We start from the raw sequence: 136128 nt of genomic DNA on the forward strand, positions 1-136128 counted from the left end.
ACAATTTCTCTAATAAACTTGTTTACATGGACACATATGAAATCAGGCTACCTGACGGGACTTTGATAAATGCTGAAAATGGCCAATCAAAATAAACTTTCTACCACAGCAACTAATTTTTTTGAAGCAATTTGGACAAATAAAGTTTGTATGTGAAAACTAAGCTGCATATTTTCAGTTTTTCCTGAACTCACTGCACTCGAGCAAAAGAAGTTAGCTGGCGCTGCTTGTGTTAGCACATGCACAGATTAAATACACCTCTATAACTCTGATTAAAGTGTTTACATGTCCTAATCATTCTAAAGATTGTTCAGAAAACCAGGTGTTTTTAAAGGCGTATGCTTACTTCGGTTATGACCTTACACCAATTAAGATCAGCAGAGTAAGGTGTTTACATGACTAATGCCATACGCAGTCTACTGCCATAATCAGTTTAATAGGAAATGATTAGTGTGCATGTAAAGCCCTAGTTATTTGGTTACTTTGACAGTCATTTCTGAACATTATTTATTTCATGTAATTAGTGATTCATTTACATCTGTCCCTCATTTTAAGATAAAACCATGTTTTAATATGGTGAAACTGTTCCTTACATTTTTTTGGCAAAAGAAACATTAAACAGTCAAATCATAGAGTAAAAGCAGGTGAGCTGGTTCTAGTCTTATCAATTCTCTGGTGTTTTATGTGGAAAACCGAGCAAGTGAACCATTTTACCCAGAAATGAATATGGTAGAATTGAAGCAAGCATTCAATTTTCACTCCCCGTGGAACAAAACTAGCTCCCATTACCCCTGTCATAAGCAAATGTGTGGCTGATTTAAAGGACTATTTTACCAATATAAACTAGTGGTTTTGTTGTTTTCAGTAATCCCCTGTTACTTTATTTAGCACATTGACACTTACTACAGTATGTATTTTCATATAACCTCTTGAGATGGGAAAACATGTTTTTATGAAATCGAACATGTGCTCTTCATGAAAGAATGTTAAAATGAGGTGAAATCAAACGTTTTGGGGGGGACCAAGTTACACTTCTCAAAATTGGGTGGAACTACCAGATATTTTCATCAATATATAATTAACCAATTAATTGTTACAGAAGCAGACTGTAATCTAATTCACATGGTTCTTACTTAATGAAATCAAATCTCCATCTTCCTCTTCTCCTTCTCGTCTCTCAGTTCCACTCTGCCCCGGTGTTTTCCTACAGTCGACCAGAACCAGCAGTAAAGTACGGAGAGGCGGTGGACCTGGGGACTCCTGGAGTGTGGAGGGGGACGGACTAGCTTTGTCCTGTTGGCCACAAGAAGTTTACAGTTGATCATTAAACCAAATATTGTATTACTTCAGTCTAAACCTCTGATTTGGGTGCATCCCTCAAATATCTCCTTTTACCTGAAATGTTCAATCGTTCACTACAACCCACAAATCTAAGAGCATTGGATTGGTGGGCATGGGCTAGTTTCCACCATATTTCTTATACCAGTCATTTCCTATCAAACAGCGCGGAAGAGGAGAAGCAAGAGGGATAACTGGGCCCAAAATCTGGCTTTGGCTTATTTGATCTTATATACATTTTCGTTACGAGTTGGTTGTTACTAGTGTTTTGGTAAAAGTAGGACACGTGACATCCCGGCAACTTTGAGGAATAAAACACTTTGTATGGGAGTAGTACCTGGTCGTCACTAGTTACCACAAACAAAGCCATAAACCACAGCCATTTCTACAACTGAAATTTTTAAATGTGATTTTAACCCTAACCTTGAAAACACTTCTAATTTTATGCCTAAACTTAAATAAAAATACGATATAGACGTTTGACATGGTGACAACGAGTGGAAACCCTCAGCCCTTGAATGACGTTTTACATCCGAGTGTACCTTAAATGTCCCTTGCCCAAGCGAGGGAGAGTGATGATAGGAGAGGCAACGTCCTTGGTGGAAATCTTGAAGTTTAACTTAAAAACTACCAACCTAAAGCTATTAATGTACCTAGTAAGCTAACGTATCTAGCTAGTGTTGAGGAAATATTGGTCCAATAATATTTCTCAGATACGGGAACATGAAATTTATATTGACTTTATTACAAAGCCAAGCTGGTAAAAAAACATTTATTTTACCTTTATTTAACTAGGCAAGTCAGTTAAGAACTTAAGAACATATTCTTATTTGTAATGACGGCCTAGGAACAGTGGGTTAACAAAGCTCTAACCACTAGGCTACCTGCCGCCCCAAACAGAACACAGCAATGTGGAGGTTCAAATATGATGAAAACTAGGCCTAGACATGTTATACAACACAGCGGGCATATAATGTTAAAACCAGACTTACTCGATCCATTGTGGATACTGTTCGCCCCGACCTGTCCTCGTCAACAATTTCCTGTTGTCTTGTTATTCTTTAAGGTTTTATGGCAGACTACATCAATTGGCGTATTGCCGCCACCTACTGTACGGCGAGTGAACGAAGAATAAAAATATCCATCCAAATCATTTCTATCGTAGGTAAATAATTCATGCAGTACGTCTCTCCTTAATTGTTGGTGCTGACATCTTCAGGACAGGAATACCGGTTTACTTAACGGAGGAATAAACACACATGTTCATCATTGGTGTTTTAACCAGAAGGGGGGAAAATGCACTTTATTTATTTTCGCACATGCGCAGTCATACATCTCTCATAGGGCTTGACTGTACCAGTGTAAGAACACAACTCAACAACATATTAGTCCACATGCCAACACCCCCACTTGCTCTTATACTGTACAAGTCGTATTCAACCTAACTTTATCAACACATTTAGCTTACAGTTATTCATCTCACAAATGTCAGTTTATATTCCAAACATGTAACCCAAGAATTTTTCATTTTTGAACTTCGTTACAGGTTTAGTCAAAACATCTACAGCCATGTCTGCCGTTGGACAATATTCAATACTTATTTTACCATCACTGAGTTTAGTTTTTTTGTTCACATGGTGTTGACCTTGTATGGTTCATCTTTATTTTCCCTTCACTTTGTGTAAAATCAATGCCTAGGAAATGTCCAAGCCTCCCAAGATCTTTCATCTTAAATTGTTCACTTAACATTTATTTTACACTTGTGAGTGAGTCACTATCACTAGCAGCGATAATTAGATCATCGACCCAAATTATCAAAATGATCCTTTCTGTTGCAGTTTGTTTGTTATAAACACAGTGATCAGCTGGGTTCTGTGTAAAACCATTTTCATTAAGGTGATCATGCAACATTTTGTTCCAGTTCCTTCCTGACTGTTTCAGGCCGTACAGTGACTTGTTCAGTTTGCAGACTAGTTGCTCACCTGTATCTGACCTGACTTCAAAACCCTCTGGTTGCTCCATGTACACTTCACAGTCAATAGGAGCATGTAGATATGCTGTTTTGACATCAATCTGATGAAACTCTAAGTCATACTGAGCTGCTAGCTGCATCAAACAGAGTACTGATGTCATATTTGCAGTTGGAGAAAAAGTCTCCTTATAGTCTATTCCTGCCACTTGACTATACCCCTTTGCAACATATCTTGCCTTGTATGTCTCAGTCTCATCTGAATTGTTTTTGACCGCATAGACCCACCTGCCCCCCACTGCATTTTTACCCTCTGGCAGTGTGGTTAATGTGAATTAATCATTTTCCCTAAGGGAATCCATCTCCTCCTTCATAGCAGTAGCCCAAATCTCTGATTTTGGTGAAATCATTGCTTCTTTGAAGGTTTGTGGTGCATTGCACATTACTCTGTAGCAGTAGTCAACACTAGGTGGTATCTGGTCATCACATTTCACTTTACACTCATAGTCTTTTAAGTACTGGGGTTTCTTCCTCGCTCTGTCTGGATAGCGTGGACTCTGACCATCTGAAGTCTCAATTTGCACATCTTGAGTCTCTTCTGAGTTTTGATCTGCCATCTTGGCTTTCGGCATGGGGTTTTCAAATCTCTCCCCATGAAGATCATCACTGATTTCCAAATCTGTCTGAGTTTGGTGTTCGACTACACCTTTTGTAACACACTTGACTAATCTGTTTTTAAGAACTTTCCCAGTGTCTGGGTAGTAGACTAGGTATGCTGGACTATTTTTATCATACCCGACAAAAATACCCTTTTCACATCTTGAGTCTAACTTTTTCTTGTTCTGTCTATATGCATGGCAAACAGATCCAAATTCTTTCATCTTTGAAAGATCAGGCTTTCTCCCAGTAAACATGTAGTGTGGAGTCTGTCCTACACGCTTATTGTAACACCTATTGCGAATTACTGCAGCAGTCATTACAGCATATGTCCACAAGTTCTGTGGTAGGTTGCTTTCAAGTAGCATGCATCTTGCCATTTCGAACAGTGTTCTCCAATTTCTCTCAGCGGTCCCATTTTGATGGGGTGAGTAAGGGGCTGAAGTTTCATGTCTTATGGCGTTCTTACTGAGCAGTGACTGGAACTCTTTGGCTGTGAATTCTGTGCCATTATCTGACCTGACACACTTTATTTTCCCATAAGGGGTCACATCAGCAATAAACTTCTCAGTAGCTTTTACAGTATCACTCTTTGCTTTTAGGAAATACACAAAAACTGCCCCTGAATAATCATCCGTAAATGCTAGAGTATATCTGAACCCATCTTTCGCCTCTGGCTCAATAGGGCCAGCCAAATCAGTGTGCACAAGCCCAAGAGCCGCTTTTGCCTTTTCATCAGGCTCTCTGTTTCTGCTCTGAACAAATTTTCCCTGAGTGCAGATTTCACAGTTGAGGGTAGATTTGTCAATCTTACCTGTGATTTTCATTCCCTCTGTCACATTTTCTAACTTTGACACATCCTCAAAATTACAGTGGCCAAGAATTTTGTGCCATGCGTGAATATCATAGCACCCATGACATCCATCATCATTTTCATCACTTACAGTGTTAAGATAGTAAAGTCTATCGTACTCCTCGATGTCAAAAGTGGTACCGTTCTTGTGGATGAGCTTGTTACACCCCTGTCGAAAGTTGACTGAAGCTCCGTTGGCTGTCGCTGCTTTAACAGAGAAAATGTCCTGTGGAAACGACGGCACGTACAGCGCCTTCGTCAGCGTTGTTTTTACCCGACGACCCGTGTTGTCTCTCAGGTAAACCTCCGCTGCACCTCTCCTCTCCGCGACACCATTCGTTCTTGTTCCGTCAGCCAGCTCCACGGAATGTTTTTCCGGTTTGAAAGTCTATTTATTTATTTTCGCACATGCGCAGTCATACATCTCTCATAGGGCATGACTGTACCAGTGTAAGAACACAACTCAACAACATATTAGTCCACATGCCAACATTAATAGTGTAAAATCTTAATGAATATTTTCCATTATAAATCTACTGATGTCTTGCCACAGATTCTTTACATGAATACCATTAAAAAAAAGATGCAACACGGTTTCTGGGGGTCATTTCAAAAGGTACAATTTGAATGTCTTTCTCTTTTTTTTTTACTTCTTCATATAGTGGTTGGCAGGGTAATATGAATGAATCATTTTATAATAAACTTCCTTAATTGTGTTAGTAAGAATGTATGTGTGAGACAACAGATATTATCAATAAAACGATTCCAATAAGGCATGACATAAGGTATATAGATAGATACAAAATCATGTTGATACAAGGCAAGTATCGCTCTGTTGTTGAACGGACCAAAACAATAACAAATCTTTACTACTGTTGAGTCAACAGCGGTAATCGAAGGTAGGTTCTGAGGGTCTTAACATGATCCTGAATAATAAAGCAACACCTGAGGGAATGGAGACTAAAACAATTAAAACTCTTCAGGCATTATAGGATCTTGTAAAGTGATAAGAATGAGTCATAATGAAGTTTAAGACCCTCTGCATTTACAAGTTGTCTCACCAATAGGATATTATTTCTGAACCAATATTCTAAAAACAAAGATTTATTGTTATACAATATGTGCTGATTATTCCAGATATAATATACGTGTGGAGAGAAATTATGCTTCTAAATGAAGGACCATGACTAGAAAACCTGCCAATGAAAAGCAGAGCTTCACTGGAACTTTTTTTATAATTGCAAACCAACATGAAGTTAAGGCCATCAAAAGTTGAAAAGACATGATGAGGAATGCAGTTCCACATAGAAGTGGGTCTTCTTAGTAAGTGTTTTATCAAACTGATCTGAAAAGTATTATTTAAGGTAGGAATGTCCAGAAAATTCAGCCCACCATACTCATAAGTGTTCAATGCAACAGTTTCCTAATGTGACGGGTACGGTTTCTCCACAGAAAGTTGAAAAGCATCTAGTCTGTAGAAAGGGTTCTACATGGAACCCTAAAGAGATCCACCTGGAACCAAAGAGGTTCTACCTGAAACTCAAAATGGTTCTTCAAAGGGTTCTCCTATGGGGACAGCCGAAGAACCCTTTCAGGTTCTAGATAGGACCTTTTGATCTAAGAGTGTAGTGCTGCTACGCCCACTCATCTACAACAATTCAACCGTCCAAATAAATTATGTCATGGAGCATCACCATGGCGATGATGATTTGTGAGATGTCATTGCATCAACAATCCCCAATAGTGACTTAATGACATTTGGAGATCCTGACATCATTTGTTTGGCTTCTAACTGTTAGAGAGGATGGCTGCATCTGAAATGTCACCTGACAGTAAATAGGGAATAGGATGCCATTTCAGACACAGACTATGTGTAGGTCTATTCTAGTCTGGTGGATGGATGGTGTAATAGATTGGTCTATTAACATGGTAATCTGCCTAGATACAATTATGACTTACCTGAATTGTTGTTACCCTTTTTATGAGCTTAAAATATAAACACCTACGTGAAAGGTACTGTTTACTTGAATGGTAATCATGTCAGCACAGTGTAACTGTCACGTCCTGACCAGTAGAGGGGGTAGTTGGGTCAGGACGTGGCAGAAAGGAGTGTGTGTTTGTTATTGTTTCATTGATTTTGGCCGTGTGACTTCCAATCAAGCACAGCTGTAGAGGGTTGTGGTTGATTGGGAGTCACACATAAGGTGCCTACTTTGCCTTGTGGGGTTGTGGGTGGTTGTTTTTTGCACTGCTTTTATAGCCTGCAGAACTGTCACTGGTGTCACCATTTTGTGTTGTTCCTGTGGATGCTCTACTCCTTTTGTTTTGGTAATAAAAAGATGAGTATTCACATACCTGCTGCGCCTTGGTCTTCTCTCCATGACAACTGTTGTTACAGTAACAGCCATTTACAGTATTTTTTTGTTCATTTTTCTTCCTCTTCACCAGTCTACTTAAGGAGAAGTTTATCTGTAATTCTTAAAATAACAGTTGTTTATTTTATCCATGTTTATGGTGAGTATTTCTGTAAATTGATGTGCTCATTCACCGAAGTTTTGGGAGGAAAACATTTTCTGAACATCACGCGCCAATGTAAAATGGGTTTTTTGGATATAAATATGAAATTGATTGAACAAAACATACATGTATTGTGTAACATGATGTCCTATGAGTGAATCTGATGAAGATCGTCAAAGGTTAGTGCTTAATTGTAGCTGTATTTCTGGTTTTTGTGACGCCTGTCCTTGCTTGGAAAATGGCTGCGTGTTATTTTTTATCTTGGTACTATCCTAACATAATCTAACGTTTTGCTTTCGCCGTAAAGCCTTTTTGAAATCGGACAATGTGGTTGGATTAACGAGAAGTGTATCTTTAAAATGGGATATAATAGTTCTATGTTTGAGAAATTTTGAATTTGCCGGCCTCCTATTTCACGCTAGCGTCCCACATACCCCAGAGAAGTTAAATGATGTAGGACACTTATGTTACAAATGTTTAATATTCCGAATATTGGATTTTTGAATTTCGCGCTCTGCAATTTCACTGGATGCTGGCCAGATGGGACGCTAGCATCCCACCTAGCGGAGAGAGGTTAACAAGAAATTTGTGGAGCAGTTGAAAAACAAGTTTTAATGACTCCAACCTAAGTGTACGTAAACTTCCGACTTCAACTGTAAGTCATATTCACTATCAAAATAAACAAATAAAATTGAGTATATGTATCAACAATTTCAAATTGATCAGTTAATCTAAGAGATATACCAAACAAAACATGAGTTATTTTTTCATGTGTTTAAGAGATTTCATTCCAACCTATTTATAGCATAGCAACTCCCGGCGACCAAGCTGGTGTTGATCAACGGCGATTCATAATGATCCACGTTGATCTGGGTCACGGCACCAATGTAACCGGTTCTGTACCGGTACCTTTCTGCATTGTGTTCTGGTAAGGTGTAGGTGGAAGACAAGGCTCTGGGCACAATTCTGCTGGTTGTCTCTCTTTTAACGACTGCATGGAATGGATACAAATACAAGGCAAAAGTTAATGCTGCCGTCTGGACTCCCATACAAGTATATTTGCCTCTCCTCATCACGCTCTGAGCAAACTCATTAGTAAAAGCATCAACAACAAAAATATTTTGTTTTACAAATGTTGTACACCAATACACTAATAATTTGCTAATAAGTGCTAAATATATCTTAGAGAGTGTACTATTGTACCATTTCACCTGAGGCATACTAATAAAGCAACAACGCCATTTTTGACATGACCAGACAGCTAACAAAATGAACGACAACTAAATAGGCACATTTAAACAGGAAATACAAAATCGTCACATTTCCCAACATACCTGCAAGGAATGGATACAAATACAAGGCAAAATTTAATGCTGCCGTCTGGACTCCCATACAAGTATATTTGCCTGATAAAAGACAGTGCAGAATGCCCGTGAGAAAATCATCAGAAAACTCAAGATGTCTGCACCTGAAAGAGACCCTCTCCTGCAACAAAGCTAACGGTAGCTGGGTTAGCCTTGCAAAGTTGCACTCAAACATTATCCCCATTCACATTAATATATATTGATATAAACAGCAATGCAACACTCTGAGTAAACTGAGAAGTAAAATAATGGCTCCCGTTGATGACATCACAGCATTAACACAATTTAGAAAATAATTACAATAAAATAGTATCTCAAAATAACCTTAAAATAAATATGAGGGATTTTCGTATATTTTACACCTGTTACATAGGCCTATACATTTTACATAGCAACAGCAGAAAAAAGAAAGAAAAAAAAGTGTGGGTTTGATATGATTCCACGAGCTCTGAGTTGAACATATGTCAGAAAACGAACTAGTAGCCAGTTGTTGTTGCCCATGGTGGAATCATATCAAACCCACAGGCTCCTGAAGCACATATGTCCCTACACGAACTCCCGAGTCAGCTAGTGTTGCGAACTATCATTTCGCTAGCTAGCTAAGCTGTTACATGACAAAACGGATGATATGAATCAAACACTAAAGTAAGTCAGGGTATGAGTGGAGAAACCTGCTTATTTTCCTTCACGGTAGATAATGCCACGATTCCAAATCTATGCGATATTACAGAGAACAAGTAAATTATCTCACATACCGAAATATATTTGCAAAGACAAAATTGTTGTTCTTCTTCAGTGGACGTTATTAGTGGTTGGCATCCAATATCTTGCATTCCCTCCCCCATAATCCTATAGTAAAAATCCATTATGCTTTAGGGCCAGGCAGAAATGTATGCAATTACTGTATTTCACGGAGGAAAATGGGGGAGGGTCATTCTATTTCAATTTCAGTCAGGGGGAGGGTTTAGTGTTTTTTAAATTTAGTCCAGGGGAGGGTCATATAATTTGTAATTGATTAAATGTCAGTATTTGTCACCATTTTGGAATGTACGTATTGAATTCCCATCTAACCTGTGTACAACCTTGCTCTCTCTCTTTCTTTTCTTTATCTCTCTTTCTCTCTCAATTTCAATTTAAGGTGCTGTATTGGCATGGGAACCATATGTTTACAAGTGAAATAGATAATAAACATAGATATGTTAATAGATATGTGAATTTATCAAAATTGTTTTTGTTTTCAAATTCTTTGTGGGTTTGTTTAATCTGAGTGAAATACAGTGGGGGGAAAAAGTATTTAGTCAGCCACCAATTGTGCAAGTTCTCCCACTTAAAAAGATGAGAGAGGCCTGTAATTTTCATCATAGGTACACTTCAACTATGACAGACAAAATGAGAAAAAAATCCAGAAAATCACATTGTAGAATTTTTAATGAATTTATTTGCATATTATGGGGGAAAATAAGTATTTGGTCACCTAGTAGTAGTGATAGTGATTGGTCACCTAGTAGTAGTGTAGTGATGTAGTAAATTAATGTCACCAGGTGTGGAGGTGTAACCAGGGTGTAGTGATGTAATAAATTAATGTGACCAGGTGTGGAGGTGTAACCAGGGTGTAGTGATGTAGTAAATTAATGTCACCAGGTGGGGAGGTGTAACCAGGGTGTTGTGATGTAGTAAATTAATGTCACCAGGTGTGGAGGTGTAACCAGGGTGTAGTGATGTAATAAATTAATGTGACCAGGTGTGGAGGTGTAACCAGGGTGTAGTGATGTAGTAAATTAATGTCACCAGGTGTGGAGGTGTAACCAGGGTGTAGTGATGTATTAAATGAATGTCACCAGGTGTGGAGGTGTAACCAGGGTGTAGTGATGTAGTAAATTAATGTCACCAGGTGTGGAGGTGTAACCAGGGTGTAACCAGGGTGTAGTGATGTAGTAAATTAATGTCACCAGGTGTGGAGGTGTAACCAGGGTGTAGTGATGTAGTAAATTAATGTCACCAGGTGTGGAGGTGTAACCAGGGTGTTGTGATGTAATAAATTAATGTCACCAGGTGTGGAGGTGTAACCAGGGTGTAGTGATGTAGTAAATTAATGTCACCAGGTGTGGAGGTGTAACCAGGGTGTAGTGATGTAGTAAATTAATGTCACCAGGTGTGGAGGTGTAACCAGGGTATTGTGATGTAATAAATTAATGCCACCAGGTGTGGAGGTGTAACCAGGGTGTAGTGATGTAGTAAATTAATGTCACCAGGTGTGGAGGTGTAACCAGGGTGTAGTGATGTAGTAAATTAATGTCACCAGGTGTGGAGGTGTAACCAGGGTGTAGTGATGTAGTAAATCCATGTCACCAGGTGTGGAGGTATAACCAGGGTGTAGTGATGTAGTAAATTAATGTCACCAGGTGTGGAGGTGTAACCAGGGTGTAGTAATGGAGTAAATTAATGTGACCAGGTGTGGAGGTGTAACCAGGGTGTAGTGATGTAATAAATTAATGTCACCAGGTGTGGAGGTGTAACCAGGTTGTAGTGCTGCTGGAGCTTTAATTAATAAAATACTATGTGATCTTAACTCACCTGTCCATCGTCTGCTGTGTACCTTGTGTCAGAGGTGGATTTGGAGGCCTTCTTCCTGTTTTACACGTCAACAAATGAATGAATGAATAATCAAGTTAATAAATTAAAATGATAATGTGAAATGACGGTCTTAGAAAGATTCTCACCTGAACCACATGACGACAGAGAGACGGAGTATGAGAATCTGTGATTCCTACAGCTGAAGTCATAACTGAGGTCTGTTTCTCTAAAGGTTCAACAAAAAGGTGGATGATATGACACATGTTATCATATAGTGGAGCTTGAAATGAAATATCCTTGTATTTGAATCTCACATTTTTTTCCTGTACTTGTTGACTTTCTCTCAGATATGTGATTCTCAGGGTGGAGTGACTCACTCTATCCCCATAGTACTCTGAATGACCACCATTCTCAGGTTTCACACCAGACCATCTATAGGACCATGATGCTTTTATGACTGCATGACCTCTGGGATATGTGTTAGAACAGGACAGGTCCACTGTTGACCCCTTCACGGTACAGATAATCTGAGTAGTGTAAGTCACACTCCAGCCATCCTGCCCCAGTATCACTGCAACACAATCACACATCAAAAGCATATTAAATTAGGCACAAACCTATTAGCTCACACAGAAACAGTTTGTCAACACTTTGTTACCGTAGTTTCTGAGTTCAGTGTGAATAACAACCATGGAGAAGCATCAGGAGAAGTATTGTTGTCGCTACCTTCTTGCCCTTTGTGCTTTTGTCTGTTCCCAATAATGTTCGTACCATGTTTTGTTCCGCTACCACGTTGTTGTCATGTTGTGTTGCCATGTGTTGCTGCCTTGCTATGTTGTTGTCTTAGGCATCGCTTTATATAGTGTTGTGTTGTCTCTCTTGTTGTGATGTGTGTTTTGTCATATATTTATTTATATATATATAAATCCCAGCCCCGAGGCCTTTTGGTAGGCCGTCCTTGTAAATAAGAATTTGTTCTTAATAGACTTGCTTAGTTAAATAAAATAAACAAAATAAATTACTCTGAAGCAGTTTGTTATACAGTTGCTGAGAGACGTGTGTAAACCACAGGCCTATGTATCTATTCCTGCTGTTCTCAAGCCAGTTGCTGCGTCTCCCTCCCTGCAGTCATAGAAACATAAAGATAGACAACAAACACACTTTATAACTGGTGAATAACTACACCTGACAGTCTAATTAAGCAGGAAAAATAACTTATCAAATCAGATGTGTAGCACTGTAAGTAAAGTGTTTCTCTGTCGATTGTTTTGAACCTGTTTTATTCTCATGACTATAACACTGATGGTACTTCACATGACCTGCATACTCTGGGTCCTGGCTTAGATCTGTAGTAACTCCAGACTCCCATTTGTTGAACCAGGATACTTCTGTGACATTATTCCAGCTGGGATGTCTATACGTGCAGGTAATGTCCACTGTTGACCCCTTCAAGGCACAGATATCCTCTTGGTGTAAGTCACATTCAAACAGCTCTGACCATAAACACCTGAAACTAAATGTATCTGATCAAATCCTCAAATGATAATGAGACTATTTTCAAGTGTTTTAGACGTATTAGACTGATTCATTTAAAATGAATAAAATATATAAACCCACACAGTGCATTCGGAAAGTATTCAGAACCCTTGACTTTTTCCACATTTTGTTACGTTACAGCCTTATTCTAAAACAAATTCCAAAATTATAATTCTAAAACGGTATAACATGATTACATACCATCAGCCATTGTCTACCTTGTATATTATACTGCATCATTTCTACTAGTGTTACTATCCAAGAGTGCACAGATGTGTCTGTTTTTCCCCACATGTTCTACTATTGGTCCACAGCTCTTAATGATTGATACTTAAGATGATTATTATAGGTGAGTCAAGACTCACACACTGTAGGAGAAAATCCTCATGGTCTTTTACAGCTCAGGAGTAACTGTCTGTAGAGTAACGCCAGACCACTAGAGTATTACAGGAGTATTGTTGGGAAGTAGGGTCATGGAAGCTGTACCCCCATTCCGCATACTGTGTTTTAAATCTGAACTTGTACTCAGCTGAATCTCTCTCTCTCTCAGGTCTGTGATTCTCAGGGTGCAGTCTTTCTCTTTAGTCCCAAGGTACTCAGCACGACCTGCATTCTCTGGCACCGAGCTCAGTTTATTAGGTGCCTCATTAAATTTCTCTTGGATATACCAGTTTGGTTCTGAGACTACATGCTAACTTGGATGTTGATATGTGCAGGGCAGTTCCACTGTTGAGCCCTTCATAGCACAGATACTCTGATGGGTGTAAGTCACGTTGAAACAGTTCTGACCCAGAACACCTAAAACAGTAGTAGGACCAATCATTTACTCAATTAGTTTCTTCTATAATTATTGTACTCAACAAAAACATAAATGCAACAATGTGTACGATTTTACTGAGTTACAGTTCATATAAAAAAATATGTCAATTGAAATGAATGAATTAGACCCTAATCTATGGATTTCACATGACTGGGAATACAGATACAATTGAAGTCAGAAGTTTACATACACTTAGGTTGGAGTCAATAAACTTGTTTTTCAACCACTCCACAAATTTCTTGTAAACAAACTAGTTTTGGCAAATCGGTTAGGACATCTACTTTGTGCATGATACAAGTCATTTTTCCAACAATTGTTTACAGACAGATTATGTCACTGTATCACAATTCCAGTGGGTCAGAAGTTTACATACACTAAGTTGACTGTGCCTTTAAACAGCTTGGAAAATTCCAGAAAATGATTTAATGGCGTTAGAAGCTTCTGATAGGCTAATTGACATCATTTGAGTCAATTGGAGGTGTACCTGTGGATGTATTTCAAGGCCTACCTTTGAACTCAGTGCCTCTTTGCTTGACATCATATGAAAATCAAAATAAATCAGCCAATACCTTAGAAAAAAATTGTAGACCTCCACAAGTCCGGTTCATCCTTGGGAGCAATTTCCAAACGGCTGAAAGTACCACGTTCATCTGTACAAACAATAGTACGCAAGTATTAACACCATGGGACCATGCAGCCGTCATACCACTCAGGAAGGAGACACGTTCTGTCTCCTAGAGATGAATGTACTTTGGTTCGAAAAGTGAAAATCAATCCCAGAACAACAGAAAAGGACCTTGTGAAGATGCTGGAGGAAACAGGAACAAATTGAGTCCTATATCGACATAACCTGAAAGGCACCTCAGCAAGGAAGAAGCCACTGCTCCAAAACCGCCATAAAAATGCCAGACTACGGTTTGCAACATTTTACATTTACATTTTAGTCATTTAGCAGACGCTCTTATCCAGAGCGACTTACAGTAGTGTCTGCACATGGGGACAAAGATCGTACTTTTTGGAGAATTGTCCTCCGGTCTGATGAAACAAAAATGGAACTGTTTTGCCATAATGACAATCATTATGTTTGGAGGAAAAATGGGGAGGCTTGCAAGCCGAAGAACACCATCCCAACCGTGAAGTACGGCGGTGGCAGCATCATGTTTTGGGGGTGCTTTACTGCAGGAGGGACTGGTGCATGTCACAAAATAGATGAGGAAAGGAAAATTATGTGGATATCTTGAAGCAACATCTCAAGACATCAGTCAGGAAGTTAAAGCTTGGTGAAGTTAAAGCTTGGTCGCAAATGGGTCTTCCAAATGGACAATGTCCCCAAGCATACTTCTGAAGTTGTGGCAAAATGGCTTAAGGACAACAAAGTCAAGGTATTGGAGTGGCCATCTCAAAGCCCTGACCTCAATCCTATAGAAAATGTGTGGGCAGAACTGAAAAAGGAATGTGCCAAAATTCACCCAACTTATTGTGGGAAGCTTGTGGAAGGCTACCAGAAACGTTTGACTCAAGTTAAACAATTTAAAGGCAATCCTACCAAATACTAATTGAGTGTATGTAAACTTCTGACCCACTGGGTATGTGATGAAATAAATAAAAGCTGAAATAGCCCTTGCTGTCTCTGCCTTGCCGGTTCCCCTCTTTCCACTGGGATTCTCTGCCTCTAACCCTATTACAGGGGCTGAGTCACTGACTTACTGGTGTTCTTCCATGCCGTCCATGGGAGGGGTGTGTCACTTGAGTGGGTTGAGTCACTGACGTGGTCTTCCTGTCTGGGTTGGCGCCCCCCCTTGGGTTGTGCCATGGCGGAGATTTTTGTGGGCTATACTCGGCCTTGTCTTCGGACGGTAAGTTGGTGGTTGTAGACATCCCTCTACTGGTGTCGGGGCTGTGCTTTGGCAAAGTGGGTGGGGTTATATCCTGCCTGTTTGGCCCTGTCCGGGGGTATCATCGGATGGGGCCACAGTGTCTTCTGATCCCTCCTGTCTCAGCCTCCAGTATTTATGCTGCAGTAGTTTATGTGCCGGGGGGCTAGGGTCAGTCTGTTTCATCTGGAGTATTCTCTTGTCTTATCCGGTGTCCTGTGTGAATTTAAATATGCTCTCTCTAATTCTCTCTTTCTCTCTTTCTTTCTCTCGGAGGACCTGAGCCCTAGGACCATGCCTCGGGACTACCTGGCATGATGACTCCTTGCTGTCCCCAGTCCACCTGGCCATGCTGCTGCTCCAGTTTCAACTGTTCTGCCTGCGGCTACGGAACCCTGACCTGTTCACCGGACGTGCTTGTTGCACCCTCGACAACTACAATTATTATTATTTGACCATGCTGGTTATTTATGAACATTTTAACATCTTGACCCATGTTCTGTTATAATATCCACCCGGCACAGCCAGAAGAGGACTGGCCACCTCTCATAGCCTGGTTCCTCTCTAGGTTTCTTCCTAGGTTTTTGGCCTTTCTAGGGAGTTTTTCCTAGGGAGTTTTTCCTAGCCACCGTGCCTCTTTCACATGCATTGCTTGCTGTTTGGGGTTTTAGGCTGGGTTTCTGTACAGCACTTTGAGATTTCAGCTGATATACGAAGGGCTATATAAATAAATTTGATTTGAAATAAATCACTACTATTATTCTGACATTTCACATTCTTAAAATAAAGTGGTGATCCTAACTGACCTAAGACAGGGAATTTTTACTAGGATTAAATGACAGGAATTGTGAAAAACGGAGTTTAAATGTATTTGGCGAAGGTGGATGTAAACATCCGACTTCAACTGTTATGCATCTGTTGGTCACAGATACCTTAAAAAAACGGTAGTCAGTATATGGTGTGACCACCATTTGCCTCATGCAGTGCGACATAGGATAAAGGATTTAATGTATTTTTCAATACATGTGTCGTGGAAATTACTACCAAGGACTCAGTCAAACTTAAATGCATCATTCTTTATTATCAGCAAGCTGGAGAGGTTGCAACAAACTTAATGCACCATAGTACACATCGGTCGGGAGCTCTTTCGGGGCAGTCCCGTTAGTTCTCTTATATACTGCTTACACAGACAAGTTATATTTGAATGATTTACATTATTCATCATTAACGTTTGGTTCCTGCATGTAACTTATAGAACATATTCTGGAAGTTCTGTCAAAATGTCTGAGGGGGTCATGACCGTCTCCCCCTCACATCTCTACCCAGCACCTACAGGAACCAATGATTGTATGAGACAAGATGTACAATTCAAAGCTCTCTCTTCAGACAACATTTACATCACATGAATATACACCTACTATTGGTGAAACATTTTATTATACATTATTTAATGGATAATAGGAGTTAATGAAATAAGATACAGCTCTGAACACCCCCACCCCATCACACACAGCACTCCTACCCCAAGACGCTTGATACATATGGATCCAGAGCTGCATATTATGCTACACAGGTTACCATGGCAATCAAATTTAGTAAACTGTTAGAGAATGGGAGACATGACTCTTTACAATATGTTTTCTATTTAAACTTTATTTAGGGATCTGGAACCAGTGCCAGAGAGGAGGGAGATGAAAGAAAACATGTTTGAGCTTTCTGGTGTTTTTTCAGGGACCCTGAATGACCAAATCTCTTTCCACATAGACATGAGTAAGATTTCTCTCCTGTGTGTATGCGTTGGTGTGCAGTCAGGGTTCCTGAACGATTGAAGCTCTTCCCACACTGATCACAACTATAAGGCTTCTCTCCTGTGTGTATGCGTTGGTGTCTAGTCAGGTGTCCTGATTGATTGAAGCTCTTCCCACACTGATCACAGCTATAAGGCTTCTCTCCTGTGTGTATGCGTTGGTGTGTAGTCATGGCACCTGAGTGATTGAAGCTCTTCCCACACTGATCACAGCTATAAGGCTTCTCTCCTGTGTGTATGCGTTGGTGTAGAATCATGGATCCTGAGTCACTGAAACTCTTCCCACACTGATCACAGCTAAAAGGCTTCTCTCCTGTGTGTCTGCGTTGGTGTCTAGTCAGGTCTCCTGAGTGATTGAAGCTCTTCCCACACTGATCACAGCTATAAGGCTTCTCTCCTGTGTGTATGCGTTGGTGTGTAGTCATGGCTCCTGATTGATTGAAGCTCTTCCCACATTGATCACACCTAAAAGGCTTTTCTCCTGTGTGTATGCATTGGTGTGTAGTCAGGGCTCCTGATTGATTGAAGCTCTTCCCACACTGAACACAGCTATAAGGCTTCTCTCCTGTGTGTATGCGTTGGTGTGTAGCCAGGTATCCAGATTGAGCAAAGCTCTTCCCACACTGATCACAGCTATAAGGCTTCTCTCCTGTGTGTATGCGTTGGTGTCTAGTCAGGGTTCCTGAATGATTGAAGCTCTTCCCACACTGATCACAGCTATAAGGCTTCTCTCCTGTGTGTATGCATTGGTGTATAGTCAGGGTTCCTGAATGATTGAAGCTCTTCCCACACTGATCACAGCTATAAGGTTTCTCTCCTGTGTGTATTCGTTGGTGTTTAGTCAGGGCTCCTGAGTGATTGAAGCTCTTCCCACACTGATCACAGCTATAAGGCTTCTCTCCTGTGTGTATGCGTTGGTGTATAGTCAGGGTTCCTGAATGATTGAAGCTCTTCCCACACTGATCACAGGTATAAGGCTTCTCTCCTGTGTGTATGTGTTGGTGTGTAGTCAGGTCTCCTGAGTGATTGAAGCTCTTCCCACAATGATCACAGCTATAAGGCTTCTCTCCTGTGTGTATGCGTTGGTGTGCAATCAGATTGGAATCTCGAACAAAACTCTTTCCACAATGATCACAGCTATAAGGCTTCTCTCCTGTGTGTATGCGTTGGTGTGTAGTCAGGGCTCCTGATTGATTGAAGCTCTTCCCACACTGAACACAGCTATAAGGCTTCTCTCCTGTGTGAATGCGTTGGTGTGTAGCCAGGTATCCAGATTGAGTGAAGCTCTTCCCACACTGATCACAGCTATAAGACTTCTCTCCTGTGTGAATGCGTTGGTGTCTACTCAGGGTTCCTGATTGATTGAAGCTCTTCCCACATTGATCACAGCTAAAAGGCTTCTCTCCTGTGTGTATGCATTGGTGTGTAGTCAGGGCTCCTGATTGATTGAAGCTCTTCCCACACTGAACACAGCTATAAGGCTTCTCTCCTGTGTGTATGCGTTGGTGTGTAGCCAGGTATCCAGATTGAGCAAAGCTCTTCCCACACTGATCACAGCTATAAGGCTTCTCTCCTGTGTGTATGCGTTGGTGTCTAGTCAGGGTTCCTGAATGATTGAAGCTCTTCCCACACTGATCACAGCTATAAGGCTTCTCTCCTGTGTGTATGCATTGGTGTATAGTCAGGGTTCCTGAATGATTGAAGCTCTTCCCACACTGATCACAGCTATAAGGTTTCTCTCCTGTGTGTATTCGTTGGTGTTTAGTCAGGGTTCCTGAATGATTGAAGCTCTTCCCACACTGATCACAGCTATAAGATTTCTCTCCTGTGTGTATTCGTTGGTGTTTAGTCAGGGTTCCTGAATGATTGAAGCTCTTCCCACACTGATCACAGGTATAAGGCTTCTCTCCTGTGTGTATGTGTTTGTGTGTAATCAGGTCTCCTGATCGCCTGAAGCTCTTCCCACACTGATCACAACTATAAGGCTTCTCTCCTGTGTGTATGCGTTGGTGTGTAATCATGGATCTTGAGTCACTGAAACTCTTCCCACACTGATCACAGCTATAAGGCTTCTCTCCTGTGTGTATGCGTTGGTGTGTAATCATGGATCTTGAGTCACTGAAACTCTTCCCACACTGATCACAGCTATAAGGCTTCTCTCCTGTGTGTATGCGTTGGTGTGTAGTCAGGTGTCCTAACTTATTGAAGCTCTTCCCACACTGAACACAGCTATAAGGCTTCTCTCCTGTGTGTTTGTGTTTAGTCTGGGCTCCTGACTGATTGAAGTATTTCCCACAATCAAAGCAGGTATAAGGTCCCTCCCCTGAATGAATTCTCTGATGATATTTTAAGGTTCTAGATGCATGCTCTAGAGTGTGAGTTTGCTCATGAATTGTCAAGTCTTGTTTAGCCAAACTCTTCCCACAGTCAGAGCAGCAGTGGTGAGGTTTCATCCCTATACCTCTATGCTGGTGTTTCTTGAGGTGTTCTGATCTGGAGAGACTCTTCTCTTTCTTGTCAGCATCATGATGTTGTTGAGGCTCCCCAGATAATAAGCCCCTCCCACTAAGAGAGCAACGATTAGGGATGTCCCCTGTGAAACAAAGACATTGAACACTTAGGTTTTGCGAACATGGGTCCATAAACAGATGGGTCCTTCCATGAAATTAAGGCCTTTTATGAAATCAAACGTGCTCTTCATGAACGAAAGTTAAAATTAGGTGAAATCAAACGTTTTTTGGGGGGACCAAGTTACACTTCTCAAAATTGGATGGAACTACCAAATATTTTCATCAATAAAATTAAACAATTAATTGTTACAGAAGCAGACTAATCCACACACCATGGTTCTTACTTAATGAAATCATATCTCCATGTTCCTCTTCTCCTCTCTCTGTTCCACTCGGCCCCGGTGTTTTCCTGCAGTCGACCAGAACCAGCAGTAAAGTACGGTGAGGCGGTGGACCTGGGGACTCCTGGAGTGTGGAGGAGGACGGACTAGCTTTGTCCTGTTGGCCACAAGAAGTTTACAGTTGATCATTAAACCAAATATTGTATTAATTCAGTCTAATCCTCTGATTTGGGTGCATCCCTCGAATATCTCCTTTTACCTGAAATGTTCAATCGTTCACTACAACCCACAAATCTAAGAGCATTGGATCGGTGGGCATTGGCTAGTTTCCACCATATTTGTTATACCAGTCATTTCCTATCAAACAATGCAAGAGGGATAACTGGGCCCAAAATCTGGCTTCTGGCTTATTTGATCATATATACATTTTCGTAACGAGTTGGTTGTTACTAGTGTATTGGTAAAAGTAGGACACGTGACATCCCGGCAACTTCGAGGAAAAAAACACTTTGAATGGAAGTAGTACCTGGTCGTCACTAGTTACCACAAACAAAGCCATAAACCACATCCATTTCTACAACTGATCTTTTTAAACGAGATTTTAACCCTAACCTTGAAAACACAAACTTTATGCCTAACCCTAAATAAATAAAAATACGATATAAATGTTCGACATTGTGGCAACTAGTGAAAACACGCATATCTGCCATCTCATTGGCTATAATGGTCCCACCTGATCTTGCCTCTTCCCGATTACCTTCCAGCTGCGTTTCAAACTCAACAACCATCGGTCCTAAACCCTCAGCCCTTGAATTGCGTTTTACATCCGAGTGTACCTTAAAATGTCCCTTGCCCAAGCGAGGGAGAGTAAAGATCGGAGGCAACGTCCTTGGTGGAAATCTTGAAGTTTAACTTAAAAACAACCAACCTAAAGCTATCAATGTACCTAGTAAGCTAACGTATCTAGCTAGCATCGTGGAAATATTGGTCCAATAATATTTCTCAGATACCGGAACATTAAATTTATATAGACTATTACAAAGCCAAGCTGGTCCAAGGATCATCTGGCTTCGCCAGTCTCAGCACACTCCTTTTATACAGTTTCACCATTACATAGTCACTCCTCTTTAGGCAAAATGCCCTTTGACATTTCGCCACCATTATCTTTTTGTCTCACTTCTGACTTATTTACACCCATCTTAGATTATATTGGTGGCATCACCATAGTACTATTACAAAAGAAAATATATATATATATATATATATATATATATATATATATATATATATATATATATATATATATACAGTTGAAGTCAGAAGTTTACATACATTTAGGTTGGAGTAATTAAAACTAGTTTATAAACCACTCTACAAATTTCTTGTTAACAAACTATAGTTTTGGCAAGTCAGTTAGGACATCTACTTTGTGCATGACACAAGTAATTTTTTCAACAATTGTTTACAGACAGATTATTTCACTGTATCACAACTTCAGTGGGTCAGAAGTTTACATACACCAAGTTGACTGTGCCTTTAAACAGCTTGGAAAATTCCAGAAAATGATGTCATGGCTTTAGAAGCTTCTGATAGGCAAATTGACATCATTTGAGTCAATTGGAGGTGTACCTGTGGATGTATTTCAAGGCCTACCTTCAAACCCAGTGCCTCTTTGCTTGACATTATGGGAAAATCAAAATAAATCAGTCAAGACCTCAGAAAAAGATGTAAACCTCCACAAGTCTGGTTCATCCTTGTGAGCAATTTCCAAACGCCTGAGGGTACCACGTTCATCTGTACAAACAATTGTATGCAAGTATAAACACCATGGGACCACGCAGCCATCATACAGCTCAGGAAGGAGACGCGTTCTGTCTCTAAGAGATGTACATACTTTGGTGCAAAAAGTGCAAATCAATCCCAGAACAACAGCAAAGGACTGGAGGAAACAGTTACAAAAGTATCTATATCCACAGTAAAACAAGTCTTATATCGACATAACCTTAAAGGCCGCTCAGCAAGGAAGAAGCCACTGCTCCAAAACCGCCATAAAAAAGTCAGACTACGGTTTGCAACGGCACATGGGGACAAAGATCGTAATTTTTGGAGAAATGTCCTCTGGTCTGATGAAACAAAAATAGAACTGTTTGGCCAAAATGACCATCGTTATGTTTGGAGGAAAAAGGGAAACGCTTGCAAGACGAAGAACCCCATCCCAACCGTCAAGCACGGGGGTGGCAGCATCATGTTGTGGGGGTGCTTTGCTGCAGGAGGGACTGGTGCATGTAACAAAATAGATGGCATCATGAGGAAAGGAAAATTATGTGGATATATTGAAGCAACATCTTAAGACATCAGTCAGGAAGTTAAAGCTTGGTCGCAAATGGGTCTTCCAAATGGACAATGACCCCAAGCATACTTCCAAAGTTGTGGCAAAATGGCTTCAGCACAACCAAGTCAAGGTATTGGAGTGGCCATCACAAAGCCCTGACCTCAATCCTATAGAAAATAAGTGGGCAGAACTGAAAATGTGTGTGCGAGCAAGGAGGCCTACAAACCTGACTCAGTTAGACCAGCTCTGTCAGGAGGAATGGGCCAAAATTCACCCAACTTATTGTGGGAAGCTTGTGGAAGGCTACCTGAAACGTCTGACCCAAGTTAAACAATTTAAAGGCAATGATTCCAAATTCTAATTGAGTGTGTGTAAACTTCTGACCCGTTGGGAATGTGATAAAAGAAATAAAAGCTGAAATAAATCATTCTCTCTACTATTATTCTGACATTTCACATTCTTAAAATAAAGTGGTGATCTTAACTGACCTAAGACAGGGAATTTTTACTAGGTTTAAATGTCAGGAATTGTGAAAAACGGAGTTTAAATGTATTTGGCTAAGGTGGATGTAAACTTCCGACATCAACTGTACCTCCCTAATACAGGTACATGTCTAGTGGTTCCTATAAATGATTAACTAATGTGCATGTCCAATAGCCTTCAGAAGACCAGGCGTGACCCAGAATGGTTAAGTCTGTATTGACTGCTTGCACATACACATTGGTTCTGCTTACACATATACTAATGGTAAACTCCATATCGATTCTGCTGACTACTTCTAAGAAAACAGTATAGGTACTGGAAAATCCCCAACACTAGCGCTCCTGTCAGGTAGCTAGCTACAGTTACCCATAGCTGGCTAGCTAGTTTTATAGTTTGGTCATTTATTCCAATACATTTCGGAATTGCACTCCTCACTTCAAAACTAAGCCAATTTGCAAGCTAGCTTCATATTTTTACTGAGATACCGAAAATGCAGGGTGTTGATTAAATGTGACACTTAGCGGCCACCAGAGTTTGACATGTGACTACAGTTTGCAATGAATTGTGGGTCATACCAACCCCGTAAGTGACCAAAGTTGTTCAATCGCTCCTTCAAGCTAAATCCAGGGCCAACGTTAGGGAATTGGAAAAAGCCGGGAAAAGATGGAGGCGAGTGCAGACGAGATTTCAGCTTGCTCCGAGTAACCTTAACTTTTATCCCTCGCAAACTTACTTAAATGTAACGGAACTTGGCTTATAGTAAACATAATAGAGAACAACGCTTAGTTGACCGCTAATTTGATCTGGAAATTTGAGAAATGGAAGGAAAAAATGTGCGAAAGAGCAAAGGGAGGAGAAGGCAGTTGCTAGCTGAGCACTCATACACTGGAGAAAAACTGCCACCTGACTCCTCAGGAGAAGAAATGGAGGATGCTGGACATTCGGTTGATTCTGAAAATGCAGTCAATAGTCCTGCACCCAAAAAGACACACAAAGAATTGTCTTTGCGAGAACTACAGGTCAACATAATCGATGCTGTCTCTGCAAAGATAAACGAAAGAGCTGATGGTCTGGAGAAAATGATACGCGAAAACCTCTCTGAATCATACATACAAGAGTATCGAAGAGCTTAAACTTGCAAACAATGCTACGTCTGAGAAACGCACTGCTCAGGAGAAGACCATCGCAGACATGCAAGAGCGCTTATCGGAAGCAGAGCGATACTGGAGAAGGTGGGGGCTACGGCTTAACAGTGTCCCGGAGGACCAGGATGAGAATGTGAAGCGCTTAGTAAGAGACATCTGTAACCGTGTGGCACCGGACTTCCCCGATGGATATGGGTGTGGATGTCGCTCATCGTATTGGGAAGAAACAAGATGCCATCGTCAGCCGCTCGATCATCATCCAGTTTGCTTTTCGCACAGCGAGAGATGCAGTTTGGAAGAAAGCAAAGGAAAGTGCCTTTCTGAAAGAGATAACTTAGATTCAGGGAGGACTTGACTGCAGCAGACAAGGCAGCAAAGGCAAAATGGTGGCCTCTTGTACAACAGGTCCGAAATCAAGGAAAAGGTGGATACTACAGGGGAATCAGAGCCTTTTTCGCCAACGGAAAATAAATACGACCGAGGTGATTTGTTCTGTCGGTAGGTTTACAAGGTAGCTCCTTCCCCACTGCAAACTGAACGTTTTAGTTTTGAAATATGGTGTTACTGTTTTACAAGTTAAGACTTCTGTTAATACATATATGAAGCAACTTTTTATAGAGGGTAAAGTTGAGATTGTATAGGATTTTTTTTTCTATTCTATAGATATGGACTTGAAGTTTATGTCAATCAATGCCAGTGAATACGAAACCTGTTGAAGAGAAAAGCTTTTTTTTGTTTTGTAAGGACTGCAACGCAGATTTACATTTACATTTTACATTTGAGTCATTTAGCAGACGCTCTTATCCAGAGCGATTTACAGTAGTGAATGCATACATTTCAAACATTTTTTTTCTGTGCTGGCCCCCCGTGGGACTCGAACCCACAACCCTGGCATTGCAAACACCATGCTCTACCAACTGAGCTACAGGGAAGGCAGATCTTGTATTCGTTCAAGAAACACATTCATGCAAAGAGGACTAGAAATATTGGAAAAATCAGTGGGGCAGTGTCATTTTTTGGCCCACGGGACAAATCATTCAGCTGGGGTTGCAATTTTAGCACACAATTTCAAAGGGAAATTTTTGTTTACTCAAATGGACTCCAATGGACATTGGCTAGTAGCGGTCATCAACCATATGGACAGATTATTTGTGTTGTGTAATGTATATGGATACTGTCCTAGTCCTCCAAATAACTAACTTCTACAGGAAATTGAAGACATTCTTAAAAGTCTTTTGAGAAAATATCCATCCAGTTAGATTATATTTGAAGATTTTAATATGGTTTATTCTAATGAGACTGATAGATTGCCTCATAGGCCTAACATTGGTGTGAACAAGTTGGTGAATTTCTGCCAAAGCCTGGACTTAACCTCTCTGGCGCATGTGGGACGAATTCGTCCCACCTACGTAACAGCCACTTCAATCCAGTGGCGCGATTTTTGAATCGTTTGAAATACTATTACTTCAATTTCTCAAACATATGACTATTTTACAGCTATTTAAAGACAAGAATCTCGTTAATCTAACCACACTGTCCGATTTCAAAAAGGCTTTACAACGAAAGCAAAACATTAGATTATGTCAGGAGAGTGCCCAGCCAGAAATAATCAGACACCCATTTTTCAAGCTAGCATATCATGTCACATAAACCCAAACCACAGCTAAATGCAGCACTAACCTTTTATGATCTTCATCAGATGACACACCTAGGACATTATGTTATACAATACATGCATGTCTGTTCAATCAAGTTCATATTTATATCAAAAACCAGCTTTTTACATAAGCATGTGACGTTCAGAAAAAGCATACCCCCGCAAACTTCCGGGGAATTTACTAACAGTTTGCTAAATTACTCACGATAAACGTTCACAAAAAGCATAACAATTATTTTAAGAATTATACATACATTACTCCTCTATGCACTCGACATGTCCACATTTTGCAATATTCTAAGTACATAGCCCAGCCATCACGGGCTAGCTATTTAGACACCCGGCAAGATTAGCCTTCATCAAAATCACATTTCCTATAAGAAAAATGTTATTACCTTTCTTGTTCTTCGTCAGAATGCACTCCCAGGACTTCTACTTCAATAACAAATGTAGGTTTGGTCCCAAATAATCCATCGTTATGTTCCATCAACTACGTTTTGTTCATGAGTTCTAGACACTATCAGAATACTAAATCACGGTCACGAGCATGGCGCATGGCGTGACAAAAAAATTCTAAATATTCCATTACCGTACTTCGAAGCATGTCAACCGCTGTTTAAAATCAATTTTTATGCCATTTATCTCGTAGAAAAGCGATAATATTCCGACCGGGAATCTGCAATGAGCCTAAACAGCCGACTGAAATTTCTCCACGGGGGCCAATTGCGCACGCGCCTCATTGCATTGACACCTAATGGGACACTTGGAAAAGGCGATAATCTGTTTCAGCCAGAGGCCGCCTCGTCATCGTTCAGGTTTTTCCCAGGTTACTCTTCAATAAACAGATGCAAGACGCACGACTCCTTGTCAGACAGGCCACTTCCTGCATGAAACCTTGTCAGGTTTTTGACTGCCATAGGAGTTCTGTTATACTCACAGACACCAGTTTTAGAAACTTTAGGGTGTTTTCTATCCAAACCTGAACAATAACATGCATATTCTAGCTTCTGAGTTGGTGTAGGAGGCAGTTAAAAATGGGCACATATTTTTTCCAAAATTCTCAATACTGCCCCCTAGCCCAAACAGGTTAATTGACATATGGAGAGTAAAAACCCCTGGAAAGATACAATACACATGGAGTAATAGAGATCGTTCTTTACAATCAAGAATTGATTTGTGGGTGATAACCTCTAGTCTTGTAGAGGTAAAAATACTGCCTGCAGTCCTGACGGATCATAAAGTCATATGGTTGACTGTAAGAATGTGCAGCAATGATGGTAAGAAATACTCTGGTGGTTTTTGGAAATTAAATAACTCATTGTTATTGCATGATGATTTAAAAAATGTGATTAAGAATCTAATTTCGGTTTACTGGAGTTTAGCTACATCTAATGCAGAATATGGGAAATATTGGGAACTGCAGAAATTTAAAATCCACTCAGCCTGTATTACTTATGGAAAATGACTTGCTTTAAGAAGGAGATGTGAGGTAGCTGAACTCTCTAAAACAATTGCCGATATCACAGAGATTGAGCATCTTGATCTTAATGAGAAAAATAAATTGAATGATTTACAGAATCAACTAGATACATTGTATGAGGAAAAGGCTAGAGGAGCTTTCATAAGATCTAGAAAACAATGGCTTGAAAAAGGTGAAAAGAACAGTAGATACTTTTTTAATTTGGAAAAGAGGAGAGGGGAACTCAACACACTTCGGAAACTTAAGATTAATGGGGTTACCACTGAGGATAGAGAGTTGTTATAAGACTTTACCACTAGGTTTTATGAGAATCTTTACTCCTTAGATAACAATTTGAGTGACTCTAAGGATCTCCTTGATTCTATAGAGAATGTTAATTCGGTTAGTGAAGAACTGATAAGAGAATTATCTAATAAAGGTAAATGAATCAATAAACCATGATGAATTATTAGTCATACAGCATGGTTAATGAATAATCAATGTAATGATCAATGTAGGGATCGATTGGTCTGATTAGTTCCGGAAAGTCCAGGAACCACTGGAGAGGGAAAGAAATGTGTGAATGCAATTAGTATAGAGAGCTAGAGAAGCAGATGATCAAGGGAGTAAAACTTCAGAGAGTTCCTAACCTTGAAGCAAAGGAACAGGCTGAGCCAGAAGGAGATAAACAGTGTGAGAAGTTTATGTTGGTTGCAGGTCACCAACAGATTGTGTGTAAATGCATGTGCGTAAGTAAGCAAGAACTATATAATGACTGTTTTGTTATCCTGACGGCAGAACGTTCTCTGAATAAAGCTACAGAAACCTTTTGCAGAAAGCTGAGTCCTTGCCTAATTATTTTAACCCATTGTCTTACAAACCTTGGGCATTAGTCAAGGCGAATTGATTATTATCATCAAGATATACAATTCTTATAACAAGAACTCAATCAGTCTTGTTGCCAAGATCTATCCATTATGGACATCCAGTACGGGGTTGCTCAGTTAAAAAATAAAAAATCTCCAGGTTGTGATGGATTAACCTCTGAATTTTACAAAATATTCTCTGAAGAAATAGCACCTTTTTTACTTGAAACCTTTAAGGAGGCTATAAAGAAGGGAGAACTACCTGCCTCTCTGAAGCAAGGGGTTATTACTCTTATACCTAAACCACACTAGGATCTCCTAAGTACTGATAATTGGCGTCCAATCACACTTCTAAATAACAACTACAAAATTATAGCCTTAATCTTTGCAAAAAGGTTAAAGTCTTGCTTAAATGATCTGATTGATGAATGTCAATCAGGGTTTATGAAAGGGCACCATATATCTAATAATCTGAGGCTGGTGTTAGACTTGGTTGAGTAATGTGATCTATTAGATGACTTCCCTGTTATCCTATTTTTGGATTTTCAGAAAGCATTTGATACAGTAAGTCACAATTTTATCTTTGATTGTCTTAAGCATTTAACATTTGGTCGTTTTTTGTTGTTGATGCTATTAGAACTCTGTATAATTGTGGCAATAGCTGTATCAAACTCTGTCATGGAACATCCTCGAGGTTTAACATTTACAAAGGAATACGACAAGGTTGTCCAATTTCACCTTTTTTTATTTTTGTTAGTATCTCAAATGTTATGCTCATTAGTTCATAAAAGTCAATTTGAAGGCATTACATTCCAGGCCAGAGAGATCAAGATATCCCAACTGGCGGATGACACCTCACTTTTTTTGAAAAATGTGTCTCAAGCTAGATTAGCATTGGATATCATGAAGCAGTTCTCCAAAATCTCAGGTTTTGCATTAAATCTTTCCAAATGTGAGAAAAGAAGCTGTCAATCCAGCAGATTGTAACATCTCTGAAAAAGATACTGTTTCCTACCTTGGTGTAAAGATCACCAAAAATCTTAAGGCTATGAATGATCTTAATTTGAACCCTGTAACTGAATCTGTCAAAAAAAATGTATCCTCATGGTTAGGGAGGGATTTAAGTCTTCAAGGAAGTGTGCTTTTATCCAAAGCTGAGGGGCTATCTTTTTTTTCTATTGATATTCCCAAATCCACTTGCTGTACCTTAGATAGGCTTTTGTACAACTTCATATGGAAAAACAAGCCACATAAGATAAAAAGAGTTGTTATCACCAACAGGGTGTGTGATGGCGGTCTAAATGTCTTAGATTTCACTCTCTTCAATCAGATATCAAAGGTTAACTGGATTAAAAGATACATAAAAAATCCTCAGTTTCTGGAATATTATACCTCATTTTGTTTTCCAGAAGCTCGGAGAGCTTAATTGTTTACTACAATGTCCATATATTGTGGGTAAACTTCCTGTGAAACTGGCAGATTTTCACAAGCAGACTTTAATGTGCTGGGCTTTGTTGTATGAACACAACTTTTCACCTCATAAATGTTTTATATGGAACAATGGGTTGATATTACATAGAAACAAGATGTTATTTAACCTCTTGGGGCTATGTGGGACGCAAGCGTGCCACCCGTGGTGCACCCTATCAACAACAGGTGTAATATCAAGAGCGGCAAATTTGAAACCAATCAAATGTCAAAATTCAAATTTTTCAAACATACAACTATCTTACACCCTTTGAAAGATAAACATCTCCCTAAAGGGAGTGCTCCTATCCGCAGCTTGTTACCTGTAAAAAAGACAACTGTCCACAGAAGCAATCAATCAATCAGATTCCAAACCCTCCACCATGGCCAAGACCAAAGAGCTCTCCAAGGATGTCAGGGACAAGATTGTAGACCTACACAAGGCTGGAATGGGCTACAAGACCATCGCCAAGCAGCTTGGTGAGAAGGTGACAACAGTTGGTGCGATTATTCGCAAATGGAAGAAACACAAAAGAACTGTCAATCTCCCTCGGCCTGGGGCTCCATGCAAGATCTCACCTCGTGGAGTTGCAATGATCATGAGAACGGTGAGGAATCAGCCCAGAACAACACGGGAGGATCTTGTCAATGATCAAGGCAGCTGGGAGCATAGTCACCAAGAAAACAATTGGTAACACACTATGCCGTGAAGGACTGAAATCCTGCAGCGCCCGCAAGGTCCCCCTGCTCAAGAAAGCACATATACATGCCCGTCTGAAGTTTGCCAATGAACATCTGAATGATTCAGAGGACAACTGGTGAAAGTGTTGTGGTCAGATGAGACCAAAATGGAGCTCTTTGGCATCAACTCAACTCGCCGTGTTTGGAGGAGGAATGCTGCCTATGACCCCAAGAACACCATCTCCACCGTCAAACATGGAGGTGGAAACATTATGCTTTGGGGGTGTTTTTCTGCAGACCTTAATCCCGTAGAAAATCTGTGGAGGGAGCTGAAGGTTCGAGTTGCCAAACGTCAGCCACGAAACCTTAATGACTTGGAGAAGATCTGCAAAGAGTGGGACAAAATCCCTCCTTAGATGTGTGCAAACCTGGTGGCCAACTACAAGAAACGTCTGACCTCTGATTGCCAACAAGGGTTTTGCCACCAAGTACTAAGTCATGTTTTGCAGAGGGGTCAAATACTTATTTCCCTCATTAAAATGCAAATCATTTTATAACATTTTTGACATGCGTTTTTATGGATTTTTTTGTTGTTATTCGGTCTCTCACTGTTCAAATAAACCTACCATTAAAATTATAGACTGATCATTTCTTTGTAAGTGGGCAAACGTACAAAATCAGCAGGGGATCAAATACTTTTTCCCCCCACTGTATATACTTGATGTTACCAGTGAATGCAGTTTTTGTGAACTAGAAACGGAATCTATTGAACACTTATTCTGTAATTGTTTATATAGTGAAGTGTTCTGGACTGATGTAAAAATACATCTTGGCCTCAAATTGCATACAAGTTTGACATATTATTTTACTACAATGATTCCACACTTGAACGTAAGTATGTCATAAATCTCTTTATTTTATTAGGAAAATATTTCATACACAAATCAAAATTTATGAAGAAAAAGCCCCTTTAATTTTTTTATCTGATTAGGAAAACTATTTAGTCTTTAAAACGTATACAAAACAAAATGTCCAAAAAATGTCTGTATTTGATTTGATATAATGTGGAATGTTTTTTTTTTTTTTTTTCTAATTTCTTTGGAATCCCTCTGGCTGTTATGTTTTGCATGTTACTGTTATAAAAAAAAAAGAAGAAAAAAAAAAAGTTTGGGAATTGGACCTCCCTTAAGATGGCAATCAAACTGCATCCGGTTTCGACGGGGATACCCCCGAGGGAAAAACAACGTGTTTGGACTGCAGGCATTTATTTTCTTTGTTAGAACGGCCACTTGAATATCTGGTAAAATAATGGCTAATACGTAAGAAATCAGTGAACAAGCTGGGAGCAGGTCTCAAACCCTCGACCTTCTAGCCCGAAGTCCAGCGCGATAATACCGCAAAAGCATGCTCGAGCGGCAGAGTCGATATCCGCCGTTATAACCCAGGGTCGTTACAATACAAATGATATAGTTGTAGGCTACTTTTTTTTATTTAAATGTAACCTTTATTTAACTAGGCAAGCCCGATATAGAAAAAACATTTATTTAGAATGACGGCTTATGAACAATGGATTAACTACCTTGTTCAGGGCCAGAACGACAGATGTTGAGCTGACAAGGTTAACATCTGTCGTGGATTCGGGTTACTGGCCCAACGCTCTAACCACTAGGCTACCTTCCGCCCCAAACAGAACACAGCAATGTGGAGGTTCAAAGATGATGAAACTAGGCCTAGACATTTTATAAAACACAGCGGGCATATAATGTTAAAACCAGACTTACCCGATCCATTGTGGAAGCTATTGTTTCTCTGTATGATATGAAATGTTGTAGGTTACAGTACAGTTAGACAACTTTGTTGTATTGTTCAGATAATGACAAGGGAGTTGCGGAGAGATAATTCGATTCTCAAGGCTGCAACTGATGCGCCCCTAGACCAGAGCAATCAAACATCTATTTAAATATCGTAATTAAGTTAGCAAAAATAAACGTCACAAGTAGCCTAATATTACTTCAGAAAGTTCCTGGATAACATTTTGCGTGATCTATAAAAGTCGAGTAATGTCAAGAAAACGTTCAACAACACCCCCTTTCACTAAGAATCCTGTTTTCTGCTATCGTCTACTTTTACCTGGCAGCCATTTGGAACACATGCGCAAAGAGAGGGTATCTCAACGCGCCGATCTCTAGTGAGGGAGTGTCTGGGAATGACTTGTTCTGGTCTTTCGCTGGTGATATACTCAGCTGCTGTACACTACCAGCACAGAAAGGACAAAGAGCTATGTATGCAAGTCACTGCAACAGGTGCATCAAACCTAATTCACAAGTAATTCTCTAGTCAAAAATAAACGTACGTCCAGTGGTGGAAAAAGTACCCAAGTGTCATACTTAAGTAAGAGTAAAGATACCATAATAGAAAATGAAAACCCAAAAATTCGACTTGAGTAAAAGTCTAAAAGTAATTGGTTTTAAATATACTTAAGTATCAAAAGTAAACGTAATATCTGAAATATACTTAAGAATGAAAAGTAAAAGTCTGAAAATAAAATGTCCTTAAACTAAGCAAACCAGACGGCACAATTTTCTTGTTTTTTTTTATTTACGGATAGGCAGGGGCACACTCAGATATAATTTACAAACAAAACATTTGTGTTTAGTCAGTCCGCAAGATCAGAGGCAGTAGGGATGTCCAGGGATGTTCTCTTGATAAGTGTGAATTGAACCATTTTCAGTCCTGCTATGCATTCAAAATGTAACAAGTAATTTTGGGTGTCAGGGAAAATGTATGGAGTGAAAATAACATAATTTTCTTTAGGAATGTAGTGAAGTAAAAGTAAAAGTTGTCAAATATATATATAGTACAGTACAGATACCCCCAAAAACTATTTAAGTAGTACTTTAAAGTATTTTCACTTAAGTACTTTACACCACTGCGTAAGTCTTTCTTCTAAACTAAACTACAGCCAAATGTACAGTATTTATAACTAACTCCCTTCTGTCTATGTATATAACTTGTATACAATAAAATAAATATGTTATTTCAAAATAACAAACATAATGCTTAATAGCTACAATATAGCTAATGTTAGCTAGCTAATGACAAGCTCATCTCTGCTGCCTGAATGCTTTCAAGTTTCTCTCGTCTGGGTTTCTTGCTGTTAGTTAGCACATGGACAAGCAGTAGCCTACTGCAGTAGTAAGACTACACCAATTACCAACATTGTATTTTTACACTGCACAAATCATTGAGAACAGTCAGCACTCGAATGCCAGCCAACGAAAGTTAGTTGATTGTAACATTGACACTGTCTATGTGCTGACTACAGGTTTAACAAACGCTAGTTGATTGTAACATTGACATTGTCTGTGTGCTGACTACAGGTTTAACAAACGCTAGTTGATTGTAACATTGACACTGTGTGTGCTGACTACAGGTTTGGAGGCCACTCTAAAGATGAACCCTCTATCCTGACACCTCTGGAGCAGTGCTGCAGGTATAACATGGTACATGATTAAACATTAAGACGCAATAAGTTGTGTTATCATGAATATATATACTCAGCTAGAGGAGAGAACATGATAAATGAAAAAATATAATTTATTCCTCCTCTTTCTCAACTTTCACTCCATTTCCCTCTCGCTCTCTTTCTCCTTCTCTAGGATCTGTCGCTCCATACTACTGCATCTGTCTGTTTCTCCTCTCCCTGCCCCAGTACAGTCTGTGATGTCATGAGGGAATCTCTTTTCCATGATCCTCTGTTCTCCGTGGCCACTTTCCTCCCTGGACCATCGCCTAGCGACCGTGCTCAGAACCTTGAGCCATTGCCAGGAGCAACCGTGTAGCCGCCGTGGAGGAGGCGAGGATGATGTCACTCATTATAAGACCTTGGTTACACCTGTGACACATGCACGTCAGGTGCGGACTGAAACAATAATTCAGGCCGGGAATTTGACTCCATCCCAGGCCACCCTGTTCACGCAAACCACCAGACCGCTAATGTTTTAGGCTAACCCTATTTGTTGATGTAACGGGTACCAAACTAGTTATACATTTGGACACTATGTTCATCTGGGAAGAAAGTTATCCACATTACAAAATACAAACATTTGGGACTGACCAACAAGTAGCCTATCTGAACACTGAGTTTTCAAGGTATGCTATGGCTATGGGTGCACCCTCAAAAACTCACTAGGAATACACCAATCATAGCACATACAAATGTACAAGGCTAGACACACAAAACAATTAGCATACACTTTTTAAAAAGAGAATAAGATATGCAGAGTTAGCTCAAATGTTCAAATGATTATCTTTATATTCAAGCATCAAGCGTATCAAAAAACTTCACACACATTCACGGAACTTGAACATAAGCTACAACAATGTAAGTAAGTATAATACAAAAGTCGAAAAAGCACTCCTCTACAAAAAAAATGTAGATTACAATGTTCCCCACTGGTGTCCATAAAGCCAACAGCACACAATAAACACATCTATACACTGAATCAATGAAATTGAACATTGGCTACATAACTGCAAGTATAATATGAAAGTCCAAAAAACATGCCTCTGTACAAAAGCTTTAACTCACAGAAAATGGTCTTTCACCCTTGTCAGCCTGTTAAGGAAGAGTCATAGCATATCTACAGTGGGGGAAAAAAGTATTTGATCCCCTGCTGATTTTGTACGTTTGCCAACTGATAAAGAAAGGATCAGTCTATAATTTTAATGGTAGGTTCATTTGAACAGTGAGAGACCGAATAACAACAAAAATATCCAGAAAAACACATGTCAAAAATGTTATAAATTGATTTGCATTTTAATGAGGGAAATAAGTATTTGACCCCCTCTCAATCAGAAAGATTTCTGTCTCCCAGGTGTCTTTTATACAGGTAACGAGCTGAGATTAGGAGCACACTTTTAAAGGGAGTGCTCCTAACCGCAGCTTGTTACCTGTATAAAAGACACATGTCCACAGAAGCAATCAATCAATCAATCAGATTCCAAACTCTCCACCATGGCCAAGACCAAAGAGCTCTCCAAGGATGTCAGGGACAAGATTGTAGACTTACACAAGGCTGGAATGGGCTACAAGACCATCACCAAGCAGCTTGGTGAGAAGGTCACAACATTTGGTGCGATTATTCGCAAATGGAAGAAACACAAAAGAACTGTTAATATCCCTCGGCCTGGGGCTCCATGCAAGATCTCACCTCGTGGGGTTGCAATGATCATGAGAATGGTGAGGAATCAGCCCAGAACTACACGGGATGATCTTGTCAATGATCTCAAGGCAGCTGGGACCATAGTCACCAAGAAAACAATTGGTAACACACTATGCCGTGAAGGACTGAAATCCTGCAGCGCCCGCAAGGTCCCCCTGCTCAAGAATACATATACATGCCCGTCTGAAGTTTGCCAATGAACATCTGAATGATTCAGAGGACAACTGGTGAAAGTGTTGTGGTCAGATGAGACCAAAATGGAGCTCTTTGGCATCAACTCAACTCGCCGTGTTTGGAGGAGGAGGAATGCTGCCTATGACCCCAAGAACACCATCTCCACCGTCAAACATGGAGGTGGAAACATTATGCTTTGGGTGTGTTTTTCTGCTAAGGGGACAGGACAACTTCGCCGCATCAAAGGGACGATGGACGGGGCCATGTACCGTCAAATCTTGAGTGAGAACCTCCTTCCCTCAGCCAGGGCATTGAAAATGGGTCATGGATGGGTATTCCAGCATGACAATGACCCAAAACACATGGCCAAGGCAACAAAGGAGTGTCTCAAGAAGAAGCACATTAAGGTCCTGGAGTGGCCTAGCCAGTCTCCAGACCTTAATCCCATAGAAAATCTGTGGAGGGTGCTGAAGGTTCGAGTTGCCAAACGTCAGCCTCGAAACCGTAATGACTTGGAGAAGATCTGCAAAGAGGAGTGGGACAAAATCCCTCCTGAGATGTGTGCAAACCTGGTGGCCAACTACAAGAAACGTCTGACCTCTGTGATTGCCAACAAGGGTTTTGCCACCAAGTACTAAGTCATGTTTTGCAGAGGGGTCAAATACTTATTTCCCTCATTAAAATGCAAATCATTTTATAACATTTTTGACATGCGTTTTTCTGGATTTTTTTGTTGTTATTCTGCCTCTCACTGTTCAAATAAACCTACCACTAAAATTATAGACTGATCATTTCTTTGTAAGTGGGCAAACGTACAAAATCAGCAGGGGATCAAATACTTTTTTCCCCCACTGTACTTCAGAGTAACCAGTAAGTAATTACCACTAGTAACAAAAACTAGCCATGATTGTTGGCCATGTTTTTCAAGTTATATGCAGCTTCATGTCTGTGTCCTATGTATGTAACCGATGTGAAATGGCTAGTTAGTTAGCGGTGGCGCGCGCTAATAGCATTTCAATCAGTGACGTCACTCGCTCTGAGACTTGAAGTAGGGTTTCCCCTTGCATTGCAGTGGCCGCGGCTTTTGTGACGCGATGGGTAACGATGCTTCGTGGGGTGTCAGTTGTTGATGTGTGCAAGGGTCCCTGGTTCGAGCCCGGGTTGGGGCGAAAAGAGGGACGGAACCTACACTGTTACATGTAGCTAAGCCCACATTTACCAATAACTTTAAATACATCAATCACACCTTCCATGACCTGCCTCCTCTTTCTGACCTGGTCTCGTTGAACTGACATTTGCTTATCACTCAGAAGGGTACAGGTGTCTGCTTTGCTGGCTCTGAGGAAAAAGGCTTCTGCACTTTCTCTATGGGTCTTGCTTCTCTCGTGTTCCTGTACTTTCTGATGGGCATGTTTCCAGGCCTGCATGCCTCCTTTGACAAATGCACTATCACTGGCTGAAGGTTTTGCGAATGCAAGACATACTGAGCAGAACAAGGAGTGAGTTACTTCATTGTATGTCAGCCATTTTCTGTTTGTGCCATCTTTGGATTAGAATACATTGGGAATGACTCTTTGAGGGGTTTGTTTTGGCTGGTACTGAAAAAATAAGTAAAAATCCTTGGACTGAGGATGGGCAAAATAATCAAATGGATTTTCAGTGCTTTCACTGTCCCTTTCTATTTTCCCTGTACTGCGCTCTGAACCTCTCTCTCTCTCTGCACATCTGGTTGCTCTGCAGAATGAGATTAACATTGTAAATAACCTAAACGTGTATTACTTGTGCAGTCATCGATTGTATGCCCCCTCCCCATTTACAGTCCTACTGATAATCTCATAAATAAAGCGCATATTCATCTAAAATCATAGCCTACATGTTTATGTTTGTGCTCTTAAATTGTACCTGAAGGTTCCTGCTCTGAGTCTGACTCTGTACTGACCACCATCTCCAGTTCTGCAGGAGCACCTGAAGCTCTAGTGCTGCTGCTGCTTCCTTCCCCACCTTTACAAAGAAAATACTCCATTATCATACTCACTATCATCACTGTATCAGTAGGCTACATTAATACAGCTCTGGAAAAAAATTGAGTGGTCTCTTAATTTTTCACAGAACTGTATATTATTGTAGTAACTTATTGCTACATGCTGGCAAGTCCATAGTCTAGGTTTACTATTTTTTTACTAGTTGAAACATATTGCCATTGTTGGGTTTTATTTCACTTATTAGATGTGATGCATTACCTTTTACAGTAGACATAGGCCTAAGTATGAACGGACTGTAGTGCACTAAGAGGTTTATATTGTATTAACATAGATTGAGCAACATATAATAGACATGACTAACTGGAGGGTTGCTGGCTAGTAGGAGTGTAGGCTGAGTAGACTCTTGACACACACACACAATGCCTGGTTGTGGGGCCGCTCAAGGACAGGTGTACGGGAGGGGCTGGTAGAATGGAAGCAGAAACTGTCCTAACTGTAGCATAAAAACAGGCACTGTCCTTGGGTGTCTGACTCTCGGGTACACACACATGAAGATAAGCTAGAAGACAACTATGCTTGGCAACAAAGATGCGTCTAGAGGCTGGGACCAGCCTGCACGCCAACGATAGGATGAGTAAGTTTAAACCACGCTCATCCTCCCTCTGACAGGCCAGCAGTGAGCGGGAACTATCTCTGTCAGAGTATTTAATGAAGAACTTATGATGTCATTTTCAGTTCTCTGTTTGCCCTGCGAGGTGTTACAGTGAACCCGTATATACGAAGATTGCATTTACCATTTACTCTGCTTGACTAATTCTATTAATAAACAGCTGAAAACATATTCAGTAGCCTAGTGTTCAATTTTGTTCTGATACCAGAATTGAATTGACGCAGCCCTAACACCTTCAATGTCATATTATGATCGCTATGTTGCACTCATTGCTATGATATAATTCCTCCACGAAGACGTGCAAACTGTTTAGCCTACCGACCGTTGAGTCACTATTAGCTAGGCACATAGCTAGCCACGCTGGGTGTCGTGTGTCAGTGTGTCTGTTTTAGCTAGTGTTTTGATTGACCTGGTCCCTTCCTGGCGAACATGTCGCTTATTTTGCAGAGTCTGTGGCAAGTGCCTTTCTATTTTTTCTTCTCTCCCTCTCTGCTCCACCTCTCCTCTTCCGCCTGTCCATTTCGCCGTGCGACTTGTCTACAATGTTATCTGTAGAGAGGCAGGTAGACGGTTGCTATGTGCGTCACGGAGATGCCTGATGTCATTTTTGGTGCGATGACACTGCAGCGAGTGAGAGTCTCGCCTGATGCTTGGATTCTCCGTCAACTCATTCCTGCTTGCTATATTATTGCTGGTCAAGTTGACTATTCACCGCAGGCCAAAACGAACCACAAGCCACCAGGAAATGTCCCGGTGCTCCCGACGGCCAGTCCGCCATTGTGTACTCTTAGAAAAATGGATTCCAAAAGTGTACTTTGGTTGTCCCAATACGATAACCCTTTTGGGTTCCAGGTAGAATGCTTAACCCAAACGGTTTATACCTGGAACCAATGAGGGTTCTCCTATGGAGAAAGCCGAAGAAACCTTCAACGTTCTAGATAGCACCTTGTTATGTAAGCGTGTGTTGCCACGCCCACTCCATAACACTTCCAAAGAAATAAATTGTCACCGCGCATCACCATGGCGTTGACGAATTGTGTGACGTCATTGCATCGGCAATCCACAAGACTAACATGGACATTTTGAGTTCCGGCGTCATGTTTTTGGCTTTCAACTGTTAGAGGATTTCTGCATCCCAAATGTCACCTGACAGTATATAGGGAATAGGATGCCATTTCAGACACAGACTATGTGTAGGTCTATTCTAGTCTGGTGTATGGATGTGATGTTTAAATCACTGTGCACATTTATTGTTAGGCCTCATTAAATTAAACGGATTATATTGTGTTATTTACTACATGGAGCTTACTAAGTGAAATCAAGCCCAGCATAAACTTTTGTTTAAAAAGGGATGGTTTAACCCAAAATCATTCTCATGATAAATTATATTGCATTTTACAAAAAAAATCTAAGCAATTACAATGTTAATTGCAAGATGTGTATGAAGGTCCCTATTCAGACTTGAGATATGTCGACTTAACATGGACTTAAGTTAATAAAACATGGACATTAGGCAATATTTTGGGACTTAAGTCGATGTTAAATTCTCAAATCTGAATAGGGTCCGACGTGAACAACAGTGTGGGTTTATGGTCTTGTACATTAATGAAGTTACAGAAATTATTTCCCAGTTTGTTTTGCGATGACCCATGACACTCTACAACATCATAGGCAACAGTTTCCTCTTGCTAAAACACACGCATTACAAACAAAAAAAACCTGCAGTGACAAGTTAGGTGTATTATCGTGTTCCCTTTCAGATATTCAAAGTAAATCTTATAGCCACAGCTCAGTTTCAAGCCATGAGCCAGCGACCCATGTAGAGCTTGTCCAAGTCCCTATAGTAGGGCTCCCGAGTGGCGCAGCGATCTAAAGCACTGCATCTCAGTGCTAGTGGTGTCATTACAGACCCTAGTTTGATTCCAGGCTGCATCACAACCGGCCGTGATTGGGAGTCCAGGCTGTCATCTTGTGTTCAGGTCTTCTGGTGTTCAGCTTCATCCCAATTGATACCCTATTCCCTACATAGTGCACCAGAGGGAACAAGGTACCATTTGGGATGCAGACAATATAATCTTGTATTCAGGTCTTTTTGTTGGTTGTGGTCTCCTTAGTTCGATGACTAGAGGGGTGGCCTACTCAGCTTCTTGTGCCGTAGGTCTGTTATGAAAAGAAACACAACATGTCATCATCAATCTTCACTTTTGGGGTCTCATTTTAAGTAATCATGTAGATTTTAACACATTTAAACCAATCAACTGCTGGTCTGCTAAACATACAAGTGTTTTATGCATTCCTAAGTGTCAAGCCCCATCTAATAAAAACACTATGTGAGATGTTGTAATGACTGGACTGGCTCACCGGGTCGCAGCACTGGGGCAGTTCAATTTCACAGCATCATACTGGACATCCTCATCCTCTTTCTGGGGTTGAGGAGGTTGGACAGTGGAGTACAGAGGCACTTCCTGGTTATTGGAGCAAGAGAGGTGGGCATTGGCGTAGTCAGCATCACCCTGCTCGCCATGCCTGAGACGTTGTCATAAACTGGACTGAGTCTCCCTGGAGAGGAGAAAAGACAGACAATATAAGCATACCTTGGGACTATTCCATTGTGCCAGGCAAGATTAATCGAGCACTGTTAAAAGATCTGAAAGAAAACAAATACTTTTTGACCTCAACTCACCTGTCCATTCCCTGCTGACTTTAATGTATTTTTTTACACAAGTGAATGAATGAATCAATCATTGAACAACAATCACGTTAATAACTCAAAATGATAAAGTAAAAGATACGTCTTAGAAAGATGCTCACCTGAACCACATGAAGCCAGAGAGACAGAGGGTGAGAATCACAACTACAATTCCTATAGCTGCATTCTTCTGTATGTCCCATCAGCTGCAGTAAAACCTGGTAAAGGGTTTTACAATAAATATATCTAGATCTTTTTGGAGAAAACTTATTCTAGAAGAGGCCTCTGGTCCATAGTGAGAAGCAGATGTTGTTAAGCAGATAATGGATTTAATTTATTGATCAATTGAATACATTAATACACACCTTGTATTGTTGAAACATTATTCTACATTACACAATTATTTAATGGATAATAGGAGTTCATTAAATAAGATAGAGCTCTGAACACCCCCACCCACGCCAACATCCCCTCTCTATACACAAACTGTTCACTATGACATTTTCCATTTAGATGACACGTTTACAGTGGTGTAAAGTACTTAAGTACTTTTTTGGGGTATCTATTTATATTTTTGCCAACTTTTACTTTTTACTCCTCATATATTTTCCCTGACACCCAAAAGTACTTGTTACATTTTCATAGGAAAATGGTCCAATTCACAAACTTAACAAGATAACATCCCTGGTCATCCCTACTGCCACTGATCTGGCAGACTCACTAAACACAAATGCTTCATTTGTAAATTATATCTGAGTGTTGGAGTGTGCCCCTGGCTATCCATCAACAAACATAACAAAAATAATTTAGTTTGCTTAATATAAGGAATTTTAAATGGTTTATATTTTTACTTTTGATACTTAAGTACATATTAGCAATTCCATTTACTTCTGATACTTAAGTATATTTAAAAACAAATACTTTTACTCAAGTAGTATTTTTACTGGATGACATTCACTTTTACTTTAGTCATTTTCTAGTAAGGTACTTTTAATCAAGTAGGACAATTAAGTACTTTTTCCACTGGTAATTTGTTTTTTTCTTCCTCTGGTATTTTTTCAGTGACCCTGAATGAGCAATGCTCTTTCCACAATGTTTCACTCCAGTGTGTGTGAGGAAGCATTGAGTTTAATAAGCATACTGAGTAGAACATCGTTAGATACAGTCGCAAATATAAATATTTTTTAAGAGAAACGGGGCTGGCTGATAGGATTTAGTTCATCGATTCCTTTTGCTGGCCCACATGCCATTACAGTAGGTGGGTTATGCACCATAACGTTGGATGCCAACTGCTGATAAACTTCACATAAGATGATCTCTTTTCATTGTTAGGGTGGCGACTTGAGTATTTTAAAAATATTTTTATTTAACTAGGCAAGTCAGTTAAGAACAAATTCTTATTTACAATGACGGCCTATCCCGGCCAAACCCTCTCCTATCCCGGACAACGCTGGGCCAATTGCGCGCTGCCCTATGGGATTCCCTATCACGGTCGGTTGTGATACAGCCCAGGATCGAACCAGGGTCTGTAGTGAAGCCTTTAGCACTGAGATGCAGTGCCTTAGACCGCTGGAAGCTCTTGAGTATCTGGTCATATAATTCATAATCTGACTTTCAAATCAGTGGAGGTGAACAAGTGCACACTTTAGGAGGAAAGTGAGATAAGTAATATGACAGATTTCTAAACATGATATAGCAGACGGGTACCATGCTGAAGGAAAAAAAAAAATCCCAACAAGTTTTACCGTAATGTTTTTTTGTCCAAGCTATTGTTTTTTCAGTGTTCATTCCTAAAACAAGAAATGTGTAAGCTACAGTACAGTTACTTTGTTGTCACAGTGTTCAAATAAGGATTAGAGGGTTGCTGAGAGAGAATTCCAGTCTCAAGGCTGCAACTGATGCACCCCTAGACAAGAGCAATCAAACATCTATTTAAATATACAAGCTCAATTAAGTTATGACAACATAACATCTCATGTAGGATAATCTTACATCAGAAAGTTTTTGGATAAGATTTTACCTGATCTATAAAAGTTGAGTAAAGCCAATAAAAAACACTCAACAACAACCCTTTCACTAAGAATCATGTTGTCTGCTATTGTCTACTTTTACCTGACAGCAACTTGGAACAGAGTTCTATTTGAGTCCAGATGTTCTCAAGGCTGTTGTTGCATCTCCCTCCCTGCAGCATTAAACATAAAGAGAGACAACAAACACACTTTATAACTGGTGAATAACTACACCTGATACTTAAATTAAGCAGGAAAAAAACACTTATTATAACAGATGTGTGGCACTGTAAGACGTGTTTCTCTGCTGTTGTTTTAAACCTGTTTTATTCTCAGGACCATGACTACAGCATTGAGTATTGGGACATAGGGCACCAACAACATATTGGTCTCTTCTACATAATACAACTAAACATTAAAAAATATATACATATTTAAAAAATGACTGTGCAATCAGCAATGTAAAACAAAACAAGAAAACATGAAACCACATTCCAGATAATGTTTTACAATATTTTCATGCAAGCATTTGTTCCACGTAACAACTCACCAAAAAATAAGTAGAATGGTAATGTATAGGATATTGTGCTGGAATTTTATTTCTGAAGAGAGTGCTCGCTCTTCTCTCACTCGGTTTTAGTTCATGCAGGTGACTGTGACCCTCAGACCAATTGGCAAAACACCCAGAATATGTTCTGAATGTTAAGATAGGACACATTGGGAAACTGAGTCTGCGGGATAACAGCCAGTCACATGCAGGAACCAATTCATGTTCTGTAGATTTTCGTTTAGCCGTATATAGGACAACTGCTGGGACTGCCCCAGCAGAGCTCCCGATCGATGTGTACTATGGTGCATTGAGTTTAGAGGTCGGCCGATTATGATTTTTCAACGCCGATACCGATTATTGGAGGCCCACAAAAGGCCGATACCGATTATTCGGCCGATTTTTTGCATGTATTTGTAATAATGACAATTACAACAATACTGAATGAACACTTATTTTAACTTAATATAATACATCAATAAAATCAATTTAGCCTCAAATAAATAATGAAACATGTTCAATTTGGTTTAAATAATGCAAAAACAAAGTGTTGGAGAAGAAAGTAAAAGTGCTCAGTAAAAGACTCAGCCCCTGTAATAGGGTTAGAGGCAGAGAATCCCAGTGGAGAGAGGGGAACCAGCCAGGCAGAGACAGCAAGGGCGGTTCGTTGCTCCAGCCTTTCCGTTCATCTTCACACTCCTGGGCCAGACTACACTTAATCATAGGACCTACTGAAGAGATGAGTCTTCAGTAAAGACTTAAAGGTTGAGACTGAGTCTGCGTCTCTCACATGGGTAGGCAGACCATTCCATAAAAATGGAGCCCTATAGGAGAAAGCCCTGCCTCCAGCTGTTTGCTTAGAAATTCTAGGGACGATTAGGAGGCCTGCTTCTTGTGACCGTAGCGTACGTGTAGGTATGTACGGCAGGACCAAATCGGAAAGATAGGTAGGAGCAAGCCCATGTAATGCTTTGTAGGTTAGCAGTAAAACCTTGAAATCAGCCCTTGCCTTAACAGGAAGCCAGCGTAGGGAGGCTAGCACTGGAGTAATATGATCAAATTTTTGGGTTCTAGTCAGGATTCTAGCAGCCGTATTTAGCACTAACTGAAGTTTATTTAGTGCTTTATCCGGGTAGCCGGAAAGTCGAGCATTGCAGTAGTCCAACCTAGAAGTAACAAAAGCATGGATGAATTTTTCTGCATTATTTTTGGACAGAAAGTTTCTGATTTTTGCAATGTTACGTAGATGGAAAAAAGCTGGTCCTTGAAACAGTCTTGATATGTTCTTCAAAAGAGAGATCAGGGTCCAGAGTAATGCCGAGGTCCTTCACAGTTTTATTTGAGACGACTGTACAACCATCCAGATTAATTGTCAGATTCAACAGAAGATCTCTTTGTTTCTTGGGACCTAGAACAAGCATCTCTGTTTTGTCCGAGTTTAAAAGTAGAACGTTTGCTGCCATCCACTTCCTTATGTCTGAAACACAGGCTTCTAGTGAGGGCAATTTTGGGGCTTCACTATGTTTCATTGAAATGTACAGCTGTGTGTCATCCGCATAGCAGTGAAATTTAACATTATGTTTTCGAATGACATCCCCAAGAGGTAAAATATATAGTGAAAACAATAGTGGTCCTAAAACAGAACCTTGAGGAACACCACAATTTACAGTTGATTTGTCAGAGGACAAACCATTCACAGAGACAAACTGATATCTTTCCGACAGATAAGATCTAAACCAGGCCAGAACTTGTCCATGTAGACCAATTTGGGTTCCCAATCTCTCCAAAAGAATGTGGTGATCGATGGTATCAAAAGCAGCACTAAGATCTAGGAGCACGAGGACAGATGCAGAGCCTCGGTCTGACGTCATTAAAAGGTCATTTACCACCTTCACAAGTGCAGTCTCAGTGCTATGATGGGGTCTAAAACCAGACTGAAGTGTTTCGTATACATTGTTTGTCTTCAGGAAGGCAGTGAGTTGCTGCGCAACAGCTTTTTCAAAATTTTTTGAGAGGAATGGAAGATTCGATATAGGCCTATAGTTTTTATAATTTCTGGGTCAAGATTTGGCTTTTTCAAGAGAGGCTTTATTACTGCCACTTTTAGTGAGTTTGGTACACATCCGGTGGATAGAGAGCCGTTTATTATGTTCAACATAGGAGGGCCAAGCACAGGAAGCAGCTCTTTCAGTAGTTTAGTTGGAATAGGGTCCAGTATGCAGCTTCAAGGTTTAGAGGCCATGATTATTTTCATCATTGTGTCAAGTGATATAGTACTAAAACACTTTAGTGTCTCCCTTGATCCTAGGTCCTGGCAGAGTTGTGCAGACTCAGGACAACGGAACTTTGGAGGAATACGCAGATTTAAAGAGGAGTCCGTAATTTGCTTTCTAATGATCATTATCTTTTCCTCAAAGAAGTTAATGAATTTATTACTGCTGAAGTGAAAGCCATCCTCTCTTGGGGAATGCTGCTTTTTAGTTAGCTTTGCGACAGTATCAAAAAGAAATTTCGGATTGTTCTCATTTTCCTCAATTAAGTTGGAAAAATAGGATGATCGAGCAGCAGTGAGGGCTCTTCGATACTGCACGGTACTGTCTTTCCAAGCTAGTCGGAAGACTTCCAGTTTGGTGTGGCGCCATTTCCGTTCCAATTTTCTGGAAGCTTGCTTCAGAGCTTGTGTATTTTCTGTATACCAGGGAGCTAGTTACATGACAAATGTTTTTAGTTGTAGGGGTGCAACTGCATCTAGGGTATTGCGCAAGGTTAAATTGAGTTCCTCAGTTTGGTGGTTAACTGATTTTTGTCCTCTGACGTCCTTGGGCAGGCAGAGGGAGTCTGGAAGGGCATCAAGGAATCTTTGGGTTGTCTGAGAATTTATAGCACGACTTTTAATGCTCCTTGGTTGGGGTCTGAGCAGATTATTTGTTGCGATTGCAAACGTAATAAAATGGTGGTCCGATAGTCCAGGATTATGAGGAAAAACATTAAGATCCACAACATTTATTCCATGGGACAAAACTAGGTCCAGAGTATGACTGTGGCAGTGAGTAGGTCCAGAGACATGTTGGACAAAACCCACTGAGTCAATGATGGCTCCGAAAGCTTTTTGGAGTGGGTCTGTGGACTTTTCCATGTGAATGTTAAAGTCACCAAAAATTAGAATATTATCTGCTATGACTACAAGGTCCAATAGGAATTCAGGGAACTCAGTGAGGAATGCTGCATATGGCCCAGGAGGCCTGTAAACAGTAGCTATAAAAAGGGATCGAGTAGGCTGCATAGATTTCATGACTAGAAGCTCAAAAGACGAAAACGTCGTTGTTGTTTTTTTTTGTTGTAAATTGAAATTTGCTATCATAAATGTTAGCAACACCTCCGTCTTTGCGGGATGCACGGGGGATATGGTCACTAGTGTAACCAGGGGGTGAGGCCTCATTTAACACAGTAAATTCATCAGGCTTAAGCCATGTTTCAGTCAGGCCAATCACATCAAAATTATGATCAGTGATTAGTTAATTGACTGTAATTGCCTTGGAAGTGAGGGATCTAACATTAAGTAGCCCTATTTTGAGATGTGAGGTATCACAATCTCTTTCAATAATGGCAGGGATGGAGGAGGTCTTTATTCTAGTGAGATTGCTTAGGCGAACACCGCCATCTTTAATTTTGCCCAACCTAGGTCGAGGCACTGGGGATAGCTGAGCTGACTACACTGACTGTGCTAGTGGCAGACTCCACTAAGCTGGCAGGCTGGCTAACAGCCTGCTGCCTGGCCTGCACCCTATTTCATTGTGGAGCTAGAGGAGTTAGAGCCCTGTCTATGTTCGTAGATAACAATTGGCCCAGCGTCGTCCAGGATCGTTGTAAATAAGAATTTGTTCTTAACGGACTTGCCTAGTAAAATCAAATTTTTATTTTGATCAAAATACCAATCTACAACCTGAGACTACATTTTAAGGCTTAATGTCACGTTTTTGTCAACGATGTCAGGCACCAACCGCAAGAATCAGCCTAGGGCTAATTCTAACAGACCAGCTAGACTAGCCAAGGACCATGAAGCTACACCAACAACTGAACAATGCACAGCCGAGGCGACTGGACAAGAAGCTGTTCTACAGGCATTAACTGAAATGAAGCAGGAATTAATTGACAAAATGGATGGATACGCAGTCGGCAGAGCTACGAAACTAGGTTAGCCAGCTGAGAGAGGAGCTGAAAACTGCCACCGAACAGACTAGATCCAACCACAAGGCACTGGACATCCGCATGACCAGCATGGAGACCGCGGCTAATAGCTACTCTGTGTCGATCACCACACTAGAAAGGAATGTTTTCCAAATGAAAAAGGAAATCAAGGATTTTAAAGAGTGAAACGAAAATTTGGAGGCTAGATCCCTTCCTTCAAATTTACACGTGACTAGTGAGAGAGAGACAGGAGGATGGCAAGCGCCCTACAGAGTTCTATGGGGGGTGATAAGGGACATATATAAGCCTAGGCAACCGTACCACCTGACATGACATCATACCAACGCCTTACTAACGTCTGCGTGACTCCTGCGTTACGCGTCTGATTTACATGACATGATACCAACGCCTTACTAACGTCTGCATCGTGTGTTAATGAAAGTCATAATGTGCATAGTTTATATTAATTCAATCTCAACCATAAATGTTAGAAACGTACCATTTTTCCCGTGCAAGCAGACATTCCGACATAGCCACCTTGAACTATAGTGTAGCCGGCGGCTTGTGTATTTCCTGTTATCGCTAATGGCCTAGAAAAGATCATAGATAATCTGTCTTTCCCTCAGCACCTCATGGCATGGTATGTTATCTTATCTCGCTGTATTCAGATCTAAATGTTGTTAGCCAATCACAGACTGTGTTGTTACCAGTTCCACATCAGACAACCAATAAGAGTTGTGTCCATGGCTTTCAGAGGAGTTCATAGTTGCAATCGGGATCCTTGAGATGTCCCTTCAGTCGAATAGAGCAGTTCATAGACCTTCACAGAGTGTCCGTGCTATTCGGGATCCTTGGGATGTCCACACCTCCATAAAGAATAAATGTAAATTGGTTAAGATTAGTGTTAGTTTAGGGTTTAGGGTAAGGACGTCCCAAGGAATTCGGATTGCAGTGACCGTTCATAGAGTGAGAGACTGGCACGGTATTTGGAGAGCTCGGCGGAGACACAGACATTCATTTTATTTTATTATTTTACTTGTGACAGAAGCGATTTGAGTGTCTGCCCCAGATAGTTTCCTTATTTGAGACGATGAAGGAAAAAGGAAACAGCACACTGCTCTTGATAGTATCACTGATATTTATTAAGCTTACGTATCGGCCTCACGGCCTTCATCAGAGCTTTTTTTATTTTTTTGAAATTAGCACCCTTATGTAGACCTAGCCCCACCCACATCCGTTCCACACATCGAAAGGGGTTGGAGGCAAAGGAAAAACAAATAAGTGCTACCAAACATAACAATATGCATTTCATAAATATTACAAAAGTGTATAAATAAGATCCATTAAACACGTCTGTAAAACCACAATGAGGACATAGCAAGTTTTCATTAATCATTGGGTACATCGTACGAAAAACATCAGAGTTTATTATTTGAGACAATGAAAATAATTACCAAGATGTCCTTGATCCGATTAAGGAGTAAGTAGAATATATTTATGTTGTGATATCGTTAGGAAATATATAGGTCTACAGCGTTAAGGCAAATTTGGTTTCTTTGAAAATAATACTTTTTTGTTGATAACGTATTGTCGAAAGCATGTAGGCAATATTATTTACTATGTCGATAGCGGAGTTGGCTATTGTACAATAACGGAATTTGATGTGCTAGTATTATTTATTTAATGGATTAATTCAATTGTAAATGAAATAACTACTTTTCACTGAAGGGAAACGAGGTACAACATGCAACTTCGATTGGAGACCAAAAATTATGCCTGACAATATCACAACGGTATACCTAATATAGTGTGGGTACAGTAGTAGCCTATTCTACAAAAATATAACTGTATGTGCTTGCTAGTATTATTTATCTAATTGATCAATTAAATTGTAAATGTGGATGGTACGCTATTTCATTCAATGATTACATTATTATACAAGGTACAATATTATTGTACAGGAGTAGTCTATAGTCTACAATAATAATGTAATTGAATGTGCTATAGTATAATTTATTTAATTGATGAATACAATTGTAAATGGGGATGGGTAGGCTACTTCATTCAGTGAATACTGAATATATTGCTATCTCTGGGAGTATGTTAATGATGGCTCTTCAGCTGTTGAACTATGGCAATGTCAAACTCATTTCTAAATATTTTAGTCAAGATGTGATGAGCCAGAGTAACCAATCAGCTTCACTGCAGATGCTCAACCCACTCAACCTCAATGTTCTCCCTCCACAAGTAACCACATCCTCTTCTCCTGTTCAACTACTTTGCCACCACACTAACAATGACTGTACGTATACCCTTGTGCCCATCTCAGTATAACATGATGCATCCAAGGCCTCAGCTGGATGCCTAAAATGTGAGAAATGTAAGCAAGATGCTATAGTGTGTGTGTGTGTGTGTGTGTGTGCGTGTGCGTGTGCGTGTGCGTGTGCGTGTGTGTGTGTGTGTGTGTGTGTGGAGTTCCAAGTAAATACTTGATAAGATGGCAAAGGAGATAGTGATGAGAGAGAGCATACAGTATGAAAATAAAGACCACTTGGGATCTAAAATGAGTGTGGGGTGCCTCTTGTGCCTCCTTTTTGTCCATTGAGGATACTACAGTCACACCTGGTGGAGGTTCTTGGAACACTGCAATTTAAGTCTGAGCAGAGGTTGATGAAAACCTGGTTTCGGTGGTAGTGCTATGTTGCATGTTATCTTGAATACCAGGCAGATGTTTGAGTACAGAATCAAATGGTGTAAACTTAACAGGCTAAACTTGTTGAGTACACTCTTCGAGAAAGGGGTTCCAACAGTGTTCTTTGGCTGTCACCAAAGGAGAGAACTTTTTGGTTCAAGGTTGCAAAAGTGTTCTACCTAGACACAGAAGGGGTTCAACTGGAACCAAAAAGGGTTTTCCTATGGGGACAGCGGAAGAATCCTGTTAGTTTGTAGATAGCACCTTTTTATTTGAGTGTAGGCCTATATTGCAGTCGTGGTTCGTGGATATCTGTGAAAAATTAAATTCATTGGTGGCGGTGAGTTAATCAAAAGTACTATGAAACATCCCCACTTTTAGCATGCATTTGCAATCAGGCAAAGTAAGTATGTGTGCTGAGGCATGTGTGATCACTCAACATTGGCCTGATTACCAACAACAACGAGACGGCCTACAGGGAGGAGGTGAGGGCCTCGGAGTGTGGTGTCAGGAAAATAACCTCTCAGTCAACGTCAACAAAACGAAAGAGATGATCGTGTACTTCAGGAAACAGCAGCACAACCGGCCGTGATTGGGAGTCCCATAGGGCAGCGCACAATTGGCCCAGCGTTGTCTGGGTTAGGGTTTGGCGGTGTAGGTTGTCATTGTATATTAGAATCTGTTCTTAACTGGCTTGCCTAGTTAAATAAAGGACAAATGAAAAGATTTTTTTTTAAAACATGCAAACCAAAGATGACTTGTCTAACTTGTGTAACCGATGTGAAATGGCTAGTTAGTTGGTGGTGCGCGATAATAGCGTTTCAAACAGTGACGTCACTCGCTCTGAGACTTGAAGTTGGGTTTCCCCTTGCTTTGCAATGGCCGTGGCTTTTGTGGCGCGATGGGTAACGATGGTTCGTGGGGTGCAAGGGTCACCTGGTTCGAGCCCAGGTTGGGGCGAAGAGAGGGACGGAACCTTCACAGTTACACTTGCACCGTTATGTAATTATTAGGAGACTAGATACGCTGCTGTTGCTAGATTGACCCCCCTCCATTTGTTTTGTGCAATGCTGCGACTCACTGTTTTTTATCTATGCATAGTCACTTCAACCCTACCTACATGTACAAATTACCTCAACTCTCCTGTACCCCTCCACACTGACTCGGTACCGATACCCCCTGTATATAGCCTCATTATTGTTATGTTATTATATATATATTTATTTTTTTAAATGTTTACTTTAGTTTATTTGGTAAATATTTTCTTAACTCTTCTTGAACTGCACTGTTGGTTAAGGGCATGTAAGTATGCATTTCACGGTAAGGTTTACACTTGTATTCGGCGAATGTGACAATTTGATTTGATTTGAAATAGCTAATCCTGGCTACCAATGTTTTAGAATTAATTTATTGAGGCAAGCAGATCAGAGATGTCAAGGTGGTACTCAAGCATATGCCATGTGTATGTGCCATGTGTATATTTTTTGTTTTATTTTGTTTCCCCAGGAATGTGCATGTAATGTAAGTACATAAGTACTGCCGCTAGGGGAGCTGTTACGTCAATTAGGTGAGTTAGTGATATATTTAACGTTTCTTCTTCATGATGGGGATTGACTAGTTCTGAAAACGAATATTTCTCCGTCTCATCATTTTACCCTATTAATTCAGGTATGTAATGTGCGAAAATGCAATATGACTTAAAAGTATTGAGGTAACATGGTTAATTACTTAGTCCATGAGTTTGGTGATGTTTGAAGACAGTTTTAACAGCGTATTTTCCCCATTGTAAGTTAATGGAGTTAGGCTAAACTGCTAACGTCAATGGTTTATATGAAGAAGGGATCAACATGGCGTCCAAACTTTCTGTACTTTTTTTTCTTAAACTTTTTAGATCCAATTTGTTTTATTTTCAATGAACAAAGGCTCAGTTTACTTTAGGTAATATGTAAATATGTGATGTCACTAAAAAAAATTGTTTCTATTTGTACGAAAATAGCGTTTAACAGGTCGCTAGCTTGATGCTAACCAAATTTAGCTTGGCTAAGCGATATAGTAGTTCGCTCTAGCCTAGTTGGTTTAGTCAATGTCATTATTAATGTAATGGTTGTAGTGTAACAGTGTAATTAAGTTGTTAAATTCCTGCATAAAATGGGTATTATGCCACCTCCTGGTGGATTAGTGTGCTTACATTGTCTAATACACTCAGTGATAAAGGTATGGGATTCTAGGTAATCCACAGCAGATCTATGGAGAGTTGCTGTGGGTGAGTTGAACGTTGAATGGTCCCGGGATAGAAATGTATAAAGTTGACATTACATCACAAAATCCACCTTTTAAATCGCAGTTTATGTTATTAGTAACTAATGTTGTTGGTTTGGCGTCAAATAAACCACTCTGATATTTGCCATGTGGGTTTTACGCTAGCTAACGTTCCCTCTCAAATTGGCAGCTAACTTGAAAATTAATCTACTTTAGGAGTGCTATTTATATCCCGTCGACTGCTCATCATTCATCCATACTGTGTGTCCCATGATTGCAGCTTTGGAAATAAATGAACTATCCATCCATTACTCCTTCCATTGTTGACTCAATGACTTGAGGGACGGGACCAGGAAGGTAGCATTGTTTCGCATAGGCGTCCAGTCATTTTGAGTTTTTTCGAATTTGACACTGATACTACAGTGAGTTTTATATTTAATGTGTAGATGTATGGTGACTACACGTTTGGATGAACAGACCAACGGGACTGCCCTTGGCAAGTCCCTTGACGGGTACCAGGAATGGTGGAAGGACAATCTGAAGGTAATTATCTTTTCACACAACACAGCAGTGTCCAGGCCTCCAGAGTATTGACTATATCGCCTGCTATATGGAGGGGAGCCGCAGCAGTTAACTGAGGTAAACAATGCAATTGTATATAACATTGCATATATTGTAGTATATTTTTTTTTTGATTGACTTAGCCTTTTTCTTTTGCTGTTTTTTGTATAATGTACTTTGTCACTGATACTCCACCTGATGTGGAAGTTGTCAAACCAGATCAGAACGCCTTCGAAGACCACCTTCAGGCACGGACTGAGAAGGATGTGGAGGTTTTTGACCAGGTAATAATTATTGTATGCTGTAAATGTATTTTCTGGCCTTCCAAGAGATGTATTTGTAATAATTGGATTTCTATTATCAATCAAGGTGAGACTGAACATGGACAGGGTGCATGAGAACGAGAGCCACCTGAGAAGAATCAAGGGGACCAAGTGCTTCGACATCTGGGTGAATGACTTGGCTTGGAAGAAGGACGAAGGGAAGGCGAGACCCAGGAAAGCTTGGTGCTCTTTCGCTCCTAGCCGGGGTCAACATCCGTTAAGGTGAATAGAAAAATCTCCGATAACTATTTGCATTTTCTGCCTCGTGATAGGCGGCATCACCATGCTCTCAACAGTACCAACGCTGGCCCAGGGTTTTCTCCAAATAGTCAATCTCAAGGCTAACCACTGGGTCACGTTAAGTAACCGCCACTTCCAGGTAGGTACTGTTAAGGTGTATGACTCCAGTGGTCATGACGCCACCCTGGAGTTTCTCACAACTCATCTCTATCTTTTCCAGGGATCATCCCTTACCAACTCCACTGACATCAAAAGATGGCTATCCTTTCTTTTCTGTCTGCCATTAACATTATTGCATGTCTAATCAAACATTTTAAATTAAATCATTCAATAATTGTTATTACATACCTGAATCATTTAACCTGTGTGTTTGCTTGTTTACGTCTGTCTCCTACCCTGTTCCCTTTTCTCTGCTCCTGTTCTCCAGGACCTAGGGGTTCTGCCTAACACCCAGACATGGATCCATCTGGTGTCTTCCATTACCATCCACCCTCCAACTTTTCATTACATCAGCTACTGTTATTGTCATGTTGTCATTATCTGCTAAGCAAGACAACTATCATATTGGGCACATAGTGTGAGCTGCACAGATTAGCTAAAAACACTAGCACTGCAAACACTCAGAACAAAGAGGGCAGCAGCGCCTGGACTTTGAACTTTCCCTCTTCGAGTCCACTACCTGCTGAAAAACAAGTGACAGGCAGAACCTCCCATCCACACAAAACCCACTCTATTCCACACACCAGAATTCTGTATTTCAGTTTTATTGCCATGTGAGTGTACAAAAAAAATCTGAAAGTAAATTGACACACATGTACCAAAAAAATATCAATGGTTATGTATTTAAATCAAAAATATTGCTATATTGGTTTTCACAGCTGTTTCATAAGGTTATTCTAAATTGTAACGTATCCCTTGATGGTATTTGTTAGTTCATTATTAATTGTATCATGAGACATACAATATATATTCAACCACAAGAGTGTACTAATGAGCTATGATTTTCTAAGATCATAAGTGAGGATTAAAATTATTTCAATGTAGGTAAGGAAATGCCTGTTTAAAATGAAACATGCCAGCCAGACAAGCCAGTGTATGAATCAAATGTATTTTCATATGGAGTGGAATGAGTTCACTTTGTGATCTGTAAGGTAAGTGACAATGTGTGGGGGGGAATTCAAATGATAATGTTTACCCTGATTCCTGTTTATTCCTAAAAAAGCAGAATATGGTAAAAACATTAATCGCAATGGTTAGCCTATGCAAATAAATAGGAATACATTTAGCCTATTTGGTAATATGCCGTGGGGGAAAGTCGGGATCCTAGTCAGGCTTTTGTTTGTCAATTCCAGATTAAATATAGGTCTTCGTGTGTATCAAGTCTAGGCAATTGTGGGCTAAATCAATGACAAACAGCTTAAATGTTCAGGCTTCATCATGATCTGTGATTGAAACAGGCTAGGGTGTTTTCAGTTCCGTTTAGCCTAAGAATATGCCTAAGAACGCAACTGCACTTAAATGAATAGCCTGATTCAATAGGATACTCCTGAATAGCAAATGTTTTTATCTGTTAAGCTGTTTGGTCTATATGTAGACCCATACCGAATATAACTTTATGGTATTTTGCATTAGGCATAGCTTTGCAGAGCATTTAATTCACTAGCTACATTTTCCTGGGATGTTCAGGCTGCGCAAGACCGTCGATAGGCTCGTAGACTGTAGAAATAGTTGTGGAGTTTATCATTGTTATAGCCTAGATCGCTTTATAAAATCTGGACCATTGCTTTTCCTATGGCAAAGCAAACAAGTCGTAGCCAATGCTTATGGTACGTTTATATAACAAGGCCTATATCCTCACATACCCTCTCAATTCGAACCCTGCTTTTAACCATAAGACATCTCCACATAAATGTATAGAAGGATTGCATGGTGACAGGGATTATGAAAACAAGGTCAAATCATGACATCAGTGATTTTCAGGTCAGAGAAAGATGCCTGAGATTCCGAGTTGGATGACTGTTCAAAACAAAAATCCAAGTCTGAGTTCCCAGTTGTCTAGAATGCACTGAAGTCGGAAGATCATCAATTGCTGACTTCCGAGTTGTTTTGAATGCGCCACTAGAGACCTAGACTACCCCCAACAAAGGAAAGGGGAATACCTAGTCAGTTGTACAACTGAATGCATCTTCCGCATTTAACCCAACCCCTCTGAATCAGAGGAGTTGCGGGGGGCTGCCTTAATCGAAATCCACGTATTCATCACCCGGGGCACAATGGGCTAACTGCCTCGCTCGGGCAAAACGACAAAGAAGAGTTCATCTTGTCAGTTTTGGGATTTGATCCATCAAATTATAATTACTGGCCAAACGCTCTAACCACTAGGCTAACAAGAAGCCCTTGTGTTTCTATTGATGCGAGAAATAGGCATATAAGGTGTTCATGGTAAACTGACACGTCAACACTACGTCTGCATGACCTGTACATGTCCCGTGATGTGAACGCGTCGGCAGTTTGATGTTACGGAGTCTAGTTGTTAGGTAATCGACTAGCCGGACTGTTCCCCGGACTCCCGTGTAGGGATTTGTACAATGCATGAACAAGGCTATTGAACTAGACATTGGTGTCTGTCTTTATTACTTTATCCAATATATCATACTAAAACATGGTATCAGAAGTGTCTCGAAAACCACACGTTTGTTATTTTTGTATCTAAGTACAGCATAGACGCAGTTACGTTCCATATGCGAACACACGCCGTTTCCTACTCACAACACTGATCAACTCGTGTTAGCTTGCATCACTACCTACCTCGATGACTGAAGGCAAATAAATATCCTATTCCATCGCTATGGCAGCGAACATTCCGCCACCAAATCCCATGGTTCTCACAGGGGACTGGAATACTAATTGGGACAATTTCTGGGATGAATTCGAAGACTATGCGCTGGCGACCGGTCTACATGAGAAACCCAACCAGGTACAAGCGGCAACTCTGAGGAGTTTAATGGGCAGCGAATGCAGGCATATCTACCGGCACAATCTCACCCTCACAGCGCGACAACAGTGTGATGCAAAGGCTATATTGAATGCATTGGAGATTTACTTCAAACCCGGCAGAAACGTCATTTACGAGCGGTTCGTTTTCGGAAGCTGCAAAAAGGAAGAGGGTGAGTCAGTACACAACTTTGTAACCCGTTTGAGAGAGAAATCCGCCACTTGTGAATACGGGGATTGAAAGATGAATTGATTCGTGACAAAATAGTACTGGGAATTACAAATGAGGATACGCGCCGGCGTCTATTGAGAGAGAGAGGCTTAAAACCTCAACAGCCAGTGTAATCCTGTGGCGCGATATTCAAATACCTCAAAAATGCAAAAACTTCAATTTTTCAAACATATGACTATTTTACACCATTTTAAAGGCAAGACTCTCCTTTATCTAACCACACTGTCCGATTTCAAAAAGGCTTTACAACGAAAGCAAAACATTAGATTATGTCAGCAGAGTACCCAGCCAGAAATAATCAGACACCCATTTTTCAAGCTAGCATATAATGTCACATAAACCCAAACCACAGCTAAATGCAGCACTAACCTTTGATGATCTTCATCAGATGACAACCCTAGGACATTATGTTATACAATACATGCATGTTTTGTTCAATCAAGTTCATATTTATATAAAAAAACAGCTTTTTACATTAGCATGTGACTAGCATTCCCACCGAACACTGCCGGTGATTTTACTAAATTACTCACGATAAACGTTCACAAAAAACATAATTATTTTAAGAATTATAGATATATTACTCCTCTATGCACTCGATATGTCCGATTTTAAAATAGCTTTTCGGGGGAAAGCACATTTTGCAATATTCTAAGTAGATAGCCCGGCATCACAGGGCTAGCTATTTAGACACCCAGCAAGTTTAGCACTCACCAAAGTCAGATTTACTATAAGAAAAATGTTATTACCTTTGGTGTTCTTCGTCAGAATGCACTCCCAGGACTTCTACTTCAATAACAAATGTTGGTTTGGTCCCAAATAATCCGTAGTTATATCCAAACAGCGGCGTTTTGTTCGTGTGTTCAAGACACTATCCCAAGGGGTAAATAAGGGTGACGAGCATGGCGCATTTCGTGACAAAAAAATTCTAAATAGTCTAGTTGATAGGTAATCGACTAGCCGGACTGTTCCCCGGACTCCGCGTGTAGGGATTTGTACAATGCATGAACACGGCTATTGAACTAGACATTGGTGTCTGTCTTTATTACTTTATCCAATATATCATACTGAAACATTTGACGCCTTTGAAAGAAATGTATCTCCATTGACAGTTAATTCATGGCGTTATTTTATGGTGGTAGGAAGACACTTGGTGAGAGGTATCAGTAGCTTCATGAGGCTTAATTCTGGCATGAATCACCCCCCATAGGTTCCGGTCATTCGCTGCTGCTATCGTGGCAGCTGCCGTACACTACCAGCAAAGAGCTATTTATGCAAGTCTTTGCAACGGGTGCATCAAACCTAATTCTCCAAGAATTATCCGGTCGAAAAAAAGAGGTAAGTATTTTTTCTAAACTAAGCTATAGCCAAATATACTGCCTTTATAACCAACCCCCTTTTGTCTATTTATATATACAATGAAATAGTTATTTCAAAATAACAGTAAACATAATCCTTTATAGCTACAATATAGCAAACGTTAGCGAACTAATGACAAGCTCATCTCTGCTGCCTGGATGCTTTCACGTTTTTCTCGTCTGGATTTCTTGCTATTAGCTAGCACATGAACAAGCAGTAGCCTACTGCAGTAGTCAGACTACACGATTTACCACAATTGTATTTTTACACTGCACAAATATTTGCGAACAGTCAGCCCTCGAATGATAGCTAACTGATGTTCGTTTATTGTAACATTGACACTGTATTTGTGCGGACTACAGGTTTGGAGGCCACTCTACAGATGAACCCTCTATCCTGACACCTCTGGAGCAGTGCTGCAGGTATAACATGCAGCACTACAGATGGGGCAAAACAATGAAATGGAGAAAATACAGAAACACAGTGCAAACGCTTATCAAAGAAGCAAAGACAAAGGAATTGTGGGACTACATTAACAAAGGACTGGGACAAAAGAAAACATCAGGAGGGAGAAAACAGGTCGAGGGAATTGAAGACAAGGATGTGGCTTTTGTTTTTAATGTATTCTTTGCTGAAGCATGGACAAGCACCACACCTCTTGCCATCTTCCCTCTCCCCATGCCTACAAGGCAGGTTGAGCTGTGCAGCATTAACCAGATAAAGCAAGCTCTGACCAGACTGAACCCACTGAAGCATGTGGGCCTGTTGGCATTCCAGCCTGGCTACTAAAAGAGCATGCAGAAGATCAAGCACCTGTCATTACACACATTGTTAACACCTCCTACTGGCCTGGACTGTTCCTGCATACCATATTAAACCCTATAGTATACTATATTAAAACCTATAGTAGACTATATTAAACCCTATAGTAGACCCTATAGTAAACAATATTAAACCCTATAGTATACTATATTAAACCCTAGAGTAGACCATATAGTGTACTATATTAAACCCTATAGTATACCATATTAAACCCTATAGTAGACCCTATAGTATACTATATTAAACCCTATAGTAGACCCTATAGTATACTATATTAAACCCTATAGTAGACCGTATAGTATACAATATTAAACCCTATAGTTTACTATATTAAACCCTATCGTAGACCCTATAGTATACTATATTATACCCTATAGTATACTATATTAAACCCTATAGTAGACCCTATAGTATACTATATTAAACCCTATAATATCCTATATTAAACCCTATAGTAGACCGTATAGTATACAATATTAAACCCTATAGTATACTATATTAAACCCTATAGTAGACCCTATAGTATACTATATTAAACCCTATAATATACTATATTAAACCCTATAGTAGACCCTATAGTATACTATATTAAACCCTATAGTATACTATATTAAACCCTATAGTATACTATATTAAACCCTATAATATACTATATTAAACCCTATAGTAGATTATATTAAACCCTATAGTAGACCCTATAGTATACTATATTAAACCCTATAGTAGACCCTATATTAAGCCCTATAGTAGACCGTATACTATATTAAACCCTATAGTAGACCGTATAGTATACAATATTAAACCCTATAGTATACTATATTAAACCCTATAGTAGACCCTATAGTATACTATATTAAACCCTATAATATACTATATTAAACCCTATAGTAGACCCTATAGTATAGTATATTAAACCCTATATTAAACCCTATAGTATACTATATTAAACCCTATAGTATACTATATTAAACCCTATAATATACTATATTAAACCCTATAGTAGACTATATTAAACCCTATAGTAGACCCTATAGTATACTATATTAAACCCTATAATATACTATATTAAACCCTATAGTAGACCCTATAGTATAGTATATTAAACCCTATATTAAACCCTATAGTATACTATATTAAACCCTATAGTATACTATATTAAACCCTATAATATACTATATTAAACCCTATAGTAGACTATATTAAACCCTATAGTAGACCCTATAGTATACTATATTAAACCCCATAGTAGACCCTATAGTAGACCCTATATTAAACCCTATAGTAGACCCTATATTAAACCCTATAGTAGACCCTATATTAAGCCCTATAGTAAACCGTATACTATATTAAACCCTATAGTAGACCCTATAGTAAACAATATTAAACCCTATAGTATACTATTTTAAACCCTATAATAGACCCTATTGTATACTATATTAAACCCTATAGTAGACCCTATAGTATACTATATTAAACCCAATAGTATACTATATTAAACCCTATAGTAGACCCTATAGTATACTATAGTAGACCCTATAGTATACTATATTAAACCCTATAGTATACTATATTAAACCCTATAGTAGGCCCTATAGTATACTATATTAAACCCAATAGTATACTATATTAAACCCTATAGTAGACCGTATAGTATACAACATTAAACCCTATAGTATACTATATTAAACCCTATAGTAGACCCCATAGTATACTATAATAGACCCTATAGTAGACCCTATAGTATACTATATTAAACCCTATATTAAACCCTATAGTATACTATATTAAACCCTATAGTAGACCCTATAGTATACTATATTAAACACTATAATATACTATATTAAACCCTATAGTAGACCCTATAGTATACTATATTAAACCCTATAGTAGACTATATTAAACCCTATAGTAGACCCTATAGTATACTATATTAAACCCTATAGTAGACCGTATAGTATACAATATTAAACCCTATAGTATACTATATTAAACCCTATAGTAGACCCTATAGTATACTATATTAAACCCTATAATATACTATATTAAACCCTATAGTAGACCCTATAGTATACTATATTAAACCCTATATTAAACCCTATAGTATACTATATTAAACCCTATAGTAGACCCTATAGTATACTATAGTAGACCCTATAGTATACTATAGTAAACCCTATAGTATACTATATTAAAACCTATAGTAGACTATATTAAACACTATAGTAGACCCTATAGTAAACAATATTAAACCCTATAGTATACTATTTTAAACCCTATAATAGACCCTATAGTATACTATATTAAACCCTATAGTAGACCTTATAGTATACTATATTAAACCCTATAGTAGACCCTATAGTATACTATAATAGACCCTATAGTATACTATATTAAACCCTATAGTATACTATATTAAAACCTATAGTATACTATATTAAACCCTATAGTAGACCCTATTGTATACTATATTAAACCATAGTAGACCCTATAGTATACTATATTAAACCCTATAGTAGACCCTATAGTATACTATAAACCCTATAGTATACTATAGTAAACCCTATAGTAGACCCTATAGTATACTATATTAAACCCTATAGTAGACTATATTAAACCCTATAGTAGACCTTATAGTATACTATATTTAACCCTATAGTAGACCCTATAGTATACTATATTAAACCCTATAGTAGACCATATTAAACCCTATAATATACTATATTAAACCCTATAATATATTATATTAAACCCTATAGTATACCCTATTTTTAATAATAAAAAGTAACAAAATAGAAAGACTTCTTTCTTCTGTGCTGCCGACAACACAGCTTTTCAAGACAATTTCCTTGATGATTACAATCGTTATTACATTTCAAATGCAAGTGCATTATGGAACTTTGATTGAGTCCCAGGCAGTCTCATCTTGTGTTCAGGTCTTCTGGTGTTCAGAGTGCATCCAAAATTAGGGGGGGTTGAATTTCACATCATGCTGGACATCCTCATCTTCTTTCAGGGGTTGAGGAGGTTGGACAGTGGCACTCCCTGGTTGATGGAGCAAGAGAGGTGGGCATTAGCGTGGTCAACGTCGCCATGTTTGTCTGTGCCGCGGTTTGGGCCATGGCCATGCCTGAGACGTTGTCATAAACTGGATTGAGTCTCCCTGGAGGAGAAAAGACAGACAATATAAGCATACCTTGGGACTATTTCATTGGTTCCATTGTGCCAGTCAAGATTAATCGAGCACTGATGAAAAGATCTGAAAGATAACAAATACATTTTGACCTCAACTCACCTGTCCATTCCCTGCTATGCTCCTCGTCAGATTTGGAGGCTTTCTTCATGTTTTTTACACAAATTAATGAATCCGTCATTGAATAACAATCAAAATGATAAATTGAAAGATACGTCTTATAAAGATGGTCACCTGAACCACATGAAGCCAGAGAGACAGAGGATGAGAACCACAACTACAATTCCTATAGCTGCATTGTTCTGTATGTCCCATCAGCTGCAGTAAAACCTGGTAAAGGGTTTTACAATAAATATATCTAGATCTTTTTGGAGAAAACTTATTCTAGAAGAGGCCTCTGGTCCATATAAAAAAACAACATATAAATGAAGTGAGAAGCAGATGTGGTGGAGCAGATAATGGATTTAATTTATTGATCTACTAAATACATGAATACACACCTAGTATTGTTGAAACATTATTCTATTATTATTTAAAGGATAATAGGAGTTAATGAAATAAGATACAGCTCTGAGCAACCCCACCACACACACACAGCACTCCTACTCCAAGACGCTTGATACATATGGATCCAGAGCTGCATATTATGCTACACAGGTTACCATGGTAATCAGACTTAGTAAACTGTTAGAGAATGGGAGACGGATAACTCTTTACAATATGTTTTCTATTGAAATGTTATTTAGGAATCTGGATCCGGTGCCGGAGAGGAGGGAGATGAATGATAACATGTTTGTGCTTTCTGGTGTTTTTTCAGTGACCCTGAATGAGCAAAGCTATTTCCACATAGACAGGAGTAAGGTTTCTCTCCAGTGTGTGTGAGCTGGTGTGTAGTCAGGTATCCTGAACGATTGAAGCTCTTCCCACACTGATCACAGCTATAAGGTCTCTCTCCTGTGTGTATGCGCTGGTGTGCTGTTAGGTCTCCTGATTGACTGAAGCTCTTCCCACACTGATCACAGCTATAAGGTTTCTCTCCTGTGTGTATGCGTTGGTGTTTAATCAGGTGATCTGATGTCCTGAAACTCTTCCCACACTGATCACAGCTATAAGGCTTCTCTCCTGTGTGTATGCGCTGGTGTCTAGTCAGGTGTACTGATTGATTGAAGCTCTTCCCACACTGATCACAGCTATAAGGCTTCTCTCCTGTGTGTATGCGCTGGTGTGCTGTTAGGTCTCCTGATTGACTGAAACTCTTCCCACACTGATCACAGCTATAAGGCTTCTCTCCTGTGTGTATGCGTTTGTGTTTAGTCAGGTGTCCTGAGTGATTGAAGCTCTTCCCACACTGATCACAGCAAAAAGGCTTCTCTCCTGTGTGTATGCGTTTGTGTTTAGTCAGGTTTCCTGAGTGATTGAAGCTCTTCCCACACTGATCACAGCTATAAGGCTTCTCTCCTGTGTGTATGCATTGGTGTACAATCAGTTGTCCTAATTGAATGAAACTTTTCCCACACTGATCACAGTTATATGGCTTCTCTCCTGTGTGTATGCGCTGGTGTGTAGTCAGGTTCCCTGAACGATTGAAGCTCTTCCCACACTGATCACAGCTATAAGGCTTCTCCCCTGTGTGTATGCGCTGGTGTGCAGTTAGGCCTCCTGATTGATTGAAGCTCTTCCCACACTGATCACAGCTATAAGGCTTTTCCCCTGTGTGTATGCGCTGGTGTGCAGTTAGGTCTCCTGATTGATTAAAGCTCTTCCCACACTGATCACAGCTATAAGGCTTCTCTCCATTGTGTATGCGTTGGTGTACAGTCAGGGCGTAATCTCGAGTAAAACTCTTCCCACACTGATCACAGCTATAAGGCTTCTCTCCATTGTGTATGCGTTGGTGTCTAGTCAGGGCTCCTGATTGATTGAAGCTCCTCCCACACTGATCACAGCTGTAAGGCTTCTGTCCTGTGTGTTTGTGTGTAGTCTGGGCCCCTGATTGTGAGAAATGCTTCAAACAATCAAAGTAGGGGTAAGGCCTCTCCCCTGTATGAATTCTCTGAGATTTTAAAGTTTTAGATGCAGCGAAACTCTTCCCAGACTGAGAGCAGTGGAACGGTTTCTCTCCGGTGTGAATTTGCTCATGAATAGTCAAGTCTTGTTTAGCAAAACTTTTCCCACAGTCAGAGCAGCAGTGGTGAAGTTTCTTCCCTATACCTCTATGCTGGTGTTTCTTGAGGTGTTCTGATCTGGAGAGACTCTTCTCTTTCTTGTTAGCATCATGATGTTGTTGAGGCTCCCCAGATGATAAGCCCCTCCCACTGAGAGAGCAATGATTAGGGATGTCCCCTGTGAAACAAAGACATTGAATAGTTAGGTTTTACAAATATGGGTCTTCCCATGAAATGAAATCAGGCTACCTGATGGGACTTTGATAAACACTGAAAATTGACAATCAAAATAAACGTTCTACCACAGCGACTATGTTAACTTTTTGAAGCAGTATAAAGTTTGTATGGGAAAACTATTTCTAAGCTGCATATTTTCAGTTTTTCCTGAACTCACTGCACTCGGTCAAATGAAGTTAGCTGGCGCTGCTTGTGTTAGCACATGCACAGATTAAATACACCTCCATAACTCTGATTAAAGTGTTTACGTGTCCTAATCATTCTAAAGATTTCTGAGCAAACCACGTGATTTTAAAGGCGTATCCTTACTTCGGTTATGACCTTATACCAATTAAGATAAGCAGAGTAAGATGTTTACATGACAAATGCCATACTCAGCCTACTGCCATAACTAGTTTAATGTCAAATGAGTGTGCATGTAAAGCCCTAGTTATTTGGTTACTTTGACAGTCATTTCAGAATATTATTTATTTCATTTAATTAGTGATTAATTTACATCTGTCCCTCATTTTAAGGTCATCCCATGTTTTAATATGGTGAAACTGTTCCCCAAATTTTTTTTAGGCAAAATAAACATTGAACATCAAATAGTAAAATTATAGAGTAAAAGCAGGTTTGCTGGTTCTAGTCCTTTTATCAATTCTCTGGTGTTTTTTGCCAACAAGTGAACCATTTTACCCAGAAATTGGTATGGTAGAATACTTTTTTTTTGTGAAGCTTGCATTCAGTGTTCACTCCCTGTGGAACAAAACTAGCTTCCATTACCCCTGTCAGAAGCAAATTTGTGGCTGATTTAAAGGACTATTTTACCACTGTAAACTAGTGGTTTTGTTGTTTTCAGTAATCCCCTGCTACTTTATTTAGCACATTGACACTTACTACAGTATGTATTTTCATATAACCTCTTGAGATGGAAAACATGTTTTTATGAAATTGAACATGCTCTTCATGAAAATGTTAAAGTTAGGTGAAATCAAACGTTTTTTGGGGGGACCAAGTTACACTTCTCAAAATTAGGTGGAACAACCAGATATTTAATAAATATATAATTAATCAATTAATTGTTATAGAAGCAAACTGTAATCTAATCCAGAAGGTTCTTACTTAATGAAATCATATCTCCATGTTCCTCTTCTCCTCTCTCAGTTCCACTCTGCCCCTGTGTTTTCCTGCAGTCGACCAGAACCAGCAGTAAAGTACGGAGAGGTGGTGGACCTGGGGACTCCTGGAGGGTGGAGGAGGACGAGCTAGCTTTGTCCTGTTGGCCACAAGAAGTTTACAGTTGATCATTAAACAAAATATTTTATTAATTCAGTCTCAACCTCTGATTTGGGTCCATCCCTCGAAAATCCCCTTTTACCTGAAATGTTCAATCGTTCACCACAACCCACAAATCTAAGGGCATTGGATTGGTGGGCATGGGCTAGTTTCCACCATATTTCTTATACCAGTCATTTCCTATCAAACAACGCGGAAGAGAAGCAAGAGGGATAACTGGGCCCAAAATCTGGCTTTGGCTTATTTGATCATATATACATTTTCGTAACGAGTTCGTTGTTGCAAGTGTATTGGTAAAAGTAGGACACGTGACATCCCGGCAACTTTGAGAAAATAAAACACTTTGTATGGGAGTAGTGCCTGGTAGTCACTAGTTATCACAAACAAAGCCCATTTATACAACTGGTCTTTTTAAATGTGATTTTATCCCTAACCTTAAACATTAACTTTATGTATAACCCTAAATAAAATACGTTATAGACGTTTGACTTTGGCTGTGGTAACTAGTGAAAACACGCATATCTGCCCTCTCATTGGCTATAATGGTCCCACCTGATCCTGCTTCTTCCTGATTGCCTTCCAGCCGCGTTTCCAACTCAACAGCCCTCGGCCCTAAACCCTCAGCCCTTGAATGACGTTTTACATCCGAGTGTACCTTAAATGTCCCTTGCCCAAGCGATGGAGACTGATGGTAGGCGAGGCAACGTCCTTGGTGGAAATCTTGAAGTTTAACTTAAAAACAACCAACCTAAAGCTATTCATGTAACGTTACCTAGTAAGCACTCCTGTCAAGGTAGCTAGCTACAGTTACCCATAGTTTGGTCATTTATTCCAATACATTTCAGAATTGCACTCATCACTACGAAACTAAGCCAATTTTCCAAAGCTAAAATCTATTATATATATATATATATATATTTTTTTTTAGCAAGCTCGCTTCATATTTTCTGAGATGCCTTAAGTGCAGGTTGTTGATTCAATTTGACACTTCGCGGTCACCAGAGTTTGACATGTACAATTTGCATTGAATTGTGGGTCATATCAACCCACCCGGTGACCAAAGTTGTTCACTCGCTCCTTCAAGCTAAATCGAGGGTTAACGTTAGGGAATTGTACCTCCCTTAAGATGACAATCAAACTGCATCCGGTTTCGATGGGGATACCCCCGAGGGGAAAACAACGTGTTTGGACTGCAGCCATTTATTTTATTTGTTAGAACGGACACTTGAATATCTGGTCAAATAATGGCTAATGTGTAAGAAATCAGTGAAGGAATGTGAACATGTGCACACTTCGGGAGGAAGGAGAGAATTAGGTCATAGTCACATATTCCTAAACATGATTGTATGAACTGCCTTAATTTTGCTGGACCCCAGGAAGAGTAGCTGCTGCCTTGGCAGCTAATGGAGATCCATTATAAACACAAAATATATAGTTGTAGGCTACTTTTTAAAAAAGTAGGCACGTCAGTTAAGAACAAATTCTTATTTACAATGACGGCCCATCAACAGTGCCTTGTTCAGGGGCAGAACGACATATGTTTACCTTGTCAGCTCGGGGATTCGGTTACTGACCCAAAGCTCTAAACACTAGGCTACCTGCCGCCCCAAACAGAACTAAACAGAACACAGGAATGTGGAGGTTCAAAGATGATGAAAACTAGGCCTAGACATTTTATAAAACACAGCAGACCTATACTGTTAAAACCAGACTTACCCGATCCATTGCGGAAGCTACTGTTTCTTTGTATGATATGAAATGTTTCCAACTACAACAGTACAGTTAAACTGTTGTCTTGTTCTTCTTTAAGGTTTTATGGCAGACTACATCTATTGCCGTATTGCCGCCACCTACTGTACGGCAAGTGAATGAAAAAAACAAATCTCCAGGTAAAGAATTCATGCAGAACTTCTCTCCATAATAGTGTCAAATCTTCATAAATGTGTTCAATTATAAATCTACTGATGTCTTGCCACAGATTCTTTACATGAATACCATTTAAAAAAAAAGACAATACTGTTTCTGGGTGGTCATTACAAAAGGTACAATTTGAATGTATCTATTTTTTTTACTTCTTCATATTGTGGTTGGCAGGGTAATATTAATGAATAAATTTTTAATAAACTTCCTTAATTGTGTTAGTATGTACATATATGTGAGACAACAGATATTATCAATAAAACGATTCCAGTAAGGCATGACATAAGGTATATAGATGTATCAACAGGATTTTGTATCTAAGGCAAGTACCGCTGTGTTGTTGAATGGACCAAAACAAAAACAAATCTTTACTACTGTTGAGTCAACAGCGGTAATCGAAGGTAGGTTCTGAGGGTCTTAATATGTTCCTGAATAATAAACCAACACCTGAGGGAATGGCGACTAAAACAATTGTAAACTCTTTAGGCGTTATAAGGATCTTGTAACGTGATGAGTCATATGAATGAGTCATAATGAAGTAAAAGACCCTCTGCATTTCCAAGTTGTCTCACCAATAGGATATTATTTCTGAAACAATATTCTAAAATCAAAGATTTATTGTTATACAATATGTGCAGATTATTCCAGATATAATATACGTGTGGAGAGAAATGATGCTTCTAAATGAAGGACCATGACTAGAAAACCTGCCAATGATTAGCGGAGCTTCACTGGAACTTTGTCAATTTTATAATTGCAAACCAACATGAAGTTAAGGCCACCAAAAGTAGACGAGGCATGATGAGGAATAAAGTTCCACATAGAAGTGGGTCTTCTTGTGAAGTGTTTTATCAAATTGATCTTAAAAGTATTATTTAAGGTAGGAATGTCCAGAAAATTCAGCCCACCCTACTCATAAGTGTCCATTACAATAGTTTGTTAATGTGACGGGTACGGTTTCTCCACAGAAAGTTGAAAAGCATCTGGTCTGTTGAAAGGGTTTTACATGGAACCCTAAAGAGTTCTACCTGGAACCAAAGAGGTTCTAACTGCAACCTAAAAGGGTTCTTCAAAGGGTTCTCCAATGGGGACAGCTGAAGAACCCTTTAAGTTTCTAGATTGCACCTTTTTTTCCAAAGAGTGTAGTGTTGTTACGCCCACTCCTCTACAACACTTCAACCGTCAAATAAATGATGTCATGGAGCATCACCATGGCGATGATGATTTGTGAGACGTCATTGCATCAACAATCCACAATAGTGACTTAATGACATTTGGAGTTCCTGACATCATTTGTTTGGCTTCTAACTGTTAGAGAGGATGGCTGCATCTGAAATGTCACCTGACAGTATATAGGGAATAGGATGCCATTTCAGACACAGACTATGTGTAGGTCTATTCTAGTCTGGTGGATGTATGGTGTAATAGATTGCTCCTGAGTGGCGTAGCGGTCTAAGGCACTGCACCTCAGTGCAAGAGTCGTCACTGTAGTCCCTGGTTTGAATCCAGGCTGCATCACATCCGGCGGAGTCCCATAGGGTGGCACACAATTGGCCCAGGTTTGGCCGGGGTAGGCCGCCATTGTACAAAAGATTTTGTTTTTAACTGACTTGCCTAGTTAAATAAAGGTTAAAAAATATATATTTTAAAAAATGAACATGGTAATCTGCCTAGATACAATTATCACTTACCTGAATGGTTGTTACCCTTTTTATGAGCTTATAATATAAACACTTATAACATAAACACCTACATGAAAGGTATCTTGTGTTCAGGTCTTCCGGTGTTCAGTGTGCATACAAAATTACACCCTATCCCCTACATAGTGCACTAGAGTAAACAAGGTACCATTTGGGACGCACAAAAGATCATCTTGTATTCAGGTCTTGTAGTTTGTTGTGGTCTTCTTGGTTCTGGGTTTGTTGACTGTGGTATAGAGCACAGAGTGTTCCTCAGCCTCTTGTGCCAGAGGTCTGTTATGAAAGGAGACACAACATGTCATCATCAAAATTCACTTTGGGGTCTCATTTTAAGTACAAGTACCATCTAATTTTGAAATGATCTGAGATGTTGTAATGGCTGGACCTGCTCACCGGGTAGCAGCACTGGGGGGGGTTGGATTTCACAACATCATACGGGACATCCTCATCCCCTTTCTGGGGTTGAGGAGGTTGGACAATGGAGTACAGAGGCACTTCCTGGTTATTGGAGCAAGATAGGTGGACATTGGCGTAATGAACGTCACCCTGCTTGTCTGTGCTGCAGTTGGGGCCATGGCCATGCCTGAGATGTAGTCATACACTGGACTGAGTCTCCCTGGAGGAGAAAAGACAGATAATATAAGCATACCTTGGGACTATTCCATTGGTTCCATTGTGCCAGGCAAGATTAATCGAGCACTGATAAAAAGATCTGAAAGAAAACAAAGTTAATAACAAATCTAAATTATAAAGTGAAAGATAAGTCTTAGAAAGACGGTCACCTGAACCACATGGAGACAGAGGGTGAGAATCACAACTACAATTCCTATAGCTGCATTCTTCTGTATGTCCCATCAGCTGTACTAAAACCTGGTAAAGGGTTTTACAATAAATATATCTAGATCTTTTTGGAGAAAACTTATTCTAGAAGAGGCCTCTGGTCCATATAAAAAACAACAATTAAATGAAGTGAGAAGCAGATGTGGTTGAGCAGATAATGGATGTAATTTATTGTTCTTTTGAATACATGAATACACACCTAGTATTGTTGAAACCTTATTCTACATTATACAGTTATTTAATGGATAATAGGAGTTACTGAAATAAGATACAGCTCTGAACACCCCCACCCACCTCAACATCCCCCTCTACACACAAACAGGTTCACTATGACATTTTCCATGATGACATTAAGCCATTTAGATCAAATTGAGAATACATGGATAGGGGACCTGATTCTAGATCAGCACTCCTACTCCAACACACTTGATACATATGGATCCAGAGCTGCATATTATGATACATAGGTTACCATAGTAATTAGACAGTAAACTGTTTGAGAATGGGAGATAGAAAACATCTTGTAAAGAGTAGTCTATTGAAACTTTATTTAGGGATCTGGAACCGGTGCCGGAGAGGAGGGAGATGACACATTTGTGCTTTCTGGTGTTTTATCAGTGACCCTGAATGAGCAAATCTCTATCCACTGTGGTGGACATTTTAATATTATATTATTCTACTATACTGTTAAATTAGACATACTATACTGTTTTTACTTAGATAATTGTCTATTGTTATATGTTACTATTTTACTGAGAGAATTGTCTATTGTTATATGTTACTATTTTACTGAGAGAATTGTCTATTGTTATACGCTAATATTCTTTGCTGATACAGGCTTGTTTTGTGTGACTTAGTCATAAATCTGAGCGTACAGATTTATGAGCTGCTTGGGTGCTACCGCAATATGTGACCTCCTGTGTTTACAATCGGCAGAAATGTAGCTATGTGGGAAGTGCTGGGAGGAACAGAGTGGTGCCGATATCAGCCATCTTGATCTACACAGACGAGCTAAATTACTTCTTACAACTCTGTTTCCAGTGGCTGTTTCTGCACATCTGCTAACTGTCAAATATAAAAGGATGTACTTTCAATAAAAGGTGAAAGACAGCTCTGTTCATTGAGCTTTCAACACTGACTATTCTTAGTGATGGTTGATTGCTTCATTTTTGAAAATCTTATAAATATGTTGTTTGAAGTCTCTCTTCCTATATCATTTCTCTGACACCACAAAGACAGGAGTAAGGATTCTCTCCAGCATGTGTGAGCAGGAATTGAGTTTAATAAGTAGATAGGATTTAGTTCCTCGATCTCTGTTGTTGGCCCACACACTAGTACATTAGGTGGTGTAATGTACCATAAAGTTGGATGCCAACCACCAATAAACCCCAAAGAAGAATATGTATTTTCACTGTCAGAGTGAGTATCTGGTCATATAATGGATAATATGATTTTCAAATCAGTGGAGTTGAACAAGTGCACAGTTTGGAAGTAGAGATAAATTAGGTAATATGACAGATTTCCAAACATGATATAGTTGTAGACTACTTTGCTGACAGAAAAAACATCCTAACAAGTTTTACAATCATGTTTATTTTTGTCCAGCAGTTTAAACCGAACACAGGAATGTGGAGGATCAAAGATGATGAAAACTACACCTAGACATTTATACAACACAGCAGGCCTTTACTGTTAAAAGGAAACCAGACTTACCGGATCCATCGTGGAAGCTATTGTTTTCTTCAGTGTTTCTTACTAAGACAAGAAATGTGTAGGCTACAGTATAGTTACTTTGTTGTCACAGAGTTAAGATAAGGATTAGGGGGTTGCCGGGGGCGAATTCCTGTCTCAAGGCTACAACTGATGCACCCCTAGACCAGAGCAATCAAACATGTATTTAGATTTCCAAGCTCAATTACGTTATGACAGCATAACGTCTCACATCATTATTTAACCAGGCAAGTCAGATAAGACATTTTTATTTACAACGCTCTAACCACTAGGCTACCTGCTGCCCCAGGCTAATCTTACTTCAGAAAGTTCCTGGAAAAGATTTTACCTAATCTATACAGGTTGAGTAAAGCCAAGAAAACGTTCAACAACACACCTTTCACTAAGAATCCTGCTGTCTGCTATCGTCTACTTTTACCTGACAGCAACTTGGAACAGAGTTCTATTTGAGTCCAGTTGTTCTCAATGATATTGTTGCATCTCCCTCCCTGTAGCCATAGAAACATAAAGAGAGACAACAAACACACTTAATAACTGGTGAATAACTACACCTGATACTTCAATTAAGCAGGAAAAAGCATTTATTATAACAGATGTGTAGCACTGTAACACATGTGAATCTCTGTTGATTGTTTAAAACATGTTTCATTCTCAGGACCATGACTACAACATTGAGTATTGGGACACAGGGCAACAACACTATTCAACTAAACATTTTAAAAAATACATATTTAAAAAAAAATGTATGTGCAATCAGCAATGTAAAACAAAACAAGAAAACATGAAACCACATTTGTATGTATGTTTTACAATGACATTTACATGCAAGCATTCGTTCCACATAACAAATCACCAATAAAAAGTAGAATGGTAAGGTATAAGATATTGTCAAGTGTATTTCCAGTGTGAAGAGAGAGGAGTTTGGTAGGAGACCTTACTGGCCGTGAGAGAACAGAAGAGTGTGAGGTCTGTGGTTGACATTACCTATAAGTACTGATGGGCAGAGCTGGCTTCCTGCCCTCATGGTGCCTCTTCCTAACAACCAACACATCATTCAATTCACAATGAAATGTGTGAACATCTTTCTGGAGCACACTTAATATACAATAAGGAAAGTTCAAAGATATCACAAATAAAATCCTTTAAAATAAATTCAACAACATAATTTGACGACACTAATAGTCCTATGTCTTCTGTACTTCCGTATGTCCCATCAGCTACACTAAAACCTGGTGAAGGGTTTAAAAATAAATATGTGAACATCTTTTAGGACCAAACGAATTATACAAGAGTACTATGGTCCATTTAAAATTGATTAGATTTAAAAAACATAATTAATGTAATAAGCAGACATTGTTGAGCAGATAATGGATTTAATTTATTGATCTATTGAATACATGAATACACACCTTGTATTGTTGAAACATTATTCTACATTATACAATTAATTAATGGATAATAGGAGTTACTGAAATAAGATACAGTTCTGAACACCCCCACCACCAACCCACAGCACTCCTACTCCAAGAAGCTCGATACATATGGTTCCAGAGCTGACTCTTTACAACATGTTTTCTGTTCAAACTTTATTTAGATATCTTGAACCGGTGACTGAGAGGAGGGAGAAGAAAGAAAACATGTTTGTGCTTTCTGGTGTTTTTTCAGTGACCCTGATTGAGCAAAGCTCTTTCCACATACACCTTACTACTGTCTCCCAGCGTGTATGGGTTGGTGTGTGCTCAGGGCTGCTGATTGATTAAAGCTCTTCCCACACTGATCACAACTATAAGGCTTCTCTCCTGTGTGTATAAGTCGGTGTTTGGTCACGGTGAAATCTCAGGCGAAACTCTTCCCACACTTATCACAGCCATAAGGCTTCCTCCAGCATGAATCCGAATGACCAATTTCTCTGTTTAGCAAAACTCTTCCGACAGTCAGAGCAGCGGTGGTGAGGTTTCTTCCCTATACGTCTCTGCTGGTGTTTATTGAGACGTTCTGATCTGGAGAGACTCTTCTGGAGAGACGTCTTGTCAGCATCATGTTGTTGTTGAGGCTCCCCTTATGATAACCGTTGCTCCCACTGAGAGAGCAACGGTTAGGGCTGTCCGCTGTGAAACAAAGATAATGAATAGCAGGTTAACTGATGGGACCTTGATAAATACAGAAAACTGCCTATCAAAATAAACGTACTACCACAGCATCCATGTTATTTTTGATTAGCATATTTGATTATTTTTTGGACATATTAAGTTTGTATGTGAAAACTATTTCTAAAATGCATACTTTCAGTTTCCCTGAAATCCCTGCACTCGAGCAAAAGAAGGAAGCTTGCGATGCTTGTGCTAGAACATATGCAGATTAAATATGCCTCTATGAATCTGATGAAGGCCTTTACGTGTCCTAATATATTGAAAAATTGCTCAGAACACCAGGTGTTTTTAACAGCGTCACTTTGATTGTCAACTTAAGCCAATTAAGATAAGCAGAGTAAGGTGTTTACGTGACTAATGCCATACTCGGCCTACTGCCATAGCTAGTTTAATGTCAAATGATGAGTGTGCATGTAAACACACTCATTGTAGGAGAACTAGATATTTTGTTGCTTTGACAAAGTCCTTTCTGAAGATTATTATCAATGTGATTAGTGACCCTCATTTTAAGGTCAACCTTGTTACATGAACTGAACTCTCATTTTAATATGGTGAAACTATTCCTTAAAAAATATGTTTTCAAAAGAAACATTGAACATCTAATAGTCAAATCAGAGTAAAAGCAGGTGAGCTGGTTCTACTCTTTTTTATCAAGTTACTGCTTTTGTGGTGCAAAACTGAGCAAGTCAACCCTCTCCCCATACATACACATGCTAGAAATGTTTTACAATTTCATTTTTTTGTGAAGATTGCATTCAATTGCCACCCCTTGTTTCACAAAGCAACCTTCCATTCCCCTGTCATAAGCAGTTTTATGGTTCATTTTAATTGACTAAGTCGGTGTTTGGTCACGGTGAAATGAGAGCCACCATACTAATGTAAGCTGGTGGTTATGTTTCACTATATTGGTGTCACTCCATGGTGGAGGGATACATTCGAGGTGAGGATTTACAGATTCCCTCCCGTGCACACCTGTGTCACGTCTGGGATCCGCCCCTATATCTACATCTTTCATTTTCTCGGCGGACGTCCGTATGGTTTGAGGTACAAACTTTCTGAAGTTCACTTGGTAAGTCACTGGTAAGCTTAATATCTTGCGTGGAAGTAAACTCACTGGCTGTTTGCAGCCTGGAGCAGCTGGTCACATGGCCGCCTCTCCTCTTGATTGCTCCACTCGCTGTGTGTGGTTGATCTGTATCTGCCGCCCCTGGTTTGTCGTACTTGTTTCGTTAGTGTTACACTACGACTCAGTGTGTGTCCATTAGTATGGTGGCTCTTGTTGACACAAACTGAATTGCTTTAACATGCTGCTCCCCGCGCCAGGTTCTCTGCTAATTACCCTGCTGGGGTTTTTTCTTGTTCTTTCCCCTGCAGAGTGTAAGAGTATCATGGTGGACTTTCCACTACATTGAGACATTAACTTTGGAGTTCCTTAACAACGTTACTCCATATGGTGCTGTTTTTACTGCTTGGATATTAAACCGGCTAGGTAATATTGCATTTGGCCTAAAACAAAAAAACAAATAAATCAAATCCATTACTTGGTTGATGTTTTTTTGACTGCCTGTTTTTCCCACAAGGGTCTTCCTCGTTTCTTTGCAGAGGTAATTTATCCCTCATCGGGTTCCTATTCCTCCATGCGGATCACGACATAGCTCTCCCAGGGTGTCGGACCTCTGCTCCATGGCCTTGCTGGCTTGGCTGAGCGTATGGCATCCCTTTGTGACAGGTGTGATGGTGGCGTCCCCCTGGACATCCGCATACCTCGTGTATGCACTACCTGGGTTTGAGCCACGCGGAGAGGGCGGTGGAGTGCCCTACTGGATGCCTGTTTTGTGTGGTGTTCTCAGAACGCCTGCGCCTGGCGCGATTGGAGGCCATGCACGAGTGGGTCGGCCAGGCTCGGGCTCAGGCTGGGGACGAGCTCCTTCCCTCAGGAGTGGTGCGGCAGCGAGCTGTTAGTCCCTCTACTGGGTCCAGTACCCCTCCCAGGAAGCGTGGCCGGAGCCACCACAGGCAGAGCCCATCTGCTGCCAGGCCTGGACGGGGGCAAGAGTCAGACCGCTGGGGTCACCTTGAACAGAGGGCGCATGCCCTGCGTCAGGAGGTTGATAGCATCATGGCGACAGCTTTTCCCTTTTAGCCAGTGATAGGCTGTTCCTGGAGGACGATGCTGGCACTGCTCACCACCGTGGGCAGGGCTACCAGGCTGACAGGCCATCAGAAGCCTTCAGCAGGGCTTCATCACAGAGCCTACTCACTCAGGTAGCCACTGCACTGGATATCAAACTGGTGGACAGTGATGACTTTCCATCTGTCCCCATCTCTGCTGAGTTCCGCGAGGCCTTGCAGGAGAGCTGGGACTCTGCCAGGGGGCTCTACGACTCACAGCAGAGACTGAACCATGGAGTTATGTTGCGGGCGTAGTGTCACTCAGCCTCCAGGAGTACCACACCATGATAGCTGCCATGGTCCTCCCGGACCAGGAGATTATAGAGCGGAACCCGCGACTGAAGCCGGGACCCCACGGGGTCTTTGATGCAGACTTGAAAGCCACATATGGGTCCCTCTGCTCTCTTGGCCGCTTTACCAACGTGGCTATGCTACTGAGGTCAATCGGGGTGCAGAATGTCCTCCAATACCTGCAGTCTCACTTGGATGAGGGCTTGGCAGCCTACACTGAGAGGGTATTTGGCCGCTATATCTGCCTGCCATGTGGGGTGGATAGACAGGCCAGTGGGGCGCCATCCCTTGGTCTCCAGGTTTATGAAGGGGGTTCGTCGCCTGTGTCCAGCTAGGACGTGCTCAATGGCAAGCTGGGATCTGGATGTGGTCTTAGCAGATTTGGCAAAGCTGCCTTTCGAACCGTTGGAGTCTGCCTCCCTGAAACACCTCACTATGAAGGTGGCTTTTGTGGTAGAAATTACTTCTATGAAGAGGGTGGGTGAGCTCCATGATGAGGGTGGGTGAGCTCCATGCTCGTTCAGTAAGTTCTTAGTACTACCGATTGGACCCCGGTGGGAGGAGAATATCTCTTCGCCCCAACTCTTCATTCCTCCCAAAAGTTATGTCAGACAGACATGTGAACATCCCTATTATCCTGTCTGCTTACGACCCCTCGGGAGTGGCGGAAGAGTCTGGCCCTCCCTCCTGCATGCTGTGCCCTGAGCGGGCACTAGCTGCCTATGTGGAGCGGACACGGGCAGTGAGAACAACAGACCAGCTCTCTGCTATGGTGAGAGAGTCCTGGGGGCTGGGTTATCAAAGCAGAGGCTCTCTCACTGGATCGTGGACACAATTACGACAGCATACCGCCTGGCTGGCAGGCCAGTGCTGGGATCTGTGGTGGCACAGTCAACAAGAGGTGTGGCTGTATCCTGGGCTCTACTGAGAGGAGTGTCCCTCGCTGATATCGTTGCTGCTGCCAGCTGGGCTTCCTCTTGCACCTTTGCTAGGTACTATTGGGTAAATGTGGCACCTTCCTCTGCAGTTGGTTCAGTGATCCTGGGCATCACCTCCCCTTCCGGGGACTGTGCCGGGACCCACCTTCCACATTGACGGCCCCTGCGTCTCGGTCCCGCGCTGGGACTTCACCGCTGGCTGGCCGGGTCCCTCTAGCACCGACTAAATCTGGTACGGGTATACCAATATATTGGAGTGATCCAATATAGTGAAACATAACGAAGGTTACGTATGTAACCATGGTTATGTGAGCTATATGGATCACTCCAATCCTCTACAGTGTTAGAGGAGCCTCAAAAATGATGTAGAGAACGTGTGTCGCGGCCATGGGTTCTATATTTGGGGGCGGACCCCAGCCATGACACAGGTGTACACGGGAGGGAATCTGTAAGTCCTCACCTTGGATGTATCCCTCCGCCGCGGAGTGATACCAATATATTGGAGATATCCATATAGCTCACATAACCATGGTAACTTTGTTTTGTTGTTTTCAGTAGTCCCCTGTTACTGTCAACCCTGTTACTTTATTTGGCACATAGTATAGTAATATTATAATTCAATGTCTTGAGATAATAAACATGTTTTCCTAAGTTGAACATGTGCTCTTTATGACAGAATGTTAAAATTAGGTGAAAAATATTTTTGGGACCAACTTAAAAACGGGTGGAATGAAACATTCCAAATATCTCTAAAGGTCGCCCCAGCGTGAGTTGTTTTATGCACGTGATGTCAGAATGCTCTCACTGTTCCAAAATGTGATTATTACGCAACAGGACAGTTAACAGGCGCTGGCTGCTAATTATCTATAGGGAGTAATCATTAGACGAACATTTGCAAACAACTTCAGGTATGTTCATCCCAATTTTGTTCCGTTTGCTTCTGTTGAAGAAACATTTTAACAGAATTAGCAGAACGAACATCCCTGATCACGCGAAGACACAATTCACTTTCATAGCAGCCACGATGTATTCCTTGTCGCATCTATGCACCGTTACTTCACCTTTTTTGTTTTTTTAAATTGCCAGCGTCTTGAAGCTAAAATTGATATCATGTTTACTGTGCTAATGACCATACCAACAGTAAAGGAGAGCAATGTAGAATACAGTGAACTTAGCAAAAGGAGTAATTTGTGCTAAGTACATGCGGGCCGCCATCTTTATTCACCGCCGCTATTGTTACAGAAGCAGACTGTAGTCTAATCTACACACCATGGTTCTTACTTAATGAAAACAAATCTCCATCTTCCTTATCTTCTCCTCCTCCTCTCTCAGTTCCACTCTGCCCAGGTGTTTTCCTGCAGTCGTCCACACATAGCAGTAAAGCAGTACCGGGAGACGTTTGACCTGGGGACTCCGGGAGGGTAGAGGGGAACGGGTTAGCTTTGTCCTGTTGGCGGCAAGAAATATAAAACATATTTGGTTTAATGATAAACTATTGTATTAATTAAGTCTATTTGGGAATCCCTAGAATATCTCCTTTTTCCTCAAATGTTCAATTGTTCACTACTTCCCAAAAATCTAATAGCATTGGGTTGGTGGAGGAATGGGCTAGTCAGTTTCCACCATATTTATTATACCAGTCATTTCCTTCCAAAACAGAGGAACAGGCGACTTGTGACTTATTTGATAGAATATACGTTTCATAATTATTAGATTGTTACGAGTATACTGATAAAAGTAGGACATGTGACATGCCAGCAAAACACTAGTGCCAGGTCGACATTCGTTACCACAGCCACAAAGTCATGAGCCACTTCTATTTTAAAAATGTATCTACTTAAAATGTCATCTTAAACCTAACCTTAACCACACTGTTAACCTTATGACTCAATCTAACCTTTAAATAAAAAAAGTACATTTTTGTTTCCATGAACTTCCACAACATACATTCTTGACTTTGTGGCTGTGGTAACGACTGTCTTACATTTAAGAAATGTATTTTTATTGCCATTACATATTAGAAGGCAATCACTGGGAATGAATTATTGGGTTAATTTACAGGAACATGATGTGTCTCACCCCACAAAAGAGGTGCTACAGAGAAGTTGGGAGCCTGAACGTGGACAGAATAAAAGCTTTGGATGGGTGGGTGATAACCAGGAGAGGCAGATGGGATTGTACTGCAGGGACTTTAGCCCCACGGTACCTATCCCTGTGAGTCCACCATGGCTACTCCCACCTCCAGTAGTTGATTTACAAGTGTTGAAGAGTGTACGGAAAGACAGGGAGGGGGTTGATCCATGCAAGTTCTTTAAAAGGCGACTGGAAACTGTAAATCAGTGTTTTTTTGCCCATATATACAGATGGATCAAAAGACCCAAGGACAGGTCAAACTGGATCAGCCTTTGTTGAACAGGAAAGTGGGGTGGCTGTCAGAAGACAATTACAGACCACCTGGCTGAGCTGATGGTTGTACTGTTGACCTTGCAGTGGTTGGAGGAAGTCAAGCATTGTAGTTATATGTTCTGACTCATTTGCTGTGTTGATGAGTCTGCAATCATTTAGCTCACATAGCAGACGAGGCCTGCTATATGAAGGAATTCAAATTCATGCCCGGGTGAGACAGATAGGTGTCCATATAAGCTTTGCTTGGATCCCGGTCCATGTGGGGGTGGAAGGGAATGAGGAAGTAGATGTGCTAGCTAAACAGGCCCTTAGGAGACAGGAGGTGGAGGTGCCAATGAGCAAAGCAGAGGCTAAGGGAATGATATGGGCAGAGATGGCAGGAGCAGTGGAACAGTGACAATAAGGGCAGGCATCTATTCATTGTTGACATTTTAGTAATTTAGCAGACACTTATCTAGAGTGACTTACAGGAGCAATTAGGATTAAGTTGCTCTAAGGTACATTGACAGATTTTTCACCTAGTCGGCTCGGGTTACAGGCCCAACACTATGAACCACTAGGCTACCTGCTGCCCCTATTCCAGGTACAGAGTAAAGTAGGGGAGGATGGTAGGAATGGACAGAAGAGAGGAGGCTATCCTTATAAGGATAAGAGTGGGGCACAGCCAGCTGAATAAGTTATTAAATGTGAAAGGAAATCATTCAACAGGAAGATGTGATTACTGCCAGGAAACAGAGACAGTGGAGCATGTACTGATGCAGTATGAAAGGGAAAGAGAGACTGATACAGTATGAGAGAGAAGGGGTACAGGAATTGAGTTTGATAAGCTGTTGGGGTTCGTTTCCTTGTTCCTTGTCAATCATTGGCTCATTGGTGAAATTAGCATTATGACAATATCTTTAATTAAATCATTCAAAAACCTTTATTAATGCAATTGCAGACAGAGGTTGACAACAGGAACATAACGCATGTTTCCGAGTAACTTCTGCATCAAAGAAAAGGTCCCAAGTTATTTTATCAAACCCGAAGTCCATGTGGGAGCAAAACTCATGACTATGATTACATTTCCATTATTAGCAGCATTTAGGCTGTCCACTTTGAAGAGCTGAGACAGAATAGCCATATAAGGAATGGAATATGACCAGGCCCTGCTACCATTATAACCTATACAGCTGTCAGATGTGGGAGCTAACAAGCAAGAACTGAGATGGAAAGATAATAATGGAGAAAGTCAAGGAAAGCTATTTTCATATAGAGGGAGGGGACTCTATACGTTATGCAAAGACAGAATCCTATAAAGGTAGGACTCTGTAATATGAGAATTTAGTCTTTTTCGTGGAAGGGCTCGGCTCTGTTACGTGTGTAATAGGGTCCTTCCATGGAAGGGCTCGGCTTTGCTACTCTGTATTAAAGTCTATATTGAATTCACAAGTTTCTGAGGCAATATTCCACGGCATCCAGCCCTAGTGATGTCACTGCCTACGTCATTATTTTTTAACTCATGAGACCAAAACCATGCCTACACAGCTATATAAACAAGGCTTTTAGTGTTATCTAAAAGCTTAGCAGTAAATGTCCACGTTGATTTATAGTGGAATGTCTGACTAGTCTCCTATCTCTTACACTCCCCTGCAGAGTTCTGTCTTCACAGTCACACATTTCTCAGACAGTTTCTTCATAAGAGGCAGAGAGCCTAGAAAAGCACTGTGGAACAATATTAAAACTCATAATGTACATATATTGTTAATCTGTAGTCTAGGACACTATGAATGTAAGGAGGGAGGGGTCTTGTAACCCCTCCCATTCTATTAATACAACATCAGCATAATCATTTATTCTAATACATCAATCATTTGGTACAGCCCCAATCATGACCCCTAGCTGAACCTCTAACAAAGCATACTGAGTAGGACATCGCTAGATAGTCGCAAATATTTCTATTTTTTTTAAGAGACACGGGGCTGGTAGATAGGATTTAGTTCCTCGATCCCTGTCGCTGGCCCACACTCCAGTACAGGAGATGGCTTAATGCACTATAACATTGGATGCCAACCGCTGATAAACCCCACAGAAGATGTATTTTCATCGTTAGTGAGTATCTGGTCATGTAATGGATAATCAGACTTTCAAATCAGTGGAGGTGAATAAGTACACACTTTAAGAGGAATGAGAGATAATTAAGTAAGAGACACAGATTCCTACACATGATAAAGTAGTAGGTTACTTTGCTGAAGGAAGAAAAATCCCAACAAGTTTTACTGTCGTTTTTTTTTGTCCAGCCATTAACACAGTCCACAGGAATGTGGTGGATCAAAGACTATAAAAACAAGGTGTAACCGGTTCTGTACCGGTACCGTTCTGCATTGTGTTCTGGTAAGGTGTAGGTGGAAGACAAGGCTCTGGACACAATTCTGCCGGGTGTCCCTCTAGTAATGACTGCATGGAATGGATACAAACACAAGGCAAAGTTAATGCTGCCGTCTGGACTCCCATACAAGTATATTTGCCTCTCCTCATCACGCTCTGAGCAAGCTCATTAGTAAAAGCATCAACAACAAAAATATTTCGTTTTAAAAATGTTGTACACCAATACACTAATCATTTGCTAATAAGTGCAAAATATTTCTTTGAGAGTGTACTATTGTACCATTATACCTGAGGCATACTAATAAAACAACAACGCCATTTTTTACATGACCGGACAGGTAACAAAATGAACGACAGCTAACTAGGTGTAACCGATGTGAAATGGCTAGTTAGTTAGCGGTGGTGCGCGCTAATAGCGTTTCAATCGGTGACGTCACTCGCTCTGAGACCTGAAGTGGTTGTTCCCCTTGCGTTGCAAGGGCCGCGGCTTTTGTGGCGCGATGGGTAACGATGCTTCGTGGGGTGTCAGTTGTTGATGTGTGCAAGGGTCCCTGGTTCGAGCCCGGGTTGGGGCGAAGAGAGGGACGGAACCTACACTGTTACATAGGCACATTAAACATGAAATACAAAATCGTCACATTTCACAACATACCTGCAAGGAATGGATACAAATACAAGGCAAAAGTTAATACTGCCGTCTGGACTCCCATACAAGTATATTTGCCTGATAAAAAACAGTGCAGAATGCCCGTGAGAAAATCATCAGAAAACTCAAGATGTCTGCACCTGAAAGAGACCCTCTCCCGCAACAAAACTAACGGTAGCTGGGTTAGCCTTGCAAAGTTGCACTCGAACATGATCCCCATTCACATTAATATATATTGATATTAACAGCAATGCAACACTCTGAGTAAACTGAGAAGTCAAATAATGGCTCCCAAAATAATGTTAAAAGGAAACCAGACTTACAGGATCCGTTGTGGAATCTATTGTTTCTTCATCAGACAACTTGTCTTAGACAAGAAGTGTGTTGGCTACAGTAGTACAGTTACTTTCTTTTAAGTGTTCCGGGAGTAGAAATTCTGAGTCCTTAACGAAACACAAAACATAATGGACAATTTATCTTACTTCAAATCAAATCAAATTTATTTATATAGCCCTTCGTACATCAGCTGAAATCTCAAAGTGCTGTACAGAAACCCAGCCTAAAACCCCAAACAGCAAGCAATGCATGTGAAAGAAGCACGGTGGCTGGGAAAAACTCCCTAGGAAAAACTCCCTAGAAAGGCCAAAAACCTAGGAAGAAACCGAGAGAGGAACCAGGCTATGAGGGGTGGCCAGTCCTCTTCTGGCTGTGCCGGGTGGATATTATAACAGAACATGGTCAAGATGTTAAAATGTTCGTAAATGACCAGCATGGTCAAATAATAATAATCATAGTAATTGTCGAGGGTGCAACAAGCACGTCCGGTGAACAGGTCAGGGTTCCGTAGCCGCAGGCAGAACAGTTGAAACTGGAGCAGCAGCATGGCCAGGTGGACTGGGGACAGCAAGGAGTCATCATGCCAGGTAGTCCTGAGGCATGGTCCTAGGGCTCAGGTCCTCCGAGTGAAAGAAAGAAAGAGAGAAAGAGAGAATTAGAGAGAGCATATTTACATTCACACAGGACACCGGATAAGACAAGAGAATACTCCAGATGTAACAGACTGACCCTAGCCCCCGACACATAAACTACTGCAGCATAAATACTGGAGGCTGAGACAGGAGGGATCAGAAGACACTGTGGCCCCATCCGATGATACCCCCGGACAGGGCCAAACAGGCAGGATATAACCCCACCCACTTTGCCAAAGCACAGCCCCCACACCACTAGAGGGATATCTACAACCACCAACTTACCGTCCGAAGACAAGGCCGAGTATAGCCCACAAAGATCTCCGCCACGGCACAACCCAAGGGGGGGCGCCAACCCAGACAGGAAGACCACGTCAGTGGCTCAACCTACTCAAGTGACGCACCCCTCCCATGGACGGCATGGAAGAACACCAGTAAGTCAGTGACTCAGCCCCTGTAAAAGGGTTAGAGGCAGAGAATCCCAGTGGGAAGAGGGGAACCGACAAGGCAGAGACAGCAAGGGCGGTTCGTTGCTCCAGCCTTTCCGTTCACCTTCACACTCCTGGGCCAGACTATACTTAATCATAGGACCTACTGAAGAGATAAGTCTTCAGTAAAGACTTAAAGGTTGAGACTGAGTCTGCGTCTCTCACATGGGTAGGCAGACCATTCCATAAAAATGGAGCTCTATAGGAGAAAGCCCTACCTCCAGCCGTTTGCTTAGAAATTCTAGGGACAATTAGGAGGCCTGCGTCTTGTAACCGTAGCGTACGTGTAGGTATGTACGGCAGGACCAAATCGGAAAGATAGGTAGGAGCAAGCCCATGTAATGCTTTGTAGGTTAGCAGTAAAACCTTGAAATCAGCCCTTGCCTTAACAGGAAGCCAGTGTAGGGAGGCTAGCACTGGAGTAATATGATCAAATTTTTTGGTTCTAGTCAGGATTCTAGCAGCCGTATTTAGCACTAACTGAAGTTTGTTTAGTGCTTTATCCGGGTAGCCGGAAAGTAGAGCATTGCAGTAGTCGAGCCTAGAAGTAACAAAAGCATGGATTAATTTTTCTGCGTCATTTTTGGACAGAAAGTTTCTGATTTTTGCAATGTTACGTAGATGGAAAAAAGCTGTCCTTGAAGCAGTCTTGATATGTTCTTCAAAAGAGAGATCAGGGTCCAGAGTAACGCCGAGGTCCTTCACAGTTTTATTTGAGACGACTGTACAATCATCCAGATTAATTGTCAGAGTCAACAGAAGATCTCTTTGTTTCTTGGGACCTAGGACAAGCATCTCTGTTTTGTCCGAGTTTAAAAGTAGAAAATTTACAGCCATCCACTTCCTTATGTCTGAAACACAGGCTTCTAGCGAGGGCAATTTTGGGGCTTCACCATGTTTCATTGAAATGTACAGCTGTGTGTCGTCCGCATAGCAGTGAAATTTAACATTATGTTTTCGAATGACATCCCCAAGAGGTAAAATATATAGTGAAAACAATAGTGGTCCTAGAACGGAACCTTGAGGAACACCGAAATTTACAATTGATTTGTCAGAGGACGAACCATTCACAGAGACAAACTGATATCTTTCCGACAGATAAGATCTAAACCAGGCCAGAACTTGTCCATGTAGACCAATTTGGGTTTCCAATCTCTCCAAAAGAATGTGGTGATCGATGGTATCAAAAGCGGCACTAAGATCTAGGAGCATGAGGACAGATGCAGAGCCTTGGTCCGACGTCATTAAAAGGTAATTTACCACCTTCACAAGTGCAGTCTCAGTGCTATGATGGGGTCTAAAACCAGACTGAAGCGTTTCGTATACATTGTTTGTCTTCAGGAAGGCAGTGAGTTGCTGCGCAACAACTTTTTCTAAAATCTTTGAGAGGAATGGAAGATTCGATATAGGCCGATAGTTTTTTATAATTTCTGGGTCAAGATTCGGCTTTTTCAAGAGAGGCTTTATTACTGCCACTTTTAGTGAGCTTGGTACACATCTGGTGGATAGAGAGCAGTTTATTATGTTCAACATAGGAGTGCCAAGCACAGGAAGCAGCTCTTTCAGTAGTTTAGTTGGAATAGGGTCCAGTATGCAGCTTGAGGGTTTGGAGGCCATGATTATTTTCATCATTATGTCAAGAGATATAGTACTAAAACACTTTAGTATCTCCCTTGATCCTAGGTCCTGGCAGAGTTGTGCAGACTCAGGACAATGGAGATACTAAAGTGTTTTAGTACTATATCTCTTGACATAATGATGAAAATAATCGGATCTGAAATACTGATGAAAACAATCGGATCTGAAACCTAATAGTAAGCATCAACTTCAATGACAGTTAACGTAAAGTTAAAACACATATGACATTCATGCGCCACAATAACATTGTCGCCGAGGATGGCTTGCTAGTTAACGTTAGTGTTTTATTCATATAACCCGTTTTGTCATAAAACAGCTTAGCTAGGTAGCGAAATGCTAGCTGACTCAGGAGTTCGGGTAGGGACATATGTTCTTCAGGAGCCTGTGGATTTGATATGATTCCACCATGGGCTGTCGTGGAAAATTGTCTTAAGAATAACACTTACAAGAACTTGTAAATTCAATATAGACTTTAATACAGAGTAGTAAAGCCGAGCCGGTCCGCGGACAAAACTGCCTTTCTTAGGCCCCGGCTCTGCTTTTATGCACATACAATACATAGGTCCATCCTTTATGTAAATGAACTAAATCCCCCTATGCGTTCTGCCACCATTTTCTTTCAACCCAATGGATAACGCCCATATCTGTTTGAATGTTAAATGACGAGACAGAGGCATTGATGCGAGTAACCAGTCTTGTTCAGTATATTGCAATACATCCGGGTATTTCAAGCACACCGGTAAAAACACTGGAGTTGCAGTAATTAACATTTACCAACAGATGGCATCACTGTGCCATCTTACACCCATAACAATATCTGCTTTTAGCTCTAACATAGTAGTGGCTATTTCCTTAGCAATTTTTTTAAAAACCTTTTAACTCTGTATTGTTGAGAAAGGGCTTACCTGTATGTGCTTGTGATAAAATGTAAACTTAATCCACAGTTATTTTTATGAAACTATTGATCCTCTGTGGCTAAATGATGCTCTCTGGTGTCTTTTGAACATTGAGAGTGAGCTCCTGTGGTTGGATAAAAGAAAAAGAAAAAAAGGTTTGTTATTATATAGTCGTTAGCCTTGACCCATCGCGACTTTTGTGCACGTCTATAGCACCAACAGCAGGGGGAAGCTTGGAGAACATTCATAACAATGACATGACGCGACCCACTGTCTGAGGTGCAACCTATGAATAAGCAACATTTGTTTTACATTTGTCTATTTTTCACAGCTCTCAGACTGTGTGCGTGTCTCTCTGTCTGTCTGTCTGTCTTGTAGTTCCAGATGTGGCTGGAGGAGTGGTGGTGGCCACTGCAAGGCAACTTTAATTCTGGAGCAAATGTAGGAGCTCATCATCATAAAATGTATCTATAACATCTGATACAAGTATTCTATATGTGTTAGGTACTACTACAGTGGTAGCAGGTGAACCCTCCTTTAATAGTCATATTTCATTAATATGCAGGGTCCATTTTGACACAAGACAACAATCCAGACTAAGAATTTACCAAAGGTCAGATCATAATGAATACGGGTGTTATATGGACAGAGTCAAACTAATCTCAGATCAGCACTCATACTCTGATTGCGAATTCTCTCTCTCCGATCATCCTTTCCATAATTTCAGAATGTCACCAGGTGAGGTGGTGTAACTAGGGTGTAGTGATGTAGGAAATTATTGTCACCAGGTGTGGAGGTGTAACCAGGGTGTAGTGATGTAGTAAATTAATGTCACCAGGTGTGGAGGTGTAACCAGGGTGTAGTGATGTAGTAAATAATGTCACCAGGTGTGGTGGTGTAACCAGGGTGTAGTGATGTAGTAAATTAATGTCACCAGGTGTGGAGGTGTAACCAGGGTGTAGTGATGTAATAAATTAATGTCACCAGGTGTGGAGGTGTAACCAGGGTGTAGTGATGTAGTAAATTAATGTCATCAGGTGTGGAGGTGTAACCAGGGTGTAGTGATGTAGTAAATTAATGTCACCAGGTGTGAAGGTGTAACCAGGGTGTAGTGATGTAGTAAATTAATGTCACCAGGTGTGGAGGTGTAACCAGGGTGTAGTGATGTAGTAAATGAATGTCACCAGGTGTGAAAGTGTAACCAGGGTGTAGTGATGTAGTAAATTAATGTCACCAGGTGTGGAGGTGTAACCAGGGTGTAGTGATGTAGTAAATTAATATCACCAGGTGTGAAGGTGTAACCAGGGTGTTGTGATGTAGTAAATTAATGTCACCAGGTGTGGAGGTGTAACCAGGGTGTAGTGATGTAGTAAATTAATATCACCAGGTGTGGAGGTGTAACCAGGGTGTATTGATGTAGTAAATTAATGCCACCAGGTGTGGAGGTGTAACCAGGGTGTATTGATGTAGTAAATTAATGCCACCAGGTGTGGAGGTGTAACCAGGGTGTAGTGATGTAGTAAATTAATGTCACCAGGTGTGGAGGTATAACCAGGGTGTATTGATGTAGTAAATTAATGTCACCAGGTGTGGAGGTGTAACCAGAGTGTAGTGATGTAGTAAATTAATGTCACCAGGTGTGAAGGTGTAACCAGGGTGTAGTGATGTAGTAAATTAATGCCACCAGGTGTGGAGGTGTAACCAGGGTGTAGTGATGTAGTAAATTAATGTCACCAGGTGTGGAGGTGTAACCAGGGTGTAGTGATGAAGTAAATACTGTCACCAGGTGTGGTGGTGTAACCAGGGTGTAGTGATTTAGTAAATTAATGTCACCAGGTGTGGAGGTGTAACCAGGGTGTAGTGATGTAGTAAATTAATGTCATCAGGTGTGGAGGTGTAACCAGGGTGTAGTGATGTAGTAAATTAATGTCACCAGGTGTGGAGGTGTAACCAGGGTGTAGTGATGTAGTAAATTAATGTCACCAGGTGTGGAGGTGTAACCAGGGTGTAGTGATGTAGTAAATTAATGCCACCAGGTGTGGAGGTGTAACCAGGGTGTATTGATGTAGTAAATTAATGCCACCAGGTGTGGAGGTGTAACCAATGTGTTGTGATGTAGTAAATTAATGTCACCAGGTGTGGAGGTGTAACCAGGGTGTAGTGATGTAGTAAATTAATGTCACCAGGTGTGGAGGTGTAACCAGGGTGTTGTGATGTAGTAAATTAATGCCATCAGGTGTGGAGGTGTAACCAGGGTGTAGTGATGTAGTAAATTAATGCCACCAGGTGTGGAGGTGTAACCAGGGTGTAGTGATGTAGTAAATTAATGCCACCAGGTGTGGAGGTGTAACCAGGGTGTAGTGATGTAGTAAATTAATGCCACCAGGTGTGGAGGTGTAACCAGGGTGTAGTGATGTAGTAAATTAATGCCACCAGGTGTTGAGGTATAACCAGGGTGTAGTGATGTAGTAAATTAATGTCACCAGGTGTGGAGGTGTACCCAGGGTGTAGTGATGTAGTAAATTCATGTGACCAGGTGTGGAGGTGTAACCAGGGTGTAGTGATGTAGTAAATTAATGTGACCAGGTGTGGAGGTGTAACCAGGGTGTAGTGATGTAATAAATTAATGTCACCAGGTGTGGAGGTGTAACCAGGGTGTAGTGATGTAGTAAATTAATGTCATCAGGTGTGGAGGTGTAACCAGGGTGTAGTGATGTAGTCAATTAATGTCACCAGGTGTGAAGGTGTAACCAGGGTGTAGTGATGTAGTAAATTAATGTCACCAGGTGTGGAGGTGTAACCAGGGTGTAGTGATGTAGTAAATTAATGTCAACAGGTGTGAAGGTGTAACCAGGGTGTAGTGATGTAGTAAATTAATGTCACCACGTGTGGAGGTGTAACCAGGGTGTAGTGATGTAGTAAATTAATGTCACCAGGTGTGAAGGTGAAACCAGGGTGTTGTGATGTAGTAAATTAATGTCACCAGGTGTGGAGGTGTAACCAGGGTGTAGTGATGCAGTAAATTAATATCACCAGGTGTGGAGGTGTAACCAGGGTGTATTGATGTAGTAAATTAATGCCACCAGGTGTGGAGGTGTAACCAGGGTGTAGTGATGTAGTAAATTAATGTCACCAGGTGTGGAGGTATAACCAGGGTGTAGTGATGTAGTAAATTAATGTCACCAGGTGTGGAGGTGTAACCAGAGTGTAGTGATGTAGTAAATTAATGTCACCAGGTGTGGAGGTGTAACCAGGGTGTAGTGATTAAGTAAATAATGTCACCAGGTGTGGTGGTGTAACCAGGGTGTAGTGAATTAGTAAATTAATGTCACCAGGTGTGGAGGTGTAACCAGGGTGTAGTGATGTAGTAAATTAATGTCATCAGGTGTGGAGGTGTAACCAGGGTGTAGTGATGTAGTAAATTAATGTCACCAGGTGTGGAGGTGTAACCAGGGTGTAGTGATGTAGTAAATTAATGTCACCAGGTGTGGAGGTGTAACCAGGGTGTAGTGATGTAGTAAATTAATGTCACAAGGTGTGGAGGTGTAACCAGGGTGTAGTGATGTAGTAAATTAATGCCACCAGGTGTGGAGGTGTAACCAGGGTGTATTGATGTAGTAAATTAATGCCACCAGGTGTGGAGGTGTAACCAGGGTGTTGTGATGTAGTAAATTAATGTCACCAGGTGTGGAGGTGTAACCAGGGTGTAGTGATGTAGTAAATTAATATCACCGGTTGTGGAGGTGTAACCAGGGTGTATTGATGTAGTAAATTAATGCCACCCGGTGTGGAGGTGTAACCAGGGTGTATTGATGTAGTAAAATAATGCCACCAGGTGTGGAGGTGTAACCAGGGTGTATTGATGTAGTAAATTAATGCCACCAGGTGTGGAGGTGTAACCAGGGTGTAGTGATGTAGTAAATTAATGTCACCAGGTGTGAAGGTATAACCAGGGTGTAGTGATGTAGTAAATTAATGTCACCAGGTGTGGAGGTGTAACCAGGGTGTAGTGATGTAGTAAATTAATGTCACCAGGTGTGAAGGTGTAACCAGGGTGTAGTGATGTAGTAAATTAATGTCACCAGGTGTGGAGGTATAACCAGGGTGTAGTGATGTAGTAAATCAATGTCACCAGGTGTGAAGGTGTAACCAGGGTGTAGTGATGTAGTAAATTAATGTCATCAGGTGTGGAGGTGTAACCAGGGTGTAGTGATGTAGTAAATTAATGTCACCAGGTGTGGAGGTGTAACCAGGGTGTAGTGATGTAGTAAATTAATGCCACCAGGTGTGGAGGTGTAACCAGGGTGTAGTGATGTAGTAAATTAATGTCACCAGGTGTGGAGGTGTAACCAGGGTGTTGTGATGTAGTAAATTAATGCCACCAGGTGTGGAGGTGTAACCAGGGTGTAGTGATGTAGTAAATTAATGCCACCAGGTGTGGAGGTGTAACCAGGGTGTAGTGATGTAGTAAATTAATGTCAACAGGTGTGAAGGTGTAACCAGGGTGTAGTGATGTAGTAAATTAATGTCACCACGTGTGGAGGTGTAACCAGGGTGTAGTGATGTAGTAAATTAATGCCACCAGGTGTGGAGGTGTAACCAGGGTGTAGTGATGTAGTAAATTAATGCCACCAGGTGTGGAGGTGTAACCAGGGTGTAGTGATGTAGTAAATTAATGCCACCAGGTGTGGAGGTATAACCAGGGTGTAGTGATGTAGTAAATTAATGCCACCAGGTGTGGAGGTGTAACCAGGGTGTAGTGATGTAGTAAATTCATGTGACCAGGTGTGGAGGTGTAACCAGGGTGTAGTGATGTAGTAAATTAATGTCACCAGGTGTGAAGGTGTAACCAGGGTGTAGTGATGTAGTAAATTAATGTGACCAGGTGTGGAGGTGTAACCAGGGTGTAGTGATGTAGTAAATTAATGCCACCAGGTGTGGAGGTGTAACCAGGGTGTAGTGATGTAGTAAATTAATGCCACCAGGTGTGGAGGTGTAACCAGGGTGTAGTGATGTAGTAAATTAATGCCACCAGGTGTGGAGGTATAACCAGGGTGTAGTGATGTAGTAAATTAATGTCACCAGGTGTGGAGATGTAACCAGGGTGTGGTGATGTAGTAAATTCATGTGACCAGGTGTGGAGGTGTAACCAGGGTGTAGTGATGTAGTAAATTAATGTCACCAGGTGTGAAGGTGTAACCAGGGTGTAGTGATGTAGTAAATTAATGTGACCAGGTGTGGAGGTGTAACCAGGGTGTAGTGATGTAGTAAATTAATGTGACCAGGTGTGGAGGTGTAACCAGGGTGTAGTGATGTAGTAAATTAATGTCACCAGGTGTGGAGGTGTAACCAGGGTGTAGTGATGTAGTAAATTAATGTCACCAGGTGTGGAGGTGTAACCAGGGTGTAGTGATGTAGTAAATTAATGTCACCAGGTGTGGAGGTGTAACCAGGGTGTAGTGATGTAGTAAATTAATGTCACCAGGTGTGGAGGTGTAACCAGGGTGTAGTGATGTAGTAAATTAATGTCACCAGGTGTGGAGGTGTAACCAGGGTGTAGTGATGTAGTAAATTAATGTCACCAGGTGTGGAGGTGTAACCAGGGTGTAGTGATGTAGTAAATTAATGTCAACAGGTGTGAAGGTGTAACCAGGGTGTAGTGATGTAGTAAATTAATGTCACCACGTGTGGAGGTGTAACCAGGGTGTAGTGATGTAGTAAATTAATGTCACCAGGTGTGAAGGTGAAACCAGGGTGTTGTGATGTAGTAAATTAATGTCACCAGGTGTGGAGGTGTAACCAGGGTGTAGTGCTGCTGGAGCTTTAATTAATAAAATACTATGTGATCTTAACTCACCTGTCCATCGTCTGCTGTGTCCCTTGTGTCAGAGGTGGATTTGGAGGCCTTCTTCCTGTTTTACACGTCAACAAATGAATGAATAATAAAGTTAATAAATTAAAATTATAATGTGAAATTAAAGTCTTAGAAAGATTCTCACCTGAACCACATGAAGACAGAGAGACGGAGTATGAGAATCTGTGATTCCTACAGTTGAAGTCATAACTGAGGTCTGTTTCTCTAAAGGTTCAACAAAAAGGTGGATGATATGACACATGTTATCATATAGTGGAGCTTGAAATGAAATATCCTTGTATTTGAATCTCACATTTTTTACCTGTACTTGTTGACTTTCTCTCAGATATGTGATTCTCAGGGTGGAGTGACTCACTCTATCCCCATAGTACTCTGAATGACTACCATTCTCAGGTTTCACACCAGACCATCTATAGGACCATGATGCTTTTATGACTGTATGACCTCTGGGATATGTGTAAGAACAGGACAGGTCCACTGTTGACCCCTTCACGGTACAGATAATCTGAGTAGTGTAAGTCACACTCCAGCCATCCTGCCCAAGTATCACTGCAACACAATCACACATCAAAAGGATATTAATTTGGCACAAACCTATTAGCTCACACAGAAACAGTTTGTCAACACTTTGTTACCGTAGTTTCCGAGTTCAGTGTGAATAACAACCATGGAGAAGCATCACGAGATGTATTGTTGTCTCTACCTTCTTGCGCTTTGTGCTTTTGTCTTTTCCCAATAATGTTCGTACCATGTTTTGTTCCGCTACCACGTTGTTGTCATGTTGTGTTGCCATGTGTTGCTGCCTTGCTATGTTGTTGTCTTAGGTATCGCTTTATATAGTGTTGTGTTGTCTCTCTTGTTGTGATGCGTGTTTTGTCATATATTTATTTATGTATATATAAATCCCAGCCCCGAGGCCTTTTGGTAGGCCGTCCTTGTAAATAAGAAATTGTTCTTAATAGACTTGCTTAGTTAAATAAAATAAACAAAATAAATTACTCTGAAGCAGTTTGTTACACAGTTGCTGAGAGACGTGTGTAAACCACAGGCCTATATATCTATTCCTGCTGTTCTCAAGCCTGTTGCTGCGTCTCCCTCCCTGCAGCCATAGAAACATAAAGATAGACAACAAACACACTTTATAACTGGTGAATAACTACACCTGACAGTCTAATTAGGAAGGAAAAATAACTTATCAAACAGATGTGTAGCACTGTAAGTAAAGTGTTTCTCTGTCGATTGTTTTGAACCTGTTTTATTCTCATGACTATAACACTGATGGTACTTCACATGACCTGCATACTCTGTGTCCTGGCTTAGATCTGTAGTAACTCCAGACTCCCATTTGTTGAACCAGGTTACTTCTGTGACGTTATTCCTGCTGGGATGTCTATACGTGCAGGTAATGTCCACTGTTGACCCCTTCAAGGCACAGATACTCCTCTTGGTGTAAGTCACATTCAAACAGTTCTGACCATAAACACCTGAAACTAAATGTATCTGATCAAATCCTCAAATGATAATGAGACTATTTTCAAGTGTTTTAGACGTATTAGACTGATTCATTTAAAATGAATAAAATATATAAACCCACACAGTGCATTCGGAAAGTATTCAGAACCCTTGACTTTTTCCACATTTTGTTACGTTACAGCCTTATTCTAAAAAAAATTCCAAAATTATAATTCTAAAACGGTATAACATGATTACATACCATCAGCCATTGTCTACCTTGTATATTATACTGCATCATTTCTACTAGTGTTACTATCCAAGAGTGCACAGATGTGTCTGTTTTTCCCCACATGTTCTACTATTGGTCCACAGCTCTTAATGATTGATACTTAAGATGATTATTATAGGTGAGTCAAGACTCACACACTGTAGGAGTGAGAAAATCCTCATGGTCTTTTACAGCACAGGAGTAACTGTCTGTAGAGTAACTCCAGACCACTAGAGTATTACAGGAGTATTGTTGGGAAGTAGGGTCATGGAAGCTGTACCCCCATTCTGCATACTGTGTTTTAAATCTGAACTTGTACTCAGCTGAATCTCTCTCTCTTTCAGGTCTGTGATTCTCAGGGTGCAGTCTTTCTCTTTAGTCCCAAGGTACTCAGCACGACCTGCATTCTCTGGCACCGAGCTCAGTATATTAGGTGCCTCATTAAATTTCTCTTGGATATACCAGTTTGGTTCTGAGACTACATGCTAACTTGGATGTTGATATGTGCAGGGCAGTTCCACTGTTGAGCCCTTCATAGCACAGATACTCTGATGGGTGTAAGTCACATTGAAACAGTTCTGACCCAGAACACCTAAAACACTAGTAGGACCAATCATTTACTCAATTAGTTTCTTCTATAATTATTGCACTCAACAAAAACATAAATGCAACAATGTGTACGATTTTACTGAGTTACAGTTCATATAAAAAAATATGTCAATTGAAATGAATGAATTAGACCCTAATCTATGGATTTCACATGACTGGGAATACAGATACAATTGAAGTCAGAAGTTTACATACACTTAGGTTGGAGTCAATAAACTTGTTTTTCAACCACTCCACAAATTTCTTGTAAACAAACTATAGTGTTGGCAAATCGGTTAGGACATCTACTTTGTGCATGATACAAGTCATTTTTCCAACAATTGTTTACAGACAGATTATGTCACTGTATCACAATTCCAGTGGGTCAGAAGTTTACATACACTAAGTTGACTGTGCCTTTAAACAGCTTGGAAAATTCCAGAAGATGATTTAATGGCTTTAGAAGCTGCTGATAGGCTAATTGACATCATTTGAGTCAATTGGAGGTGTACCTGTGGATGTATTTCAAGGCCTACCTTTGAACTCAGTGCCTCTTTGCTTGACATCATATGAAAATCAAAATAAATCAGCCAATACCTTAGAAAAAAATTGTAGACCTCCACAAGTCCGGTTCATCCTTGGGAGCAATTTCCAAACGCCTGAAAGTACCACGTTCATCTGTACAAACAATAGTATGCAAGTATTAACACCATGGGACCATGCAGCCGTCATACCACTCAGGAAGGAGACACAATCTGTCTCCTAGAGATGAATGTACTTTGGTTCGAAAAGTGCAAATCAATCCCAGAACAACAGAAAAGGACCTTGTGAAGATGCTGGAGGAAACAGGAACAAATTGAGTCCTATATCGACATAACCTGAAAGGCACCTCAGCAAGGAAGAAGCCATTGCTCCAAAACCGCCATAAAAATGCCAGACTACGGTTTGCAACTGCACATGGGGACAAAGATCGTACTTTTTGGAGAATTGTCCTCCGGTCTGATGAAACAAAAATGGAACTGTTTGGCCATAATGACCATCATTATGTTTGGACGAAAAATGGGGAGGCTTGCAAGCCGAAGAACACCATCCCAACCGTGTAGTTCGGCGGTGGCAGCATCATGTTTTGGGGGTGCTTTACTGCAGGAGGGACTGGTGCATGGCACAAAATAGATGAGGAAAGGAAAATTATGTGGATATCTTGAAGCAACATCTCAAGACATCAGTCAGGAAGTTAAAGCTTGGTCGCAAATGGGTCTTCCAAATGGACAATGACCCCAAGCATACTTCTGAAGTTGTGGCAAAATGGCTTAAGGACAACAAAGTCAAGGTATTGGAGTGGCCATCACAAAGCCCTGACCTCAATCCTATAGAAAATGTGTGGGCAGAACTGAAAAAGGAATGTGCCAAAATTCACCCAACTTATTGTGGGAAGCTTGTGGAAGGCTACCAGAAACGTTTGACTCAAGTTAAACAATTTAAAGGCAATGCTACCAAATACTAATTGAGTGTATGTAAACTTCTGACCCACTAGGTATGTGATGAAATAAATAAAAGCTGAAATAAATCACTCTCTACTATTATTCTGACATTTCACATTCTTAAAATAAAGTGGTGATCCTAACTGACCTAAGACAGGGAATTTTTACTAGGATTAAATGACAGGAATTGTGAAAAACTGAGTTTAAATGTATTTGGCTAAGGTGGATGTAAACATCCGACTTCAACTGTTATGCATCTGTTGGTCACAGATACCTTAAAAAAACGGTAGTCAGAATCTGGTGTGACCACCATTTGCCTCATGCAGTGCGACATAGGATAAAGGATTTAATGTATTTTTCAATACATGTGTCGTGGAAATTACTACCAAGGACTCAGTCAAACTTAAATGCATCATTCTTTATTATCAGCAAGCTGGAGAGGTTGCAACAAACTTAATGCACCATAGTACACGTCGGTCGGGAGCTCTTTCGGGGCAGTCCCGTTAGTTCTCTTATATACTGCTTACACAGACAAGTTATATTTGAATGATTTACATTATTCATCATTAACGTTTGGTTCCTGCATGTAACTTATAGAACATATTCTGGATGTTCTGTTAAAATGTCTGAGGGGGTCATGACCGTCTCCCCCTCACATCTCTACCCAGCACCTACAGGAACCAATGATTGTATGAGACAAGATGTACAATTCAAAGCTCTCTCTTCAGACAACATTTCCATCACATGAATATACACCTACTATTGGTGAAACATTTTATTATACATTATTTAATGGATAATAGGAGTTAATGAAATAAGATACAGCTCTGAACACCCCCACCCCACCACACACACAGCACTCCTACTCCAAGACGCTTGATACATATGGATCCAGAGCTGCATATTATGCTACACAGGTTACCATGGCAATCAAATTTAGTAAACTGTTAGAGAATGGGAGACATGACTCTTTACAATATGTTTTCTATTTAAACTTTATTTAGGGATCTGGAACCAGTGCCAGAGAGGAGGGAGATGAAAGAAAACATGTTTGAGCTTTCTGGTGTTTTTTCAGTGACCCTGAATGAGCAAATCTCTTTCCACAAAGACAGGAGTAAGATTTCTCTCCTGTGTGTGTGCGTTGGTGTGTAATCAGGTCTCCTGATCGACTGAAGCTCTTCCCACACTGATCACAGCTATAAGGCTTCTCTCCTGTGTGTATGCGTTGGTGTTCAGACAGGTGTCCTGATTGATTGAAGCTCTTCCCACACTGATCACAGCTATAAGGCTTCTCTCCTGTGTGTATGTGTTGGTGTGTAATCAGGTGTCCTGATTGATTGAAGCTCTTCCCACACTGATCACAGCTATAAGGCTTCTCTCCTGTGTGTATGCGTTGGTGTTTAGTCAGGTGTCCTGATCGACTGAAACTCTTCCCACACTGATCACAGCTATAAGGCTTCTCTCCTGTGTGTATGCGTTGGTGTATAGTCAGGTCTCCTGATTGATTGAAGCTCTTCCCACACTGATCACAACTATAAGGCTTCTCTCCTGTGTGTATGCGTTGGTGTTCAGACAGGTGTACTGATTGATTGAAGCTCTTCCCACACTGATCACAGCTATAAGGCTTCTCTCCTGTGTGTATGCGTTGGTGTTCAGACAGGTGTCCTGATTGATTGAAGCTCTTCCCACACTGAATGCAGCTATAAGGCTTCTCTCCTGTGTGTATGCGTTGGTGTTTAGTCAGGTCTCCTGAATTATTGAAGCTCTTCCCACACTGATCACAGCTATAAGGCTTCTCTCCTGTGTGTATGCGTTGGTGTGTAGTCAGGGCTCCTGAGTGATTGAAGCTCTTCCCACACTGATCACAGCTATAAGGCTTCTCTCCTGTGTGTATGCGTTGGTGTGTAGTCAGGTCTCCTGAGTGATTGAAACTCTTCCCACACTGATCACAGCTATAAGGCTTCTCTCCTGTGTGTATGCGTTGGTGTGTAGTCAGGTCTCCTGATCGACTGAAGCTCTTCCCACACTGATCACAACTATAAGGCTTCTCTCCTGTGTGTATGCGTTGGTGTCTAGTTAGGTCTCCTGATTGATTGAAGCTCTTCCCACACTGATCACAGCTATAAGGCTTCTCTCCTGTGTGTATGCGTTGATGTTTGCTCAGGGTTTCTGATTGATTGAAGCTCTTCCCACACTGATCACAGCTATAAGGCTTCTCTCCTGTGTGTATGCGTTGGTGTAGAATCATGGATCCTGAGTCACTGAAACTCTTCCCACACTGATCACAGCTATAAGGTTTCTCTCCTGTGTGTATGCGTTGGTGTGTAGTCAGGGATCCTGATTGATTGAAACTCTTCCCACACTGATCACAACTATAAGGCTTCTCTCCTGTGTGTATGCGTTGGTGTTCAGACAGGTGTCCTGATTGATTGAAGCTCTTCCCACACTGATCACAGCTATAAGGCTTCTCTCCTGTGTGTATGCGTTGGTGTGTAGTCAGGGCTCCTGAATTATTGAAGCTCTTCCCACACTGGTCACAGCTATAAGGTTTCTCTCCTGTGTGTATGCGTTGGTGTGTAGTCAGGGCTCCTGATTGATTGAAACTCTTCCCACACTGAACACAGCTATAAGGTTTCTCTCCTGTGTGTATGCGCTGGTGTACAGTCAGATCGTAACTTTGAGTAAACCTCTTCCCACACTGATCACAGCTATAAGGCTTCTCTCCTGTGTGTATGCGTTGGTGTGTAGTCAGGTGTCCTGACTTATTGAAGCTCTTCCCACACTGATCACAGCTATAAGGCTTCTCTCCTGTGTGTTTGCGTTTAGTCTGGGCTCCTGACTGATTTAAGTATTTCCCACAATCTAAGCAGGTATAAGGTCCCTCCCCTGAATGAATTCTCTGATGAAATTTGAAGGTTCTAGATGCATGCTCTAGAGTGTGAATTTGCTCATGAATTGTCAAGTCTTGTTTAGCCAAACTCTTCCCACAGACAGAGCAGCAGTGGTGAGATTTCTTCCCTATACCTCTATGCTGGTGTTTCTTAAGGTGTTCTGATCTGGAGAGACTCTTCTCTTTCTTGTCAGCATCATGATGTTGTTGAGGCTCTCCAGATGATAAGCCCCTCCCACTAAGAGAGCAACGATTAGGGATGTCCCCTGTGAAACAAAGACATTGAACACTTAGGTTTTGCGAATATGGGTCCATAAACAGATGGGTCCTTCCATGAAATTAAGGCCTTTTATGAAATCAAAGGTGCTCTTCATGAACGAAAGTTAAAATTAGGTGAAATTAAACGTTTTTTGGGGGGACCAAGTTACACTTCTCAAAATTGGGTGGAACTACCAAATATTTTCATCAATATATACATTTACCAATTAATTGTTACAGAAGCAGACTAATCCACACACCATGGTTCTTACTTAATGAAATCATATCTCCATGTTCCTCTTCTCGTCTCTCAGTTCCACTCTGCCCTGGTGTTTTCCTACAGTCGACCAGAACCAGCAGTAAAGTACGGAGAGGCGGTGGACCTGGGGACTCCTGGAGTGTGGAGGGGGACGGACTAGCTTTGTCCTGTTGGCCACAAGAAGTTTACAGTTGATCATTAAACCAAATATTGTATTAATTCAGTCTAAACCTCTGATTTGGGTGCATCCCTCGAATATCTCCTTTTACCTGAAATGTTCAATCGTTCACTACAACCCACAAATCTAAGGGCATTGGATTGGTGGACTTGGGCTAGTTTCCACCATATTTGTTATACCAGTCATTTCCTATCAAACAACGCAAGAGGGATAACTGGGCCCAAAATCTGGCTTCTGACTTATTTGATCATATATACATTTTCGTAACGAGTTGGTTGTTAGGAGTGTATTGGTAAAAGTAGGACACATGACATCCCGGCAACTTTGAGGAAAAAAACACTTTGGTCGTCACTAGTTACCACAAACAAAGCCATAAAGCACATCCATTTCTACAACTGATCTTTTTAAATGTGATTTTTAACCTTAACCTTGAAAACACAAACTTTATGCCTAACTCTAAATAAATAAAAATACGATATAGATGTTCGACATTGTGGCAACTAGTGAAAACACGCATATCTGCCCTCTCATTGGCTATAATGGTCCCACCTGATCTTGCCTCTTCCCGATTGCCTTCCAGCTGCGTTTCAACCTCAACAACCCTCGGCCCTAAACCCTCAGATCTTGAATTGCGTTTTACATCCGAGTGTACCTTAAAATGTCCCTTGCCCAAGCGAGGGAGAGTGAAGATCGGAGGCAACGTCCTTTGTGGAAATCTTGAAGTTTAACTTAAAAACAACCAACCTAAAGCTATCAATGTACCTAGTAAGCTAACGTATCTAGCTAGCGTCGTGGAAATATTGGTCCAATAATATTTCTCAGATACCGGAACATTACATTTATATAGACTATTCCAAAGCCAAGCTGGTCCAAGGATCATCTGACTTCGCCAGTCTCAGCACACTCCTTTTATACAGTTTCACCATTACATAGTCACTCCTCTTTAGGCAAAATACCCTTTGACATTTCGCCACCATTATCTTTTTGTCTCACTTCTGACTTATTTACACCCATCTTAGATTATATTGGTGGCATCACCATAGTACTATTACAAAAAATATATATATAATATTATATATAATATATATACAGTTGAAGTCAGAAGTTTACATACATTTAGGTTGGAGTCATTAAAACTAGTTTTTCAACCACTCTACAAATTTCTTGTTAACAAACTATAGTTTTGGCAAGTCAGGACATCTACTTTGTGCATGACACAAGTAATTTTTTCAACAATTGTTTACAGACAGATTATTTCACTGTATCACAATTTCAGTGGGTCAGAAGTTTACATACACCAAGTTGACTGTGCCTTTAAACAGCTTGGAAAATTCCAGAAAATTATGTCATGGCTTTAGAAACTTCTGATAGGCCAATTGACATCATTTGAGTCAATTGGAGGTGTACCTGTGGATGTATTTCAAGGCCTACCTTCAAACCCAGTGCCTCTTTGCTTGACATCATGGGAAAATCAAAATAAATCAGTCAAGACCTCAGAAAAAAATGTAAACCTCCACAAGTCTGGTTCATCCTTGGGAGCAATTTCCAAACGCCTGAGGGTACCACGTTCATCTGTACAAACAATTGTATGCAAGTATAAACACCATGGGACCACGCAGCCATCATACAGCTCAGGAAGGAGATGCGTTCTGTCTCCAAGAGATGTACATACTTTGGTGCAAAAAGTGCAAATCAATCCCAGAACAACAGCAAAGGACCTTGTGAAGATGCTGGAGGAAACAGGTACAAAAGTATCTATATCCACAGTAAAACGAGTCTTATATCGACATAACTTGAAAGGCCGCTCAGCAAGGAAGAAGCCACTGCTCCAAAACCACCATAAAAAAGCCAGACTACGGTTTGCAACGGCACATGGGGACAAAGATCTTAATTTTTGGAGAAATGTCCTCTGGTCTGATGAAACAAAAATAGAACTGTTTGGCCAAAATGACCATCGTTATGTTTGGAGGAAAAAGGGAAAGGCTTGCAAGCCGAAGAACCCCATCCCAACCGTCAAGCACGGGGGTGGCAGCATCATGTTGTGGGGGTGCTTTTCTGCAGGAGGGACTGGTGCATGTAACAAAATAGATGGCATCATGAGGAAAGGAAAATTATGTGGATATATTGAAGCATCATCTTAAGACATCAGTCAGGAAGTTAAAGCTTGGTCGCAAATGGGTCTTCCAAATGGACAATGACCCCAAGCATACTTCCAAAGTTGTGGCAAAATGGCTTAAGCACAACCAAGTCAAGGTATTGGAGTGGCCATTACAAAGCCCTGACCTCAATCCTATAGAAAATAAGTGGGCAGAACTGAAAATGTGTGTGCGAACAAGGAGGCCTACAAACCTGACTCAGTTACACCAGCTCTGTCAGGAGGAATGGGCCAAAAGTCACCCAACTTATTGTGGGAAGCTTGTGGAAGGCTACCTGAAACGTTTGACCCAAGTTAAACAATTTAAAGGCAATGATTCCAAATTCTAATTGAGTGTGTGTAAACTTCTGACCCGTTGGGAATGTGATAAAAGAAATAAAAGCTGAAATAAATCATTCTCTCTACTATTATTCTGACATTTCACATTCTTAAAATAAAGTGGTGATCCTAACTGACCTAAGACAGGGAATTTTTACTCGGATTAAATGTCAGGAATTGTGAAAAACTGAGTTTAAATGTATTTGGCTAAGGTGGATGTAAACTTCCGACATCAACTGTACCTCCCTAAACAGGTACATGTCTAGTGGTTCCTGTAAATGATTAACTAATGTGCATGTCCAATGGCCTTCACAAGACCAGGCTAATGGTGCCTATAAATGATTAACTAATGTGCATGTCCAATAGCCTTCAGAAGACCAGGCATGACCCAGAATGGTTAAGTCTGTATTGACTCAGCTTGCACATACACATTGGTTCTGCTTACACATATACTAATGGTTAACCCTATATCGATTCTGCTTACTACTTCTAAGAAAACAGTATAGGTACTGGAAAATCCCCAACACTAGCGCTCCTGTCAGGTAGCTAGCTACAGTTACCCATAGCTGGCTAGCTAGTTTTATAGTTTGGTCATTTATTCAAATACATTTCGGAATTGCACTCCTCACTACAAAACTAAGCCAATTTGCCAACACTAATATATATTTTTATAATTGAAAGCTAGCTTCATATTTTTACTGAGATACCGAAAATGCAGGGTGTTGATTAAATGTGACACTTAGCGGCCACCAGAGTTTGACATGTGACTACAGTTTGCAATGAATTGTGGGTCATATCAACCCCGTAAGTGACCAAAGTTGTTCAATCGCTCCTTCAAGCTAAATCCAGGGCCAACGTTAGGGAATTGGAAAAAGCCGGGAAAAGATGGCGGCGAGTGCAGACGAGATTTCAGCTTGCTCCGAGTAACCTTACATTTAAGTAAGTTTGCGAGGGATAAAAGTTAACGGAACTTGGCTTATAGTAAACATAATAGAGAACAACGCTTAGTTGACCGCTAATTTGATCTGGAAATTTGAGAAATGGAAGGAAAAAATGTGCGAAAGAGCAAAGGGAGGAGAAGGCAGTTGCTAGCTGAGCACTCATACACTGGAGAAAAAGCGCCACCTGACTCCTCAGGAGAAGAAATGGAGGATGCTGGACATTCGGTTGATTCTGAAAATGCAGTCAATAGTCCTGCACCCAAAAAGACACACAAAGAATTGTCTTTGCGCGAACTACAGGTCAACATAATCGATGCTGTCTCTGCAAAGATAAACGAAAGAGCTGATGGTCTGGAGAAAATGATACGTGAAAACACAATAGTTGACCTCGAGACCTCTCTGAATCATGCATACAAGAGTATCGAAGAGCTTAAACTTGCAAACACTGCTACGTCTGAGAAACGCACTGCTCAGGAGAAGACCATCGCAGACATGCAAGAGCGCTTATCGGAAGCAGAGCGATACTGGAGAAGGGGGGGGCTACAGCTTTACGGTGTCCCGGAGGACCAGGATGAGAATATGAAGCGCTTAGTTAGAGACATCTGTAACCGTGTGGCACCGGACTTCCCCGATGGATATATAGATATGGCTGTGGATGTCGCTCATCGTATTGGGAAAAAACAAGATGCCATCGTCAGCCGCTCGATCATCATCAAGTTTGCTTTTCGCACAGCGAGAGATGCAGTTTGGAAGAAAGCAAAGGAAAGCGCCGTTCTGAAAGAGAGAACTTAGATTCGGGGAGGACTTGACTGCAGCAGACAAGGCAGCAAAGGCAAAATGGTGGCCTCTTGTACAACAGGTCCGAAATCAAGTAAAGGGTGGATACTACAGGGGAATCAGAGCCTTTTTCGCCAACGGAAAATAAATACGACCGGGGTGATTTGTTCTGTCGGTAGGTTTACAAGGTAGCTCCTTCCTCACTGCAAACGGAACGTTTTAGTTTTGAAATATGGTGTTACTGTTTTACAAGTTAAGACTTCTGTTAATACATATATGAAGCAACTTTTTATAGAGAGGGTAAAGTTGAGATTGCATAGGATTTTTCTTTCTATTCTATAGATATGGACTTGAAGTTTATGTCAATCAATGCCAGTGAATACGAAACCTGTTGAAGAGAAAAGCTTTTTTTTGTTTTGTAAGGACTGCAACGCAGATCTTGTATTCGTTCAAGAAACACATTCATGCAAAGAGGACTATAATTATTGGAAAAATCAGTGGGGCAGTGTCATTTTTGTTGGCCCACGGGACAAATCATTCAGCTGGGGTTGCAATTTTAGCACACAATTTCAAAGGGAAATGTTTGTTTACTCAAATGGACTCCAATGGACATTGGCTAGTAGCGGTCATCAACCACATGGACAGATTATTTGTGTTGTGTAATGTATATGGATACTGTCCTAGTCCTCCAAATAACTAACTTCTACAGGAAATTGAAGAAATTCTTAAAAGTCTTCTGAGAAAATATCCATCCAGTCAGATTACAGTTGGAGATTTTAATATGGTTTATTCTAATGAGACTGATAGATTGCCTCATAGGCCTAACATTGGTGTGAACAAGTTGGTGAATTGCCTGCCAAAGCCTGGACTTAATTGACATATGGAGAGTAAAAACCCCTGGAAAGATACAATACACATGGAGTAATAGAGATCGTTCTTTACAATCAAGAATTGATTTGTGGGTGATAACCTCTAGTCTTGTAGAGGTAAAAATACTGCCTGCAGTCCTGACGGATCATAAAGTCATATGGTTGACTGTAAGAATGTGCAGCAATGATGGTAAGAAACACTCTGGTGGTTATTGGAAATTAAATAACTCATTGTTATTGCATGATGATTTAAAAAATGTGATTAAGAATCTAATTTCGGTTTACTGGAGTTTAGCTACATCTAATGCAGAATATGGGAAATATTGGGAACTGCTGAGTTTAAAATCCACTCAGCCTGTATTACTTATGGAAAACGACTTGCTTTAAGAAGGAGATGTGAGGTAGCTGAACTCTCTAAAACAATTGCCGATATCACAGAGATTGAGCATCTTGATCTTAATGAGAAAAATAAATTGAATGATTTACAGAATCAACTAGATACATTGTATGAGGAAAAGGCTAGAGGAGCTTTCATAAGATCTAGAAAACAATGGCTTGAAAAAGGTGAAAAGAACAGTAGATACTTTTTTTATTTGGAAAAGAGGAGAGGGGAACTCAACACACTTCGGAAAGTTAAGATTAATGGGGTTACCACTGAGGATAGAGAGTTGTTATAAGACTTTACCACTAGGTTTTATGAGAATCTTTACTCCTTAGATAACAATTTGAGTGACTCTAAGGATCTCCTTGATTCTATAAAGAATGTTAATTCGGTTAGTGAAGAACTCAATCAGTCTTGTTGCCAAGATCTATCCATTATGGACATCCAGTACGGGGTTGCTCAGTTAAAAAAGAACAAATCTCCAGGTTGTGATGGATTAACCTCTGAATTTTACAAAATATTCTCTGAAGAAATAGCACCTTTTTTACTTGAAACCTTTAAGGAGGCTATAAAGAAGGGAGAACTATCTGCCTCTCTGAAGCAAGGGGTTATTACTCTTATACCTAAACCACACAAGGATCTCCTAAGTACTGATAATTGGCGTCCAATCACACTCCTAAATAACGACTACAAAATTATAGCCTTAATCTTTGCAAAAAGGTTAAAGTCTTGCTTAAATGATCTGATTGATGAATGTCAATCAGGGTTTATGAAAGGGCACCATATATCTAATAATCTGAGGCTGGTGTTAGACTTGGTTGAGTATTGTGATCTATTAGATGACTTCCCTGTTATCCTATTTTTGGATTTTCAGAAAGCATTTGATACAGTAAGTCACAATTTTATCTTTGATTGTCTTAAGCATTTCAAATGTGGTTGTTTTTTTGTTGATGCTATTAGAACTCTGTATACTTGTGGCAATAGCTGTATCAAACTCTGTCATGGAACATCCTCGAGGTTTAACATTTACAAAGGAATACGACAAGGTTGTCCAATTTCACCTTTTTTTATTTTTGTTAGTATCTCAAATGTTATGCTCATTAGTTCATAAAAGTCCATTTGAATGCATTACATTCCAGGCCAGAGAGATCAAGATATCCCAACTGGCGGATGACACCTCACTTTTTTTTAAAAATGTGTCTCAAGCTAGATTAGCATTGGATATCGTGAAGCAGTTCTCCAAAATCTCAGGTTTTGCATTAAATCTTTCCAAATGTGAGATGTTTGTTTTGAAAGGAGCTGTCAATCCAGCAGATTGTAACATATCTGAAAAAGATACTGTAACCTACCTTGGTGTAAAGATCACCAAAAATCTTAAGGCTATGAATGATCTTAATTTGAACCCTGTAACTGAATCTGTCAACAACAAAAAATTATCCTCATGGTTGGGGAGGGATTTAAGTCTTCAAGGAAGGGTGCTTTTATCCAAAGCTGAGGGGCTATCTTTTTTTTTCTATTGATATTCCCAAATCCACTTGCTGTACCTTAGATAGGCTTTTGTACAACTTCATATGGAAAAACAAGCCACATAAGATAAAAAGAGATGTTATCACCAACAGGGTGTGGGATGGCGGTCTAAATGTCTTAGATTTCACTCTCTTCAATCAGATATCAAAGGTCAACTGGATTAAAAGATACATAAAAAATCCTCAGTTTCTGGAATATTATACCTCATTTTGTTTTCCAGAAGCTCGGAGGGCTTAATTTTTTACTACAATGTCCATATATTGTGGGTAAACTTCCTGTGAAACTGGCATATTTTCACAAGCAGGCTTTAATGTGCTGGGCTTTGTTGTATGAACACAACTTTTCACCTCATAAATGTTTTATATGGAACAATGGGTCGATATTATATAGAAACAAGATGTTATTTAACCATAAATGGTTCTCGAAAAACATTGTCCTTGTCAGCCAATTAGTTAATATTAGTGGGAATCTATTTACAAGGAGAGAATTTATGGAAAGATACAACTTTGAGGTTTCAAGCAAGGAATATGACACTGTTATTAAAGCTATACCTAGTGGGATAAAAACTTTAGTTCAGAATAATGCATATTTTGGAATATCTCCGATTGTAAGCGATATTCAGGTGAATGGCATTGGTCTACTAGATACAAAATTCAACAATCATTTATTAAAGGATATTTTCTACAGGAAGTCTATTCCCTCTGCGATATTTTCTTGGGCTTCATCGTTTGATGTAAACTGGCGCCGTGCTTGGCTCACTCCACACAAATTTATGGTGACCAATAAAGTAAAAGAGATCTCCTTTAAGATAATACATAGATTCTATCCGTGTAATAGCTTGATTTCTAAATACAGTGGGGGAAAAAAGTATTTGATCCCCTGCTGATTTTGCACGTTTGCCCACTGATAAAGAAAGGATCAGTCTATACTTTTAATGGTAGGTTTATTTGAACAATGAGAGACAGAATAACAACTAAAATATCCAGAAAAACACATGTCAAAAATGTTATAAATTGATTTGCATTTTAATGAGGGAAATAAGTATTTGACCCCCTCTCAATCAGAAAGATTTCTGGCTCCCTGGTGTCTTTTATACAGGTAATGAGCTGAGGTTAGGAGCACACTCTTAAAGGGAGTGCTCCTATCCGCAGCTTGTTACCTGTAAAAAAGACACCTGTCCACAGAAGCAATCAATCAATCAGATTCCAAACCCTCCACCATGGCCAAGACCAAAGAGCTCTCCAAGGATGTCAGGGACAAGATTGTAGACCTACACAAGGCTGGAATGGGCTACAAGGCCATCGCCAAGCAACTTGGTGAGAAGGTGACAACAGTTGGTGCGATTATTCGCAAATGGAAGAAACACAAAAGAACTTTCAATCTCCCTCGGCCTGGGGCTCCATGCAAGATCTCACCTCGTGGAGTTGCAATGATCATGAGAACGGTGAGGAATCAGCCCAGAACTACACGGGAGGATCTTGTCAAAGATCAAGGCAGCTAGGACCATAGTCACCAAGAAAACAATTGGTAACACACTATGCCGTGAAGGACTGAAATCCTGCAGCGCCCGCAAGGTCCCCCTGCTCAAGAAAGCACATATACATGCCCGTCTGAAGTTTGCCAATGAACATCTGAATGATTCAGAGGACAACTGGTGAAAGTGTTGTGGTCAGATGAGACCAAAATGGAGCTCTTTGGCATCAACTCAACTCGCCGTGTTTGGAGGAGGAGGACGAATGCTGCCTATGACCCCAAGAACACCATCTCCACCGTCAAACATGGAGGTGGAAACATTATGCTTTGGGGGTGTTTTTCTGCTAAGGGGACAGGACAACTTCACCGCATCAAAGGGACGATGGACGAGGCCATGTACCGTCAAATCTTGGGTGAGAACATCCTTCCCTTAGCCAGGGTATTGAAAATGGGTCATGGATGGGTATTCCAGCATGACAATGACCCAAAACACACGGCCAAGGCAACAAAGGAGTGGCTCAAGAAGAAGCACATTAAGGTCCTGGAGTGGCCTAGCCAGTCTCCAGACCTTAATCCCGTAGAAAATCTGTGGAGGGAGCTGAAGGTTCGAGTTGCTAAACGTCAGCCTCGAAACCTTAATGACTTGGAGAAGATCTGCAAAGAGGAGTGGGACAAAATCCCTCCTGAGATGTGTGCAAACCTGGTGGCCAACTACAAGAAACGTCTGACCTCTGTGATTGCCAACAAGGGTTTTGCCACCAAGTACTAAGTCATGTTTTGCAGAGGGGTCAAATACTTATTTCCCTCATTAAAATGCAAATCATTTTAGAACATTTTTGACATGCGTTTTTATGGATTTTTTTGTTGTTATTCTGTCTCTCACTGTTCAAATAAATCTACCATTAAAATTATAGACTGATCATTTCTTTGTAAGTGGGCAAACGTACAAAATCAGCAGGGGATCAAATACTTTTTTCCCCCACTGTATATACTTGATGTTACCAGTGAATGCAGTTTTTGTGAACTAGAAACTGAATCTATTGAACACTTATTCTGTAATTGTTTATATAGTGAAGTGGTCTGGACTGATGTAAAAATACATCTTGGCCTCAAATTGCATACAAGTTTGACATATTATTTTACTACACTGATTCCACACTTGAACGTGAGTATGTCATAAATCTCTTTATTTTATTAGGAAAATATTTCATACAAAAATCAAAATTTATGAAGAAAAAGCCCCTTTAATTTTTTTATCTGATTAGGAAAACTATTTAGTCTTTAAAACGTATACAAAACAAAATGTCAAAAAAATTTATTCGCTATATGTCTGTATTTGATTTGATATAATGTGGAATAGTTTTTTGTTCTTTTTTTCTCATTTCTTTGGAATCCCTCTGGCTGTTTGTTTATGTTTTGCATGTTACTGTTATAAAAAAAAATATGAAAAAAATAAAAAAAGTTTGGGAATTGGACCTCCCTTAAGATGGCAATCAAACTACATCCGGTTCCGACGTGGATACCCCCGAGGGAAAAACAACGTGTTTAGACTGCAGCCGTTTATTTTCTTTGTTAGAACTGCCACTTGAATATCTGGTCAAATAATGTCTAATACGCAAGAAATCAGTGAAGGAATGTGAACATGTGCACACTTCGGGAGGAAGGAGATAATTAGGTTATTGTCACAGATTCCTAAACATGATTGTATGAACTGCCTTCATTTTGCTGGACCCCAGGAAGAGTAGCTGCTGCGTTGGCAACGAATGGGGATCCATAATAAATACTGTAATGAAACAAGCTGGGAGCAGGTCTCAAACCCTCGACCTTCTAGCCCGAAGTCCAGCGCGCTAATACCGCAAAAGCATGCTCGAGCGGCAGAGTCGATATCCGCCGTTATAACCCAGGGTCGTTACAATACAAATGATATAGTTGTAGGCTACTTTTTAAAATGTAAATGTAACCTTTATTTAACTAGGCAAGCCCGATATAGAAAATAAATCTTATTTAGAATGACGGCTTATGAACAATGGATTAACTGCCTTGTTCAGGGCCAGAACGACAGACGTTAACCTTGTCAGCTCGTGGATTCGGTTACTGACCCAACGCTCTAACCACTAGGCTACCTGCCGCCCCAAACAGAACACAGCAATGTGGAGGTTCAAAGATGATGAAACTAGGCCTAGACATTTTATAAAACACAGCGGGCATATACTGTTATAGCCAGACTTACCCGATCCATTGTGGAAGCTATTGTTTCTCTGTATGATATGAAATGTTGTAGGTTACAGTACAGTTAGACAACTTTGTTGTATTGTTCAGATAATGACTAGGGGGTTGCGGAGAGATATTTCGATTCTCAAGGCTGCAACTGATGCGCCCCTAGACCAGAGCAATCAAACATCTATTTAAATATCGTAATTAAGTTAGCAAAAATAAACGTCACAAGTAGCCTAATATTACTTCAGAAAGTTCCTGGATAACATTTTGTGTGATCTATAAAAGTCGAGTAATGTCAAGAAAACGTTCAACAACACCCCCTTTCACTAAGAGTCCTGTTTTCTGCTATCGTCTACTTTTACCTAGCAGCCATTTGGAACACATGCGCAAAGAGGGAGTATCTCAACGCGCCGATCTCTAGTGAGGGAGTGTCTGGGAATGACTTGTTCTGGTCTTTCGCTGGTGATATAGGCAGCTGCTGTACACTACCAGCACAGAAAGGACAAAGAGCTATGTATGCAAGTCACTGCAACAGGTGCATCAAACCTAATTCACAAGTAATTCTCTAGTCAAAAATAAACGTACGTCCAGTGGTGGAAAAAGTACCCAAGTGTCATACTTAAGTAAGAGTAAAGATACCACAATAGAAAATTAAACCCAATAAAATTCTACTTGAGTAAAAGTCTAAAAGTAATTGGTTTTAAATATACAGTATCAAATATATAGTATCAAAAGTAAACGTAATATCTCAAATATACTTAAGAATTAAAAGTAAAAGTATGAAATTAAAATATCCTTAAACTAAGCAAACCAGATGGCACAATTTTCTTGTTTTTTAAATTTACGGATAGGCAGGGGCACACTCAGATATCATTTACAAACAAAACATTTGTGTTTAGTCAGTCCGCAAGATCAGAGGCAGTAGGGATGTCCAGGGATGTTCTCTTGATAAGTATGTGAATTGAACCATTTTCAGTCCTGCTATGCATTCAAAATGTAACAAGTACTTTTGGGTGTCAGGGAAAATGTATGGAGTAAAAATAACATAATTTTCTTTAGGAATGTAGTGAAGTAAAAGTTGTCAAATATATAAATAGTACAGTACAGATACCCCCAAAAACTATTTAAGTAGTACTTTAAAGTATTTTCACTTAAGTACTTTACACCATTGCGTAAGTCTTTCTTCTAAACTAAACTACAGTCAAATGTACTGTCGTGTCTTTGGGGTACCATTAAACTGAAGACATGTTTATCAATTAACTCCCTGTAATTATTATCACGCGATCAAACTGATTAATCGTTTAATTGTAATTAACTAGGAGATCGGGGCACCAAGGAAAATATTCAGATTACAAAGTTATAATTTTCCTAATATAACTTTCCTATATTATAACATTATATATTATATTCTATTATAGTATAGGCCGATTATCTTCTGGTTTAAATGGTGTATTTTACCTCGCGTCCAGTCTCATTCCAAACGTCGTAAATTGTTGTATCTGCACGAACCCAGTCTTTACTAAGATTCATCCATACATAAATTGTCTTAAAATCATTTATTTACTAAACTAAGTAATTCACAGAAAGCATACAAACAGTAATTATCGTCACAAAGAATTGGTAGAGTAATGTGCCCTAGTGGGCATGTCTTGTTCAACAATGGGTCATAAAGGGCAGCTGAGAAGACCCTACAGAGTTCATTAATATTAACAATTGATATGCTAATGTGGTGGAAAATTGTCTTAAGAATAACACTTCTTACAAGAACTTGTAAATTCAATACAGACTTTAATACAGAGTAGTAAAGCCGAGTCGGTCCGCGGAAAAACAACTGCCTTCTTTTGGCCCCGGCTCTGCTTTTATGCATATACAAAACATAGGTCCATCCTTTATGCAAATGAAGTAAAACCCCTATTGGTTCTGCCATCTTTTCCTTTCCACCCAATGGATAACGCCCGTATCTTCTTTTAGCTCTAACATAGTATGGGCTAGCCTCCTCATATGGATATGAAATAATGCTTGCATTGCATGCTTACGCTTGGTATACATCATAACCACCTGTCACCTTCACTTAGAGCCTGCGGCCCGTCTCCTTTTCCGCTAGCCTATGTGCTTCTATTTTTTCCTCCCTCAGCAAGCCTTTCTCCCACATAATCCCTCCTCTGGGACTAAATAGTTCCACATCAAACATGATTAAACTAGAGACAATAAGGATGGACCCAAAATAATAGACACATAGAATAGTAAATGTGTTGAACGAAATGTGAACAGATAAAACATAGTCATATGCTGGACCAAACATCTCCAAAACGATAACATGGATAGGAGTAAAAGATCCAGTCAAACTTATCAAATAGTGAACGAGGGTACATATAACAAATCAGTATACTATGAAGAAGTATGAACATGTAGTACATAGCCTTGCCTGTTATTTAAAACATAAAGAAAATAAGAAAATCCTTATGTCATTCTAAATTTGACACTTAAACAAGATCCTTCCTTACAGACACCTCTGTAACAACAGTGAAATCACAAATGAAAACACCTGCTAAAGGACTAAGGATATGGTCCATGGACACTTGAAACCGGAATTTCCCCATTTTACCCACAAGTTTAAGTATTCAAAATTCATAAGTTCTAACTTAATTTATCCCTTGTCAAAGGTAGAAAGGTAATAGACAATACACTCCATAGTAAATGATTACCAGGTTATGCATCTTTAACACTGCAAAAGATAGTGTTACTTGAGTTATATTACCACATGTACCTTTGTAATCCATAATCATTCCTTTATCATCAAATTTACTAACTCCTGCAGTTTCTAACACCCAATAGTTTAACAATTAACTGTAGTGTTTCTCACATCTATCCCACTATCTCCATAGCTGTAGAAACATTCATATCTACTTTTTACCATAGTAAACCTATCATTATGAGGACCATTTCATTCAGTTCTCATGTCATATGTTGCACATTCATGTTCTCCCAACATATTTTGGTTTAATTATCTTCTACCTTTAGTGCTACCTAATGCCAATCTGCATTCTATGTTACACAAAGGTATGTAGTATTGACTCTGAATACATTGAACATTTTCCATTTAACACATTCTTCAAAAGATGCAAGTTCAGGTACTATTAAAAGATCAGACAAATGTGATTTGCTAGACAAAATGCAATTGTCCATCCTATGTTTAGTTGCTTCTTACTGAGCCCACCTATACAAGCCATTTGTTATTGCTTTTCAAAATTTTTGATCAATGTTTGATTCTTGGGTAGTTTCTTCATTGTAGCTACCCCAGTTGGTAACAGATGTCCAGATTTTCTGCATCAACCCACTTTCTTATGGTTTTTCTATTGTCTTAGTTGGTGTACTAGTCTCTAGTGGGAGGTAATTTTACAATTTCTTCTAGGTTTGTTGCTGTTGCTGTCAAGACCATTCTACCATTCTTCATCTGTCCTGGTTCACTGTCTGTTAAAAAGACCATGTGAGGACAGAGAAGTTGATAAGAAAGTCTCCTTTCCATTCTCCTGTCGTTGTTTCTCCGTCCCCTTGAACAACACCTCTATCAGGGGTATCTGCCAGAGTAGGTATGTCATCAGGAGCAACAGGCATGTCACTCCTCCCCATCCCTGGACTCTGGATATTCAGGAGAGAGTGTCTGTTGGCTGTTGAAAGTTGCTCCTCGATACACCTCCTCTTCGTCTCCTGCCAGGCTCCTGCCTGGCTCCTGCCTGTCTCCTGCCTGGCTCCTGCCTGGCTCCTGCCTGGCTCCTGCCTGTCTCCTGCCTGTCTCCTGCCTGTCTCCTGCCTGGCTCCTGCCTGTCTCCTGCCTGGCTCCTGCCTGGCTCCTGCCTGTCTCCTGCCTGGCTCCTGCCTGGCTCCTGCCTGTCTCCTGCCTGGCTCCTGCCTGTCTCCTGCCTGGCTCCTGCCTGGCTCCTGCCTGTCTCCTGCCTGGCTCCTGCCTGTCTCCTGCCTGGCTCCTGCCTGTCTCCTGCCTGTCTCCTGCCTGTCTCCTGCCTGGCTCCTGCCTGGCTCCTGCCTGTCTCCTCCTTCCTGACGGGACTTTGGTACAGTGGTTTAGATGGTACCACATGTTGCTTCCTTTCACCTGGATGGTAGTTAATATTGTTAGAGCCACCTTGTAGGGACCCTCCCTCCTTGGCTCATTCCTTTCTTCCGGAACACTCGGACCTGGTTTCTTGGATCATCAGACGTGGAACCTCTGGTCCTGGTTCCTTGGATCACCAGACGTGGAACCTCTGGTCCTGGTTCAGGTTTCTGCCTTCTTTCTGTGAGGCATTCAAACTTAGAGACTTATGGCCTCTGTTTTATGATCACACCATACATCCACTTATTTCCATCACTCATCATACACCAACTAACATTCCAGCTGAAGCTGGCGACTCCTCTCCTTCTGGTTCCTAAGCATAAGACTTGGAAAGTGGAGAACAAAAACACAACAGTATTGACAATGTGATATGTCATGTTTAAATATATTCATGGAAACCGAAATCTGAGACCATGACAATTCCCACTCTCTCTTCACCTGACTCTATGCCTCCAGGATACTTTTCTGCTGGATTCCACAAAAATAGAAGCACTAAAAAGCTTCCTCATGCTTCCACCCAGTCTTCCCCTTTCGGCCACAGGTTCTGAGAGGTGTTCCCAAATCATGTCATTTTCACTTTGTTTCCCATCTGCTTCATTTCAACTGATAGGCATATCCCTAATAAACATATCTTCTTGAAGTAATTCAATACTGTATATGCTTTCACATTAATGCCTTCAACATGTTGTTTAGAGCACAATTACCCTAACATCTGTCCTTTTTCATATGATGCATTAACCAATAAAATCAATAGCTCCCAAACCCAACAACTGTATGTCTACAGTGGAATCTAGTCTCTCTCTCTCCGCGTCCTCTGTCATGGTGCTTTCAAGCTCACCCATTATTCAGCTGGACCTTACTTCTTGTGAGAATTATGCGCCCACCGAAGAGAGACATGATTATCTTTACCACTGCAGGTGCTGTAAGAAGTTATACCCCCAGCCTGGTGTATCTTGATGTACACTCAATCTCTAGAAGTCAGCCCATGCCCTTGGTTACTTCTGGCTTCTTATGTGCTGCTTTTCTCCTGAGGACATACACACTAACACATGGGTTATTTCCTGACAACAGACTTTCTTCTTATGTCAAGATCACTACTTTGTAATATTTAAATAACAGCCCTATTTAAACATTGTCTCAAATACCTCGCCTCCTACCACAGATATTCTTATACATATGGTGGCCAAATTATGGTTCCTACAGCAACTGCTGTTGGAATAACATGTAATCAGTCAAGTGTCTTCCAGTTGGAAGACTATCCAACCTCTTAAAACTCCAAGTCATAACTCTCTTAAACTTTTACCATAGTGTTAAATGTCACCACTATCACTTTTACTCTTACCCTAATTTAGGTATGTGTAATGTTCAATTTACTCAGAATTGTCCTTATGTTGTGCATTCCCATATATTATTTTTATTATTTATTTATTATTATTTATTTATTTTTTTAAATATTTTTCACAGCCAGCTGTCCTTTCTCTTCTGTGAGTTCTCTCTTCTATTAATATACATAGTCTCTAGAAATAACACCCCTCTACTACCATTACCTTCATTTATGAGCCCCCTCAGATCCCCAATGCAGTCATAGTTTTTCTAACCCATAACACATAATTTACTACTAATTTCCTTCCACATTTTGATACATACTTAAACATTCTCAAATCAATTTTAGTCAATTTATATCATTCCCTCCTCAGGAACAATAAACACACTTATGTTCCTTAAAACAAAAATAAATTGACCAGACAAGAAAAGAGCAAAATAAATTACAATAACTGCATATTTGTAATAAGTGACCACTACTCATAATGTATCTAAATCACTACTCATAATGTTGGTCTCCACCTTCATCCTTGTGTGTATCGCAAAACAGACTATAAACTTTTTATGCAATCAATTATATCAATACAGTTTAACATTAGGCCTAGTAAATTTAAACAGTTCTGTCCAAATCATAACTAAAACGTTTTATAAATTGTCCAACCCAAATCAGAATTCAGTCCTTAGTGCTTTATTCCCTTAAAAATTTACATTTATACTAAACTTGTAATACCAATACTATCTATTCATATTACAACCCCCATTGCCTCTGTTTTTCTGTCATGAGAGGCCTGGTAATGAAAGGTCAGTAACCTATTCCCCTTTTAGTCTTCCTCCTCCAGCACATATCATTCCAGCATGTCTATTTCAGATACAGTTCACAGGTCATCAGATGCAGTTGTCCCCCACTCTTCCGCTGGTTAGGGAGAGTTCGAGCTTCACACACACTTGTTGTAAAAATATCTCTCCCATGCATTCTGACATCACCTTCCATTATAACTCCCTTATTCTACTGGTGATCTCTCAGACAAGTTACAGATAATTTAACAACATAACCTCTCGCAAACCTCAATATCCCAATGTTGCAAATGTTGTATTGAAACAAAAACACACAATGAAATCATCTTTACTTATATCATAATCTATTTGGAGTGGCTGTCATCCCTTGTTAACAGATATTTCCTTTCTATATGCAGACTGAACAAAGCACATGTGTATATTTACCCAAAGACAATAACCCCATGGAACTGCTCATTTTCCCTCTGAACACATGATTCAACAACATGTTAAATCAAAAATACAATTATTTTAGTAACTAGTCAATTTAAGATTACAGCTCTTTATCATTTTCATATGGAAATAATAGAATTTCAAAGTAATTGTACACTCTGAATAGAGACTGGTGTTTCTTATTAATTTTATATTTAAATCCCACCTGTTCCAATAATTTCTAGTGAAGTTGATCAGTCTTCACGGGAAATTATTAGGATTCAGGGCATTTGACACCATTAATTGTTTCCTCTCCCTTCTCTGTCCCTGTCCTTCAGAACCCATTTGGATACATTTCAAAACATTTCCATCTTCCTGTATCCCCAGTTTAAAACTGATTGAAAAAGGTCCATCCAAATTAAATCCCAGAGGTCCTTTCCAGTAATCTTATCATTTTAACCTGTGTCCTTAGTTCAGTATAATACAAAACCATTGGTTAACCACTGTAGAACCTTCAAGAAGTTGATGTTGTCTTATCATCATGTTAGTCAATACGTCACATGGTTCTCAAACCCCCAAATATGTTGTAATGAACAGAGTTGAACCAAACTTTCTGAATCATTACTTCCTATTATTTTTCCCTATGACAGTCAAACACCCAAGCTAACGTTTAACTGTGCTGCTTGCAATCATTCTAATTACGTTTTTTCCCTGACATTTACTGACACCGGCAATATTCAATCAGACTTCAAGCATTTGTAAACTAATCCGTTATTCTGCACTCTGGTATATCCATACTAGTGCTTTTGGCATCCCACCAAAATAGCCTGAACAACATTTCCAAGCATCCCATTTTACACTATCTCTTTTCTAAATAAATCCACTAACGCATATTCTTTCCCGGTATGGTGTGTACTTGCTGGTATGTCAAGAACACACAGGAACCGGGCTTATCCGGAACTCCATTTATAGCCTAATCCAGATACTTTTACTCTTAAAACAGCCGACTATTACTGACTGCTTTTTTCCTTTTAAGTCTTGCTTTCAGAAATTGAAAACCTCAAATATTTAAAACTTTGCTTTGCCAGTTCCTCCAACTAATTTACTAAGGTGGTGATTTCTCATATAAGTTTATTTTCCGTTGTTTGACGCTAATAACAAATCATCCTCGTATTTTATCACCACAGAAACGATTGTTTCAAAGCAAAATGATACCAAGTGGAACCATTTGTAAATCCCTTCGGTGCTCTGATAACAGTCAGGCAGAACGTGATCTAACACGTCTTTCATCACATAGAAACTGTAATCTCTATTAATCACTCATTGATCGAACGGAGACCATACACCGCTATGTGAAAGTTCCATTCTTACTAACCTCAAAACGATTAGTTGTTGCTCTATTGAAAAGGATGCACACTCTTGTAAGCTGCATTTCCTGCCACTGCACCAGGCTTCAGTGTCTCCCTACTCACATTCTTCCCATAGTCCCATATCTAAAACAGGGAGCTATCTTCTTACGTTTTGATATTTTATGGCTTTTATGGCTCTACTCACCCCTCGCACGTCTGCGAGGCGAGCAGAGTCATATCTGGCCCCCATCGTAATGTATTTTCTGATGATAGAATGCTGATTTCAAAACAATGGTAAGTTGAGCTTCTTATTCTGGTTTTATTTGATTCTATTTATCCAGTTTACCGGGTAATGTTGCCCTACATTATCCAGTTTGCTCTTTCACATTCAAACCAAATTGGTGGAATTATTATGCGCTTCTCTCAGCGACTCCATGGCTTTACTAAATTCCATTACTTTAACTTTATTACATCCTATTTATCACACTTTCCCGTCTAATTCAGCTGTTGTTTATATCTACACTCTCTTATCTCTTTATATTTATTCACTTATGATATTCTATCCTACTGTTTCTTATATTCCTAATTTATTCTACCTATTTTCTATACTTGTAGAGTCTCTCCAGACCCACTCTGTCTCTCCTATATCATATATCAAGCGGCTGTCATAGCGGAGCCTCACAGTTCCTTCTATGTCCCAAAATAGCGCACACACACACACACAATATTTCTCCTTCTTGCTCCACTCTTCTGGCTCGCTCTGATATACTTCCTCAACCTAGAGAAACTTTCACTCATTCAGTCTTTTATGGTACAACGGAAGTCCTGCCTAATCGGGTCAGTTTCCCTTCCTCTCCCATTTTTGTTCATACACAATATGACGGAAGTCCTGCCTAATCGGGTCAGTTTCCCTTCCTCTCCCATTTTCGTTCATACACAATATGACGGAAGTCCTGCCTAATCGGGTCAGTTTCCCTTCCTCTCCCATTTACGTTGATACACTCTCTATTCACATTCGTCCATTCACACCTCGCCTTTCCTAAAGCGACCTATAAACCTCAGTCTCTTCCTGATGCACTTTCTCAACACAGGATAACTTTGTATTCATAGGATTTTTGTAGTATGTCGGAAATTCTGCTTAATCGAGTCAGCTTCCCTTCACACCCTGTTCGCCCCCCCCCCCTCGTACTGTTCTCTGTTCCTCAGAGCAGCTACGCGGTGCGCCTACTGATGTTCCGACCCCGTTAGCTAAGCGGAGCGTCATTATCTGTAGGGCTAGGTTTTCGCAGTTCACCATTCGTATATTTGGGGTCGAATCTCTCCTGCGTCCTAAATTAAATTTTTGCAGTTGCTCTTAAAACTTGTCAAATCAATTTCTCCTGTATCCTAAATAAGGTTTTTACAGTTACTCTTTAAACTTGTCAAATCAATTTCTCCTGTATCCTAAATAAGGTTTTTTACAGTTACTCTTTAAATTTGTCAAATCAATTTCTCCTGTATCCTAAATAAGTTTTTTTACAGTTACTCTTTAAATTTGTCAAATCAATTTCTCCTGTATTTTAAATAGGTTTTTTACAGTTACTCTTCAAATTTGTCAAATCAATTTCTCCTGTATCCTAAATAAGGTTTTTTACAGTTACTCTTTAAATTTGTCAAATCAATTTCTCCTGTATCCTAAATAAGTTTTTTTACAGTTACTCTTTAAATTTGTCAAATCAATTTCTCCTGTATTTTAAATAGGTTTTTTACAGTTACTCTTCAAATTTGTCAAATCAATTTCTCCTGTATCCTAAATAAGGTTTTTTACAGTTACTCTTTAAATTTGTCAAATCAATTTCTCCTGTATCCTAAATAAGGTTTTTTACAGTTACTCTTTAAATTTGTCAAATCAATTTCTCCTGTATTTTAAATAGGTTTTTTACAGTTACTCTTTAAATTTGTCAAATCAATTTCTCCTGTATCCTAAATAAGGTTCTTTACTTTTTTTTTTTTAGGCGTGTTTGTGTAGAATTTCTATCTATTTATCTGTGTAGCCCTTTTAACCTAGCAGAGCCACATTGCCAAAATATCCTGTTCAAACAGTCCTTTGCTAACTATTGTTTAAAACGCTATCACAGGATTTTCTATCTATTCATCAATTTGTTATGACCACACGTACGCATCAGCAGTAGCCCCACACCAGGTCAGGTGGCTCAGCCAGAAGAGAGCACACGCACACGCCTCTCGAGCCACCCAAAGCCCCCAGATGAATTGCCCTCGCGAGAGGAGCAACCCGAATCACACACCCAACACGAATCGCCTGATCAGGTTGATTGGGCTGTGTTAACGCACATCCCAAACCAGGTCCTGAAACAGTCGAACTCGGCCAAGTAGAATCAGACGGGACAACCCCTACCCAACCAGAGCACACACGTGGGTTCGTCAGAACGGCTCGATCAGCGCACGCACAAGCCCCTCCCCCGCTAAACACCCCACTCCAGCGGGTTCAGAATTTACTACGCATGTGATCCCAACAAAATGTACACATATTATTTTTAACAATCCCCAATGCATGCATGCGTGCAGTTTTATTGAATTCAAAAGTTCTTTCAGTACTACTAGATTTTTAGGAGTTCTTAATTAGAGAGACCTACGTGGCGTCTTTTTTGTTGAGGCTGAATCTCTGAAGCAATCTACACAAACATTTCAACTATTGTAAGAACAAGCTTACCTTATTTATAGTTGGGTGGCCATTTGTTTGTGAGATTGTCCAGAGAAACCGTCACCAACCAAAAAACGCCGTTATTTGAGGTCCCTGCATCTCCTGGCTAGCTCGCCAAATATGTGGTGGAAAATTGTCTTAAGAATAACACTTCTTACAAGAACTTGTAAATTCAATATAGACTTTAATACAGAGTAGTAAAGCCGAGTCGGTCCGCGGAAAAACAACTGCCTTCTTTTGGCCCCGGCTCTGCTTTTATGCATATACAAAACATAGGTCCATCCTTTATGCAAATGAAGTAAAACCCCTATTGGTTCTGCCATCTTTTCCTTTCCACCCAATGGATAACGCCCGTATCTTCTTTTAGCTCTAACATAGTATGGGCTAGCCTCCTCATATGGATATGAAATAATGCTTGCATTGCATGCTTACGCTTGGTATACATTTCGTCATGGTCATACATATAGCTTTCCTAGCCTTTGCATGTTTTCTGCTTAGAGCATCATAACCACCTGTCACCTTCACTTAGAGCCTGCGGCCCGTCTCCTTTTCCGCTAGCCTATGTGCTTCTATTTTTTCCTCCCTCAGCAAGCCTTTCTCCCACACTAACCCTTTGTACATGAACGCTCACCCATTCGGGAACAATTGCAATCAATATATATTTACGCTCAGTGTGTCGTCGGGATCCTTGTTGGAGCGTCGTTCTGTTGGAGAGTTTTGTCCACGTTCTCTCTCTCTCTCTCTCTCTCGGTTAGTATGGATCTTTCAAAGCGACATTCATTAATGTCGTCATAGAATGGATGTTTCGTCGGTCTTCGCGTTCAATTATATAATTTCTAGCTGCAGACTATTAATTAATATCAAAGACTTTTTCTTATTCTGTCGATATCAATAGTCTAAAAGTTAACCACGTGGTATAGTTCACTTTCAGTAGCGGAATTGGATGGTCAAACCTATTGGCCAACTCGCAATGGAGTGGAGGCCTGGTCTGAAGAAAGTAAATCAGGGTGGGGTGGTTTTATAGTGACCATAGAACAGGCTTGTCAAATGACGCCTGGTCCTGTCTGTGTCCCTGGGGGCGTGCCGATGACTGAGTTAAGCTTGGTACAGAAATACAATTCTATCACATTAACATCAGTACATAGCATCTCAATGTATTACAAATAGCATTATCCTTATTAATACATTCTATACAACCATGTGGATGCAAGTCTCATAGCTGAGGCTTTTATATAAACCGTTTTATGGTAATATGGTACTATTGTCTCCAATGGGTATCACAAAATTGTACCAAGCGGACCAGTTCGTAGCTGGATTCTTCACCAATCTTCCATACCTTCTCCAGAACACAAATGTCACTCGGTTCCCCAATTCTGTGAGTTGGAAGAATTTCCTGTGTCTCTCTATGGGCCATGTGGCAGGAGATTCTCCTCTTAGAGTTTGTACAACCCCTTCACACAAGGCCTGGGTGGGGGGAGGTAGGTTGGGGGATGGTGCAAGGGGGAGGGGGTCAACTGTCTCCCTGTACTCAAAGAGGCCAACATCATGACAGTACAGTATTTATAACTAACTCCCTTCTGTCTATGTATATAACTTGTATACAATAAAATAAATATGTTATTTCAAAATAACAATCAACATAATGCTTAATAGCTACAATATAGCTAATGTTAGCTAGCTAATGACAAGCTCATCTCTGCTGCCTGAATGCTTTCAAGTTTCTCTCGTCTGGGTTTCTTGCTGTTAGTTAGCACATGGACAAGCAGTAGCCTACTGCAGTAGTAAGACTACACCAATTACTAACATTTTATTTTTACACTGCACAAATCATTGAGAACAGTCAGCACTCGAATGCTAGCCAACGAAAGTTAGTTGATTGTAACATTGACACTGTCTATGTGCTGACTACAGGTTTAACAAACGCTAGTTGATTGTAACATTGGCATTGTCTGTGTGCTGACTACAGGTTTGGAGGCCACTCTACAGATGAACCCTCTATCCTGACACCTCTGGAGCAGTGCTGCAGGTATAACATGGTACATGATTAAACATTAAGACGCAATAAGTTGTGTTATCATGAATATATATACTCAGCTAGAGGAGAGAACATGATAATTGAAAAAATATTATTTATTCCTCCTCTTTCTCAACTTTCACTTAATTTCTCTCTCGCTCTCTTTCACCTTCTCTATGATCCGTCGCTCCACCCTACTGTCTCTGTCTGTGTCTCCTCTCCCTGCCCCATACAGTCTGTGATGTCATGAGGGACTCTCTTTTCCATGATCATCTATTCTCCGTAGCCCCTCTCCAAGCTGCACCTCTCCGGCCTGGACCGTTACCTAGCGATCTTGCTCAGAACCTTGAGCCGTTGCCAGGAGCAACAGTGTAGCTGCCATGGAGGAGGCGAGGATGATGTCACTCATTACAAGACCTTGGTTACACCTGTGACACATGCAGGGTAGTCTCTTAGAAAAAAGGATTCCAAATGGGTTCTTCGGCTGTCCCCATAGGAGAACCCTTTTGGATTCCAGTTGTGTTGTGACAAGGTCGGGGTGGTATACAGAACATAGCCCAATTTGGTAAAAGACCATATTATGGAAAGAACAGCTCAAATAAGCAAAGAGAAACAACAGTCCATCATTACTTTAAGTCATGAAGGTCAGTCAATACGGAAAATGTCAAGAACTTTGAGTTTCTTCAAGTGCAGTCGCAAAAACCATCAAGCGCTATGATGAAACTGGCTCTCATGAGGACCCCCAGAGGAAAGGAAGACCCATAGTTACCTGCAGAGGATAAGTTCATTAGAGTTAACTGCACCTCAGACTGCATCCCAAATACATGCTTCACAGGGTTTAACTAACAGACATATCTCAACATCAACTGTTCAGAGGAATCAGGCATTCATGGTTGAATTGCTGCAAAGAAGACACTTGCTTGGGCCAAGAAACACGAGCAATGGACATTAGATGGGTGGAAATCTGTCCTTTGGTCTGATGAGTCCACATTTGAGATTTTTGGTTCCAACCTCCGTGTCTTTGTGAGACACAGAGTTGGTGAACGGATGATCTCCCCATGTGTGGTTCCCACCATGAAGCATGGAGGAGGAGGTGTGGGGGTGCTTTCCTGGTGACACTGTCGGTCATTTATTTACAATTCAAGGTACACTTAAACATCATGGCTACCACAGCATTTTGCAGCGATACGCCATCCCATCTGGTTTCCGCTTAGTGGGACTATCATTTGTTTTTCAACAGGACAATGACCTAAAACACACCAGGCTGTGTCAGGACTATTTGACCAATAACAAGAGTGATGGAGAGCTGCATCAAAATTAAGTGATGGCACCGGAGGGGATGGCTGCCGTCTTACCGGCTCTTAACCAACCATGCTATTTTGTTTGTTTTTTCGCGTTGTTCCTAACTTGTTTTGTACATAATGTTGCTGCTACCATCTCTTATGACCGAAAAGAGCTTCTGGACATCAGAACTGCAATTACTCACCTCAGATTAGACAAAGAGTTTTTCTTCAATGAGTTGGAACGGGAGGGATATACCACCCGACTAGGCCCAGGTTCCCGTCATTCACTGGAGAAGGAAACAGAGATTTTGCGGAAAAAGATCAGGGTGCCTTGTGAGGATCAGGTGACAAGTGGCTAATCTGCCTTTGCCTTCCATCCTGCTAGTTCAATCACTGGAAAATAAATGGGACAAACTGAAAGCACGTAAATCCTACCAATGGGACATTAAAAACTTTAATATCTTATGTTTCACCGAGTCGTAGCTGAACGACAACATAATCAACATGCAGCTGGCTGGATATACACCGTATGGGCAGGATAGAACAGCGTCATCTGGTAAGACAAGGGGTGGCGGACTATGCATTTTTATAAATAACAGCTGGTGCACGATATCTAAGGAAGTTTTGCTCGTCTCAGGTAGAGTATCTCATGATAAGCTGTAGACCACACTATCTACCTAGAGACTTTTCATCTGTATTTTTCGTAGCTGTCTACATACCACCACAGACCGATGCTGGCACTAAAACCGCACTCAATGAGCTGTATACTGCCATAAGCAAAAAGGAAAACGCTCATCCAGAGGTGGCGCTCCTAGTGGCCGGGGACTTTAATGCAGGGTAACTTAAATCAGTTTTACCTAATTTCTATCAGCATTTTAAATGTGCAACCAGAGGGAAAAAAAACTCTAGACCACCTTTACTCCACACAGAGAGACACATACAAAGCTCTCCTTCGCCCTCCATTTGGCAAATCTGACGATAATTATATCCTCCTGATTCCTGCTTACAAGCAAAAATTAAAGCAGGAAGGACCAGTGACTCGGTCTATAAAAAAGTGGTCAGATGAAGCAGATGCTAAACTACAGGACTGTTTTGCTAGCACAGTCTGGAGTATGTTCTGGGATTCAAATCAAATCAAATTTTATTAGTCACATGCGCCGAATACAACAGGTACAGTGAAATGCTTACTTACGAGTCCCTAACCAACAATGCAGTTTAAAAAATATGGGTAAGAATAAGAGATAAAGTAACAAGTAATTAAAGAGCAGTAGTAAAATTGCAATAGCGAGACTATATACAGGGGAGTACAGATTAGATTAGATGTTCAGGAGTCTTATGGCTTGGGGGTAGAAGCTGTTTAGAATGGTCGATGCACACCATGCACACTTGGTCCATGCACACCAAGACAGTCGTGAAGAGCGCACGACAAAACCTATTCCCCTCAGGAGACTGAAAAGATTTGGCATAGGTCCTCAGATACACAAAAGGTTCTACAGCTGCACCATCGAGAGCCTCCTGACTGATTGCATCACTGCCTGGTATGGCAACTGCTCTGCTTCCGACCGCAAGACACTACAGAGGGTAGTGCGTACGCCCAGTACATCACTGGTGCCAAGCTTCCTGCCATCCAGGACCTCAATACCAGGCGGTATCAGAGGAAGGCCCTAAAAATTGTCAAAGACTCCAGCCACCCCAGTAATAGACTGGTCTCTCTGCTACCGCAGGGCAAGCAGTACCGGAGCCCCAAGTCTAGGTCCAAGAGGCTTCTAAACAGCTCCTACCCCCAAGCCATAAGGCTCTTGAACCAAATGGCTACCCAGAATATTTGCATTGTCCCCCCCCCCCTTTTACACCGCTGCTACTCTCTGTTATTATCTATGCATAGCCACTTTAATAACTCTACCTACATGTACATATTACCTCAATTACCTCAACTAACCGGTGCCCCCTCACATTGACTCTGTACCGGTACCCCCTGTCTATAGTCTCGCTAGTGTAATTTTTTTACTGCTGCTCTTTAATTACTTGTTACTTTTATTTCTAAATCTTTTTTTTTTTTTTTTTTACTAAAATTTGATTTGATCTATTCAGGGCCCCGAAGACGTGGATGTCGCTTAAGGTAGCCCTCCACACCTCTCTGAATGCATTCAGTTGTACAACTGACTAGGTATCCCCCTTTCCCTTTCACAGACCACTGTAGTTCTCAGTCAACTGATTCCAACACTCACCTGTCCATTCTCTACTGTGTCTCTTCTGTCTCTTGTGTCAGAGGTGGATATGGAGGCCTTCTTCCTGTTTTGTTAATGAAGGAATTAATGAACAGATGAATGAATGAATGAATGAATGAATCAATCAATCAATCAATCAATCAATCAATCAATAAGAATCTATCAAGATCAATGATAAAAAAAACAGAATGTAAAATAAGGGTAAATTCCTCTCACTCACCTGAACAACATGACCCCAAAGACACAGAGTATGAGAATCAGAACAACTTTGATTCCTACAACTGCATTCTTCAAAGACTTTGGTTCCCCAACGAACATAACAGGAGAACAGAGATTCTCGTGGCCATTAACAGCACAGGAGGAGCTGCCTGCATCCTCACTGCTGACTTGGTCTAGGATCAGGTAGTTATCTTGGGTGTTTGGGTTGGTGAGAAGTTGTCCGTTCTTGTACCAGATGTAGGTGGGGTTGTCAGAGTACAGGTGGTGCTACAGGTCAGTGTCAACTTCCCTTCCTCTGTGCCAGGAGACTCCTTCACCTGCATGTCTGAAAAGGGGTAAATGAAGACAAAATAGCACAATCATCATTATTTCTACCAATAATATAATGACAGACTAGATGATATAATACTGTAAGGACAGTATTACCTGTGACATTAAGAGTTATTCCAGGGAAGCTGTATCCCCATTTTACCTCAGTTGTTGTAAATCTAAACTTGTATTCAGCAGAGTCACTCTCTCTCAGGTCTGTGATTCTCAAGGTGGAGTCCTTGTCTGTAGTTGGAAGGTACTTCACACTACCTGCATACTCTGGGTCCTGCCTTAGATCTGTAGTAACTCCAGACTCCCATTTGTTGAACCAGGATACTTCTGTGACGTTATGCCAGCTGGGATGTTTATACGTGCAGGTAATGTCCACTGTTGACCCCTTCAAGGCACATATACTCCTCTTGGTGTAAGTCACATTCAAACAGCTCTGACAACGAACATCTGACACAAAACGTATCTGATCAATTCCTCAAACCATAATGAGACTTAAGTGTTTGAAATGTATTGGACTGGTTCATTTAAAATTAATAAAAAATATAGACACTTACAGTGCATTCGGAAAGTTTTCAGACCCCTTGACTTTTCCCACATTTTGTTATGTTACAGACTTATTCTAAAATGGATTAAAAAATATATGTTTTTTTAAAACGTTATAACAAGGTAAGATACCAGGCATTTTATACCTTTTCTATTATACTGTATAAATTCCTCATGGTCTTTTACAGCACAGGAGTAACTGTCTGCAGAGTAACGCCAGACCACTAGAGTATTACAGGAGTATTGTTGGGAAGTAGGGTCATGGAGATGTTGTCCGTTCTTGTAACAGATGTAGGTGGGGTTGGGGTTGTCAGTCAGAAGACAGGTGGTGCTACAGGTCAGTGTTCTCTTCTTTTCCACTGTGGAGGAAGACACCTTCACCTGCAGCTCTGAATCAGGGCTGATTTCAAGGTTTTACTGCTAACCTACAAAGCATTACATGGGCTTGCTCCTACCTATCTTTCCGATTTCGTCCTGCCGTACGTACCTACACGTACGCTACGGTCACGAGATGCAGGCCTCCTAATTGTACCTAGAATTTCTAAGCAAACAGCTGGAGGCAGGGCTTTCTCCTATAGAGCTCCATTTTTATGGAATGGTCTGCCTACCCATGTGAGAGACGCAGACTCGGTCTCAACCTTTAAGTCTTTACTGAAGACTCATCTCTTCAGTAGGTCCTATGATTAAGTGTAGTCTGGCCCAGGAGTGTGAAGGTGAACGGAAAGGCTGGAGCAACGAACCGCCCTTGCTGTCTCTGCCTGGCCGGATCCCCTCTCTCCACTGGGATTCTCTGCCTCTAACCCTATTACAGGGGCTGAGTCACTGGCTTACTGGTGTTCTTCCATGCTGTCCCTAGGAGGGGTGCGTCATTTGAGTGGGTTGAGTCACTGACGTGGTCTTCCTGTCTGGGTTGGCGCCCCCCCTTGGGTTGTGCCGTGGCGGAGATCTTTGTGGGCTATACTCGGCCTTGTTTCAGGTTGGTAAGTTGGTGGTTGAAGATATCCCTCTAGTGGTGTGGGGGCTGTGCTTTGGAAAAGTGGGTGGGGTTATATCCTGCCTGTTTGGCCCTGTCCGGGGGTATCATCGGGTGGGGCCACAGTGTCTCCTGACCCCTCCTGTCTCAGCCTCCAGTATTTATGCTGCAGTAGTTTATGTGTCGGGGGCCAGGGTCAGTCTGTTATATCTGGAGTATTTCTCCTGTCTTATCCAGTGTCCTGTGTGAATTTAAGTATGCTCTCTCTAATTCTCTCTTTCTTTCTCTCTCTCGGAGGACCTGAGCCCTAGGACCATGTCTCAGGACTACCTGGCATGATGACTCCTTGCTGCCCCCAGTCCACCTGGCCGTGCTGCGGCTCCAGTTTCAACTGTTCTGCCTGCGGCTATGGAACACTGACCTGTTCACCGGGTGTGCTACCTGTCCCAGACCTGCTGTTTTCAACTCTCTAGAGACAGCAGAAGCGGTAGAGATACTCTCAATGATCGGCTATGAAAAGTCAACTGAGATTTACTCTTGAGGTGCTGACTTGTTGCACCCTCGACGACTACTGTGATTATTATTACTTGACCGTGCTGGTCATTTATGAACATTTTGAACATCTTGGCCATGTTCTGTTATAATCTCCACCCGGCACAGCCAGGAGATGGCTGGCCACCCCTCATAGCCTGGTTCCTCTCTAGGTTTCTTCCTAGGTTTTGGCCTTTCTAGGGAGTTTTTCCTAGCCACCGTGCTTCTACACCTGCATTGCTTGCTGTTTGGGGTTTTAGGCTGGGTTTCTGTACAACACCTTGAGATATCAGCTGATGTAAGAAGGGCTATATAAATACATTTGATTTGATTACAATTTGATATTATATATTATATGTGAAAGTCAGTTGCTCCATGGAAGCTGTACCCCCATTCTGCATACTGTGTTTTAAATCTGAACTTGTACTCAGCTGAATCTCTCTCTCTCAGGTCTGTGATTCTCAGGGTGCAGTCTTTCTCTTCAGTCCCAAGGAACTCAGCACGACCTGCAAACTCTGGCACCAAGCTCAGGATTTTAGGCGCCTCATTACATTTCTCTTGGAGATACCAGTTTAGTTCTTTGACTACAGGATAACTTGGATGTTGATATGTGCAGGTCAGTTCCACTGTTGAGCCCTTCACAGCACAGATACTCTGTTGGGTGTAAGTTATATTGAAACAGTTCTTACCCAGAACACGTAAAACATTAGTAGCCCCATTCATTTATTCAATTAGCTTCTTCAATTATTACTGCACTCAACAAAAATATAAACACAAACATTTCTACGATTTTACTGAGTTACAGTTCATACAAAAAAAATCAGTCAATTGTTATAAATTAATTAGGCCCTAATCTATGGATTTCACATGACTGTGAATACAGATAAGCATCTGTTGGTCACAGCTACTTTGGGGTCCGGTGTGGCTCAGTTGGTAGAGCATGGTGTTTGCAACGCCAAGGTTGTGGGTTCGATTCCCACAGGGGACCAGTACAGATTTACAAAAAAATGTATGAAATGTATGCATTCACTACTGTAAGTCACTCTGGATAAGAGCGTCTGCTAAATGACTAAAATGTAAAAAAGAAAAGGTAGTCAGTGTCTGGTGGGACCATTTGCCTCATGCAGTGGGACATCTCCTTCACGTAAGACAATGGATTTCATGTATTTTTTAATTGAATACGTGTCGTGGAAATTAACACCAGGGGCTCAAAGTAAAAATTAAATGAATAATTATTTATTATCAGGTAGCTGGAGAGTTTCCAACAAACTTAATGCACCATAGTACACGTCGGTCGGGAGCTCTTTCGGGGAAGTCCCGTTAGTTCTCTTATACACTGCTTACACAGACAAGTTATACTTGCATGATTTACATTATTCATAATTAATTCATCATTGACGTTTGGTACCTGCATGTGACTGGCACCGTCTCCTATAGAACATATTCTGGGCATTCTGCCAAAATGTCTGAGGGGGTCATGACCGTCTCCCCCCTCACATCTCTACCCAGCACCTACAGGAACCAATGATTGTATGAGATGTACAAGAAATACAATACAAGGCTCTCTCTTCAGACAACAAGATTTCCCTCACACATTAATATGAACCTACAATTGTTGAAACATTATTCTACATTATTTAATGGACAATACGAGTTAATGAAATAAGATACAGAACTCCTACTCCAAGACACTTGATACATACAGATCCAGAGCTGCATATTATGCTACACAGGTTACCATGGTTATCAGACTTAGTAAATTGTTAGAGAATGGGAGATGGATGACTGTTTACAATATGTTTTCAATTGAAACTAAATTTAGAGATCTGAAACTGGTGCAGAAGAGGGAGACAAAAAACGACACATTTGTGTTTTTTCAGTGACCCTGAATGAGCAAAGCTCTTTCCACATAGACAGGAGTAAGGTTTCTCTCCAGTGTGTATTCACTGGTATGTAGTCAGGGTGAAATCGAGAGCAAAACGCTTCCCACACTGATCACAGCTATAAGGCTTCTCTCCTGTGTGTATGCGTTGGTGTCTAGTCAGCTCTACTAACTGATAGAAGCTCTTCCCACACTGATCACAGCTATAAGGCTTCGCTCCTGTGTGTATGAGTTGGTGTGTAGTCAGGTCTCCTTTTCGACTGAAGCTCTTCCCACAATGATCACAGCTATAAGGCTTTTCTCCAGTGTGTATGCGTTGGTTTGCAATCAGATTGGAATCTCGAACAAAACTCTTTCCACACTGATCACAGCTATAAGGCTTCTCTCCTGTGTGTATTTGCTCATGAATAGTCAAGTCTTGTTTAGCAAACTTTTTCCCACAGTCAGAGCAGCAGTGGTGAAGTTTCTTCCCTATACCTCTATGCTGGTGTTTCTTGAGGTGTTCTGATCTGGAGAGACTCTTCTCTTTCTTGTCAGCATCATGTTGTTGAGGCTCCCCAGATGATAAGCCCTTCCCACTAAGAAAACAATGATTAGGGATGTCCCCTGTGAAACAAAGACATTGAATAGTTAGATTTTGAAAATATGGGTCCGTAAACCAATGTGTCCTTCCATGAAATTAAGGCCTTTTGCGTCCCTTTCATATTTTTCCAGTAGAAATTGTGCACCAGTATTACATTTTAAATCTGTTATTAAATAATATGAATAAAGACTTGATAAAGTGACAAAATTCTGAATTTTAAATTTCTGAAGTCCCTTCTTCAACCCTGTGTCACTTCTAGAAAGAATTTAACCCAACTAATAAAATAATTTCTCCAAGTTTAACCATCATTGAGTAAAGTTACAAGTGCAGAATAAAACAATTATTGTGAATAGTCAATTAGTATAAGAGTTTGATTTAAACGTTGACATGCTTTGAAATAACAATTTCCCTAATAAACAGGGCAAATGCGAGGAGCAGGAACAGGACACCCCGGACTGAGCAGGCGCACTGGAGGCCTGATGCGTGGGGGTGGCCCAGGTGGCACCAGACTGGGGACACGCACCTCAGGGCAAGTGCGAGGAGCAGGCACAGGGCGTACCAGGCTGGATAGACTCACTGGAGGCCGGGTACGTGGGGCAGGCACAGGATATACTGGGTCGTGGAGGCGCACTGGAGGTCTCGAGCGTAGAGCTGGCACAACCCGTCCTGGCTGGATGCTTACTTTCGATCGGCAAACGCGGGGCACTGGCACAGGACGAACTGGGCTGTGAATACGCATTGGCGACATAGTGTGCAGCGCCAGCGCAGGATTTCCTGGACCGAGAAGGCGAACTGGAGACCAGGAGCGCTGAGCTGGCACCACCCTTCCTGGCTGAATGCTCAACCTAGCTCGACAAATGCGGGGCGCTGGCACAGATCGCACCGGGCTGTGAATGCGCACTGGCGACACAGTGCTTATCACCGCATAACTCGGTGCTTGCTTCCTCACTCGCTCCCCACGGTAACCACGGGGAGTTGGCTCAGGTCTCCACCCTGACTCTGCCAAACTCCCCGTGTGCCCCCCCAAAAACAATTTTGGGGGCTGCCTCTCACACTTGCCTTGTGGTTGATATAGTGCCTCGTAATATCGTCGCTCCGCTTTCGCTGCCTCAATTTCCTCTTGAGGACGTCGATACTCCCCAGCCTGCCTCCAGGGTCCTTTCCCGTCCAGTATCTCCTCCCAAGTCCACTGGTCCATTCCACGCTGCTTGGTCCTTTGGTGGTGGGAGATTCTGTCACGGTTGTCGTAGGAAGGAGCGGGCCAAAGTGTAGCGTGTGTCGTTCCACATTTTATTTACACTGTGAAACTTTGCAATACATACAAATAAACTAAAGAACCAAATAACAAACCGTGACGCAGAGGTGAACCATACACTACTCAAAAAAAAAATCTTCCACAAACCCAGGTGGAAAAAACGCGTACTTAAGTATGATCTCCAATTAGAGACAACGAGGACCAGCTGCCTCTAATTGGAGATCATCCCAAACAAAACCAACATAGAAATACAAAACTAAAACCTAACAACATAGAAATAGAAAACATAGAAGAAGAAAAAACCTGTCACACCCTGACCTACTCTACCATAGCAAATAGCATCTTTCTATGGTCAGGACGTGACATATAGTATATCTACAGGTAATATATCAAATCTGTAGGAAATATTACACAAACAGTTTAAGGTATGGAGTCTTGGTCTATGGCACAGAGTACTACAAAGTGATGTTTCTATACCACATTTCAGGTCTGCGGGTGAAAGTGACTCCTGCCACAAAGAAAGGGATTCTGACAGTGACCTGTAGCACCACCTGTACTCTGGCTGACAACCCCACCTACATCTGGTACAAGAACGGACAACATCTCACCATCTCAAAGACTCCAGATAACTATCTGATCCTAGACCCTGTCAGCAGTGAAGATGCCGGCAGATACTCCTGTGCTTTAGAAGGCTACAAGAATCCCTAGTCTCCTGAAGAGACTATCACTGTCATTTGTGCGTATTGGTAAATAAACGACAGTTTTAAACATAACTTGTACTGTGTCTGCTCTTGTATTGAGTTGAGTTCTAATTTCATGCAAGAGAGAATAAAGTAGACGGCATCGGTCAAAATCGTGATTTATGACCCTATGTCCGGATGGGGCGTACATCCCCAAATAAGGGCATCCGGTCAGGACATCCTGGCGGGAAGGTGTCACGTGGTTAGGGTCATATAGTTGCATCCTGTTCTGTCACGTGTTAGAGTGTGTGTTATTTTATATCTATATTGCTTCTATTCCTTTGAAGTTGTCATGATGATTGAAGTGTAGGGACCTCGTTAAACTGGGGGGGTTGTGTTTGAACATTTCAAAGAGGATGGCCCCCACACCCCACCTATTTTATTGCTCTTAGGGTTGTTGTCTATGAATTAGGAATGTCCGGGGAGCTTTGTGTTGGAGGCAGACGCCTTATAAATAAGACCCAAACACATGCGGCCCCAGAACACTAAACAAGATTTCAAAAATAAAACCCTGAACATTAAACAGAAAATTGTCTCCTAGGACAATTCTCAGGGTACTATGTGCCTCTTGTCGCGAACCCAATGATAAAAGCATCGAGGATCTTTTGGGTGAGTCCCCAGAATGTTTTAAAGCGTTTTTTGGATACCAGTGATGGCCATATGACTTATATATTCAAACCTGAAGATTCAACTGTGAAAATCTTAACAGACAGCGGCCCCAGCCCCCGTTATCAAGCAAAACCCGGGAGTTTTTCTCCTGCACTGCGTATGAGAGAATGGCTTAAGGTACGGCTAGCACTCTGTCAAATTGAACAGGCCCTGAGTGGTACAAACGTGCCAGGCTATGCCCTGGAAGAGCAAGTGTGCGGGCGCAATGATTTGAAAGCCATAAGGATCTCTTCAATGGTGTATACCCCCGACCCCAAAGTGACAATTTTAGCCTGTGAGCATTTTGATAGTACAAATGCGACGAAGTCTGTCAGTTCATATGTATTTTCCAAAGCCTGCAAGGATGTGATTTTTTTTATGCCTGTGTTTAGCTTTAAATGGAGGGATTACCCTATATTCATAATCCTGATGAATAAGCTGGACAGTCTTTTCCAAAATCGTGAACAATTATGTCGCTGGCCGCTTCTATCCTTAACAATCTATTTTTTTGTATATATTATTTTCTTTCAGACTCCTCCCCGGCGTATAACGGCACAGAAGACCATACCCCGAGAGCACGCAGAGGATTTCGGCGCGCCTGACATTCCCAATAAAACAACGAAACCGGATGATTTCACCGTTTTAAATGACATTCCAGAGGTAGACGACTGGATATTCTGTGACGCTGCCAACCTTCTTGATTCCTCCAATTCTTATGTAGAAACACCCAAACCTGAAATAGACCAAGCTAGGTTTATCAATGCCTTTTCCAGGGCTCTAAAATCCAGATATGTCTTGCTATACAAACGAATGGTGGATTTACTCGAGCGGCAATACAGTCAGGATCTATCCTTCTGGCGTAGAACAATGCCCCGTTTGTTAAGTAACAAACCGTTTAAAAAACGCAAATACAGGCGCTAAAAAACCTATATGTAACATGGATCTTTCCAGAATACCCGAAGAACCCACATCAATAGTTACCCAAATGGACGAGCCAACAGACATAATTGAGACAGTTGAAATCCTGTTGGCCCAAATACCACCCGATCTTCAAGATTTAATTGTACGGA

At 40.7% G+C, this 136128-nt stretch overlaps 2 protein-coding genes and 2 long non-coding RNA genes across 11 annotated transcripts in view; all 4 read right to left on the minus strand.

Annotated features, from left to right (window-relative positions):
* LOC115177755 (zinc finger protein 239-like) overlaps positions 1–2374 on the minus strand; it is a 3966-nt gene extending 1592 nt beyond the window's left edge. The window contains exons 1-2 of the mRNA XM_029738727.1: positions 2331–2374; positions 1134–1293 (exon numbers count right to left, since the gene is read on the minus strand). Coding sequence (XP_029594587.1) covers positions 1134–1293; positions 2331–2339 — 169 coding nt within the window. The 5' untranslated portion in view covers positions 2340–2374. The remainder of the gene's footprint in view (positions 1–1133; positions 1294–2330) is intronic.
* Positions 2375–16563: 14189 nt separating this feature from the next.
* On the minus strand, positions 16564–111817 carry LOC115177737 (zinc finger protein 271-like). Of its 8 annotated transcripts, XM_029738688.1 has the most exons (4): positions 111162–111817; positions 100313–100478; positions 99929–100060; positions 97308–97575 (listed from the first exon to the last, which is right to left on the minus strand). In XM_029738688.1, the coding sequence occupies exons 1-4, from the start codon at positions 111168–111170 to the stop codon at positions 97565–97567; spliced, it is 318 nt and encodes a 105-aa protein (XP_029594548.1). In that variant the 5' UTR covers positions 111171–111817; the 3' UTR covers positions 97308–97564. The 8 variants fall into 8 exon arrangements, with proteins under 8 accessions (XP_029594543.1, XP_029594544.1, XP_029594545.1 ...); XM_029738683.1 differs by lacking the exons at positions 97308–97575; positions 99929–100060 and adding an exon at positions 16564–19902 and having other exon boundaries at positions 100325–100478; positions 111162–111806; XM_029738684.1 differs by lacking the exons at positions 97308–97575; positions 99929–100060; positions 100313–100478; positions 111162–111817 and adding exons at positions 16564–19902; positions 65913–66066; positions 67803–67984.
* On the minus strand, positions 39669–41094 carry LOC115177767 (uncharacterized). The gene is made up of 2 exons (XR_003872484.1): positions 40663–41094; positions 39669–40461 (listed from the first exon to the last, which is right to left on the minus strand). It is a non-coding gene; the product is annotated as an uncharacterized LOC115177767 (long non-coding RNA).
* A 3453-nt stretch (positions 111818–115270) lies between the features above and the next one.
* LOC115177765 (uncharacterized) lies at positions 115271–115626 on the minus strand. Its single transcript, XR_003872482.1, has 2 exons — positions 115409–115626; positions 115271–115371 (listed from the first exon to the last, which is right to left on the minus strand). It is a non-coding gene; the product is annotated as an uncharacterized LOC115177765 (long non-coding RNA).
* Positions 115627–136128: the final 20502 nt, after the last annotated feature.

Source organism: Salmo trutta, chromosome 38, assembly GCF_901001165.1.
Source record: "Salmo trutta chromosome 38, fSalTru1.1, whole genome shotgun sequence".
Taxonomy (NCBI): Eukaryota; Metazoa; Chordata; class Actinopteri; order Salmoniformes; family Salmonidae; genus Salmo; species Salmo trutta.

Coding starts and splice junctions, on each gene's coding strand:
- LOC115177737 (XM_029738681.1), bottom strand. Junction 19,903..20,151: donor TTCATTAAGTAAGAACCATG/GTGTGTGGATTA, acceptor TTTGTTTCACAG/GGGACATCCCTAATCGTTGC.